At 39.1% G+C, this 136,351-nt stretch overlaps 33 protein-coding genes and 1 long non-coding RNA gene across 37 annotated transcripts; 14 read left to right on the top strand and 20 right to left on the bottom strand.

Moving 5' to 3' along the window:
- Positions 1 to 8,109: 8,109 nt before the first annotated feature.
- On the bottom strand, positions 8,110 to 9,017 carry LOC26527199 (histone H1). The gene has a single exon (XM_015165460.3). It carries the CDS (start codon positions 8,938 to 8,940, stop codon positions 8,191 to 8,193), a length of 750 nt encoding a protein of 249 aa, XP_015020946.2. The 5' UTR covers positions 8,941 to 9,017; the 3' UTR covers positions 8,110 to 8,190.
- A 2,474-nt stretch (positions 9,018 to 11,491) lies between these two features.
- LOC6576212 (histone H4) lies at positions 11,492 to 11,920 on the top strand. The gene has a single exon (XM_002002172.4). It carries the CDS (start codon positions 11,554 to 11,556, stop codon positions 11,863 to 11,865), a length of 312 nt encoding a protein of 103 aa, XP_002002208.1. The 5' UTR covers positions 11,492 to 11,553; the 3' UTR covers positions 11,866 to 11,920.
- A 759-nt stretch (positions 11,921 to 12,679) lies between these two features.
- On the bottom strand, positions 12,680 to 13,139 carry LOC6576211 (histone H2A). Its single transcript, XM_002002171.4, has one exon. It carries the CDS (start codon positions 13,105 to 13,107, stop codon positions 12,733 to 12,735), a length of 375 nt encoding a protein of 124 aa, XP_002002207.2. The 5' UTR covers positions 13,108 to 13,139; the 3' UTR covers positions 12,680 to 12,732.
- Positions 13,140 to 13,290: 151 nt separating this feature from the next.
- Positions 13,291 to 13,779, top strand: LOC6576210 (histone H2B). Its single transcript, XM_002002170.4, has one exon. The coding sequence runs from the start codon at positions 13,358 to 13,360 to the stop codon at positions 13,727 to 13,729; it is 372 nt and encodes a 123-aa protein (XP_002002206.1). The 5' UTR covers positions 13,291 to 13,357; the 3' UTR covers positions 13,730 to 13,779.
- A 353-nt stretch (positions 13,780 to 14,132) lies between these two features.
- Positions 14,133 to 15,044, bottom strand: LOC26527231 (histone H1). The gene has a single exon (XM_015160181.3). It carries the CDS (start codon positions 14,965 to 14,967, stop codon positions 14,218 to 14,220), a length of 750 nt encoding a protein of 249 aa, XP_015015667.1. The 5' UTR covers positions 14,968 to 15,044; the 3' UTR covers positions 14,133 to 14,217.
- Positions 15,045 to 16,788: 1,744 nt separating this feature from the next.
- On the bottom strand, positions 16,789 to 17,314 carry LOC6587100 (histone H3). The gene has a single exon (XM_002012647.4). It carries the CDS (start codon positions 17,262 to 17,264, stop codon positions 16,854 to 16,856), a length of 411 nt encoding a protein of 136 aa, XP_002012683.1. The 5' UTR covers positions 17,265 to 17,314; the 3' UTR covers positions 16,789 to 16,853.
- A 204-nt stretch (positions 17,315 to 17,518) lies between these two features.
- LOC6587099 (histone H4) lies at positions 17,519 to 17,952 on the top strand. The gene has a single exon (XM_002012648.4). The coding sequence runs from the start codon at positions 17,581 to 17,583 to the stop codon at positions 17,890 to 17,892; it is 312 nt and encodes a 103-aa protein (XP_002012684.1). The 5' UTR covers positions 17,519 to 17,580; the 3' UTR covers positions 17,893 to 17,952.
- Positions 17,953 to 18,733: 781 nt separating this feature from the next.
- On the bottom strand, positions 18,734 to 19,179 carry LOC122757136 (histone H2A). Its single transcript, XM_044008518.1, has one exon. The coding sequence runs from the start codon at positions 19,159 to 19,161 to the stop codon at positions 18,787 to 18,789; it is 375 nt and encodes a 124-aa protein (XP_043864453.1). The 5' UTR covers positions 19,162 to 19,179; the 3' UTR covers positions 18,734 to 18,786.
- Positions 19,180 to 19,343: 164 nt separating this feature from the next.
- On the top strand, positions 19,344 to 19,833 carry LOC122757137 (histone H2B-like). The gene is given in 2 exon segments (XM_044008520.1): positions 19,344 to 19,440; positions 19,442 to 19,833. Coding segments are annotated over 2 exon segments (372 nt in total). The 5' UTR covers positions 19,344 to 19,410; the 3' UTR covers positions 19,784 to 19,833.
- A 318-nt stretch (positions 19,834 to 20,151) lies between these two features.
- On the bottom strand, positions 20,152 to 21,063 carry LOC122757135 (histone H1-like). The gene has a single exon (XM_044008517.1). The coding sequence runs from the start codon at positions 20,984 to 20,986 to the stop codon at positions 20,237 to 20,239; it is 750 nt and encodes a 249-aa protein (XP_043864452.1). The 5' UTR covers positions 20,987 to 21,063; the 3' UTR covers positions 20,152 to 20,236.
- Positions 21,064 to 23,536: 2,473 nt separating this feature from the next.
- LOC122757138 (histone H4) lies at positions 23,537 to 23,970 on the top strand. The gene has a single exon (XM_044008521.1). It carries the CDS (start codon positions 23,599 to 23,601, stop codon positions 23,908 to 23,910), a length of 312 nt encoding a protein of 103 aa, XP_043864456.1. The 5' UTR covers positions 23,537 to 23,598; the 3' UTR covers positions 23,911 to 23,970.
- Positions 23,971 to 24,727: 757 nt separating this feature from the next.
- Positions 24,728 to 25,215, bottom strand: LOC122757233 (histone H2A). The gene has a single exon (XM_044008830.1). It carries the CDS (start codon positions 25,153 to 25,155, stop codon positions 24,781 to 24,783), a length of 375 nt encoding a protein of 124 aa, XP_043864765.1. The 5' UTR covers positions 25,156 to 25,215; the 3' UTR covers positions 24,728 to 24,780.
- Positions 25,216 to 25,337: 122 nt separating this feature from the next.
- Positions 25,338 to 25,828, top strand: LOC122757235 (histone H2B-like). Its single transcript, XM_044008832.1, is given in 2 exon segments — positions 25,338 to 25,546; positions 25,548 to 25,828. Coding segments are annotated over 2 exon segments (372 nt in total). The 5' UTR covers positions 25,338 to 25,405; the 3' UTR covers positions 25,779 to 25,828.
- Positions 25,829 to 26,146: 318 nt separating this feature from the next.
- Positions 26,147 to 27,057, bottom strand: LOC26527264 (histone H1). Its single transcript, XM_015165044.3, is given in 3 exon segments — positions 26,147 to 26,314; positions 26,317 to 26,454; positions 26,457 to 27,057. Coding segments are annotated over 3 exon segments (744 nt in total). The 5' UTR covers positions 26,980 to 27,057; the 3' UTR covers positions 26,147 to 26,231.
- Positions 27,058 to 28,798: 1,741 nt separating this feature from the next.
- LOC6577010 (histone H3) lies at positions 28,799 to 29,912 on the bottom strand. The gene is made up of 2 exons (XM_044008833.1): positions 29,755 to 29,912; positions 28,799 to 29,186 (listed from the first exon to the last, which is right to left on the bottom strand). The coding sequence occupies exons 1-2, from the start codon at positions 29,852 to 29,854 to the stop codon at positions 28,864 to 28,866; spliced, it is 423 nt and encodes a 140-aa protein (XP_043864768.1). The 5' UTR covers positions 29,855 to 29,912; the 3' UTR covers positions 28,799 to 28,863.
- A 1,401-nt stretch (positions 29,913 to 31,313) lies between these two features.
- LOC122757232 (histone H2A) lies at positions 31,314 to 31,800 on the bottom strand. Its single transcript, XM_044008828.1, has one exon. It carries the CDS (start codon positions 31,739 to 31,741, stop codon positions 31,367 to 31,369), a length of 375 nt encoding a protein of 124 aa, XP_043864763.1. The 5' UTR covers positions 31,742 to 31,800; the 3' UTR covers positions 31,314 to 31,366.
- A 123-nt stretch (positions 31,801 to 31,923) lies between these two features.
- Positions 31,924 to 32,413, top strand: LOC122757234 (histone H2B). The gene has a single exon (XM_044008831.1). It carries the CDS (start codon positions 31,992 to 31,994, stop codon positions 32,361 to 32,363), a length of 372 nt encoding a protein of 123 aa, XP_043864766.1. The 5' UTR covers positions 31,924 to 31,991; the 3' UTR covers positions 32,364 to 32,413.
- A 330-nt stretch (positions 32,414 to 32,743) lies between these two features.
- Positions 32,744 to 33,654, bottom strand: LOC26527720 (histone H1). Its single transcript, XM_015165461.3, has one exon. It carries the CDS (start codon positions 33,576 to 33,578, stop codon positions 32,829 to 32,831), a length of 750 nt encoding a protein of 249 aa, XP_015020947.2. The 5' UTR covers positions 33,579 to 33,654; the 3' UTR covers positions 32,744 to 32,828.
- A 1,202-nt stretch (positions 33,655 to 34,856) lies between these two features.
- LOC6577014 (histone H3) lies at positions 34,857 to 35,386 on the bottom strand. Its single transcript, XM_002002954.4, has one exon. The coding sequence runs from the start codon at positions 35,336 to 35,338 to the stop codon at positions 34,928 to 34,930; it is 411 nt and encodes a 136-aa protein (XP_002002990.1). The 5' UTR covers positions 35,339 to 35,386; the 3' UTR covers positions 34,857 to 34,927.
- A 2,783-nt stretch (positions 35,387 to 38,169) lies between these two features.
- LOC6577016 (lactosylceramide 4-alpha-galactosyltransferase) lies at positions 38,170 to 40,995 on the top strand. 3 transcript variants are annotated; one of them, XR_004364045.2, is made up of 4 exons: positions 38,170 to 38,646; positions 38,777 to 39,401; positions 39,461 to 40,093; positions 40,148 to 40,995. XR_004364045.2 is itself a non-coding variant. In XM_032729476.2 (4 exons), the coding sequence occupies exons 3-4, from the start codon at positions 38,797 to 38,799 to the stop codon at positions 40,041 to 40,043; spliced, it is 1,188 nt and encodes a 395-aa protein (XP_032585367.1). In that variant the 5' UTR covers positions 38,171 to 38,333; positions 38,491 to 38,646; positions 38,777 to 38,796; the 3' UTR covers positions 40,044 to 40,995. The 3 variants fall into 3 exon arrangements, 2 of the variants coding, with proteins under 2 accessions (XP_032585367.1, XP_043864762.1); XM_032729476.2 differs by having other exon boundaries at positions 38,171 to 38,333; positions 38,491 to 38,646; positions 39,461 to 40,995; XM_044008827.1 differs by having other exon boundaries at positions 38,171 to 38,646; positions 39,461 to 40,995.
- An 868-nt stretch (positions 40,996 to 41,863) lies between these two features.
- LOC6577017 lies at positions 41,864 to 45,532 on the bottom strand. Its single transcript, XM_002002957.4, has 3 exons — positions 44,131 to 45,532; positions 43,317 to 43,736; positions 41,864 to 43,263 (listed from the first exon to the last, which is right to left on the bottom strand). The coding sequence occupies exons 1-3, from the start codon at positions 44,756 to 44,758 to the stop codon at positions 41,984 to 41,986; spliced, it is 2,328 nt and encodes a 775-aa protein (XP_002002993.2). The 5' UTR covers positions 44,759 to 45,532; the 3' UTR covers positions 41,864 to 41,983.
- A 750-nt stretch (positions 45,533 to 46,282) lies between these two features.
- Positions 46,283 to 48,603, bottom strand: LOC6577018 (coiled-coil domain-containing protein 85C; the record flags this gene model as incomplete). Its single annotated transcript, XM_032729131.2, has 4 exons — positions 46,283 to 47,059; positions 47,141 to 47,383; positions 47,453 to 47,641; positions 47,713 to 48,603. Coding segments are annotated over 4 exons (1,797 nt in total), but the record flags the coding sequence as incomplete, so codon positions are not given.
- Positions 48,604 to 62,429: 13,826 nt separating this feature from the next.
- Positions 62,430 to 63,792, top strand: LOC6577019 (nucleoporin-like protein amo1). Its single transcript, XM_002002959.4, has 2 exons — positions 62,430 to 62,621; positions 62,677 to 63,792. Exons 1-2 carry the CDS (start codon positions 62,545 to 62,547, stop codon positions 63,743 to 63,745), a joined length of 1,146 nt encoding a protein of 381 aa, XP_002002995.1. The 5' UTR covers positions 62,430 to 62,544; the 3' UTR covers positions 63,746 to 63,792.
- Positions 63,782 to 64,821, bottom strand: LOC6577020 (transcriptional adapter 1). The gene is made up of 2 exons (XM_002002960.4): positions 63,989 to 64,821; positions 63,782 to 63,923 (listed from the first exon to the last, which is right to left on the bottom strand). Exons 1-2 carry the CDS (start codon positions 64,819 to 64,821, stop codon positions 63,797 to 63,799), a joined length of 960 nt encoding a protein of 319 aa, XP_002002996.1. The 3' UTR covers positions 63,782 to 63,796.
- Positions 64,822 to 64,945: 124 nt separating this feature from the next.
- LOC116803849 lies at positions 64,946 to 65,414 on the top strand. Its single transcript, XM_032728717.1, has 2 exons — positions 64,946 to 65,031; positions 65,092 to 65,414. Exons 1-2 carry the CDS (start codon positions 64,984 to 64,986, stop codon positions 65,332 to 65,334), a joined length of 291 nt encoding a protein of 96 aa, XP_032584608.1. The 5' UTR covers positions 64,946 to 64,983; the 3' UTR covers positions 65,335 to 65,414.
- Positions 65,332 to 66,376, bottom strand: LOC6577021 (mitochondrial cardiolipin hydrolase). Of its 2 annotated transcripts, XM_044008834.1 has the most exons (3): positions 66,295 to 66,376; positions 66,161 to 66,238; positions 65,332 to 66,107 (listed from the first exon to the last, which is right to left on the bottom strand). In XM_044008834.1, coding segments are annotated over exons 2-3 (714 nt in total). In that variant the 5' UTR covers positions 66,162 to 66,238; positions 66,295 to 66,376; the 3' UTR covers positions 65,332 to 65,394. The 2 variants fall into 2 exon arrangements, with proteins under 2 accessions (XP_043864769.1, XP_002002997.2); XM_002002961.4 differs by having other exon boundaries at positions 66,161 to 66,320.
- Positions 66,377 to 66,386: 10 nt separating this feature from the next.
- On the top strand, positions 66,387 to 67,307 carry LOC6577022 (augmin complex subunit dgt2). Its single transcript, XM_002002962.4, has 2 exons — positions 66,387 to 66,698; positions 66,775 to 67,307. Exons 1-2 carry the CDS (start codon positions 66,473 to 66,475, stop codon positions 67,254 to 67,256), a joined length of 708 nt encoding a protein of 235 aa, XP_002002998.1. The 5' UTR covers positions 66,387 to 66,472; the 3' UTR covers positions 67,257 to 67,307.
- Positions 67,308 to 67,562: 255 nt separating this feature from the next.
- On the top strand, positions 67,563 to 69,196 carry LOC6577023 (polycomb protein esc). The gene is made up of 3 exons (XM_002002963.4): positions 67,563 to 67,900; positions 67,963 to 68,158; positions 68,218 to 69,196. The coding sequence occupies exons 1-3, from the start codon at positions 67,620 to 67,622 to the stop codon at positions 69,112 to 69,114; spliced, it is 1,374 nt and encodes a 457-aa protein (XP_002002999.1). The 5' UTR covers positions 67,563 to 67,619; the 3' UTR covers positions 69,115 to 69,196.
- Positions 69,197 to 69,407: 211 nt separating this feature from the next.
- On the top strand, positions 69,408 to 73,398 carry LOC6577024 (U4/U6.U5 tri-snRNP-associated protein 1). Its single transcript, XM_002002964.4, has 6 exons — positions 69,408 to 69,754; positions 70,092 to 71,062; positions 71,128 to 71,675; positions 71,734 to 72,501; positions 72,559 to 72,784; positions 72,843 to 73,398. Exons 1-6 carry the CDS (start codon positions 69,508 to 69,510, stop codon positions 72,996 to 72,998), a joined length of 2,916 nt encoding a protein of 971 aa, XP_002003000.3. The 5' UTR covers positions 69,408 to 69,507; the 3' UTR covers positions 72,999 to 73,398.
- Positions 73,399 to 73,534: 136 nt separating this feature from the next.
- Positions 73,535 to 76,399, bottom strand: LOC6577025 (protein-glucosylgalactosylhydroxylysine glucosidase). Its single transcript, XM_002002965.4, has 6 exons — positions 76,290 to 76,399; positions 75,636 to 76,003; positions 74,859 to 75,546; positions 74,236 to 74,745; positions 73,688 to 74,178; positions 73,535 to 73,628 (listed from the first exon to the last, which is right to left on the bottom strand). The coding sequence occupies exons 1-6, from the start codon at positions 76,376 to 76,378 to the stop codon at positions 73,579 to 73,581; spliced, it is 2,196 nt and encodes a 731-aa protein (XP_002003001.2). The 5' UTR covers positions 76,379 to 76,399; the 3' UTR covers positions 73,535 to 73,578.
- A 9,834-nt stretch (positions 76,400 to 86,233) lies between these two features.
- Positions 86,234 to 100,779, top strand: LOC122757226. The gene is made up of 3 exons (XR_006357178.1): positions 86,234 to 87,199; positions 94,724 to 94,788; positions 98,166 to 100,779. It is a non-coding gene; the product is annotated as an uncharacterized LOC122757226 (long non-coding RNA).
- A 7,011-nt stretch (positions 100,780 to 107,790) lies between these two features.
- On the bottom strand, positions 107,791 to 108,903 carry LOC6577027. The gene has a single exon (XM_002002966.4). It carries the CDS (start codon positions 108,841 to 108,843, stop codon positions 108,055 to 108,057), a length of 789 nt encoding a protein of 262 aa, XP_002003002.2. The 5' UTR covers positions 108,844 to 108,903; the 3' UTR covers positions 107,791 to 108,054.
- A 1,760-nt stretch (positions 108,904 to 110,663) lies between these two features.
- Positions 110,664 to 113,414, bottom strand: LOC6577029 (trichohyalin). Its single transcript, XM_015165467.3, has 2 exons — positions 113,016 to 113,414; positions 110,664 to 112,493 (listed from the first exon to the last, which is right to left on the bottom strand). The coding sequence occupies exons 1-2, from the start codon at positions 113,022 to 113,024 to the stop codon at positions 111,024 to 111,026; spliced, it is 1,479 nt and encodes a 492-aa protein (XP_015020953.3). The 5' UTR covers positions 113,025 to 113,414; the 3' UTR covers positions 110,664 to 111,023.
- Positions 113,415 to 118,934: 5,520 nt separating this feature from the next.
- Positions 118,935 to 120,555, bottom strand: LOC6577030 (odorant receptor 33c). The gene is made up of 2 exons (XM_002002969.4): positions 119,814 to 120,555; positions 118,935 to 119,546 (listed from the first exon to the last, which is right to left on the bottom strand). The coding sequence occupies exons 1-2, from the start codon at positions 120,542 to 120,544 to the stop codon at positions 119,123 to 119,125; spliced, it is 1,155 nt and encodes a 384-aa protein (XP_002003005.3). The 5' UTR covers positions 120,545 to 120,555; the 3' UTR covers positions 118,935 to 119,122.
- Positions 120,556 to 136,351: the final 15,796 nt, after the last annotated feature.

The following is a 136,351-nucleotide window of genomic DNA, read 5'->3' on the forward strand; positions in this document are numbered from 1 at the left end:
CACGCGCAAAGAAGGAAGACGACGACGACGACTGCTGGCTGCATGCTGCATGCTGCAAGCTGCTCAGAGTTACTCGGCAACTGCAACTGCATTAGTGTCTGTCGTGCCGCAATACTTCATGCCGCATATGCCACTTTATTTATGGCGCAAATGTGACTGGCTGCTGCTGCCGTCGCGACGCGCCGCAGTTGGTGGTGTTGAGCATTTAAGCGCCTTAAAGTATGCTACGCATTTCTTTTATGCCACAACATTCTTGACACTTGTTGTTGTTGTTGTAATTGTGGCACGCGCCGCTCTGAGCTGTCTCTCTCTCTCTCTCTCTCCCTTCTCTCTGTATCTCGTGTTGACGTGGCATTATGAAAATCTCTAGCCACAATCATGCACCCAGCAGCGACCCAGTGCAGCAGCGGGCTCTGCATAATTGAAGGACTCGCATCGCTAGCTTAAACATGCAAGTGGGTCGAAAGTTTTCGTTTCCCTTCTTCAGTTTAGGTTTTTTTTTCCTTCCCGCTTTTTTGGGTAGATGCTGCTAGTTCACTGACTCAAAGGCAGATGGAATTTGTTGTAGGAATTATGCTGCACATGTGAGGCAACTCTTCAAAGCAGACAACATTTCGGAGAGATATGATTAGCATATATTCTGTATATGCATATGGGCTTAGATTTATTCAGTTTTCTTTGAAACTAGAGCTCCATTTCTGTTAGCCACAAAAACTCGAACAAATTATTGTATAAAGTTAAATCATTATTTTAATTCATAATATTTTTAGTATATAAACAATTGTAGATACGAAAAAATTAACATTGATTTCTTAATGAGTAAGGCAGAAACTAAATAATTTAAAAAATCTACAAATCTAAGATATTTTTTATTGATTTAGTATATACTGTAAACAGTTCAGCTGCTAACGTATAAAACTTGACTGTGAATTCATTCTGAATTCAGATATTTTAAATTTTTTGCAAATATTCAAATCGCTTATACACTTCTTTAAAGAAATTACCATTTCGATGGTGTTTTCCTATGCTACCGTTATCATTTCAACAAGTTTTATTTACATCAAGTTGTTGAGCTGAATAAAGTTAAATTTATCACATCATTACAATTGACAAAAAACTTGTACAGGCCTGTAAACAATACTCAGAACTGTCACTTAGCTAATTTTTATACTGACAACTGTCAAAGTAAAGCTAGGGCGACAGACAGAGACAGAGTTGCCTAGCAAGATTTATTTTCTTTTGAAATATATTTTAATATATGTATATAACATATTTTAATGAAAATATATTTATATTTATATCATAAATATTTCGAGTTCTATTTTCATTTGCCTAACTCGCAATTGCATTCCATTTTTTCTACAGCTAAATTTCAGAGGTTTCTGTAAACATTTAAGCCTAAGAAATTCGAAATTTTGTTTGCGCTTATTTCATCTTAAGCCCCATCTCTCGAGCTGCCCTCTAATCGCATTTGTGTTTGTCCATTGTGAGAAAACGTGACCATATTGCATCTATTTAATAATTTTACTTTGCATTCTTTATTTGTATGCCGCTGTTGGTGGTGTCCAGCAGCATAGATGTTGCCTGGCTGGCGCATCCGACGGCATGTTGATAAAAACAATGGACCACAATGTGTGCAAAACAAAATACCAAAATTGTACAAATAAATATACAATGCAGTGCGGCAGCAACAACAGCAACAGCAAATACAACGAAACGAAATGGAACGATAAATTCTGTCGAGTATCGAGCACACAAAATATGCACTCATCGTGGGGTTTTGTCCGGACTTTTACAGATATGGCGTGAAAGCGTGTTCTGAATGCCATCCATGCTGTTCACCAAGTGCTTGTCTATGGATTAATAAAATGGCATAAGCTTCAATGCAGATGCGGTTCAAGTATAGACGAATTCTGAATGATCTATCCAATCTATTGTATATTAAGCATAATAAATTACATTTAAAATACAATTGGATTGTATACAAAAATTAAATGAGTTACTGTAGAGAGAAATATAAATTCAAATTAATTGACTTTGACTATATATGTATAGGCAAAGCAGGCAAAAATTGTAGACGCAAAACATAGAGTTTTCCAGAAATATACTTGTATAAAAACATTAAAATTTTCAATTTAATTTATATGACAATATTTATATGTTAATTTTGAACAAATCATAATTTTATAATTTTTATTATTATTTATTATTATATTTTCTTTTATATTAAATATACTTTTAATTTTAATTAAATAAATAATTTAAAAAATAAATAAGTAATGACAATAATATTTTTACATTTTATTTTTAGGCCAGTTTTTTATTGTTTACTTAATATTTTATGCATTTATAAATTGTATAAATATTAAAACCGAATTATTTTATATTTCATATATTAAAAATTGTTTAAAAATTACGTTTTATTGATGTTCAGCTCACACATAAATTCATTGAATTATATATTAATAAATTTTGTTTATTTTTCTTTTTCTTTTAGATTTGCAATTATTTATTAAAAAATTCATTTTTAATGCACATTCTACTCAATTTAAGTTATTTAAGAAATCAACTCAACAACTTTCACTAATCCCTATCTTAGCAAGCAATCGATAGTGCTCAGCGTAGCAACTTCAAATGCTGAAAGGCAAACCGCTAGCAACAATTGAAATATAACCCAAATATGCAAAAACAGTTTCTGGCACAAGATAAAATGTGGAGGGCGATGCCGCACAGTTCGAACCGAACCGAACCAAACAACTGTTGAGTGCTGTCCGGCAAACGCCCAACAATTTGTATTTGTTAGCATTTAAATAACCGGAAGCGCTGCCCCCACGACTACCAGCACGCTCCCATACCCCTTCCCCTTAGCCACTTTCATGGCAAAATGCAGCGCGAAGGAACAGCTTCGCATAGATCCACAAAAAAAAATGACAAAAAAGAAGAAAGAAAGAAATACAAAAGCATTTGCAAAAACCAGGGAAATGAAACAAAATACTTGTGCCGAACGAGAGCGAGAGAGAAAGAAAGAGTGCCATACGAATACTGTGAAGGACACTGAGTGAGTAGAGACGGGGGAGTAGCATCGGCAGAGAGAGGAGTGGGTGGGGCTACAGAGAACTCAACGCTCAACTATCAATAACACTTAAAAGCTTTTTTAAATATTTTCTGGTCTCGATGTTGTTGTTGCTTTTGTGTGTGTTGCATATTTATTATTTTCCCTCTTTTTATTTATTAGTGAAAACCATTTTCCTTTCCCCTATTCGCCCACTCGCCCATTCCATTTGCCGCACGTATTTAAAAATGCAATATTGCTCGTGTTGAAATGAAAAATGGGCCACATTTGGTGCTTGGGGAACCAGTTCGCAGTTTGGGTACTGGGGCAGCCAGCACCATGAATTATTTGCCTAGATTCATAAGCATTTCAATGTTTATTGATATCTTCTACAATTTTGTGTGTGCATTGCGCTGCACTCGCAAACGAACGATTTTCAAATTCCCACAGGTACCACACCAAGCTATTAGAACACACAGAAATACGCAACGGTAGCTTAATTCTTTAATAACTTTTTTGTGGATGAACTATCTTCATGAAAAATTTAGTTCGTAATTACATTTAAATGAGCTATAACAAAAATCGAAAATCTATAATTATACATATATGAATCGACATTTAAAATTTAGCGGCTCTAGCTTCAAATATGTAGAAGATATAATTATATTACTGATTTTCGAAATATTACTGATTTTCAATACATACATACGGACAGTCGGACGGACAGACGGACAAGACTAAATCGATTCTACTCGTCACCCTGATCAAGAATATACATATATATACATTTTGGGGTCTTCCCCGCCTCCTTCTGCCTGTTACATACATTTCAACAAAACCATTATATATTTTCCATGCATGAATAGATTATTTAAAAACAACTTTCCTCCAGTTCTGGTGAAGGTTATTAAATTCTAACACATATATATCTCCAAATATTTTCATTTAGCTGTAATATATAAAATTGATTTAATTACGATATATGTACGCATATAATGATGCGCAAGAGCTTAAAAGTTATCGAATATATCGAATATAAGTGTGGTGCCAGATCGCCGCATATCTATTCATTCACTTGTTTATTTCGAATTGCAAGCAATAGAATTTACAATTGAATGGATTAAAGCTGGCCTTCAGCAAATTCTGAGCAGATAATCTAATTGTACAAAGCAAGCCATATGCAAACTCAATTAGGCCCAAAAGCAGAAGCAATCGAAGCAGCAACAGCAGCTGCAGTAGAACCAGCTGTTGAAACAGTTTAGTACACAGCATTTACACCCACAATCACCGGGCCAACCAATGGCAGTCGGTCAACACCTGCTACGGAGGGGCAACGGGGGTCAATTCTGTTTAGTCGTGCGTGCGACGGCTGCCTTTGACGACAAATTTTATTTAGATGCTTGAAAGCGTGCGACTAAAGACGTTGCAAAGGATACGAGCGACTCGGGTCAGGACTTGAACAAGGCAATTAACTGAAATGTAGCAGATTTTTGGCACGTCTACATGTACACAACTGTGCCTGTGTGTGTGTGCCTGCTTTGTCAGCCGTTTCACTTAAACCAGACGTACATTTTATCTGACCTAGCAGGTCAAGCATCAGTTCATTTTATTGACATAAATGTTTATGTTTATTTGTCTGTGTTTAAGCATTAATGTTTATAGTATTATTGTTGTAATTGTGACTGCTGCTGCTGCTATAGCTACAGCCATTGTTGTTATTGTGCAAATATAAAAAGTAACAACAACAACATTTGCCAGAGTCGAGTATTTTCGTAGTACTTATTACAAGTGGCTGCTCGTGTGTGTTACTCGTTTTTGGGCCAAAATATCTAATGAGAGCCTTGCATTGATTTATATAATTAAATGTTTTTGTTTTCCAAATTAAGCATCAGTACACAATAATTATATCAATTTGGTAAAATGCAAATAACCGCACACGTGGGTTCGCATTTTGTTTCAATTACTTAAAGTGCAATGCGAATAATTTATGCAGGCACTTAAATTGTTTTAACAAAAACTGGGGAAACAAGTATGAAAGCTCTAGTCGAGACTGCTCGACTACGAGATCCCTAAAACCCTTGGAGCAATAGCTATTTCAAGAAACACGCACACACACACACACACACACACCCCCTCCCACACACACACTTACACACACACATACACACACACACACACACAAACGCACACAAGCACCCACGCCTAAACACGCATGGGCTGCAGTGTGAATCTTCATGAAACTTTTAGATTATGATTATAACATGAATATGCATGTATTTGCCAAAGCACAAGTCTCTAGTATTTGAAATACGCTTTTTACAAACATGGAGTGAGGGGGTGGATATAGGAGTGGAGGGTAAATTAAAAAAAAAACGAAATTGTATAAAATGCATATCAATATACATTCAAAATTTGAAGACTGTAGCTCTAAAGATGTAGGAGGCATAATTTTTTAACTGATTTTCAATAAGGTTTTTTATCGATAAAAAAGATCGGGATGAGTTATCGATTTTTAGTGATAAAATCGATATCCGCGCTGTAAATACGGATAAAAAAATTTGAAGTCTCTAGCTCTTATATCTTCTGAAATCGACGCGTTCATACATACGGACAGACGGACAGACCGACAGACGGACAGACAGACAGACGGACAGGGCCAAATCGACTCAGCTCGTCACCCTGATCAAGAATATATATACTTTGTGGGGTCTGCCACGCCTCCTTCTGGCTGTTACATACATTTCAACAAAACCGTTATACCCTGATTTCCCATTGAAAATGGGTTCAGGGTATAAAAAGTGTATATAAAAAATTGTTTATATATATAGTTCAATTAATAATAGAATTTATATTATCTAAAATAATTTTTATATATTTATCTAATACAAAAATGTAGCTGATATTTTATTTAGTTGCAAATATATTTACTTAATATATATTTCACTTATTGAAATTGAGCTTTTTGCAAAACAGTAAAACATTTCATTTTCAAGTTTCATAAATAAATTCATGTTTAATAAAATGAAATAGACAGAAAAGCTTTGAGCTCCACCTTTGCCGGCAAGCTTTCAAAGCTTCAATTGGTTGAGTGTACGTGCTAACTGTTCTAATAGCTTTCATCTTTTCTAAATGTATAAGACCTCAATTATTGCACCAAATCCTGTAAAGCTCTAAATTATCTTTTGTAAAGTTTCAATAAAGAAATACCTATGCATGCATCTATTTCGATATTTGGTTATAAATTAAAATTTAAGTAATACGCAGAAGTTGGTGATTTCCCATTTTTAATGGGTTCAGGGTATAACCAGTAAGAAAACTCTAGTCGAGATTGCTCGACTACGATATCGCCTGAACCTTTCGAGGAACTGACATTTCAATAATTCTTCACGTCTATAGAAATTAATTGTTTAATAACTTTTCTTGTGGACGGACTTCCTTCATGAAACATTTAGATTGTGATCATAACATTAATATGCGTGCATTTGTCAAAGCACAAGTCTCTACTATTTGAAATACGCCTTTATTTATAATGGTGAGGGGGTGGAGAATTATAATAAAAATCGAAATTCAATAAAGACGGACAGACGAACAGGGCTAAATCGCATTTCTATGTTATAATTACGTACTTAAGTTTTCATGAAGAAAATTTATTAGGCAATGAAGTTCCCGTAGGAAGCCCGCACTGCCGCCAATACGCGCTTATGCGTGCGTGCGTATTCCTGTGTGTGTGCGTGTGTGTGTGCATGTGCGAATAATTATTGAAATAGCAGTTGTTCTAAGTGTTCAGGGGATCTCGTAGCCGAGCAGTCTCGACTAGAGCTTTCTTAATAGTTTCTCATTTCTGAATTCTCATTTACCAATTGGTCTCGGAGATTGCAGGAACGTTTATAATATCGAAGAGGACCGTTAACAATATTTTAAGCCGCGCCGAAAACGAACAATGAAACACTGGAGCCAAAGCGTTCAACTGGACGACCTCGGGCGTTAGAGATAGGGCAAAGCGGCAATACGGAAAAGTTAATGATAACCCAACACTTTCCACCAGAACGCTTGCTGCAGGAAGATTGTCATATTGACATATCCCGCGAGAGTGTCCGCAGAGCCCTAAAAAGCAACGAGTTAGCGTCCCGAGTTGCGCGAAAAAACCGTTATTGTCGTCGAATCATGAAAAAAGGCGTCAACATTCGACAGGATGCATATGGGACATGTGGAATCATATTGGCATAAACCCATATTTTGCTCCGACCTCGTTTTAAAGATGGGTGCAGCTCATTTGCTAATAATTTTGCTTTTATATTAGCTGCGTATTGCTTAAAATCTGTTCCCGTATTTGAACAGTCCAACGATGAGAACTGGTGTAATTTTAAATTATTGATGAAATACTTGGACCAAATTAAATGCGATATATATTAACAAACATACATACAAACACAGTTATGCGTGTGACTTCACGATTTTACATATACATAAACTTGTAAAAGACAAATACAAAGACAAAACGAACACAATTATTAAATAATATAACACTTTTTTTATTAATTTACCATTTGTCTAAACTATAATATTATTTTTCAGATACTTACACTTTCGTTCGCATTTATTGCGTTTAAATTATTTTCTTTACCAGCCATGTCTGCTTTGTACAAAATTTGAAGTGAAGGAACCAAAGCAGTAACCAAGTATGATGTATGCAGAACATCCGAAAGCAAAAGGCCCTTTTCAGGGCCACAAATCTTTTTTCAAAGAATTTTAAATATTTCAATGAATTATCGTGATAATTCGAACGAACAACTATCAAAAATCTTTTGTGTTTATGGTAAAGAGCAATATTTTTTAGCGAAAAGAAGCCCAACCAGAACAAACATTGAAAATTAAAATCTTGCCTGAAGGCCTCCGTTGCTCTGGCTTAAAACTTATTATTTAAAATTCTTTTTAACAATAAGTAAATAAATAAATAATAATCTAGCAATTTTTGGCTAAATTGGCTCTCTCCTTTTATATTGACCTACAGATATGTTTATGAAAGTATTTTTTCTCTTGGAAATATGTAATAGTAGTCCTGAAAAGGACTTTGATTAATTGCAAATTTCATAGTTTTGAAATTCGTTTCTACCCTGCCGAGTAATTTCGAAGTGAAATTACTTCTTTGTTGCGGACGCAGCTTTTGCTTTTGGCTTCTTTGCAGCTGCTTTTTTCGGTGATGCTGCCGAGACAACCTTTTTAGGCTTAGCACTTGTAGTTTTAGGTTTCGGAGTCTTTGGCTTTGCTGCGCTTGACTTTGCCGCCTTTGCTGTTGTGGGCTTCGCTTTAATGGTTCCTACTTTCTTTGCATCTTTGACTTTTGCTTTGTCCGCTTTCTTTTTGTCGGTGCTCTTTTTGGTCACCACAGCCTTCGATAACTTCTTATCAGCAGCACCCTTTACTTTTTTGGTGGCAGATATACTCTTCTTTTTGGCTGCTGCCGATGCAGTTACCTTCTTAGATTTCTTCTCTATGGAGGATACCTTTGGCTTGGGCTCCTTTTTGGACGATGCAGACAGCTTAAATGAACCAGATGCACCCTTCCCTTTTGTCTGGATCAACTTTCCACTCGCAACTGAATTCTTCAGGTACTTCTTAATGAAAGGAGCCAGTTTCTGGGCATCGCACTTGTAAGTGGCACTGATATATTTCTTAATAGCCAAAAGTGATGAGCCTCCACGTTCCTTTAGATTTTTTATCGATGCATCCACCATTTGCTGAGTTGGTGGGTGTGTTGGAGGAGCCGCCGTTTTCTTTGCCTTAGATGCGGATGCAGATGCAGGCTTTTTAGCAGCCACCTTCTTCTCAGCTGAGGCTGTTTGGGGAGTTATCGGGGACGCGGATACTGCAACTGCTGAATCAGACATTTTCTATTATTCACTTCTTTACTTTTCACTTTATAACAAACAAAACGCAACGTTTTACTTATTGTTTAATTCGAAAATACCATGAAATTTGGTCACCCGTTTGGATGAGAATCGAGGAGGAAGGCCGAACGAGAATGTTTGTACCATTGAATGTACGATACGTAAAAGTTTACAATTACCATTTTATTGACTTGTCTTTTTGAACAGTTTAAATTTTATATCCACACTAAATATGTTTTAGATTGTATTCTGAAATGTTTGAAAAGTTCATAAAATTAGTTTTTACTTACATTTTTATAATTTCATGATTTTTTATTGCCCCTCAAAGTTGAAGTTTGTGTGAATGCAAAATAAGTTATATTAGAAAAACCATTTTTTTAATAAGATAATAATAAAAATGTTAATATATAAATTTAAAAGATAATAATTTAATAATTTCTTAATTAAATGCAACCATTAATATGAACAAACGCAATGGATTTATATATTAAATATGATTTCAACAAAACCATTTGCCGTTAAAAACAATCGCACTTTTGAGCCAACGCTAAACAAAAATCGTTCATAAAAATAAAATTTTCTCCTTAACATTATAAATATAGTAATAAATATAAATTTAAAAATTAGAATGCAAATATTATATTAATATTTTCTTTACTTACTTCAAACATATAATCATTTCATACCATCATATTCAACATTACATGTCAGATACACTTATCTTGCGCAAAGACATCAGTGTTAAAATATTATTTTATCTTATGAGACACACAAGGCACATAAGGCAGAAAATATAAAAAATATTTAAAATCCTTTTACTTGTATATCAAAATGTTTTCAAAAAAACACACAATCAGAAATAAGTTAAATCTCAATTTAAACGCAATTGGCTAACTACCGAAAATGTTTAATTTAACCAAACGCCTTATAAACATGCAACTTTTTTGTAAGATCAATAAATCTATATATATTGTTATGTAAAAATAAATAAATAAATAAAATATTTTTTTTATACGTATAATAGAGTTTCATGATTTCAACAAAACCATTTGCCGTTAAAAACAGTCACACTTTTGAGCCAACGCTAAACAAAAATCGTTCCGAAAAATAAAATTTTCTCCTTAACATTATAAATATAGTAATAAATATAAATTTAAAAATTAGAATGCAAATATTATATTAATATTTTCTTTACTTACTTCAAGAATTAAATCATTTCATACCATCATATTCAACATTACATTTCAGATACACTTATCTTTCGCAAAGAAATACATCAGCGTTAAAATATTATTTTATCTTATGAGACACACAAGGCACATAAGGCAGAAAATATAAAAAATATTTAAAATCTCTTAAGTGTACATCAAAATATTTTTAAAAAACACACAATCAGAAATAAGTTAAATCTCAATTGAAACGCAATTGGCTAACTACTGAAAATGTATAATTTACACTAAACGCCTTATAAAAATGCAACTTTTTTGTAAGTTCAATAAAGCTATATATATTGTTCTGTAAAAATAAGTAAATAAATAAAATGTTAATGCCAGATCCCATTAACAGGATTGCTCCTCCCCCACATAGCCCGGCTGTGTTATTAACAGCACTCTGTTGATGTAAATTAACAGCGTTCTGTTAATAGTACAACCGTTGGCAACATAAAATATTTTCTTTATACGTATAATAGTTTTCAATCATATTCGAGATATATTTTCAATTTATATATTGTAGGACGATCGATTTATTTTTGAGATCAACTAAAATCTGAAAATAGTAGTTTAAGCGAAAATAAGAATCTCCTTGTTAGAAATATTGTGGTCCTGAAAAGGACCGATTTGTTGAATGTTGCTTGTAATAAATACAAGACAGAATAGCGAAGCAATTTATGCGCGCTCGCCACGGATACGTCTAGCCAGTTGAATGTCCTTGGGCATAATGGTGACGCGCTTAGCATGGATGGCGCACAAATTTGTATCTTCGAATAGGCCAACCAAGTAGGCTTCGCTAGCTTCCTGTAGAGCCATCACAGCTGAGCTCTGGAAACGAAGGTCAGTCTTGAAGTCTTGAGCAATTTCACGGACTAAACGCTGGAACGGCAACTTGCGAATAAGCAACTCAGTGCTCTTCTGGTAACGACGAATTTCACGCAGAGCAACTGTACCAGGGCGATAGCGATGAGGTTTTTTCACACCGCCAGTAGCTGGTGCACTTTTACGTGCTGCCTTAGTAGCCAACTGCTTACGAGGAGCCTTGCCACCAGTTGACTTGCGAGCGGTCTGCTTTGTACGAGCCATCGTTTCACAATACTATCTTACACTGTCACAATTCAAAACTGAATGGTCGCAACCCAAAACACCTGGGTTTATATAGAAAACTGGTGGTGCGTTAGAAAGAGATCGACATATTCGTGATCGACAAATAGTGATCGTGTTACTCTCTTCTGCTGTTGTAAATGTTGCAAGGGTAGTGTGTGAGCGGGATGCAAGCATTTGTGTGCTCTCTCAAGTTTTCGGATATATCAATATAAATAGGAGTGGTTCTGAGTTGAACAGATCAGTTTATTGCTGACATTCGTGAAGTGCTCTAGTATATTAAAAACAAAAGTGAAAAATGACTGGTCGTGGTAAAGGTGGCAAAGGCTTGGGTAAAGGAGGTGCAAAGCGTCATCGCAAAGTGTTGCGTGATAATATCCAGGGTATCACGAAGCCAGCTATCCGTCGTTTAGCTCGTCGTGGTGGCGTGAAGCGAATTTCTGGACTAATCTATGAAGAAACCCGTGGCGTTCTTAAGGTCTTTTTGGAAAATGTTATTCGCGATGCTGTCACATACACCGAACATGCCAAGAGGAAGACAGTCACAGCCATGGATGTTGTCTATGCATTGAAGAGGCAAGGTCGTACACTGTACGGTTTTGGCGGTTAAGAAAAACGAGTACAAACAAGCAACTTATTTTCACAACAATCGGTCCTTTTCAGGACCACCAATATATTTCCTTAAAAGAGCTGAAAAATATGAAATTCAATAACTATTCGATTCTCGTTAATAAAGTTTATACTTATCTTGCGCTACTAGTCTAGTCTAGCTGCAATATATATTGGAACAGATGAACAATGATGTATATATTTTGTATCCGACCAAGAAAGAGTACGATGTCGTATTAGCAGAAAATATTATTTTATGCACTCAAAGAATATATACAGACCGAACAGCAGGGCTGCCAACTTAGCCTTTTACCGGCCAGATCTGGCCTTTTTCAACTGTCAATTGCAGGAAAATTTTTAATCTAGCTGCTGGCGGGAAATTTGACATTTTTAAAAATCAAACCATTAAAAAAAATCATAGATCGACGCGTTCATATATACGGACAAACAGACGGACCGGGCTAAATCGACTTAGCTCGTCGCCCTGATCAAGAAAATATATAATTTTATAACCCATTTTCCAATTTTCAAAGGGATCAGGGTATAAAAACTGAAATGGCTATATTTCTGGCTATTCTTGAATTTGATCTAGCCGTTTCTAGCAGGTTTGAAAGGGTAATTTTTAGTATTTTCTTGCCCGGAAAAGTTGGCAGCACTGCCGACCAGCAGTATTTCAACTTTTCGACACGTGAATGACTGTGAATGACTGTGAATGAAAAAGTACTGTTTTATTTTGCATTTTTTCTTATATTAAATTATATTTGTATATTTATTTAGACTAATACATGAAAAATCGCATCTCTTTTGTATATTTGGTCGTCCTGAAAAGGACGTTTGGTTTTGGTTTAGATTTGCATTAATTCGTAATTTAAGCCTTCTTTTCGGTCTTCTTAGGCAACAGAACTGCTTGGATGTTAGGCAACACACCGCCCTGGGCAATAGTGACGCCCGAAAGGAGTTTATTCAACTCTTCATCGTTGCGGATGGCCAATTGCAGATGGCGAGGGATAATTCTGGTTTTCTTGTTGTCGCGGGCTGCATTACCAGCCAACTCCAAAACTTCAGCGGCCAAATATTCCATAACAGCCGCCAAGTAAACTGGAGCACCGGCACCAACACGCTCGGCATAGTTGCCCTTGCGAAGAAGCCGATGAATACGACCAACGGGAAACTGCAGGCCAGCGCGGTTTGACCGCGACTTTGCCTTTTCCTTCACTTTTCCACCTTTACCACGACCAGACATTATATATTTATTTTTTTCTTTTTACACTTTTCCACTCAACATACAAGAATCGAATGCTCAACATTCGCATCATGTCTACTTATACTTTTTTACCTACCTACTTTTTCAGCTGAAGAGGGTGAGTTGTGCTGTACGCAAACATGAAAAGGTTGTTCGAAAAATCTTACAAATGTTAACCAAGCTGAATATTTCTGTCAAACATTTGGGAAGTGAGTAAAAGTGAACTTGAGTGAATAATACAATAATAATAATGCCGCCTAAGACAAGTGGAAAAGCAGCCAAAAAGGCTGGCAAGGCCCAGAAGAATATTACCAAGAATGATAAGAAGAAGAAGCGCAAGAGGAAGGAAAGTTATGCCATCTATATTTACAAAGTGCTAAAGCAGGTCCATCCTGACACTGGAATCTCATCGAAAGCAATGAGCATCATGAACAGCTTCGTGAACGACATTTTTGAGCGTATTGCTGCTGAGGCCTCTCGTTTGGCACACTACAACAAACGTTCAACGATTACCAGTCGGGAAATCCAAACTGCAGTCCGTCTTCTGTTGCCCGGAGAGTTGGCCAAGCACGCTGTCAGTGAAGGAACCAAAGCAGTAACCAAGTACACTAGCTCCAAGTAAATCTTGGCTTGATGTATGCAGAACATCCGAAAGCAAAAGGCCCTTTTCAGGGCCACAAATCTTTTTTCAAAGAATTTTAAATATTTCAATGAATTATCGTGATAATTCGAACGAACAACTATCAAAAATCTTTTGTGTTTATGGTAAAGAGCAATATTTTTTAGCGAAAAGAAGCCCAACCAGAACAACTATCAAAGAAAAAAGAGAACAAACATTGAAAATTATAATCTTGCCTGAAAGCCTCCGTTGCTCTGGCTTAAAACTTGTTATTTAAAATTCTTTTTAACAATAAGTAAATAAATAAATAATAATCTAGCAATTTTTGGCTAAATTGGCTTTCTCCTTTTATATTGACCTACAGATATGTTTATGAAAGTATTTTTTCTCTTGGAAATATGTAATAGTAGTCCTGAAAAGGACTTTGATTAATTGCAAATTTCATAGTTTTGAAATGCGTTTCTACCCTGCCGAGTAATTTCGAAGTGAAATTACTTCTTTGTTGCGGACGCAGCTTTTGCTTTTGGCTTCTTTGCAGCTGCTTTTTTCGGTGATGCTGCCGAGACAACCTTTTTAGGCTTAGCACTTGTAGTTTTAGGTTTCGGAGTCTTTGGCTTTGCTGCGCTTGACTTTGCCGCCTTTGCTGTTGTGGGCTTCGCTTTAATGGTTCCTACTTTCTTTGCATCTTTGACTTTTGCTTTGTCCGCTTTCTTTTTGTCGGTGCTCTTTTTGGTCACCACAGCCTTCGATAACTTCTTATCAGCAGCACCCTTTACTTTTTTGGTGGCAGATATACTCTTCTTTTTGGCTGCTGCCGATGCAGTTCCCTTCTTAGATTTCTTCTCTATGGAGGATACCTTTGGCTTGGGCTCCTTTTTGGACGATGCAGACAGCTTAAATGAACCAGATGCACCCTTCCCTTTTGTCTGGATCAACTTTCCACTCGCAACTGAATTCTTCAGGTACTTCTTAATGAAAGGAGCCAGTTTCTGGGCATCGCACTTGTAAGTGGCACTGATATATTTCTTAATAGCCAAAAGTGATGAGCCTCCACGTTCCTTTAGATTTTTTATCGATGCATCCACCATTTGCTGAGTTGGTGGGTGTGTTGGAGGAGCCGCCGTTTTCTTTGCCTTAGATGCGGATGCAGATGCAGGCTTTTTAGCAGCCACCTTCTTCTCAGCTGAGGCTGTTTGGGGAGTTATCGGGGACGCGGATACTGCAACTGCTGAATCAGACATTTTCTATTATTCACTTCTTTACTTTTCACTTTATAACAAACAAAACGCAACGTTTTACTTATTGTTTAATTCGAAAATACCATGAAATTTGGTCACCCGTTTGGATGAGAATCGAGGAGGAAGGCCGAACGAGAATGTTTGTACCATTGAATGTACGATACGTAAAAGTTTACAATTACCATTTTATTGACTTGTCTTTTTGAACAGTTTAAATTTTATATCCACACTAAATATGTTTTAGATTGTATTCTGAAATGTTTGAAAAGTTCATAAAATTAGTTTTTACTTACATTTTTATAATTTCATGATTTTTTATTGCCCCTCAAAGTTGAAGTTTGTGTGAATGCAAAATAAGTTATATTAGAAAAACCATTTTTTTAATAAGATAATAATAAAAATGTTAATATATAAATTTAAAAGATAATAATTTAATAATTTCTTAATTAAATGCAACCATTAATATGAACAAACGCAATGGATTTATATATTAAATATGATTTCAACAAAACCATTTGCCGTTAAAAACAATCGCACTTTTGAGCCAACGCTAAACAAAAATCGTTCATAAAAATAAAATTTTCTCCTTAACATTATAAATATAGTAATAAATATAAATTTAAAAATTAGAATGCAAATATTATATTAATATTTTCTTTACTTACTTCAAACATATAATCATTTCATACCATCATATTCAACATTACATGTCAGATACACTTATCTTGCGCAAAGACATCAGTGTTAAAATATTATTTTATCTTATGAGACACACAAGGCACATAAGGCAGAAAATATAAAAAATATTTAAAATCCTTTTACTTGTATATCAAAATGTTTTCAAAAAAACACACAATCAGAAATAAGTTAAATCTCAATTTAAACGCAATTGGCTAACTACCGAAAATGTTTAATTTAACCAAACGCCTTATAAACATGCAACTTTTTTGTAAGATCAATAAATCTATATATATTGTTATGTAAAAATAAATAAATAAATAAAATATTTTTTTATACGTATAATAGAGTTTCATGATTTCAACAAAACCATTTGCCGTTAAAAACAGTCACACTTTTGAGCCAACGCTAAACAAAAATCGTTCCGAAAAATAAAAATTTTCTCCTTAACATTATAAATATAGTAATAAATATAAATTTAAAAATTAGAATGCAAATATTATATTAATATTTTCTTTACTTACTTCAAAAATTAAATCATTTCATACCATCATATTCAACATTACATTTCAGATACACTTATCTTTCGCAAAGAAATACATCAGCGTTAAAATATTATTTTATCTTATGAGACACACAAGGCACATAAGGCAGAAAATATAAAAAATATTTAAAATCTCTTAAGTGTACATCAAAATATTTTCAAAAAACACACAATCAGAAATAAGTTAAATCTCAATTGAAACGCAATTGGCTAACTACTGAAAATGTATAATTTACACTAAACGCTTCATAAAAATGCAACTTTTTTGTAAGTTCAATAAAGCTATATATATTGTTCTGTAAAAATAAGTAAATAAATAAAATGTTAATGCCAGATCCCATTAACAGGATTGCTCCTCCCCCACATAGCCCGGCTGTGTTATTAACAGCACTCTGTTGATGTAAATTAACAGCGTTCTGTTAATAGTACAACCGTTGGCAACATAAAATATTTTCTTTATACGTATAATAGTTTTCAATCATATTCGAGATATATTTTCAATTTATATATTGTAGGACGATCGATTTATTTTTGAGATCAACTAAAATCTGAAAATAGTAGTTTAAGCGAAAATAAGAATCTCCTTGTTAGAAATATTGTGGTCCTGAAAAGGACCGATTTGTTGAATGTTGCTTGTAATAAATACAAGACAGAATAGCGAAGCAATTTATGCGCGCTCGCCACGGATACGTCTAGCCAGTTGAATGTCCTTGGGCATAATGGTGACGCGCTTAGCATGGATGGCGCACAAATTTGTATCTTCGAATAGGCCAACCAAGTAGGCTTCGCTAGCTTCCTGTAGAGCCATCACAGCTGAGCTCTGGAAACGAAGGTCAGTCTTGAAGTCTTGAGCAATTTCACGGACTAAACGCTGGAACGGCAACTTGCGAATAAGCAACTCAGTGCTCTTCTGGTAACGACGAATTTCACGCAGAGCAACTGTACCAGGGCGATAGCGATGAGGTTTTTTCACACCGCCAGTAGCTGGTGCACTTTTACGTGCTGCCTTAGTAGCCAACTGCTTACGAGGAGCCTTGCCACCAGTTGACTTGCGAGCGGTCTGCTTTGTACGAGCCATCGTTTCACAATACTATCTTACACTGTCACAATTCAAAACTGAATGGTCGCAACCCAAAACACCTGGGTTTATATAGAAAACTGGTGGTGCGTTAGAAAGAGATCGACATATTCGTGATCGACAAATAGTGATCGTGTTACTCTCTTCTGCTGTTGTAAATGTTGCAAGGGTAGTGTGTGAGCGGGATGCAAGCATTTGTGTGCTCTCTCAAGTTTTCGGATATATCAATATAAATAGGAGTGGTTCTGAGTTGAACAGATCAGTTTATTGCTGACATTCGTGAAGTGCTCTAGTATATTAAAAACAAAAGTGAAAAATGACTGGTCGTGGTAAAGGTGGCAAAGGCTTGGGTAAAGGAGGTGCAAAGCGTCATCGCAAAGTGTTGCGTGATAATATCCAGGGTATCACGAAGCCAGCTATCCGTCGTTTAGCTCGTCGTGGTGGCGTGAAGCGAATTTCTGGACTAATCTATGAAGAAACCCGTGGCGTTCTTAAGGTCTTTTTGGAAAATGTTATTCGCGATGCTGTCACATACACCGAACATGCCAAGAGGAAGACAGTCACAGCCATGGATGTTGTCTATGCATTGAAGAGGCAAGGTCGTACACTGTACGGTTTTGGCGGTTAAGAAAAAACGAGTACAAACAAGCAACTTATTTTCACAACAATCGGTCCTTTTCAGGACCACCAATATATTTCCTTAAAAGAGCTGAAAAATATGAAATTCAATAACTATTCGATTCTCGTTAATAAAATTTATACTTATCTTGCGCTACTAGTCTATTCTAGCTGCAATATATATTGGAACAGATGAACAATGATGTATATATTTTGTGTCCGACCAAGAAAGAGTACGATGTCGTATTAGCAAAATATATAATTATTTTATGCACTCAAAGAATATATACAGACCGAACAGCAGGGCTGCCAACATAGCCTTTTACCGGCCAGATCTGGCCTTTTTCAACTGTCAATTGCAGGAAAATTTTTAATCTAGCTGCTGGCGGGAAATTTGACATTTTTAAAAATAAAACCATTAAAAGAAATCAAGTCTCCAGCTCTTATGTCTTCTTAGATCGACGCGTTCATATATACGGACAGACAGACGGGCCGGGCTAAATCGACTTAGCTCGTCGCCCTGATCAAGAAAATATATAATTTTATAACCCATTTTGAAATTTTCAATGGGATCAGGGTATAAAAACTGAAATGGCTATATTTCTGGCTATTCTTGAATTTGATCTAGCCGTTTCTAGCAGGTTTGAAAGGGTAATTTTTAGTATTTTCTTGCCCGGAAAAGTTGGCAGCACTGCCGACCAGCAGTATTTCAACTTTTCGACACGTGAATGACTGTGAATGACTGTGAATGAAAAAGTACTGTTTTATTTTGCATTTTTTCTTATATTAAATTATATTTGTATATTTATTTAGACTAATACATGAAAAATCGCATCTCTTTTGTATATTTGGTCGTCCTGAAAAGGACGTTTGGTTTTGGTTTAGATTTGCATTAATTCGTAATTTAAGCCTTCTTTTCGGTCTTCTTAGGCAACAGAACTGCTTGGATGTTAGGCAACACACCGCCCTGGGCAATAGTGACGCCCGAAAGGAGTTTATTCAACTCTTCATCGTTGCGGATGGCCAATTGCAGATGGCGAGGGATAATTCTGGTTTTCTTGTTGTCGCGGGCTGCATTACCAGCCAACTCCAAAACTTCAGCGGCCAAATATTCCATAACAGCCGCCAAGTAAACTGGAGCACCGGCACCAACACGCTCGGCATAGTTGCCCTTGCGAAGAAGCCGATGAATACGACCAACGGGAAACTGCAGGCCAGCGCGGTTTGACCGCGACTTTGCCTTTCCCTTCACTTTTCCACCTTTACCACGACCAGACATTATATATTTATTTTTTCTTTTTACACTTTTCCACTCAACATACAAGAATCGAATGCTCAACATTCGCATCATGTCTACTTATACTTTTTTACCTACCTACTTTTTCAGCTGAAGAGGGTGAGTTGTGCTGTACGCAAACATGAAAAGGTTGTTCGAAAAATCTTACAAATGTTAACCAAGCTGAATATTTCTGTCAAACATTTGGGAAGTGAGTAAAAGTGAACTTGAGTGAATAATACAATAATAATAATGCCGCCTAAGACAAGTGGAAAAGCAGCCAAAAAAGGCTGGCAAGGCCCAGAAGAATATTACCAAGAATGATAAGAAGAAGAAGCGCAAGAGGAAGGAAAGTTATGCCATCTATATTTACAAAGTGCTAAAGCAGGTCCATCCTGACACTGGAATCTCATCGAAAGCAATGAGCATCATGAACAGCTTCGTGAACGACATTTTTGAGCGTATTGCTGCTGAGGCCTCTCGTTTGGCACACTACAACAAACGTTCAACGATTACCAGTCGGGAAATCCAAACTGCAGTCCGTCTTCTGTTGCCCGGAGAGTTGGCCAAGCACGCTGTCAGTGAAGGAACCAAAGCAGTAACCAAGTACACTAGCTCCAAGTAAATCTTGGCTTGATGTATGCAGAACATCCGAAAGCAAAAGGCCCTTTTCAGGGCCACAAATCTTTTTTCAAAGAATTTTAAATATTTCAATGAATTATCGTGATAATTCGAACGAACAACTATCAAAAATCTTTTGTGTTTATGGTAAAGAGCAATATTTTTTAGCGAAAAGAAGCCCAACCAGAACAAACATTGAAAATTAAAATCTTGCCTGAAGGCCTCCGTTGCTCTGGCTTAAAACTTGTTATTTAACAATAAGTAAATAAATAAATAATAATCTAGCAATTTTTGGCTAAATTGGCTTTCTCCTTTTATATTGACCTACAGATATGTTTATGAAAGTATTTTTTCTCTTGGAAATATGTAATAGTAGTCCTGAAAAGGACTTTGATTAATTGCAAATTTCATAGTTTTGAAATGCGTTTCTACCCTGCCGAGTAATTTCGAAGTGAAATTACTTCTTTGTTGCGGACGCAGCTTTTGCTTTTGGCTTCTTTGCAGCTGCTTTTTTCGGTGATGCTGCCGAGACAACCTTTTTAGGCTTAGCACTTGTAGTTTTAGGTTTCGGAGTCTTTGGCTTTGCTGCGCTTGACTTTGCCGCCTTTGCTGTTGTGGGCTTCGCTTTAATGGTTCCTACTTTCTTTGCATCTTTGACTTTTGCTTTGTCCGCTTTCTTTTTGTCGGTGCTCTTTTTGGTCACCACAGCCTTCGATAACTTCTTATCAGCAGCACCCTTTACTTTTTTGGTGGCAGATATACTCTTCTTTTTGGCTGCTGCCGATGCAGTTCCCTTCTTAGATTTCTTCTCTATGGAGGATACCTTTGGCTTGGGCTCCTTTTTGGACGATGCAGACAGCTTAAATGAACCAGATGCACCCTTCCCTTTTGTCTGGATCAACTTTCCACTCGCAACTGAATTCTTCAGGTACTTCTTAATGAAAGGAGCCAGTTTCTGGGCATCGCACTTGTAAGTGGCACTGATATATTTCTTAATAGCCAAAAGTGATGAGCCTCCACGTTCCTTTAGATTTTTTATCGATGCATCCACCATTTGCTGAGTTGGTGGGTGTGTTGGAGGAGCCGCCGTTTTCTTTGCCTTAGATGCGGATGCAGATGCAGGCTTTTTAGCAGCCACCTTCTTCTCAGCTGAGGCTGTTTGGGGAGTTATCGGGGACGCGGATACTGCAACTGCTGAATCAGACATTTTCTATTATTCACTTCTTTACTTTTCACTTTATAACAAACAAAACGCAACGTTTTACTTATTGTTTAATTCGAAAATACCATGAAATTTGGTCACCCGTTTGGATGAGAATCGAGGAGGAAGGCCGAACGAGAATGTTTGTACCATTGAATGTACGATACGTAAAAGTTTACAATTACCATTTTATTGACTTGTCTTTTTGAACAGTTTAAATTTTATATCCACACTAAATATGTTTTAGATTGTATTCTGAAATGTTTGAAAAGTTCATAAAATTAGTTTTTACTTACATTTTTATAATTTCATGATTTTTTATTGCCCCTCAAAGTTGAAGTTTGTGTGAATGCAAAATAAGTTATATTAGAAAAACCATTTTTTTAATAAGATAATAATAAAAATGTTAATATATAAATTTAAAAGATAATAATTTAATAATTTCTTAATTAAATGCAACCATTAATATGAACAAACGCAATGGATTTATATATTAAATATGATTTCAACAAAACCATTTGCCGTTAAAAACAATCGCACTTTTGAGCCAACGCTAAACAAAAATCGTTCATAAAAATAAAATTTTCTCCTTAACATTATAAATATAGTAATAAATATAAATTTAAAAATTAGAATGCAAATATTATATTAATATTTTCTTTACTTACTTCAAACATATAATCATTTCATACCATCATATTCAACATTACATGTCAGATACACTTATCTTGCGCAAAGACATCAGTGTTAAAATATTATTTTATCTTATGAGACACACAAGGCACATAAGGCAGAAAATATAAAAAATATTTAAAATCCTTTTACTTGTATATCAAAATGTTTTCAAAAAAACACACAATCAGAAATAAGTTAAATCTCAATTTAAACGCAATTGGCTAACTACCGAAAATGTTTAATTTAACCAAACGCCTTATAAACATGCAACTTTTTTGTAAGATCAATAAATCTATATATATTGTTATGTAAAAATAAATAAATAAATAAAATATTTTTTTATACGTATAATAGAGTTTCATGATTTCAACAAAACCATTTGCCGTTAAAAACAGTCACACTTTTGAGCCAACGCTAAACAAAAATCGTTCCGAAAAATAAAATTTTCTCCTTAACATTATAAATATAGTAATAAATATAAATTTAAAAATTAGAATGCAAATATTATATTAATATTTTCTTTACTTACTTCAAAAATTAAATCATTTCATACCATCATATTCAACATTACATTTCAGATACACTTATCTTTCGCAAAGAAATACATCAGCGTTAAAATATTATTTTATCTTATGAGACACACAAGGCACATAAGGCAGAAAATATAAAAAATATTTAAAATCTCTTAAGTGTACATCAAAATATTTTCAAAAAACACACAATCAGAAATAAGTTAAATCTCAATTGAAACGCAATTGGCTAACTACTGAAAATGTATAATTTACACTAAACGCCTTATAAAAATGCAACTTTTTTGTAAGTTCAATAAAGCTATATATATTGTTCTGTAAAAATAAGTAAATAAATAAAATGTTAATGCCAGATCCCATTAACAGGATTGCTCCTCCCCCACATAGCCCGGCTGTGTTATTAACAGCACTCTGTTGATGTAAATTAACAGCGTTCTGTTAATAGTACAACCGTTGGCAACATAAAATATTTTCTTTATACGTATAATAGTTTTCAATCATATTCGAGATATATTTTCAATTTATATATTGTAGGACGATCGATTTATTTTTGAGATCAACTAAAATCTGAAAATAGTAGTTTAAGCGAAAATAAGAATCTCCTTGTTAGAAATATTGTGGTCCTGAAAAGGACCGATTTGTTGAATGTTGCTTGTAATAAATACAAGACAGAATAGCGAAGCAATTTATGCGCGCTCGCCACGGATACGTCTAGCCAGTTGAATGTCCTTGGGCATAATGGTGACGCGCTTAGCATGGATGGCGCACAAATTTGTATCTTCGAATAGGCCAACCAAGTAGGCTTCGCTAGCTTCCTGTAGAGCCATCACAGCTGAGCTCTGGAAACGAAGGTCAGTCTTGAAGTCTTGAGCAATTTCACGGACTAAACGCTGGAACGGCAACTTGCGAATAAGCAACTCAGTGCTCTTCTGGTAACGACGAATTTCACGCAGAGCAACTGTACCAGGGCGATAGCGATGAGGTTTTTTCACACCGCCAGTAGCTGGTGCACTTTTACGTGCTGCCTTAGTAGCCAACTGCTTACGAGGAGCCTTGCCACCAGTTGACTTGCGAGCGGTCTGCTTTGTACGAGCCATCGTTTCACAATACTATCTTACACTGTCACAATTCAAAACTGAATGGTCGCAACCCAAAACACCTGGGTTTATATAGAAAACTGGTGGTGCGTTAGAAAGAGATCGACATATTCGTGATCGACAAATAGTGATCGTGTTACTCTACTCTGCTGTTGTAAATGTTGCAAGGGTAGTGTGTGAGCGGGATGCAAGCATTTGTGTGCTCTCTCAAGTTTTCGGATATATCAATATAAATAGGAGTGGTTCTGAGTTGAACAGATCAGTTTATTGCTGACATTCGTGAAGTGCTCTAGTATATTAAAAACAAAAGTGAAAAATGACTGGTCGTGGTAAAGGTGGCAAAGGCTTGGGTAAAGGAGGTGCAAAGCGTCATCGCAAAGTGTTGCGTGATAATATCCAGGGTATCACGAAGCCAGCTATCCGTCGTTTAGCTCGTCGTGGTGGCGTGAAGCGAATTTCTGGACTAATCTATGAAGAAACCCGTGGCGTTCTTAAGGTCTTTTTGGAAAATGTTATTCGCGATGCTGTCACATACACCGAACATGCCAAGAGGAAGACAGTCACAGCCATGGATGTTGTCTATGCATTGAAGAGGCAAGGTCGTACACTGTACGGTTTTGGCGGTTAAGAAAAAACGAGTACAAACAAGCAACTTATTTTCACAACAATCGGTCCTTTTCAGGACCACCAATATATTTCCTTAAAAGAGCTGAAAAATATGAAATTCAATAACTATTCGATTCTCGTTAATAAAGTTTATACTTATCTTGCGCTACTAGTCTAGTCTAGCTGCAATATATATTGGAACAGATGAACAATGATGTATATATTTTGTATCCGACCAAGAAAGAGTACGATGTCGTATTAGCAGAAAATATTATTTTATGCACTCAAAGAATATATACAGACCGAACAGCAGGGCTGCCAACTTAGCCTTTTACCGGCCAGATCTGGCCTTTTTCAACTGTCAATTGCAGGAAAATTTTTAATCTAGCTGCTGGCGGGAAATTTGACATTTTTAAAAATCAAACCATTAAAAAAAAATCATAGATCGACGCGTTCATATATACGGACAAACAGACGGACCGGGCTAAATCGACTTAGCTCGTCGCCCTGATCAAGAAAATATATAATTTTATAACCCATTTTCCAATTTTCAAAGGGATCAGGGTATAAAAACTGAAATGGCTATATTTCTGGCTATTCTTGAATTTGATCTAGCCGTTTCTAGCAGGTTTGAAAGGGTAATTTTTAGTATTTTCTTGCCCGGAAAAGTTGGCAGCACTGCCGACCAGCAGTATTTCAACTTTTCGACACGTGAATGACTGTGAATGACTGTGAATGAAAAAGTACTGTTTTATTTTGCATTTTTTCTTATATTAAATTATATTTGTATATTTATTTAGACTAATACATGAAAAATCGCATCTCTTTTTGTATATTTGGTCGTCCTGAAAAGGACGTTTGGTTTTGGTTTAGATTTGCATTAATTCGTAATTTAAGCCTTCTTTTCGGTCTTCTTAGGCAACAGAACTGCTTGGATGTTAGGCAACACACCGCCCTGGGCAATAGTGACGCCCGAAAGGAGTTTATTCAACTCTTCATCGTTGCGGATGGCCAATTGCAGATGGCGAGGGATAATTCTGGTTTTCTTGTTGTCGCGGGCTGCATTACCAGCCAACTCCAAAACTTCAGCGGCCAAATATTCCATAACAGCCGCCAAGTAAACTGGAGCACCGGCACCAACACGCTCGGCATAGTTGCCCTTGCGAAGAAGCCGATGAATACGACCAACGGGAAACTGCAGGCCAGCGCGGTTTGACCGCGACTTTGCCTTTCCCTTCACTTTTCCACCTTTACCACGACCAGACATTATATATTTATTTTTTTCTTTTTACACTTTTCCACTCAACATACAAGAATCGAATGCTCAACATTCGCATCATGTCTACTTATACTTTTTTACCTACCTACTTTTTCAGCTGAAGAGGGTGAGTTGTGCTGTACGCAAACATGAAAAGGTTGTTCGAAAAATCTTACAAATGTTAACCAAGCTGAATATTTCTGTCAAACATTTGGGAAGTGAGTAAAAGTGAACTTGAGTGAATAATACAATAATAATAATGCCGCCTAAGACAAGTGGAAAAGCAGCCAAAAAGGCTGGCAAGGCCCAGAAGAATATTACCAAGAATGATAAGAAGAAGAAGCGCAAGAGGAAGGAAAGTTATGCCATCTATATTTACAAAGTGCTAAAGCAGGTCCATCCCTGACACTGGAATCTCATCGAAAGCAATGAGCATCATGAACAGCTTCGTGAACGACATTTTTGAGCGTATTGCTGCTGAGGCCTCTCGTTTGGCACACTACAACAAACGTTCAACGATTACCAGTCGGGAAATCCAAACTGCAGTCCGTCTTCTGTTGCCCGGAGAGTTGGCCAAGCACGCTGTCAGTGAAGGAACCAAAGCAGTAACCAAGTACACTAGCTCCAAGTAAATCTTGGCTTGATGTATGCAGAACATCCGAAAGCAAAAGGCCCTTTTCAGGGCCACAAATCTTTTTTCAAAGAATTTTAAATATTTCAATGAATTATCGTGATAATTCGAACGAACAACTATCAAAAATCTTTTGTGTTTATGGTAAAGAGCAATATTTTTTAGCGAAAAGAAGCCCAACCAGAACAAACATTGAAAATTAAAATCTTGCCTGAAGGCCTCCGTTGCTCTGGCTTAAAACTTGTTATTTAACAATAAGTAAATAAATAAATAATAATCTAGCAATTTTTGGCTAAATTGGCTTTCTCCTTTTATATTGACCTACAGATATGTTTATGAAAGTATTTTTTCTCTTGGAAATATGTAATAGTAGTCCTGAAAAGGACTTTGATTAATTGCAAATTTCATAGTTTTGAAATGCGTTTCTACCCTGCCGAGTAATTTCGAAGTGAAATTACTTCTTTGTTGCGGACGCAGCTTTTGCTTTTGGCTTCTTTGCAGCTGCTTTTTTCGGTGATGCTGCCGAGACAACCTTTTAGGCTTAGCACTTGTAGTTTTAGGTTTCGGAGTCTTTGGCTTTGCTGCGCTTGACTTTGCCGCCTTTGCTGTTGTGGGCTTCGCTTTAATGGTTCCTACTTTCTTTGCATCTTTGACCTTTGCTTTGTCCGCTTTCTTTTGTCGGTGCTCTTTTTGCTCAGCACAGCCTTCGATAACTTCTTATCAGCAGCACCCTTTACTTTTTTGGTGGCAGATATACTCTTCTTTTTGGCTGCTGCCGATGCAGTTACCTTCTTAGATTTCTTCTCTATGGAGGATGCCTTTGGCTTGGGCTCCTTTTTGGACGATGCAGACAGCTTAAATGAACCAGATGCACCCTTCCCTTTTGTCTGGATCAACTTTCCACTCGCAACTGAATTCTTCAGGTACTTCTTAATGAAAGGAGCCAGTTTCTGGGCATCGCACTTGTAAGTGGCACTGATATATTTCTTAATAGCCAAAAGTGATGAGCCTCCACGTTCCTTTAGATTTTTTATCGATGCATCCACCATTTGCTGAGTTGGTGGGTGTGTTGGAGGAGCCGCCGTTTTCTTTGCCTTAGATGCGGATGCAGATGCAGGCTTTTTAGCAGCCACCTTCTTCTCAGCTGAGGCTGTTTGGGGAGTTATCGGGGACGCGGATACTGCAACTGCTGAATCAGACATTTTCTATTATTCACTTCTTTACTTTTCACTTTATAACAAACAAAACGCAACGTTTTACTTATTGTTTAATTCGAAAATACCATGAAATTTGGTCACCCGTTTGGATGAGAATCGAGGAGGAAGGCCGAACGAGAATGTTTGTACCATTGAATGTACGATACGTAAAAGTTTACAATTACCATTTTATTGACTTGTCTTTTTGAACAGTTTAAATTTTATATCCACACTAAATATGTTTTAGATTGTATTCTGAAATGTTTGAAAAGTTCATAAAATTAGTTTTTACTTACATTTTTATAATTTCATGATTTTTTATTGCCCCTCAAAGTTGAAGTTTGTGTGAATGCAAAATAAGTTATATTAGAAAAACCATTTTTTTAATAAGATAATAATAAAAATGTTAATATATAAATTTAAAAGATAATAATTTAATAATTTCTTAATTAAATGCAACCATTAATATGAACAAACGCAATGGATTTATATATTAAATATGATTTCAACAAAACCATTTGCCGTTAAAAACAATCGCACTTTTGAGCCAACGCTAAACAAAAATCGTTCATAAAAATAAAATTTTCTCCTTAACATTATAAATATAGTAATAAATATAAATTTAAAAATTAGAATGCAAATATTATATTAATATTTTCTTTACTTACTTCAAACATATAATCATTTCATACCATCATATTCAACATTACATGTCAGATACACTTATCTTGCGCAAAGACATCAGTGTTAAAATATTATTTTATCTTATGAGACACACAAGGCACATAAGGCAGAAAATATAAAAAATATTTAAAATCCTTTTACTTGTATATCAAAATGTTTTCAAAAAAACACACAATCAGAAATAAGTTAAATCTCAATTTAAACGCAATTGGCTAACTACCGAAAATGTTTAATTTAACCAAACGCCTTATAAACATGCAACTTTTTTGTAAGATCAATAAATCTATATATATTGTTATGTAAAAATAAATAAATAAATAAAATATTTTTTTATACGTATAATAGAGTTTCATGATTTCAACAAAACCATTTGCCGTTAAAAACAGTCACACTTTTGAGCCAACGCTAAACAAAAATCGTTCCGAAAAATAAAATTTTCTCCTTAACATTATAAATATAGTAATAAATATAAATTTAAAAATTAGAATGCAAATATTATATTAATATTTTCTTTACTTACTTCAAAAATTAAATCATTTCATACCATCATATTCAACATTACATTTCAGATACACTTATCTTTCGCAAAGAAATACATCAGCGTTAAAATATTATTTTATCTTATGAGACACACAAGGCACATAAGGCAGAAAATATAAAAAATATTTAAAATCTCTTAAGTGTACATCAAAATATTTTCAAAAAACACACAATCAGAAATAAGTTAAATCTCAATTGAAACGCAATTGGCTAACTACTGAAAATGTATAATTTACACTAAACGCTTCATAAAAATGCAACTTTTTGTAAGTTCAATAAAGCTATATATATTGTTCTGTAAAAATAAGTAAATAAATAAAATGTTAATGCCAGATCCCATTAACAGGATTGCTCCTCCCCCACATAGCCCGGCTGTGTTATTAACAGCACTCTGTTGATGTAAATTAACAGCGTTCTGTTAATAGTACAACCGTTGGCAACATAAAATATTTTCTTTATACGTATAATAGTTTTCAATCATATTCGAGATATATTTTCAATTTATATATTGTAGGACGATCGATTTATTTTTGAGATCAACTAAAATCTGAAAATAGTAGTTTAAGCGAAAATAAGAATCTCCTTGTTAGAAATATTGTGGTCCTGAAAAGGACCGATTTGTTGAATGTTGCTTGTAATAAATACAAGACAGAATAGCGAAGCAATTTATGCGCGCTCGCCACGGATACGTCTAGCCAGTTGAATGTCCTTGGGCATAATGGTGACGCGCTTAGCATGGATGGCGCACAAATTTGTATCTTCGAATAGGCCAACCAAGTAGGCTTCGCTAGCTTCCTGTAGAGCCATCACAGCTGAGCTCTGGAAACGAAGGTCAGTCTTGAAGTCTTGAGCAATTTCACGGACTAAACGCTGGAACGGCAACTTGCGAATAAGCAACTCAGTGCTCTTCTGGTAACGACGAATTTCACGCAGAGCAACTGTACCAGGGCGATAGCGATGAGGTTTTTTCACACCGCCAGTAGCTGGTAGTGATGTAAGAAATCATCGATGCATCGAGCATCGATGTTTTATTACCAATTTTTACCGATGTTTTCCGATGTTTTCGCTGATACCGATGTTGAATGATGTATCGATGTTTTGCAAAACATCGCAACCTTTTTTCTTTTTGGGAAGGAATAAAAAGTACCTATCCCAATTTATTCAAAATTGCAATCACATTTTTTTCTTATGATGGTATCTTTTTTTCCCTCTAAAATAATATGTAATTCAGTTTAAGTTTAGTGAAATGTATAAGACTGCTATGAAAGCAAAAGATATCTCTCCTATATTAAAAATTTGAAAGTTAGACCTTAAGTAAAATACTGCTATGAAAGCTCAATTTTATTTTTTATTTTTGTTAAATAATGTTGAATCATGTTAAGTTTTTTTTAATAACAAAAACGCCATGAGAGCACCAGTAAATAAGTAAAAAAAAATAAATACAAAATACATCGATGCATCGAATTTTCAATCCGATGTATTAATCCAACATCGATGCTTGATTTTGAAAACATTGATGGACATCGACATCGATGTTTACATTCAGATTTACATCATTAGTAGCTGGTGCACTTTTACGTGCTGCCTTAGTAGCCAACTGCTTACGAGGAGCCTTGCCACCAGTTGACTTGCGAGCGGTCTGCTTTGTACGAGCCATCGTTTCACAATACTATCTTACACTGTCACAATTCAAAACTGAATGGTCGCAACCCAAAACACCTGGGTTTATATAGAAAACTGGTGGTGCGTTAGAAAGAGATCGACATATTCGTGATCGACAAATAGTGATCGTGTTACTCTCTTCTGCTGTTGTAAATGTTGCAAGGGTAGTGTGTGAGCGGGATGCAAGCATTTGTGTGCTCTCTCAAGTTTTCGGATATCTCAGTATAAATAGGAGTGATTCTGCACCGCAAAGATCAGTTTATTGCTGACATTCGTGAAGTGCTCTAGTATATTAAAAACAAAAGTGAAAAATGACTGGTCGTGGTAAAGGTGGCAAAGGCTTGGGTAAAGGAGGTGCAAAGCGTCATCGCAAAGTGTTGCGTGATAATATCCAGGGTATCACGAAGCCAGCTATCCGTCGTTTAGCTCGTCGTGGTGGCGTGAAGCGAATTTCTGGACTAATCTATGAAGAAACCCGTGGCGTTCTTAAGGTCTTTTTGGAAAATGTTATTCGCGATGCTGTCACATACACCGAACATGCCAAGAGGAAGACAGTCACAGCCATGGATGTTGTCTATGCATTGAAGAGGCAAGGTCGTACACTGTACGGTTTTGGCGGTTAAGAAAAAACGAGTACAAACAAGCAACTTATTTTCACAACAATCGGTCCTTTTCAGGACCACCAATATATTTCCTTAAAAGAGCTGAAAAATATGAAATTCAATAACTATTCGATTCTCGTTAATAAAATTTATACTTATCTTGCGCTACTAGTCTATTCTAGCTGCAATATATATTGGAACAGATGAACAATGATGTATATATTTTGTGTCCGACCAAGAAAGAGTACGATGTCGTATTAGCAAAATATATAATTATTTTATGCACTCAAAGAATATATACAGACCGAACAGCAGGGCTGCCAACATAGCCTTTTACCGGCCAGATCTGGCCTTTTTCAACTGTCAATTGCAGGAAAATTTTTAATCTAGCTGCTGGCGGGAAATTTGACATTTTTAAAAATAAAACCATTAAAAGAAATCAAGTCTCCAGCTCTTATGTCTTCTTAGATCGACGCGTTCATATATACGGACAGACAGACGGGCCGGGCTAAATCGACTTAGCTCGTCGCCCTGATCAAGAAAATATATAATTTTATAACCCATTTTGAAATTTTCAATGGGATCAGGGTATAAAAACTGAAATGGCTATATTTCTGGCTATTCTTGAATTTGATCTAGCCGTTTCTAGCAGGTTTGAAAGGGTAATTTTTAGTATTTTCTTGCCCGGAAAAGTTGGCAGCACTGCCGACCAGCAGTATTTCAACTTTTCGACACGTGAATGACTGTGAATGAAAAAGTACTGTTTTATTTTGCATTTTTTCTTATATTAAATTATATTTGTATATTTATTTAGACTAATACATGAAAAATCGCATCTCTTTTGTATATTTGGTCGTCCTGAAAAGGACGTTTGGTTTTGGTTTAGATTTGCATTAATTCGTAATTTAAGCCTTCTTTTCGGTCTTCTTAGGCAACAGAACTGCTTGGATGTTAGGCAACACACCGCCCTGGGCAATAGTGACGCCCGAAAGGAGTTTATTCAACTCTTCATCGTTGCGGATGGCCAATTGCAGATGGCGAGGGATAATTCTGGTTTTCTTGTTGTCGCGGGCTGCATTACCAGCCAACTCCAAAACTTCAGCGGCCAAATATTCCATAACAGCCGCCAAGTAAACTGGAGCACCGGCACCAACACGCTCGGCATAGTTGCCCTTGCGAAGAAGCCGATGAATACGACCAACGGGAAACTGCAGGCCAGCGCGGTTTGACCGCGACTTTGCCTTTCCCTTCACTTTTCCACCTTTACCACGACCAGACATTATATATTTATTTTTTTCTTTTTACACTTTTCCACTCAACATACAAGAATCGAATGCTCAACATTCGCATCATGTCTACTTATACTTTTTTACCTACCTACTTTTTCAGCTGAAGAGGGTGAGTTGTGCTGTACGCAAACATGAAAAGGTTGTTCGAAAAATCTTACAAATGTTAACCAAGCTGAATATTTCTGTCAAACATTTGGGAAGTGAGTAAAAGTGAACTTGAGTGAATAATACAATAATAATAATGCCGCCTAAGACAAGTGGAAAGGCAGCCAAAAAGGCTGGCAAGGCCCAGAAGAATATTACCAAGAATGATAAGAAGAAGAAGCGCAAGAGGAAGGAAAGTTATGCTATCTATATTTACAAAGTGCTAAAGCAGGTCCATCCTGACACTGGAATCTCATCGAAAGCAATGAGCATCATGAACAGCTTCGTGAACGACATTTTTGAGCGTATTGCTGCTGAGGCCTCTCGTTTGGCACACTACAACAAACGTTCAACGATTACCAGTCGGGAAATCCAAACTGCAGTCCGTCTTCTGTTGCCCGGAGAGTTGGCCAAGCACGCTGTCAGTGAAGGAACCAAAGCAGTAACCAAGTACACTAGCTCCAAGTAAATCTTGGCTTGATGTATGCAGAACATCCGAAAGCAAAAGGCCCTTTTCAGGGCCACAAATCTTTTTTCAAAGAATTTTAAATATTTCAATGAATTATCGTGATAATTCGAACGAACAACTATCAAAAATCTTTTGTGTTTATGGTAAAGAGCAATATTTTTTAGCGAAAAGAAGCCCAACCAGAACAAACATTGAAAATTAAAATCTTGCCTGAAGGCCTCCGTTGCTCTGGCTTAAAACTTATTATTTAAAATTCTTTTTAACAATAAGTAAATAAATAAATAATAATCTAGCAATTTTTGGCTAAATTGGCTTTCTCCTTTTATATTGACCTACAGATATGTTTATGAAAGTATTTTTTCTCTTGGAAATATGTAATAGTAGTCCTGAAAAGGACTTTGATTAATTGCAAATTTCATAGTTTTGAAATGCGTTTCTACCCTGCCGAGTAATTTCGAAGTGAAATTACTTCTTTGTTGCGGACGCAGCTTTTGCTTTTGGCTTCTTTGCAGCTGCTTTTTTCGGTGATGCTGCCGAGACAACCTTTTTAGGCTTAGCACTTGTAGTTTTAGGTTTCGGAGTCTTTGGCTTTGCTGCGCTTGACTTTGCCGCCTTTGCTGTTGTGGGCTTCGCTTTAATGGTTCCTACTTTCTTTGCATCTTTGACCTTTGCTTTGTCCGCTTTCTTTTTGTCGGTGCTCTTTTTGCTCAGCACAGCCTTCGATAACTTCTTATCAGCAGCACCCTTTACTTTTTTGGTGGCAGATATACTCTTCTTTTTGGCTGCTGCCGATGCAGTTACCTTCTTAGATTTCTTCTCTATGGAGGATGCCTTTGGCTTGGGCTCCTTTTTGGACGATGCAGACAGCTTAAATGAACCAGATGCACCCTTCCCTTTTGTCTGGATCAACTTTCCACTCGCAACTGAATTCTTCAGGTACTTCTTAATGAAAGGAGCCAGTTTCTGGGCATCGCACTTGTAAGTGGCACTGATATATTTCTTAATAGCCAAAAGTGATGAGCCTCCACGTTCCTTTAGATTTTTTATCGATGCATCCACCATTTGCTGAGTTGGTGGGTGTGTTGGAGGAGCCGCCGTTTTCTTTGCCTTAGATGCGGATGCAGATGCAGGCTTTTTAGCAGCCACCTTCTTCTCAGCTGAGGCTGTTTGGGGAGTTATCGGGGACGCGGATACTGCAACTGCTGAATCAGACATTTTCTATTATTCACTTCTTTACTTTTCACTTTATAACAAACAAAACGCAACGTTTTACTTATTGTTTAATTCGAAAATACCATGAAATTTGGTCACCCGTTTGGATGAGAATCGAGGAGGAAGGCCGAACGAGAATGTTTGTACCATTGAATGTACGATACGTAAAAGTTTACAATTACCATTTTATTGACTTGTCTTTTTGAACAGTTTAAATTTTATATCCACACTAAATATGTTTTAGATTGTATTCTGAAATGTTTGAAAAGTTCATAAAATTAGTTTTTACTTACATTTTTATAATTTCATGATTTTTTATTGCCCCTCAAAGTTGAAGTTTGTGTGAATGCAAAATAAGTTATATTAGAAAAACCATTTTTTTAATAAGATAATAATAAAAATGTTAATATATAAATTTAAAAGATAATAATTTAATAATTTCTTAATTAAATGCAACCATTAATATGAACAAACGCAATGGATTTATATATTAAATATGATTTCAACAAAACCATTTGCCGTTAAAAACAATCGCACTTTTGAGCCAACGCTAAACAAAAATCGTTCCGAAAAATAAAATTTTCTCCTTAACATTATAAATATAGTAATAAATATAAATTAAAAAATTAGAATGCAAATATTATATTAATATTTTCTTTACTTAATTCAAACATATAATCATTTCATACCATCATATTCAATATTACATGTCAGATACACTTATCTTGCGCAAAGAAATACATCAGCGTTAAAATATTATTTTATCTTATGAGACACACAAGGCACATAAGGCAGAAAATATAAAAAATATTTAAAATCCTTTTACTTGTATATCAAAATGTTTTCAAAAAAACACACAATCAGAAATAAGTTAAATCTCAATTGAAACGCAATTGGCTAACTACTGAAAATGTTTAATTTACACTAAACACCAAATAAAAGTGCAACTTTTTTGTAAGTTCAATAAAGCTATATATATTGTTCTGTAAAAATAAGTAAATAAATAAAATGTTAATGCCAGATCCCATTAACAGGATTGCTCCTCCCCCACATAGCCCGGCTGTGTTATTAAGAGCACTCTGTTGATGTAAATTAACAGCGTTCTGTTAATAGTACAACCGTTGGCAACATAAAATATTTTCTTTATACGTATAATAGTTTTCAATCATATTCGATATATTTTCAATTTACATATTGTAGGACGATCGATTTATTTTTGAGATCAACTAAAATCTGAAAATAGTAGTTTAAGCGAAAATAAGAATCTCCTTGTTAGAAATATTGTGGTCCTGAAAAGGACCGATTTCTTGAATGTTGCTTGTAATAAATACAATACAGAATAGCGATGCAATTTATGCGCGCTCGCCACGGATACGTCTAGCCAGTTGAATGTCCTTGGGCATAATGGTGACACGCTTAGCATGGATGGCGCACAAATTTGTATCTTCGAATAGGCCAACCAAGTAGGCTTCGCTAGCTTCCTGTAGAGCCATCACAGCTGAGCTCTGGAAACGAAGGTCAGTCTTGAAGTCTTGAGCGATTTCACGGACTAAACGCTGGAACGGCAACTTGCGAATAAGCAACTCTGTGCTCTTCTGGTAACGACGAATTTCACGCAGAGCAACTGTACCAGGGCGATAGCGATGAGGTTTTTTCACACCGCCAGTAGCTGGTGCACTTTTACGTGCTGCCTTAGTAGCCAACTGCTTACGAGGAGCCTTGCCACCAGTTGACTTGCGAGCGGTCTGCTTTGTACGAGCCATCGTTTCACAATACTATCTTACACTGTCACAATTTCAAACTGAATGGTCGCAACCCAAAACACCTGGGTTTATATAGAAAACTGGTGGTGCGTTAGAAAGAGATCGACATATTCGTGATCGACAAATAGTGATCGTGTTACTCTACTCTGCTGTTGTAAATGTTGCAAGGGTAGTGTGTGAGCGGGATGCAAGCATTATGTGCTCTCTCAAGTTTTCGGATATCTCGGTATAAATAGCAGTGGGTCTGGCCATAGGGATTATTGTATTTGTGACATTCGTGAAGTGCGTATATATATATACATAAAAAGTGAAAAATGACTGGTCGTGGTAAAGGTGGCAAAGGCTTGGGTAAAGGAGGTGCAAAGCGTCATCGCAAAGTGTTGCGTGATAATATCCAGGGTATCACGAAGCCAGCTATCCGTCGTTTAGCTCGTCGTGGTGGCGTGAAGCGAATTTCTGGACTAATCTATGAAGAAACCCGTGGCGTTCTTAAGGTCTTTTTGGAAAATGTTATTCGCGATGCTGTCACATACACCGAACATGCCAAGAGGAAGACAGTCACAGCCATGGATGTTGTCTATGCATTGAAGAGGCAAGGTCGTACACTGTACGGTTTTGGCGGTTAAGAAATACCGAGTACAACAAGCAACTTATTTTCACAACAATCGGTCCTTTTCAGGACCACCAATATATTTCCTTCAAAGAGCTGAAAAATATAAAATTCAATAACTATTCGATTATCGTCAATAAAGTTTATACTTATCTTGCGTTACTAGTCTAGCTGCAATATATATTGGAACAGACGAGCAATGATGTCTATATTTTGTATCCGACCAAGTAAAAGTACGATGTCGTATTAGCAGAAAATATAATTATTTTATGCATTCAAAGTATACTTGGGTAAAAGCAGCTCATTGAGGTGAACCGGCTCACTCGCTCTTTTTTGTGAAGTGAGCCAACTCACTCATATGGCTCACTGGCTCACCTGCTGATTGCTTGGCTTTTAAATGTTTATTCAAATTGCCTTGTGACTTGCAGCTTAAGACACTTTTGCAAATCTTGCATTTAGCCTGTTGCGTTCCCATGTCCTCAAAATGAGTCCAAATTTCGCTGTGCTTTCTAATTACCGACATTGAAAGTTTGATGAAATACACAATTCGCGGGAAAAAACGTTAACTTTGCGACAACCAAAATGAGCTAGTGAGCCAAAATGAGCCATATAGAAGGAACTGGCTCACTGCCTCAGTTCAGTGAGCCATTCATTTTAGCTCACTCACTCATGAGCTACCCAAGTCTAATTCAAAGTAGGGCTGCAAAAGCATCGATAGAGGTTGCCCTCGATAGATTTATCCATCGATACTATCGATAGTTCCATCGAAGATTTGAAGTTCTTACAAATGAATAAATTTTCAATAATTTCAATCATACATCCATCATAAAATGATTCGTGCAATTTTGTATAAGAATACAATACAATAGTAATCGGATATTTATGGGATGGTTGTATATCTAATAAAATATATATTTTATTACATGATGCATCATCCTCAGAAGCGGTAAGCAAAAATCTAGTAGTACTAGCAGCAGCAGTAGAAGACTTAGAAATATCAAACAGTGTTGCCGAAACTCTTTCAGCAATAGTAGCAAAACCGAAGGCTGAAAGTAGCTAGAAGTAGCCAACTTTCTTCTAAAATAGCTGAACAATTTTTCATAAAAAGTCAACTTTATTAATTTAATTCTGATAATATATCATCTATGACCACCAACTCGTCATTTTCACCCTTGTCGCGTTTATAATTTGCCTTTTTAAGGTTGTTGGGTGGAACGCTATACTCATAGCAAAAAGTGTCGAAGCCAATTTTGTTATAGGTTCGCTTGCATTTTAGCTAAATTTAATATTTGAAAATAGCTAGATTTGTAGCTAATAGCTGTTTGCAAATTTGTGTAGCAATCGGCCTTAAAAAGTAGCCAGATCTAGCTACAAAATAGCTGATTAGGCAACACTGAGTATAACGCGAAGCAGAAGCGCCATCTTAAATGTACATAATATAATAAAAAACACACTTGCACTTTAAACATCCGTTTCATGCTTAATTGATGGCTTTAAAAATTTATCCATACATTCTTCTTACGAAAGAAGCACCAAATATCATTGAAATATTGCTATAAAATCGAATCACAATATAATAATATTATTAACTTAATGTTTATACATATGTATATTCCGGAAAATGCTTACATGCGTCTCTTCGCGCCACCTTTTTTGGTGGCAGATTTACTCGTCAAATTGCTGCAAAGCTATCAGATCAATATCGTATCAGTATGGTTTTCTTAGTATCGATATATGGAAAAAATGGCTACTCTTGGCGTTGGTTTTTTTAAAGTATGCTAAATTTTGTAAAATTTTAATTGATTTTATTTGATGGCATAAAGAAAAAATAGTTGTGCATTCCGGTAACTTCTTCAGAAAGCTTTTTTTTTTCACTTAAGTGAATTATGATTGTTTTAGATGTTTAGATTTGAGTTAATAAAATTTATCTTAGTTACACGACTTTACAGTTTCTGGTTTGTTTAGTTTAATAAATATGTTTTTGTTAATATTTAAAAGAAGTGTTCTTTATAACACTATTAACGATATTAATCACCCCAAATATCGGCAATATTGATACTACAAAATATCGATTTTTTGCTGCACTAGTCTATGTTTTGCTCTTTAAGGTGATCACAATACACGATATATGTATTTTATCGATAATCAAATGGCATGACGTATTCATCTTGAGACTATCGATGTTCCATAATTGTGAAACGATAATTTTATGACTTTACTCATTTGGCACTGTTGGACAAATTCTATTCGTTAAATATATAATTAAATGAGTAATATCATTAATCATTGTGCAGAAACTTTAATATCGTTGCAAGACAACAAATCCACTTACTCGACTACTCTTTTTCTAGCTCTGTTCTACTAATGAATTGTTAATATAGTTTGGTAATTGCTCTTATCGAAGAATTTACTCATTCGGTTCTGTTTAAAAAGATGTTATTGCTTTATTAATAAGAGCTATTGGTGTAAAAAAAACAACATAAATTTCTTCTTTCAAACTGCATACATCTATGACTCGAGATTCATCAATTTATATTTACAGACACTAAACGAAACAATTTCTAAGCTTAATTTAATAGCTTTCCTTGTCAATTTGCGTCTCCATATGGGCCATTTATTCAATTTATACATATGTACATATTGTTTGGGCAACTGTCAAACAATGATAACAGAATGAGTTTGTTTAAATGAACATTAAGTAAGTATTGAATAAATCAGATGTTAACATGTTTACAATAAATCAGTGATTTCTTCTTTTTTTCCCCTTATGTATTTTACACTGCGTTCGTCTGCGTCTGTTGTGTGTGTGTGCATGCATACGTGTGTAGGTGTTAGGCACCCGTTCATTATGTTACTACGCTTGCCCCTGGTGCTAGCGCGCTTTCTGCACAATGGACGGCTGCGAATGCTGTTCCTGGGGCTAATGCTTCTGCTGTTGATGAGCATACTGCTAACATATAGATGGCAAACAAATGTACAGCTCTGCTTCATTGAGACCGAGCCGATGGAATCGGCATCCAGTGGTCCAGTAACAGATGGCAATGCGCCAGTACCAAGAATTTTGGACGATGTGCTAACAACAGAGCCAAAGCCAATACCTGGACACAGCATTTTCTTTCATGAGACCAGCTGCCATCGGCCAAAACGCAAAAGACAGCGTCCTGATTCACAGTACAATATGTTGCAGTTGACGGCTCGACAGGCCTGCGCCATTGAATCGGCCGCATTGCACAATCCGAATTTTCAAGTTTTTGTCCTATTTGCTAGTCCCACCTATCTACATTATGGCAACAGCAGCACAGGCGGCAGCAGTGGCTATCAGCGCCATCAGTCGATTATCGATGCAATTCTTAGCTATAAAAACGTACATCTACGACAATTGAATCTTTGGCGGTATGCAGCCGGCACGCCCATTGAGGAATGGTTAAAGGATGGACGCCTGTTTCGTTCAAGGTGAGCTTGAATTTATATTCCACTAATGTATATTTAAATGAATTGTTTTCTATATTCAGCTATCTTTTCTCGCATATATCAGACTTTTTGAGATTTCTAACTCTATACCGGTATGGTGGCATCTATTTAGATATGGATGTGGTTATGCTGCGCAGCATGGAGGATGTGCCGCCCAACTATACTGGCGCCGAATCAAATACTCATTTGGCCGCTGGTGTCATGAGCCTGGCACCAACTGGCTTTGGCCATGAGATTGCCGAGGCGTGTCTGCAAGATTTCCAAAGGAATTTCGATGGCAGTGACTGGGGTAACAATGGACCTGGTGTTATAACGCGTGTCGCTCAAAAGATTTGTGCCACCAAGGACATTTCACTAATGCTAGAGGATCGAAAACGCTGTCGTGGTTTCAAGGTATTCGATCGTAATGCCTTTTACGCCGTACCCTGGAAGCACTGGCGGCACTTCTTCGAACCGCAACTGCTCGAACAGACGATGGCCCATACGAAAGACTCGTTTCTGGTGCACGTGTGGAACAAGCACTCCAAGCAGTTGGCTATCAAGGTTGGTTCGAGTACCGCCTATGGCAAGTATGCAGAGCAACATTGTCCCAGGGCGTATGCAGCGGCTGGCGACTATTTCTAGTGAGCCAATAACTTAAAGTTCAACATGACCAAAGAGTTAGGCAGAATTAGGTAAGTTAAGTTCAATTTGTTTTAAACGATTTGTTAGCAGAGTACATTTTTTAGCACCAAAGTGAAGAGAGAGAGAGAATAACAAAAAACAAAAACAAAATAGCGAGAGCAGTATTTATAATCGAACAAAATAAAAAAAAAAAAGTATTGAATATGAGCTAAACAAAAATGAAACAATTCTATATATGTTCATTCATCGTCGGTTTGCCGCAGACGGAAATTCATTACGAACACTTCATACTATCCATTTATATCTTTTCTGTCCATAAGGCCAACAACAAACAATAAATTTGAGAGATATTTGTTGTTAGGCAAGTACCTCAGGGTCTTTTTAGTAACTATCGACATATAGATTTTAAAAATCAGCTAATCTCAAATTCAATTTCTTACACTTGATATCAGTGCTATTTCATTAGGCTGGCATTGGTGCTGAGTTTTGGCCCTTGTCTATCTTGAATCTCTCGATTTCAACCTATATATATTTGTATTTATATGTCCTATATCCATACTCTAAGAATACAAAACAAAATTATACAATTTGCAAGCATATTCAAATGTATCATGTTTGTTGACTGTCCCATCCAATGGAATATGTGAATAAATTATACAGTAAAATTTCATATATATATTCAAATGTATCATGTTTGTTGATTGTCCCATCCAATGGAATATGTGAATCATTTATACAGTAAAATTTCATTCCAACTGTAAGCAGAGAATATTTTATATCCGAATCTGTACTTATTGTAGTTCAAATAATTTCGTAACTGAGATGCAAAGTCGTGTTTAGTTTTTCTATGAATGTATACAAAATCTTTTTCGTGTAAAATAGTTGAAATATATCAATCTGTGAGTTTCTGTGTATACTCCAAAAATACAAAACAAAATTATTTTGATCTCTCCATCATCGTAGTTCTTGTTGGTGCTTATAGAAATTATTAACAGGTAAGAATATCAAGATAGAACAACTAAATAATACATTTAATCATGCTCCATGTCGTTAATAATACATTTTTTTTTTTTATTTTTTTTTTTTATAAGTTTTACTAGGCTTATTGACAAAAGGGATGTCAAACGAAATATATTTATGACTACGAATATACAGCACGCATCTGGTTGCATAAGCATGACGTTTCTATTGTCTAGTAATGAATTCTTTTTTTTTAGACATCTGACTAATCACATCTTGGATTTGCTTCTTCTGAGAAGCTTTTATCGCTAGGAACATGCAGATTCATTTTAGCTATGAGGGGGCTGAGAGTCTGAGGTACATACATATATAAGACAGTATTGGCCAAGGATTCTATTGGCTTTGGACGTAACAAAACTTTATCGGAAGTTATTGGAATGGAAGTGGTCTGATAACTCGCGTAGTAAAATAAGCTTGTGGCACATCCAACATTTTAATGATACTGAACGATCCTCAACTTTGTCATGGGTTCAATTTATTTGATCCAATGTCGTCTAATGCAATTAGCTATGCTGATTTCCCTCACTTTTCTCAACCGGAACAGTTTTTGTAGATGCTGAACCTCACAAAAGAGAATCGATTTTCCGCTAGACTAGAGGTTTCTTGCTTGATATACATATATGATAGTTATGCAGCCATTTCAAATTGATCTAAACTCTCTTTTATACTATCTCATTTGGGGATGAGGGGGAATGACTTCTCTTAATCAAACGAAACGACATCTCCAAAGATCAGGTATGAAAATAACTCAGATGATGACTATTGTGGATTGAAGTTCAATTCGAATCATATTTAAGGCATTGATCCACGGCAACATTTAATTATATTTATATAACAAGAGCAAGCATGTATAATAGGTTCGATAGTGTTCACACAATATATGTACATTTTCTAAATTTAAGCATGAGAGGAATCGCAGGTTAGATACACTGCACCTGGTTGTATCGCAGACAGGCGCCGATGTTATCCTCTGCACTTCCTTTGCCAGCGGCGCCTCCGTCGCCAAAGTGGACTCCTATGTAGAATGGAGTGACTGTGCTCTCTATGCGACAGGGCCAAATGCCTGAGGAGCAAAACTGCGCGCCGCAGTGAACCGGCTCACAGCCCGGTAATGGACCGAAGCCCGTGCCAATGAAATCCTCAATGATGCAGGGCATTGTTATGCGATCCGTGCAAGTGCTAAAGAATTGGCGCGACTGACGATGGCGGCGTTGCTGTAGATGCCTCAGGCGCAAGTCAAGAGCACTACGCAAGAATCCCAACAGATCAAAGCCACCCGACGGACTGGCGCCACTCACTGGCCTTGGACGCCTTGAGACGCCGGGCTGTGATGTAGTCCCGACATTGATGCCATCGTCCCCTTTGGAGAAGAAGAAGAAATTGTCATCGTCACCCGAGCCCTCGGCATCGTCGTTAGCCGGTGAGGTTGAGGGTGAGGCTGACGATGACGGCGTTTCACTCGCAGCCGTGCTCTCGTCCATAGCTGGCATAATGCTTGAACGTAAAGGCATTGATGTTGTCATTGCTGCCGTGCTGCTATTACCACCGGCAGCAGCTCCCGTAGCTGCTGTTGTGCTGCTAGCATTGCTTGACATTGGCGCTGCAGTTGTGGAACAATTGACCAAATTGCTCAGAACTTGCGCTACATTCGGCTTCGTGGTAGTCGTAGCTGCGCTGCTTGCTGTTGTGGCGCTGGTAGCTGTCGTTGCTGTCGTCGTTGTCATGGATGCCATCTCCGCCAGTGCAGCGGTTGATGGGGTGCTAGCCATGCTGGCCGCCATGTTCATTATGGACATAAACGATCCACCACTACCGCCGCCACCAATGCGAAAGGATTGCTCATCGCAGGGCTGATATATTATCGAGCACATGTCGGACTCTTGGCGCACACAGATCCGATAATGCTGATTGGCCAAATGCCTTCCATTGTCGGCAAAATTGAAGGTCTGCATAATACCTTCTGCGCCAGTATGATATTGTAAACATCCAGCCGGAGCACGCTGACTGAAGGGTATTTGCGTTACCCGAATCTCCCACAATCGAATGGGCAGAAAACGTGAGCTCACGTTTATATTGATCTCAATGAGCTGTTCGATGTCGCTGGCATTCACTTCACTAATGTTGGCATTAGCTGGCTGTCGAAGAGTTCCATACAACGTTGATTGACGCGGCAAAGATCGGGCACCCACATCGTAGTACACTAAGGAAAATATATTTGCTATTAGATGTAGATAGTGTAACTGCTCTACTCACAGTGTTGTCCATTATTTTGGCCACAAAGCGTTAGGGGTCCACTGGGGCCGCCGCTGATATTGAAGACATCTCCATCGCAGACCCCCGTGCGTCGATTGGGCTGGCCCAGCGAGAAATGATTGAGATCAAGGCGTAGCTGACTAATCTCTGGGCTCATAATTTTTACCTTCAGCTGGCAGCCAGTGAAGTTGCTTGGCATGAAACTGGGAAACTCTGGCGAGACAATATACGTCAGATTGTTGTTGATAGTTCCATTGCAACTGGCCACAAACACGCAGCAGACGCCAAAGCTCATCGAACACTCGCCCTTGGCCTGTCCACCCTTCTGCCGGCATTCGTACGCATTTAAGCAATTACCCAATCGTCGACCATCACTCGATAGGCACTCCCCATCCACCGGCACGGCAAATAAATGAATAACTGAAAAACAACGAACAAATTGTCTTTTATTAAATTCATTTGAAGAACTTACTATCATAAGTATATCATTCATACACTACTTTGGCAGTGACATCACATAAAATATGTAAGTTGTTGAATTACAAAATAGAGTTCTATCTAATTTCACTGTTTTACCTTGGGCTTTATACACATATTTGCATATATACATCAATAGAATAGCCTAGTTAGTGTTAAGAGAGATTTAGCAAACACTATTATACAAATCTATGAGCTAAATTAAATGAACGCAGATCAAGAAAAGGAGTTTTTTTTTTTTCATATTTTTTAGAATAATAATAGTTCCTAGGATATTTTTGCTCACTCTAATTTTTGTCAAGTCTCCAAGTATTCCGATTGACCTTGACCCACTTACCTTTGGGATTGCGATTGCCGTTGGCATTGAGCTCTTGATATGTCCCAGAATCGCTCCAATTGGCAGCGAAAGAGAGATTGTTGCCAAGAGTGTATGATTGCTGCAGCAATAATTGTTCGTACTCTGTGCGCTCCGCAACGTCCTGATCGTCGATTAGCTCCAGTTCCATTTGCAGCTGTTGGTCAGCAGTTTGAGCTTGCAAATCGTCGCTCCAGATATCGTAATGTTGCATGGGTGGCCAGGCAGATTCATTTGCTGCCGTAGCTGCCTCCAAAGTGGGGGCTGCCTGGCACAGCTGAGCGTTGAGCCAAATTGTGAAGATGCCAACAAACAGCAGCCGCAGCGGGTTACAACAACTAATAGCACCGTCAACAGCAGCAGCAACAGCAGCACCAGCCGCAGCAGCTTCACAGCAACCGGCTCGTCCAGCAAGCTTAATAACTTTCTTTTTGGTCGAACATCGTAATAAGCTAACAATTTTAATACACTTGCTTAGCCGCAGCAGGGGCAGCGCGGTAATGATTGGCCATGCCATGGCCAATGTTAATGCTAATGCCAATGTCAATGCCAATGCTAATGCTAATGCTATTTGGCTCACAGCTTCAGCTGCTTTAACTGCGTTTCGCATTTGCGCGTGCGCTCCGTTGCGTTGCTCAACGTTAAGTGTGCAGCCGGCTCCAGCTTCGGCTTCGGTCACCAGCTCCCAGCTGTCCAAGCCAGCTTAGATGCTTTGCTGCATTGGTGGCCCGATCAGCTTTTCTCTCTCTCTCTCTCTCTCTCAGTTCTCGTTTTCGGTTGCTGTCGACTTGTGCTAATTTCTGTTTCCTATGCTCGCCCATGTGCTCTATATTTTTTATTGCATTTCCATATTGGCGCATTCACTGAATGCATTTCCTCTTGGACAACTCAGGGTTTGGGCAAATGTAAAGGCTCTTGATCTCTTTTCCACAGACAGCCAAAGCTCTGCTTAATGAGCTTGGTTATCCCGTGAATTGGCTGCAATTTGTTTCAATTTTGCATTTGTGCTGCATCATGGCAATCGCTGTTGTTGTGGTTGTTTTTGTTGTTGTCAGTTTGGTGTTTGGTGAATGAATGCGAAACAGAGGCAAACATAATCAGGTTAAACAGCTCTTTGAGTAACTTACACTTGCAGCAGCAACAATGACAACAACATCAACAACCACGGCAAAAACAGTGAGCAAGACAAACAAGTCTTTAAGCAGCGAAAAGCTAAACATAGAAAGCTGACGAGTTCAGTGAAGAAAATCTGAATGTAAATAATTGGCTGACTAATTTAGAACATAATTAATATAATTATTTTCAGATCTAATTCACTTTTTCCTTCTTATTCTCACAGTTTAATGCATAATTATTATTATTGTGAGTAAGCATTGAAGCTGAGACTTGAGACTGCCATTGTAATTCAAATACGAACAGGATATCAAAATAACAACTGAACATTTTTGATTTATTTGCCATCTTAAAGAGGTCGCTATTTGTGATCTGATATCATTGTTGTTGCTGTGGACTGTTATAGCTCTGCTGCCATGCTTACGGCGTGTATAAAATTCTGATTTTCAAATGCATGCAAATATATAAATATGTATATATAGTTTTTAATTTAAGGAAATAGAGTAAAATAAAAGTAAGGCAAGAAATGTGAAAACTCAAATATTCTTAGATTTTGATCAATCAACAGCTGTTGATTAGCCGATTCCTTTTTAACAGATTTCCAACTCACACACTCACACTCTGACACAATATATTGGGATTGTGAATAAGAATAGAGCTTTAGTACCAATTTGTTATATTATCTTAACTTCTTCTTCAGTCAAATAAAGTTATACATTTTTACACATAGAGCAATAAATTTATTGGCTCATCTAGGCTTCGAAAATACTCTAAATAATTTATTAGCTATTTTTATTATTATTAATTATTGTGTTTGTGCAACTATGTCTTAGAAATTCGAAATGATATCGTATACATGTGGTATTCTCAAGTCATAAATATTTGAAAGATTGATTTAAAGATCCTGGGCCAGCTCTATATGGTTTCTTGATTAGAAATTGCACATATATATGCAGCAGGAACAACATATTTACAAATAAAACATATTGAGTTACGTCCAAAAAGGAAAAGACAAATTGTATATGTGGAAATATTGTTTGATTTGTATTTATGCATATGCCCGTGCGGTAGTTTTGTAAGCTACTGCTCGAGGATTTGTTAATTTAAGATAGGATTGATTTGTAACATTAGCAGTGTATGTAAAATATAAAAAAATAACAGTCAAGGATTATAAAAATAGGTATTTTGAGTATTTGTTTTCATTTTCATTTTGTTTTAAATAAAGCACTTAAACTTAAGTCATAGTTTGAACTTTGTACAATGTGTTTTTAGTAAGTGTGTTAGCCAAGTTTTGTTGAATGTATCGTCTGATATTTTCGGATGCCTATAGTGGCTCTAGGGCGGTGGGACCATGTGGACTGCCTTCCAGTTTGCGCCAGACAACGTTGCACATTTCGCGCACTAGCGCCTTTTCGCCATCGTCCATCTGATCGAGGGCACAGCCCGCCAGATTGCCCAAACGATCACGTTCCAGCTGCTCTCTCACTTCCAAGACTTGCAGGGCCCGGACCACAGCTTCCGGCCGCCCCGAAATGGGCTCGGGCAAGGCGGCAGCAGCCGCTGCAGCTGCAGCTACAGCCTGACTGATGTCCTGTTGCGTGTGCGTGCTGTGTGGCGAGGGCGCTGATTTGGCTGGTGCTTGTGCTGCTGCTGCTGCTGGCGTCGGTGCTGCTTGTTGCGGCTGTTGCAAATTGGCCGTGGGCGTTGTGCGTTCCTCCTCCAGCTGCTGTATGCGTCGCTCCAGCGACCGTACATATTGCAAAGTCTGATCGTTGAGCGTGTGGGCGTTGCGCAAATCCTGCACAGAATTTAGCAAAGCATTAGATAGAAAACACCGAATGAAGTCTATTATCTATCGCATATATGATTTACCACTTACCGGCAATTGCCTTTGTTCCGCATAGTTGCGCAGCGCTGTGATTGTCTCGTCCGCGTTGGTGCTTGAACTCGATCCGTCTCCATCGTCGCGCAGTGCGTTACGCGTGGCCGCGCCGCAGCTAGCGCAGAGCGCATTGGCAGCAACATGCGCACGCTCCTCATCCAGATACAAGCAGAGCTCCTTTAGCTCCAGATTGTCGGTGATTAGCTCCTGCTGCTTGTCATCCAGTTGACGCAGCTTGTTCTGTAAGAGATTAAATGTATTTATTCAAGGAATGAATTTACATTTTGCATTCAATTCAGCGCAACGCACCTGATAGGCAGCCACCTCTTGACGCATTACACTGGCCGTATATCGACCAAAGCGCTGCCATTCCCGTGCCAGCTTGCGACCCTTTTGACGATCATCGTCCAGAAAGCAACACAAGTCGCGCAATTCCTGATTGTCATCCAGCAGCCGTTGATTTTGCTCTTTCAACGCGCGGAGCTCATTTACCAGGGACTGGAAAAATGAAAAGCAAAATACGAGCATTAAGCAATATTCGTTTTTCAAGCAACATGCCAAAGGTTTACCTGCAGCTGACGATTCTGTTCGATTGTCAAGCGTCCGCCGTTGGCCGTTGGAATGCCTGTGGTCACGCTGGACGTGACCGAGGCACTGGGCGACGGATGTTCCTGGTCCTGTTTGCGCACAAACTTCAGCATGTCCTGCTGTGCCTTGCTGGGCTGTTGGTGCTGCTGATGCAGACGTGCCTGTTGCTGCTGCTGGCGCTGTTGTTGTTGCTGTTGCTGTTGCTTAACAGAATCTGGTATATAGATGCTGGTTAACTGTGGTATGTCCGGCGGGTATTTCAGCGGCAAATGAGGCTTCAATATGCCGCCTCCTGTGCCTGGCTGAGGCGGTGGTTGATAGCGTGGGGGTATTGAATGTGCGGGTGCTCTTAAATGAGCTGCTTTAAGAGTGGCCTGCTGTTGTTGTTGTTGTTGCTGCTGTTGTTGCTGTTGCTGTACTTGAAAAAAGCTACGACGCGTCGCTGGTAATTCCTTAGAATTGCTAAGCAGCTGTTGTTGCTGCTGTTGCTGCTGTTGCTGTTGTTGCTGCTGCTGCTGTTGTTGGACAGGCAGACGCGATGCTGTGTGTTGCTGCTGCTGAAGCGTTGAGTGTTGCTGATGTATTGTGGCCACAGTTTGCAGCTGATGCGACTGCCCTGCTGCCGCTGCTGCTGTTACGCTTTGCTGCGCTGCTGCTGCTGCTGCTGCTGCTGGTAACAATGAGCGCCTTTGCTGTAATTGCTGTTGTAGTTGTTGCTGCTTACTAATTGTTGTTGTTGCTGCTGTTGCTGTTGACGTTGCTGCTGTCGTTTTGTGCACAATTTTGTCAGCGCTATTAATTTTTATCAAATTATTGCCTAAATTGTTTGACGTTGCTGTTGTTGTTGTTGTTGCTGCTGTTGCTGCTGCTTCTGCTGCTAATGCCTTTTGTTGCTGTTGTTTTTGTTGTAGTTGTAGCTGCTGCTGTTGTTGTTTTTGTTGCTGTTGTTGCTGCTGTTGTTGTTGCTGCTGCTGTTGATTGCCTGACATTTTAATGTTGGTTCCTTGTTCGTTCACCTATTGTTGTTGTTGTTGTTGTTGTTATTGTTTATGCGATTTAAGTGTCTATGCCCTCGGCGCCATATTGTGTAGTCACTGCAAAAATAAAACGATAAACAAATAAGTAGGAATGTGCGCTAGCTGAGTAATCGACTAGAAGTTACCCTGTATTTTGAGTATATTGGGAATGTTAAATCTAAAAGGTGTCTGGAAATTGAAGTTATATGGAATATGAAGTATGATATTTTATACAATAATGAATTTAATCTGAAAATCGATTCTTTATATTATACTAAAATGGAATGCATATTGCGGTAATACTTAAAGCAAACCTTTGAGACGTATAGCTCTGCTAGTTACCCTTTAACATTCTCAGATTCCAGATTACGTGTGTATAATACAATTCGTCTTTGGCATCTAACATAAGCTCTACATAATTATCATAGCCATTATTCCAATTTTTCATGGGTATTCAAACAGACGAAGCATTAGGGAAAACACATACATCAATTGGTTGCATGCAAAAGGAAGGAAACAAAGTAAGCTATAAATCAGAGCATTTTAAAATGTAACGCATGCGACATTAAGGGGCACAGCCGCATGTCGTCTCCATATATAGCATGTCTAATAATTAAACTGTCATTAGGCGGCTTCGCTGATAGAAAGTGAAATGCACATTTTCCGCAACAGTGCTGTCTCAACACACACACACACACACACACACACACACACACACGTACATACATTAATATGAAATAGTTTCCTTGGCGTATCTTGTGTCAGTGAGCAACTAAATGCAACGAAGCGTCGTAAATTTCGACGACTCCCAACTGATGGAAATGTCACTGTCACTGTTCTTGTTATTATTGTTATTGTTGTTGTTACTGTAGCTAAACGACGCCAAATGCATCAGTCTTGATTGTTGGCTAAATGTCGGTTTCCGTTTCTGGTTTGGAAACCGAAAGCCGGCTGGCACCCATGCCATGCCGTGACTATCTCTCCATCTGTACCTCATTCATCTAGATTTGAAAGTGAAAACATAACGTACCCGTCTCGTACATTGTGCCTCGAGAAGCTATTATTAATGTTCTCTATTTCAATTTCAACTTGGATTAGAATAGAACTGCAAATGGGCTTAGCTTCGGGATACGGCATTGGCAGAGGGAATCCCCCCTCTTATTAATTCTTATTTAAAATATAAATGCAACAAATTTTATTTTTGAACAGGAACTAATTATTTGATTTTTCATCTATTATGCAGATAAGTAAGACAAGTAATATTTCCTTAGCATTTTGCCATTGTTATTTTATTGCTCTATTGTGAAAGATAATTATAATGATCGTACACTCGCAACTAGAATTCCCACAAGTTTGACTCTAGATCCACCCACCCACTCAGCATGGGAAACCGGTTTGGATAATTTAGCGGCCCAACACCTTCTCTAGCACAAAATTAAAAATAGGCTTTGTTTGGACTTGCATTGTCTGAAGCTGAGAAGATGACTAGCATGTGAGTATAAGCCGCCGAGCTTTGCTTTTAAAATTTTACTAACTACACCAATTTACAAGTAGTCAACATACATACAACATACATTTAAATTATATCATTCTTGATTGACTGAGGGCAATAAAACATCAAATTCAATTAATTGTTATTTGTTTATTTTACAATGGACTTAATAATTTGGTTTTCAATTGAAATTTTCAATTGAAAACTGGAAAAGAAAACCCAAACAATATTCACTATAATATTATGTTATTTTGCATAAGATTCGCTCTTTTACTTTTCAGCTTGTTCAGATTTGATTTGACTGGGTACAAGTAGAGGCTGGCTGTGAAAGGCTAAAGGGGAGGGCAGTCAAGTCGTACCATGTATTGGCATTTCCGACCGTCATCGGCCCCAGTGTCTTCTTCAATGAAATCGACCCCAGGCGCAAAAGCCCAATGCCCAAAGCCCAGAGCCCAGAGTCAAAGCCCAGGCTGCGGCTCTGGCACTCTGGTTCAGATTCAGAGTCGGGCCACGACAAGGCAATCAAAAGAAACAAATCTACAGCAACAACAATGAGAGTAATATTTGTGCTCATTAAGCGTAACTGACACACGAAGTTGTTGTTGTTGTTGTTGTTGTTTTATATTTTTGTTTTAGGGTTTCATCGTTTCGCAAGTGGCCAAAATCTACGGATTCTGTGCCTGTATGTCTTACTCACTCACTCAAGCACGTATGTATGTGTATTGGTATACAAATATATGTATACATGTACATATGTTTTCAGGCATGTATTTATGCTTCAACCTGGTGCTGGCTCTGCCGCCCCCTGCTTGTGGCTTTGAGAGCAAGAAGAGAAGTTGAAGTTGAAGCTAAAGTTGTTGGCTTCTCGCATTGTTTTTTATGCTTTGCTTTTGGCAAATTTCGTTTTCGTCTGCGGCTTCAGCAATAAAACAACAACAACAACAACAACAGCAACACCAAAGAGAGCCAAAGAGCGATTGCTATTATTTTAAGGTAATTCGATGATTTACAGCAGTTGCTTTGTCTTTTGTTAGTTGTCTTTCAGAATGCCCCGGCTCTGGCTTCCTCGACTCGATGTGTGGGGCAATTCGAACCAAACAAAACAACAACAACAGATTTGCAAGCCAATAACAACTAAGAACATTGCGAGCGGGTGAGCACGACTGCACTGTTTACTATAATTATTATTATTATTATTACTATATAATTATTAATATTATTTTGGGGACATATTGAAAATGGCAATTCGGGTATTCGGGTATTACAATTACTTATTACCAATATTACGCTGGTAAGTTGAGCAATGCAGAGAGCGAATATACTCTTGTTCAATTTGTAAACGATGTGCAACAAAGGGACAGTCAGTCAGACTGGTCGTTCGCAAAGTCCGCCCCTCTGCCCGTCTGGTCTGGCCAGGCCCTGGCTCTCTGGCCGTTCGCTGCATTCTTTTGTTATTTCGTAATGGCACCGATGCCGTTTTCTTCTTTACTGTAATTTTTGCATACACAGCAAGCACAGGGGAAGTGGTAACAAATTTTACCCCACGCCATTTGTTTGTGATCGTAGCGTCTTCAACTCCTTTGTTTCGTTTGGCGTTTCATACCTGCCTTTATTTTTGCACGGGCGCGATCCTATTTAACGCAGCTGTTGCTCTGCTTCAGGAACTGTGTGTCCATATAAACCTGACAAGTTGATAGCTAAAATGGCTGGTGTAAAGGGCGTAAAGGGAGCCAGCCCTATCTATGATATGGCGCAGCTGTTGTGTATTTGTATTGTACAATTTATTGCCCCACAATTTACAGCATGCACAATTTTCTCGGCTGTCAAAGGAACTAGAGACGAGCTTGAGCAGCACTTTCGATGCCATTCTCTCCTGCAACCGGCAACAACAATATGTGAGGGCAAGCACCAACCAACTTGCGCTTGCGCTTGCGCTTTCACCTTTCCAGTGGTAACAATCACTTGCACACTTGTTCAGCGCTTGCCACACAAATCGCTTTATTATTAATTGCTTGCCGTTTAGTGAGTGCTAAAGCAGGTGCCAAAGGTTAAAAAGAGAAACATTACCGAAAACTTGCTTTTTTTTCCAAAAAAAAAAGAAAAAAAATACAGGCTTATGACTTCTTGTTATATGTCATATGTTCTCGCTCATACCGAAGTTATTCAGCTTTCCACACATCATTAAGATTATTCACTCTTTACTAGACTTTCATAATACCCTCAGTTTCTTGACTGATATTGCCAGTAGTGACGGGCCTTCAGAGTACTTCTAATGGTAAATCATTTTTCTGCTGGTATCGTGCTCACAAATACATACATATGTATATGTATATATGATATTATGAATATATAAATATAAATATTTGCTGCTCAAAATATAATATCCACTATTTCAAGTTTTTCGTATCAATAGGGCACAAATTTGAAGCCCATATACTCTCTTCCGTTCGTGGACGAGTATAAATAAAAAAGGAATTATTATAATTGCGTAATCGCTGTTGATCAGAAATATAAAAGAAAATCAGCAAAAAATTGTAGTTTATTTTAGTGTACCTAATGCCATTCAGTTAGGTCTTAAAAATATCTGACAGTCAGCATGTTTTGCCGAAGTCTTTTTTCACTGAAGCTTGAAACAACTGTTTAATTAAGGAAATGAGCATAGCCCAAAGAGAAATAAACACACATGCGTAAACCCACACACACACACACACACATGAGCACACACATCAATTTAACAAAAATAAAACAAAAATTCGTTGATAAATAAAATAGGAAAATAAATGCGTATATGAACAAACATAGTATGCTGAAACTGTACTCAAGGTTAAGAAATCTCTTTAAAAAAGCACACGCACCGGCTGCTTTTTTTTTTGGAAGTGATGACAAGCAACAGCAAAAGCAATGGCAACAGAAAACAACAAAAAAACAAAAAATAAATAAAAACAACATGGTCACGGCAACGTCGACGACGACGAGAAAACCACAAGTCATGTGGGTTAAGTACACTTACTTAACAACACAATTCAAAACTGACCGCGCGCACAGACAATGAGATATGTAATGAAAGGTAAAGCTCAGCTCAGCTCAGCTCACGACGGAGATGGCGACGGCGACGGCCACGGCGACGACAGTGACAGCCAACAGCCAACAGACAACGGCCAGCAGTTGCAAGCGTGTGCGAATAGGATCATCCAGGGTTGGCAATTTAAATTTCAACCTATCCACATGTCCAAGCAAAGCTCGGAAACTGCAATACATTTATATGTTTTCAAATATTTGAGTATAGCAATAAATCTATTTCGTATAGCAATACATCGATTAGAGTAATCGAGTCGAGCATGCAAGGCAAGTATAGGGCCTTTTGACCGCGCTGAGCTGTCTTAGATATTACAAATATTAATATAAATGCAATACATACATATGCACAGTTATAATAGTCTAAGTTGAGCTTAACAACGATATTAGTATCTTATATATTATTATTTTTAAATGAATACAGGGTAGTGTGAGACTTCAATTTGAATTTCAGCACTCCTAGAAGCTTTAAGCTTTTTGTCGGCAGCCCTGATCGACGCCGACTTTAACAACCTCCCACACCACGCAAGTCAAGCCGGCAGGCAAACGCATGAAAATGTGACAAGAAAGCCCGCACAAAAAAGGCAAAAGCCAAGCCAAGCCAAGCTAGACAGAGACAAACGATACACCTACATAGACGCACAGACCCACACAAACAGGCATACGGAGCCCAACCGATGTTGACTGCTCTCCCAGGCTATACGCTTCATTGCATTTGTTTTGCACGCACCAAATACGAGAAGTAGACATACATGTCTCTGTATTTCTATATCTTTGTATATATATATATATATCTGTGTGTACCTAGTTGTATATCGTTTTTTGATATTTTGTTTGAAAAACGCCTTCGTCGCTTGTGTCGAAGACAAATGATAAAATAACATCGCTTTCGGTGTTCGCTGTCGCCATCGCAGACAATCAGCCAAAATTTTCATGAATGAACTTTGCGACGCTAACAAAAGGAAGCGACCGAGAGAGATAGTGAGCGAGGGAGAAGGAGAGTGAGAGAGACTCACAAAGCCATCCGAATCACATCTCGGCGAGTGGCTCATTTATCAATTGATGCTGACTGAAGAAAAAGGAGGAACCATAAGACGATTAAATTGCACGTGACACCGTGACTGGAAAATCAAGCCGCTAAAATTTATCAATCAGTGGGCCGTGAGCATTAAGCGATGGCTCACATAACTCATTCGTAGAAGAATGAAACCAATTGAAAAATGATAGTTTTTGAAATGAATGCCAGCGAGTGTAACCTAAATCAAATATGTGAGCGAGCAATTAATTAGGCATTTTAAACGTGACAATAAAACAGCTTCACATTCTAGACCGCCCACGACGATTCAAGGGTATTTAATTTTGTACGTTGTTCACGGTTTCTCTCGGCTGCCAGTTTTAGCTCGCTTTATGTTAAACCATAAATGTCAACATAAAAGGCACGTGTGTAGCGCAGTGAGCAAAACAAGCTTATCAAAAATACGAAATTCTTAAATATGGGAGCTGACAAATGAATTAAAAGCTTCGCAAGATCATTTCAAGGGCGTCTAAGTTTAAGAATGATGATAAAATCATCAAAGGTAAGTTTGAATTTGAAAATTTCTATTTACCTTCGCAATGTACATATTGAAGTATATAAACATATAAGATTTGGATCAAAACTGTATTAAAATTTTAGCAGCTTATAGCTTTGCTACTAATCCCCTTACAACAGTTTTCTGAATGCCAAATATCACGCCATAAATAGTTGTACCAATGCCCACATCAGAGCTTCAAATTGGAATTCTCGTTAATACTTAACAATCAAAATTTCAGTCATATATACAGATACACGTCTATGTGAAAGTTTATTTGAATGTGTATGGCCGCTACGTAGGGTGTTGCTCTCTTTGATCTAGCTATTTATACAAATCATCACAACCGAAAGTAGATAGTAGAAAATACAAAAGTGCCTGGTCAAATAATTGAACAATCTGGTTCATCGTCAGCTTATGAATAAACTGGCATAAAACTTTTTTATTTTTATTCAATATATGATCATGACTATTAAAAAATAGAGCATTCCATAAAAAATATGATATTTAACAAAAATTTTGAGCTTACAAGCGAGAGAGATCTTTTCCTGAGTTAATAAAAATGAAGTCTAGCTTGGCAATGCTTAGCTATGCCTTAGCTATGTTCCTTATATTGTGGTACGACTGTATGCAAAAAGTAAACAAATTAGTATGCGGCTTTTGATTAACGACAAACTATAAAAGTCACTTAGTTTTTACAATCAACCAGATAAGCTCTGGATTTCGACGCAGTAAAAATAAATTTATGGACTACTGCTATGTAAAATTTGAGTATATACCCAGAAAGCAGAGCCCACAATTTGTGAAGATTTCAGCATTGATGGTCTTAGAGGTGGATTCACTCATAGGCGAGCTTTTTCCATAAATTCAAAATTTTATTATATGTATTATTATTTATTTGTTTAGGTACAATACATGACTTCATTTATTTACTCGAAGTCATTACACCACAAATAGTGTATTGTGCAGTCAGTGAGGCCCGACTGCAGCATTCTTACTGTTTCTATTTTGAAATTTAAATATTTACATAATTTAAATAGCAACATCTTTGGTTTCTCCCCATGTTGAGGGCGTGGTAATGAGTTTTGCCAACTGTTTTTTCTCTTCAGGCTTCAATTCGAAAGTTACAAAAGCATTTAAGCTTGTAGATTCCCTTTGCGGTTAGTATTACGATCTTTGACGAATATGTTAAAGTAAAATGCTGAGTATAGAGGTTTTATACATATACATATATTTAAAAACGGTTTTTGTTATTGCGCTTTAAAAAGTATTTAAAATTATGTACGCAAAGTAAAAAAACCAAATTATTATTGGTTTACTACTTGATATGGATATAAATTGGTTAGAGTATATATAATATTCGGCATGTCGAATATAATGCCCATTCCCTTTGATTTTTTTCCTGCATGAATACATAATTTATATCAAGTTTTTTTTGTTTTTTGTTTTTTTTACTTTGTGAATTTGAATCTCTTTAACTGTTCGTCATGAAATCAAGAAGTTATTGGCTTTGGCCTCACTTTGTCAGTCGTAAAATGGAATAACGCCAAGCACAATAAACGGCGGCTAGGAATGGAAATTTGTGCCATTTGTAATGCGCACAATCTATTGGGGGATTGGTACAGTATAGAAAACTGCGCATTATTGGATCACAAGATGTTGAAAGCAAGGGAGTGTCTCACATGCATGAATGATATATTCTTAGCTATACATATATGCATACATACTTATATATATATATATATATATATATATATCTCATATAAAAATGTTAACTGGACTAGAAACGAATATGATCATTGAGCAGAAAGTTGAGAAGTATAATAAAATAATTGCAAATAATTGAAAATTAGAACACACATGAATCCATTATCTAGTAATTTAAAATTATATTTAAATATAATTATGTGCTATTATATTAATTGTACTATATATAAAGTAAAAATATAAAGAAAACAGTTTTTTTTTTAAAGCAAGATCAACATTTATAGATTCGTTCCCTAAGAATATACCCATTAGACCTTTTAGTATATGAGCAGGGAAATTTTTACATTAATACCGATCCAGATAAGTGTGTTTAAATTTATGGGGTTAGCAAGCATTTGGTTTATCAATTTAAGCTATTAAATACATCCATTTTCAATGGGACAAAGGTATAAAGATGAAACGCATTACGTAAGCATTAGGTCAGACTCCCTTTTTTCTTGGCGACCAGATTTTTACAGCTCATAGCGAGCGTGAACAAACTATAAAAAACAAGAACAATGCAACACAGGGAACGTCGTCGGGCACGCATGCGCAATAAATGCCACTGGAAATGGGCAATATCAATACAGGCCAATTAATTTTCTTTTAATTTTCTTCGTTTTTTCCTGTTCATCGTGTTCAAGCGAGTATATCGGTATAATGTTTCTGTAAACATATGGAAAAAACAGTGGGAAAAAATATATATATACCTGCAAATAAATATTCTTTTTCCATTGTCACAATTTTAATTTGGTATTTACTAGAATTCAGTTCACCTAATTTGGTATTACTATTAATCGATACTGCACAGACATTCTGGGCTGAGTATGATGCGATCGGTTACACCCGACCAATATAAAGATGTAGTAACAATGCCATTAAAGCGGAAATCATTAAAAATTGTGCGCGTGTGTGCGTTCGTCGGGAATTCTATTTCCTTTCCTAAACAAAAGCCGCTTACGCGACGTGTTCAATTCATATTGAAGCATAATGCGGTCGGTCGCCTTTGAGCGACAGAAACTTCCGGATTTGAATGATTTGTAATGCCATTAAAGGACGTTTAAAGAGTTATGTAGATGCCAGCATATGTGAAATCATATTTATGTTAACTGTTATATATCTACCTAGATGTAGATGATAGTTATATTATTATATATACTGTTGATGTGAATCTACAGAAAATATATCTCAAACATAAGCTGTACTTAAACGTGCATTTTCCAGTCCCCGAAGATCTAGTTAACCCTTTCGATTCAGCTTTATATAAAGTCAACTTTATAAAATTAATTATATACTGTTCAGCAAAAAAATGAAAAGTACAGAGGCTGGGCAAAAGGTAATTTAATACGCACGCAACAATTTATATGAAACCAGTGAACCATGGTTGATTTAAGATGAAAGAGAGGGAATTGTGAATCGTCTTTCAACAGCTGTGCCACGCTCAAAACTTGGTTGAAGTCTTGTCGGATGCTGTGGCTGCTCGCTTTTAAATCCAAGTCACACTAAGGGTATTAATAAACGTAGATTGTTGCTCTGCTCTGGTATTGCCACAGAGCTGTAGAGCTGTAGCCGGTTTTCATTATCGCTGCAAATTGAATAAGTCATAAAATAAAACTTAAAAAAATATGGGAGGCAAGCAAAATGCATGTACAGCTTCTTGGCCGCCTCACATAACGCATACTTAAAGGGCCGCACGTTATCAAAGAGGGCAGCCTAATAGCTACCACAGATGCAGAATTGTTCGGACGCACGCTTCATTGCTGCATCAAGCCAGCTAACTAACGACAACAAAATGCTGATGGCACACATTATAGCCAAGAGAGACTAAAGCAATCTGCAGCTGAAAGCAGTGGCAATGTGGCAGTGGCAGTGGCAGTGGCAGTGTGGCACTCGCAGTGCCGGTGGAAAGTAAGCAAGAAAGTCTGAAACCGCTCAGCCGAGGCTGTGGCGACTATGTTGAGACCCACAATTTCCGCCATTTATGACAGTCACAAATCGAGTTATACTAACACAGCAACGTTCCACGTACTTTCTAATTTCTAAATGTACTGCTTTGATGCTGTCATTTCGATCATTGAATACCCTGTAGTAATCGGCTATCATCAGATTTATGAGTAAGATGTATTCACCCGATAATAAAGTACATTGAGCATCGAGGTATATAAAGAGAAATAGAACCTTTTATTTTTGTTTTTCAGATAAGCATTTCAAATTGTTTATAAAATGCATTTCGTATTGTCTGCAATATGAATCTATTAGTCTAATATTCAATTGACATTCTCAAAAACTCTTTCTGTTGATGATGCTATAGGGCATTTCAGAGTCGTCTATATTGACATATTTCAGATTCTGCTTTCTTGTCTTCTAACACAACTTTTGTGGCACTATTTTTTTTGTTTTTTTGTTTAAGTGTTTTAGCTCAACACAAAACTAGTTTTTTAACGGCAAGCAAAGTGTTAATGTTAATTTGTGCATGCGATATTAGTTTTGGCCAAACAACTAAGCCAAAGAAATTTCGCAGCCGCTGTTTTATGTGCAGTAACATTTTATGTAAATTTCTGCAATGTTTATCGCAGCCAAAGCAGCAGCAGGAGCAGCAGCAGCAGTAGAAGGCACTGCAGCTGCAGCAGCAGCAGCAGCAGCAACAGCAACAGCAGCAATAACGTTGACAGCAACTGCAACAAAAATGATGAACATTGCATTGCATTGCATTGGATTGCAACATTCTCTGCACAGAGCACACAGACAATGGCATTAGCGGCATTGCATCCGTTGCTGACCAAAAGCTTTGGGGCTTGATGCTTAGGAGGCGGGCATTGTTGGTAGCTAGCTGATGTTGGTTCAAATGCGGCGCGGCTATGCAATATAACTGTAACTAAAGCATGCCGACGCTTCAGTACAGGAAGCTTGAGCTTGTTATTTCATTAGAAGAAGTAGAAGTATATAATAGAAGAGGTTGCTATCTTTGTAAGTTCCTATCACATCCATTACTTACTGGCTTACAAGCCATTGTTTATAAAATAGTTGGCTAAAATGTTTGAGAAACCTGTAACACCTTATATGAGACATCTCCGGCACATTCCTTACACGGAACAATGACAGTTTATATTTGACCTCTGTAAAATATCTAAGCTAAACTTGATATCCATGAGATGCTTTATGCTCTATTAATTAAATCTTCGACTAAGCCAACTTAAAATTGGCATTAGATTTCAGAGAAATTAGCATTGTAACTCTCACACATTTCAAGGAATAATTTGTAAAGCATTTTTTTAAAGAATTCTCTTATTCTCTAGAGCCAGCATTCCCGATGGCTACCTCTCTTTTCTGATGTGCCGTTGTCATTTTAGAGGCGCGCCAATGCAAAAGTTGGCAAAAGCACTCGTTCTACTGTGCGCTTGCATGTATGTGGGAAAATGTTGCCAACGTTAATGGGGGAAGGCGAGGCAATAGCAGCGTAAGAAAACTATCTGAAAGCCTAGAGGAAAGTTAAACTATAACTTGTTCTAGTTGCTTCAGCTGTGGCCATAAACTGGGACACTTGTTGCGGCCAGTTGAGCGTTCAATGGGAGGAAATCAAAGATGGACCCAAAGATGACAACAACATACATACACACACCAACACACACACATACACTGGCAGACACACCAATACTACATTCCAAACTTCCCACGCAGCGCTAACACTGGGAGTGGTAAAAGGGGCAACCTATATATTGCCTTAATGAACCATGAAGCTGATATGCTGCAGCCGCGTAAAACTAAAAAGCCGCCCAATTATACAAAAAGAAGAAAAAACGAAAGAAAGAGAGAGACACACAGAACGTCACGAAAAGAGAGCAGCGATTGGAGTAGCAGCAGCAGCAGCAGCAGCAGTCGGTGTACGCATTCACCGATGCTACGTGATAAGCTCACAAGGAAAAGAAAGTTTTATTTATTTTTTTTTTTTTGCCTGCCAACAACTTCATTGACAAAAAGCTCGTACAACGAACTTTGCATAACTGTTGTAGGGTTGTTGTCGTTGTTAGCTGCATGCTGTTTTAGCATTAGTTACAGTTTATCGATACACAAAATTAGCTTAACATATTTCTAACAGCAGCAGCAGCCGACGCAACAGGTTGCCAGAGCCTCAGCTCCGCATGGCGCTCCTCTCTCCATCTCTTTCTTTCTCTTTCACTGCAGATTGTCTTGCATGCATTTTCGTATTGATTTGCTGCACATTACATTTCGAAATGCTGCACTGTTTGTTGTTGGCCGCTGCTCAATCAGTTTTACCTGTTGCAGCACATAAAAACATCACCAGCAACAACAACAACAAATACGAAAGCAGCGTCGGCAGCGACTGCAGTTTTTTGTTTGATCTCTCTTATTGTTGAGTCGTTGCCGTGCATCTTTTTCTGCTCTTTTGTTGTTGTTGTAGTCTCTTGTTTCACTGTGAAATTTATTGGCGCATATAAATGCCTCAAAATTGATGTTATTGTCGTTTTAAGTTTGACCCTTTTCTGCCTGTAAAATTCTTCCTCTTATTCTTTGTGCTGGTGGTTTATTTATTTAAGTCTTGCCAAGTGGGCAACAATGGAAACCGGAGAGAAAAACAAAAGTTGTGGGCGCGCCCAATGTGCAGCCAAGTAGGCGTCACAGTGCGCCAGAATAGAGCAATTTGAGCGGCTTCATGGAGAGAGGAGATGGGAACGAGAGACAAGGAGGGAACGTTCCTATCCAAACCTATGAGTTAATTTTGTTTGCCTTATAAATCGTCTGGCAAGTGGGCGGGCAGTTAGAGATGGTTAGAGGTAGAGTTTCAGAATGGCAGGGCATAGACAGTGGGTGGAAGGAGTGTGTACTTACCTATATATGTATGTATGTATGTAATACATATGCACAAGTATGTGTGCCCCGTGATGCTTGCTTGACAGTTGCCTTACGCTTCTTTTTCTATGCTATTTACACAGTTTTGGGGGACACAGGCAAGAAGAAGCTGCAGACGAGTGCGTTAAGCTGCACAGTTCCGCGATCGTGACAATTGCGAAGACATGTATTTGAAAACGCATGCGCGTCGCTGATGTTGCCGCATTCCGATGCAAACGCAGAGCGTAGCCGCGATTAATTGTTTGAATAACAGCAGATGGTGGCACAATTTGAAGGCAATAATATAGTATCACTGGCTTAGTAGCTTCTTGCAAACAATATACAAGACACGCACACACTTATATGCACACGCAAAAACAAGCAGACACAATTTTCGCGCACTTCGGCTTTTAGTATGTATCTTTTATTGGCTTGAATTTTCCTGCCTGCCCTTTTCGAGATACAGAAACGCAGACGCAAAACGATCACCGAGACTAGTTGCTCTTTTTTTTGTTTCAGCCTTTTACACAGCGAAGTTTCTAAGTGTATATGAAACTAGTTGAAGGAGCGATCGCTCAAGGCGTGTGTTTTATCTTTGCAATAATTTACAAGCGTCAACATTTTATCCGTGACAAGCCGACGCGACGACCAACCCGCTCAAATTCCAACAACAAATTAAAATATTTATGTTATTTAACAGCTGTTAACAGCAACAAGTTTGATGACACCGTAGACAGTTGAAAGCTGTAAAATAATCTATCGATTACTATTTATTCCGATTATATCGAGAATAGTTTATAAATGGATAGTTTAATATGGATAAATTGAAGGTTCCATTTGATTTGTAAGTACTACATTTAAAACTATTAAAACATTTTAGTTTGTGCTCCATTTTCATATGAGTATGATGAGAGCGGCGCTCACAAAATGTTTCAGACAAGTTGGCAGCATTGTGTCGTAAGCATAGTCAGCTGTTTAGTGATTCTCGAAAAGATGCTCTGATTTGCGCGAAAAGATGAAGTTGAATTTTACAATTTGCAAGTTATATATGAAATAAACGATACAATGGGAGTATGCCGTTTTTTTCAACAGGGCTCTTGCCGTTTCGGTGCAAAATGCCATAATGAACATTTTGATGTTAAGTAAGTGCACATAGCAATATTAAAAGATTCAGTTTGATCATAAATGTAATTTTAGGCAATATCTGAAGACAGACGTTGAAGCTTGCATCAATGGCAAAATGTGGCCCTTATCAGTGTATGGGCCGTTCAAGGATAAGCCCAATATACCCAACTTCATAGAAGATCAATCCTTCGAAGAGGTTCGATTTCAAGCATATGAAAGTCAGCGGCAAAACTGTTTCGATCAATTCCATCAGCAGTTCACCAAGGAAGTGCATGAAGCGACAATGAAAATGAAGCTTATGCTGCAATTCCCACCACAAGTACTCGATGTAATGATCAAGTTATATGAAACACCAGAGGGAATCCAACCAGCTGCTAATAACAATAATCCTTTCGCTGCGCAATCCAGCTCAATTTTTAGCAAACCCGCTTTGAGCTCCGGCAGTTCGAATATTTTTGGTGGTGGTTCGACTGTGACTCCAAGCTTCGGGTCAGCGGGAAACTCAATCTTTGGTTCTAGTAATGGCGGCAACAACATTTTTGCATCTGCACAAAATACAAATGTTTTTGCGCAACAGCCGCAAACGCAAACGTTTGCAGGACAACAGCAGCAACAGCCCAGTCTCTTCGGACAACAACAGCTTGGACAGACGCAGACATCCATATTTGGTCAATCACAACAGCAACAGCCACAGCCGAATCCCTTCGGGCAGGCTCAAGCACCAGTTTCTAACAACAACAATGTCTTTGGACAGGCACAGCCAACAAATGCAACACCATTTGGCCAACCTGTTGCCTTTGCCCCACAACAACAACAGCAGCAACCTTTTATGGGCGGAATGTTCACCAAGCCACAGCCCGCCGCCGCCAACACAGGCAACATATTTGCACAAGCAGCCACTCAATCCTCGAGTGGATTTTTTACCCAGCCAGCGGGCGGATTCCAACAGCAGCAACAAATGCAATCAGACTCAACTCAACAAATGCAACAACAGCAACAACAGCTGCAACAGTCGGCTACTACTTCCTCAGTATACAGTCGCATGGAAGATCTTACAGCTGAGGAGATAGAAGCCTTCAAAGCGGAGCAATTCGCTCCCGGAAAGGTGCCCTTTAAGCCACCGCCTCGTGAGCTTTGTTAGAAAATATTGTTATTGAATATCATAAATAGATACTGCTGGAGTACAAATTTTTTAATGCATCATCATATTTAAGCGTTCCATATTGAGAGAGTAAACAGTGTGAGATCCAATTAGATTGCGGTCCCTAAAAGCACGCTGGCAATCTTTCAACGTGATCACAGTACGTTCGCAAGGGAAGCTAATTGAAAATAAGAAAGTAGAGTTAGTTCTTCAACTGAACTTTGCGAGCCTTCCAGTACTTACACTTGCTCGCAAGCCGAGAGAAAGACAATGTCATCGTTTTGTCTTCTCATAAAGTTGGCTGTGTTCAGCTCTTTGTCGTGCTCTAGTGGCGTGTCGTCCACCTTCTGCCGTGTGACGGTGTTGCGCAGCGATGGATCACGCAGCTGGGCGCCCACATCGTAGAAAAAGTTGCCTTCGCCGGTAGTTTTATAATGTTTGCGTTTCTTAATAATCGATGCTATCAAATCTTTGAGCAGCACCTGGACGGCCATGGCCACATACTCGGCTACATTGTCCTCCACAGAGATCAAACCAATCTCCCAGGCACCAATCAAGAAGCGTCCCATTATAAATCCAGCGTCGGGCAGGAATAGTTCTTGGGCGCAATAACGTTGTGTGGGCAGTTGTTGTTGCTGCATTCCCTGGTCACCGGCTAATGTGGGCGGGCGTATCAACTGCATATTGTCCTCTTTAACAAACTCTAGTATATCGCATAGCTCGAAATTGATGCGATCCGCAAATGTGCGAGAGCTGCGTTTGCGTTTCCGACTGCTGCTGCTGCCAGCTGTGCCGCTGCCACTTCGGCTGCTCGATGTGCATGTGGGCTGTAGGGTAGCAATTGTTTCAGGAGCAGCAAATGCATCGATTTTATTGAGCAGCGCCAGTAAGAATTGATTGTGCAAATGGAGTTTGTCGGGCGTCATTATTTTTCGACACTCGCAATCGAATTCCTCCTTCGTCCAACGATTGCGAAACCAATTTTTCATATTTGCTCTATACCGCTCCCAATTGTCACCAAGGGCCACAGCCAGAGCCTCCTTGGTCACGAGTACCTTATCCGTAAGAGCATTCATTTAATAAAAGAAATCACAGAATCTACAATTCCCAACAAATACAATTGTTCTTGTATATTTCTTGTACGCTCGAGTTTACGCGTTTATCGGCAGCGTACATTAGACTTATCGATTATTTCAGTAATAAAAAAATATGGCCCCCTTAACTATACACATTTGCAGATGATTCCAAACTGCCCAGCGTCAACAATAAACAAAAGAAGGATGGAAGTAAGTCGAAAATAAAAATATCAACATTGATATAAATTAAACTATTTACGTTTTTCGTAGAAATCTAAGAAATCAAAGACGGTAAAGAAAACGAAAGACAATTCAATCACAGTGAAGCTAACTAAGACTAAACAGAAGCAAAAGGAAGTCAACCGCGTGCTAAAACTTAAGCATGAAATATTGCTCAAATCGGAAGTTTCCTATTTGGAATATATAGAAATGCGTTCAGAACTGGAAAGACTGAATGCATTAAAGGAGACATTTACGCGCCGACTGGAAAAATTAAAACAACAGGCCAAGTAGTTGAAAAATATTTTATGACTGTGGTCTTGACTCTAAGAATAATTAGATTAAGTAAATAAACTATGTACATTGATTACTAAGCGCGTTTGTTTTGTTTGTTGGCGAATAATTTTTAAAGGATTCCCACATTCTGTCAAATTCTGATTGAAATTGACTCAGTAACAGTTTATCGGAGGTAATGATGCCGTTCTCCCAGTTGCCATTAAAGCCTTGAGATGTCCAGTTGGCGGAGCCATAGAACATGATACCAAAATAAGGTTGTGGCTTAGTTTTTCTGTCCCTACATTCCAAAAGGTGCTTTACACGTGAATCTTCATCCACCACCAGGAACTTGTGGTGCATCATAGCCGTTGTCTCTGGCATACGAACCTCAGCACCGGACCTGAACAGGCTCAAGATTTTGGAGCCAGAAGTGCAAACCATTTCGGGATCTGTAATAACGCGTATTACGACACCACGACTCAGCGCTCGATAGAATGCAGCCAGTAATTCAACGTTGGTAAATGTGTAGATGGCAATGTCTATAGAATATACGGCCCGATTGATTTGTTGAATGATCTGTTGAATGTGACGCCTGCTGCAATATTTGTTGCAGCCATCAGAGGCCTTGTTCTTAAAATGTCTGTTGGGACACTTGATGCTCAGTTCGTTGAATATCAAAATTTCGAGAACTTCTTGATTTGATTTCTTCTTGTATGTTAAATATTTGAAGATTGTTCCACCCACTAATCCAAGCGTCGACCATAAAATACTGTTTTTTAATGAAGCAAGCACTGAAACTTGATTGCATTTATTGAGTTCTCACTATCTCATTTCAAATACTCACTTTTTCCTTATTGAGAGGTTGTTCGCGTAATGAAGGATTAATTCAATATTCAAGTCGTCATTTAAAAAATATTAAAAGCTGCAAATTTCAAAGATTATTTTATTTACATAGAAATACTTTATTTTTTAAATTACGGAAAATGTGACCCTGTGACGGAATTAATATTTAATTATGCTTTCGATCGGTATCGATAATTTTTAGTGTCTGAAGAGTCTCAAGAAAAGCCGATGCCGCAAATTCGTTTTTCAACACCAATCGTCACAGCCCTGTTTTGCGCTGCTTTTTTTGAAAGAAAGAGTAAAAAAATCTGCAATGGAAATTGATGATAAATCTAACACGATGATGGCCACTGGGACCCAAGACTTATTAGAGGAACGTGACTTAGAGCTGAAAAAAGTCTTAAAGCTGAAGTTAATATTGAATGAAATTCGTAATTTAAATCTTGGACCTGAGGAGACCCCAGAAATTAAACGAGCTCTCAAATTGGTTTCGGTAGCCGATTATATACGTCTGGGTGATGATCAGGAGCATTTGCTAGGTAAGAGAAAAGTGCTTGTTTATACATATGCATGTGAGATATGTTTCTTTACTACACCTTAAACACACACTTATAGACTTGCAGGAATGTAGTAGATGTCCCCCTCTCAGTTATATTGACAGTAAAGCAGTTCGCACCAAATTGGCAGATAACTTGCGTACGGTCCTAACGCCAATCGCACAGTTGGGCGATAAAATACGTGCTGAACTGCCGGGTGCATTGGTAAGGGAAGAGGAGGCGCAGTTAACGCAAGGACAGCAAGAAATAATTAGAATGCAAAAGGAGCAACGTGATTGCTTGGAGAAGTTGGTGCATATGACCCGGCACAAGTGTGCGCTTATGATGAAGGCTGCCGAGTTAAAAATGGGTCCACATCTGGGACATGAGCTCAAATTGCAGCAAGCGCAGGCGCAACTACTGCAAACAAAGGCCGACTTGCTGCGTATGTATTTCATAAATGAGATATTCTCGCGCACAGATCACAGCTTAAAGGCTCACGAGGAAGTGGACAAGTATATTGACGAGCTGCTGAGGGCCAATCAGACTGAGCGTCGTTAAAAAGCCATATCATATATATCATATATTTAAGTAAATAAAATAATAAAATAATGCAGTATTTTATTTAAATTGGCAAATTGGACAGCTGAGCGTTAGCAAAGTGGCATCTCTAGTGCAAACAAACAAACAATTGGCACAATGACGGTGAATCGGTTTATGAAAGTTAAAATTAGTTGTTTGTGAATAAAGATACTAATGCTAATCCATCTTTTTATATTCTCTGGCCACAAATACATATGTATGTATGTTGAGCTGCTGAATGCCAATTGGTATTTTATTTGGACCTTGTTTAGGACTTTTCTCCTAGCAAGGTGGCAACGCTGCGGCAGTGGGAAAAAAGTAAACAATTTGGTGAGTCGTGCAATGACGGAAAATAGTTCTAGCGAAGGTAAAGAGGAACATTTAGTAATTGGAGGAGATGTCATAGCATCCGAAACATCACTTCAAATAACTGACACGTCCCCGGTGGCTATACCCATTGTCGATATCGAGGACACGCACTCCCTGGACTCGGCCAGCGTCTTTAGCTCGACTACAACAACAACAACACGCAGCAAAAGCAAATCCCCTAACACACGAAAACTTAGAAGATTGTGTCGACGGGCGAAGGCGCCAAAAATGGTGCAGCCTTCATATAAATATAGGTGATTTCAGTGCCAGCGTCGGCATTGAAGTTGTTTTATCTACTTGAATATCCCTCTTGCAGCCATCATGTGCGCGAGGATCACAATCATCAAATATTTGGCGTTCAGTTCAATCCCCATCTGGATAGAAGCCAAGCCGTGTTCGCCACTGTGGGTAAAGATCGTGTCTCTATCTATGAATGCGTTAAAAATAATATTGAAGCCGAGTCTTGCGATGCAGACACCATACGTTTACTGCAGGTTTATGCAGATCCGGATGTAAGTTCGTTATAAATATGCATAAATACTTTTTGATTTCATACCCAACTTGTTTGCAGACAGATGAAAGTTTCTACACTTGTGCTTGGTCTTATGATGCTGCAACCGGTGATCCGGTTCTGGCTGCAGCTGGTTATCGTGGCGTAATACGCATTTTCAATATCATCAAGCATCAGTGCGCGAAGAATTATATTGGCCATGGGCATGCGATAAATGAATTGAAATTTCATCCAATTTTACCACAATTGTTGCTCTCGGGCAGCAAGGATCACTCTTTACGCTTGTGGAATATACAAACGGATGTTTGTGTCGCTGTTTTCGGCGGCGTCGAGGGCCATCGGGACGAAGTGCTATCAATTGATTTTGATTTGAGGGGCGATCGCATTATGTCCAGCGGCATGGATCATTCGCTAAAGCTGTGGCGCCTCAATAAGCCCGAAATTAAGGAGGCCATAGAGCTAAGCTCAAGCTTTAATTCCAGCAAAAATACGGCACCATTTCCCACCATAAAGGAGCATTTTCCAGACTTCTCCACTCGAGACATTCATCGCAATTATGTGGACTGCGTTCAGTGGTTTGGTGATTTTATATTTTCCAAGTCGTGTGAGAACTCAATTGTATGCTGGAAGCCGGGTAAGTTGTTTGCACAGCGCCATGAGATCAAGCCACAGGACTCGACAACTGTTCTCCATCATTTCGATTATAAAATGTGCGAGATTTGGTTTGTGCGGTTCGCGTTTAATGCGTGGCAAAAAGTCCTCGCTTTGGGCAATCAGTTGGGTACAACATTTGTCTGGGAGCTGGACTCAAATGATCCGAATTTGACCAAATGCAGCCAACTTGTACATCCCAAATGCACATCAACCATTAGACAAACTTCATTCTCCAAGGATGGATCCATTTTGATTTGTGTATGTGATGATAGCACAGTTTGGCGCTGGGATCGCGTTAATTAAGATATATAACAACTATAATTTATGCATTTCTTAGAAATTAGGTTACATACATATGTATATGTAAAAAATTATATATTAAATATATACGCATGTAATTAAAATAGAAAAATATTGATGTAGACCATTTTTTTCAAATTTGAAAATAGCGCTAATAATATAATGCTGTGCTGCCAGACAGCTGTAGATTTTCATCAATTCTGGTGCTTAGCTAATCAAAAAACACTCGATACCTAATCGATAAGTTACATCGTCGATACATTTTTTTGCAGTATTGCGCATACTCCTTGATGTAGTGTTGAAAAATTCCCGAAGCATAACAAAAAAGAAAAAAGAATACAGCGAAAACGTTTATAAAATTTCTAAAGTTGACAAAAGTAGCAACAAATCGTTAAAATGGGTTCGTCGTCTGGGAAAAAACATAAGAAGGAGAAGAAACACAGCCATCGCTCACGCTCACGCGAACGACAACAACGTGGAACTGATGATGATGTTACTCTGGATCTCACAGACGACTCGACGTCGACGCGCCACAGACACCACAAGCACAAGAAACACAAGGAGCACCGACACAAGCACCATAAGCAAAAGGAGCGTGAGCGACCTAGCGAGGTTATATCCCTGGAGGAGTCGGATTCTGATAGTAAGTAGCGTAGCATTTAGTTGACTGTGCAGCCCCATGGAAGGAGTAACTGCGTGCCCGGCATGCAATATCTAAACACGAAAAGCGATATTATTGGGTTTATTCTATGTGCTATGTGTCACACATTTGCTCTGGGGCTGCACTCTCTGCGATCAGAACTCACTAAAGTTTTGTTGTTCTTTTCTTCTCTTTATTGGTTGCTTTCAGGTATACAGACTGTGAGTGTGAGAAGAGAGGGCAACAAATGCAACGAAGAATTGCAATTTTATTAACAAGCCATTGAGCAGATAAAGATGACTTTGAAGCTGTATTTAAGCTTGTTCACTTTATTTTACAGGTTCCGACTGTGTGGAGGTGCCAATCGAACAAGTTGCAAAGGCAAGAGTACGTGAATCGTCAGCTAAGGAACGAGATGTGCCAACTCGAGAAAGGGAAAGAGAATTGGTACGAGAACGTGATGTATCAGTTCGCGAGGCACCTATTCGCGAGCGAGAACCATCTGCTCGAGAGCGCGAGCAAGCCACTCGAGAGCGGGACACACATGTCCGAGATCGCGAACCGCCAGCTCGGGAGCGTGAGCTATCGACACGAGATCGAGATCATGCAATAACAGCTCCACCACCGCCACAAATATCCAAGCATTTGGACTATGAGCGCGAGCGTCGAAGAGAGCGTGAAATAGAACGTGAGCGAGAATCACGTAAGAGAGCAGTAAAAGAGCGCGAGCGTGGGCGTGGCAACTCTCGATCACAATCACCAACAGCCCCACATCAAGCGCATCGGCAACGTTCACATTCGCCCAAAGGAGAGACGAGCGCTGGTCGTAAACGTGGGAACGAGAACAGGGAACGAGAGCCCGGACGTGAACGAGAACGTGTACGGTCACGTAGTCATTCGCCTATTCCAGAAAGTGGAGCCGGGGATGTTCTTTCCATTGCAGAGACAAACAAGTTGCGTGCTAAGCTCGGCTTGAAGCCACTTGAAGTGGATACGGGGTCGACCAAGCCAAAATCTGCTAGCAGTGACAGTCAACAGGATAGCAAAAGAACTGGCGCCGATAAGGATCTCTCTTCATATAAGGACGAATGGGGCGAATTCCTGCACAAGCCTGCCGATAATATTAAAGAGAAAAAGGAGGCCGAAAAGCTGCGAGAAAAACTTAAGCAACGGAAGGAGAAACGTTTCCTTGAAGAGCGATTGGCACGAATTCGTACACTGGGCGAATCAGATGAGGAAACGGACAATGTGTCCAAATGGGTGGACCGCAACAAGCGTGTTGTTAATGAACGTGAGGAGGCATTGCGTAAGGTAAGTAAACCATGAAATCAATAGCTTACGAACCCAATTGATGCAAATTTTTTTTTCTGGAACAGGCCAAAGAGCTGGAGGAACTTGATGAGGCGTTCGGTGTTGCCGACATAATGGAAGAAGAGAAGAAAAAAGCTCGTCAATTGGCCTATAACGATCGCAATTTGAAGGGTTTGCGTGTTGAGCATGATATGGATGACTTTGGTGAAGGCCGAACCGTAATATTAACTCTCAAGGATCAGGACGTTCTCAATGAGGAGGAAGGTGACACTTTGGTCAATGTCAACATGCTTGACGATGAACGATACAAGAAGAATGTATCCAACAAAAAGCTTAACCCTCTTAGTTATGGCTATAATGTATATGAAGAGCAATATGATGAGCTAGGTAATCCAATTGAACGAGCAATACTCGAGAAATACGATGAGGACATCGAGGGGAAGCCCCAGAAGAGGAAGAACTTCGTCATTGGAGAGAACGTTGAGGAGGAACGTGAGCACAGACGCAAGCTATTGGAGATCAAGACAAAATTAGCTGGCAAGCGCTTGGAAACGTTGGAGGACACGCATTTGAAATTAGCATCCGATACTTTCAGTGTTCAGGAGCTGGCAACGTAAGCTACATTGATTAGGTAGATTAAATAATTTTTATAACTTTTGTTTTCCTTGCAGATTTAAGAAGCCAAAGAAGAAAGTTAAGAAATTGCGGCAAAAACTAAAAGCAGAGGATTTGGAACCAATTGAGGAACCAGGCTCCTCAAATTTGGGCAGTCGTAATAGAAGTCATCGTCATCCTGATGAAGATGTTCCCATGAAAGATGAGACAAAACCACAAATTAAGCTGGAAAATGACGATGATGATTTGGAGCGTGTTCTGTCGAAGGCTCGCAAGCTTAAGCAAAAGGAAAACATCATAAAAAAACCTCTGCCCCTCGACGTAGCGTCCCTTACGCACAACGTTAAGCCTGAGCCTGTGGATGAGACTAGTGCCTCCGGTGAAATTGAGCTTGGCTCCGCCGACAGTAATATTGTGCTCAACGCCACCGCGGAGTTTTGCCGAACGTTGGGTGACATTCCCACCTATGGCATGGCTGGTAATCGTAACGAGGATTCTAATGATATGATGGACTTTGACAGGGACGAGGCTTTGGATGAGCACATGGATACGAATATGGATGAGCCCACGTTAAATCATGGCACATGGAATTCGGTGAATCCCGATGAAGTAATGCAGCCGGCTGATTTGGATAATTTGGGCGACGATATCGAAGAGAGGGCCATATTAGATGAAGAGCCTGATGTGGGTGCTGGTGTGGCAAATGCCCTGCGCTTGGCACTATCTAAGGGCTATTTGGAAAAGGAGGAAAAGAACCGACCAAGTAATACAAAAATGGCGCATCTTCAGGCAAAGAACTACTCCATTGAAGATAAAGCAGCTGGGTAAGTGAATTCAATTGGCATTAATTTAGATATTTTAATGAATGTTCTTTTTACCAGTGAGGATGACAAAATCGGACGTCGGGATCGTTTTCATGCTGGTCCTATTATGGAATTCAAGGATAAAGAAACTTTCAAACCCAATGTCAAACTTGATTATATTGATGACAATGGTCGAATCCTAAACCTCAAAGAGGCTTTCCGCTATTTGTCCCACAAATTCCATGGCAAGGGGCCAGGGAAAAATAAGATTGAGAAGCGTCTCAAAAAAATGGAACAAGATGGCGTAAGTTTTTACTCTGATGATATTAAAGAAAGGCGTTTGAAATATTTTTCCATTACAGCTAATGAAGACAATGAGCTCCACAGACACGCCCTTGTGCACATTAACTATGCTGCAGCAGAAGCAAAAGGAAACTAAGACCCCATATGTGGTGCTTAGTGGTAGCAACAAAACCACCGCTGGCGTTAGCGGCGCCTCAATATCTAAGTTTAAGTAAACCGTTGGACTATTCATTTTCCAACAATGATTACAACCAAATGCAATAGTAACTTCCAAAATCACAACCTAAATGCTTATTGTAGTTGATACACACATAAGTTAGAATTCAGAACCATACAACAAAGCCTCTTAAAAACTCAACTTGCTCCACATTCAATAACTTAAACTTATATTCTTAAACGTAACAAAAAAGCCATAAATATCCTAATTTATTCGAATGATTTCAAATTGAAAACAAAATGTTCCAAAATTGTTTTAAAAAGGAATATATTGCTTAAGAAATTCAAATTTGTTAATATTGTTTAAAAATGTGAGTTCTTATGTTAACCAAACCAAGAGTATATGAATGTTTGGAAACTAACAATTAAAAAAATATCTAATATTTATGGGCAAACACATTTCGTTTTTCTAATATCTGTAGAGGTAATATGAGATAATAACCCATATTCGAAAGTTGAAAAAGATATCATCGTAGATATCTTTGAATATTGTATAAATGAAATCAAAATTGTAATTATATTCACATTACTGTTTCTTAAGATGACAATTTTTATCTAACGTCATTATTATTGTAGTGATTAGTTGATCAAATTGATGTGCATAGTCGGGTCACCTCTATTCAAGGTCACTAAAAGAATATGCAACATTTTAGATAGACTTAAGCTAAAGCAGTGTAAATGAACATACCATTAAAACTGTGGCCCAATGGCGTACGCTGATTCCCCTGAAGAAGTTCAAAGCTCTGATTAGCTTGGCCCGTGCAGATCATATTTGAGACGCTGTGCTGAAAAGTCCAAACACATTTGCTCTGGGCAAATTTGATGTATTTAATCCGGACTTGCTGGACATCGGGCGGCACGTTCGGTGTTGAGAGCTGCAGCTGCGATGTGTCGCCCGCTCGTGCGAAGTCAAGGCCGCCATAGCCAAAGATAAGGGATTGCAGAAAGCCACCAATGCCAGTTAGGAAATTGGCGGAGCCATTGTATCCGATTGGCACTTCGCTCCACACCTTGAACTCCTTGTGTACATAGTTCTGGTAGCCACGGGCAAAGTACTCATGGGCACGCCAATCCTGCTTCGTCAAGAGATAATTGGCCGCAAACATGGACCAGGTCATAGCTGGGCCAGTGGCGCGTGTAACGTTCGCATAATATTGCAAATCATTTAGGTGCGTGGAGCTGCGCAGATTGTGAGGCACGATGAGTTAAGGATAGGCGGACTATGTGCTCATTCACCTGGTGTCGAATTGCAGTGGATATCCGAGCAGTATTGTGTCCGCCTGCTTCACAGTCTCGCCGAGTGTGTAGCCCGAGTGCTGCGGATGATAATCCAGTTGAGCATCGTGTAATATAACCAGCTTATCTCTGAGCTGACGCCACTGCTCGAATGTCTCTGCGCTGCTATTGCTGCACTTACTCCCCGCCCAAACAGCAAAGTCCAGTGCAATTTTGGAGACTGCATTGGTGTAGACATTGTCATTCACATTGCTGTGATCCTCGTCGGGGCCCATGACGTTCAAGAAGTGACAGGTGTCTTCGCAGGCTGAGCGACTGACCAGAAACTCGGCCACATCAGCAGCTATGGGCCAGGCCCGCTGGCATAGCCAGGCGTAATCATTCGTCTGTGCAAAGAACTTCTGCAGGCCAAAGGATATATCTGGCGAGATGTGAATTTCCTGTTGAGCGATCTCCAGGCAGCAGGGATTGATGACCTCAGTGCCAGTGAAGGCGCTCTCCCAGGGAAATCTACAAAAACGGGGATTACCGAGTAAAGCAGGTATACAAACTGGACTTAGTAACGGACTAAATCAGAGTATTAATACTCTTATGGTAACTGAACTCCTATTCAGATAGCCCACCTGGCGCCCCTGTTGCCCATTGTCCGAGCATTATATCTGGCGCCTTCCAGATGATTGTAGCGATAGTCGAGCAGCTGTTTGCTAAACTCATAGTTGAACTGCGTAACTACGGGCAACATCCAAATTTCCGTATCCCAAAAGCTGTGACCCTCGTAGTCGGCGTCCAAATTGCCACGTGCCAAGCCTGTAGGGCTTAATCCATCGTAGGGCTCATTTGCTTGATTGCTGCTCAGCGCTGGCAAGGAGCTGGCCATGTAGAAGATGCCCGCATTGACAATGCGCGACAGCTCTAATGCATCGCCAATGATTTCGATGGAGAACTGTTTATCCCAAAAGTCAGTCCATGCGTCAATGTGTGATTGCAGCATTGCTGCTGGACTCAGCTGGAACATATCCTGCAGCTCTTTCTGGGCAACGGTTTGCTGACGATCCATACAAATGATGATTCGATGGCGCAGTTCCGCCTGTCCCATGGGCCAATCCAGTATACGTGGCTGCTCCAATGGCTCACTGAAGATCACGTAAATTTCATGAGGATTTGGCTGGAATTGCTTAAGCTCCAAAACTTTGGTAACTCCGCGCAGAATGCGGTAATCTTCGAGAACAAAGCTCCCATTGTTGAGCACTTCGAAGTTAAAGGCGTCACTAACTTTGCCTGGATGTTGGCTAAGCTTTAGATACTGAGTGTCTGCGTGGGGTAGATATGCACCAGCAAGAGATCCAATATAGATGATTGAATATATATTGAGTTGTAGGAATTCCTATGCACATACTCACCTAGACTTAATGGAATACTCGTATGTCTGTAGGCTAACAGTTCATAGACCAGCGCTCTATTATAATACCTATGCGGATAAGTGCGTTGCTCGAGTGTCAAGCCCAGAGATGCATAGCTTTTCCTGTATTTGAAGTAGCCGCCACGTAAATCCATCTCATAGCTGATATCAGTATATTCGTTGTTAACTTGACAGCCAGCTGGATCACACAATTCTGCAGTTATATTAATCCAATTGGGTATACGAGCACGCCTACTATTCCCGCCAGCCCCATTGTATACGCCATTCATGAATATGGCATTGCCAAATACCGTATAGCCTAGATGGCCATTCGACAGGCTAGGCATAAAATTAAGATCTGGGGGCAGACTGTGTGGATATACATACATATATATACTAAGCTCTTGAATCTATTATAACAACAATATGAACGACTCAACAAACATCATATTAAATTATTCTTCATGTTTTGGCTAATGGCGGGAATTTGAATGTTAAGTTGATTTTCTGGTTGAAAATAACTTCCAGTGTACCCAGAGATCCGGATATAATTATAAATTCTATGCTTATTATATTCAGACAGGGCAGTAGCTTAATAGCTTCATTGCAAGTGTTTGAGTTCATATTGATTTGTGTAACTAATAAATTTATTTACCTTTGTGTACTTAGAATGTAAGCATCTGGAGTACTTGCAGCGACGCTCTCGATCAAGCAGATAAGGAAGACAAAAGACAAGTTCAACATATTCCGTTCACTCTCATCTAATGTCTGTGGCAGCTCAAGCAATACTGAAATCTATTTAACGAATTCGTATTGATAAGAGTCAAACTCAAAGAGAGTACAATTCGATTTATTTTTGCATCTCATTTTTGGGTTCTCCTATCAGCTGAGATGAGTTTAGTTCAATTTCAATTATTTATTATAAGGGTATTATACAATATTATTATATGATAGGCACAGTAATGAATCAAGTGTTTTCGTATTTCGTTGTAAATGAAGAGCGAATTAAAGGGAGAAAGGGAGAACTTCTCCCAGTCGGGGAGCTGGGAAAATTGCAGTTAATTAGACCAAAGATTAGGCGTGATGCACAGCGAAAGATGTGATCTTGAATGGAGACAATTATGGGAAATCTTCCAATGGCATCAGAAGCCTCTCAAAAGAAAAGTCATTAAACGGTTAACTAACTATCACAGCTGGTTCATCTCAAAAACGTCTTCAGCAACAGTTGCTGGGCTCTGGGGTGGCCTAGGCACCCAGCGAGCACCTGCGTATTTTATGTTCTATAACAATAATATGCTGTTGCTGTTGTTTTTGTAGTATGCATAATTCTTAGTAAGTATTCTTTGCAGCTGGGCTAATTATATGGCATTGTTGTTGTTGGCGTTAATTACGTGAGAATCCACACATGCAACGAAGCTTCGAGACGTGGTAGAGGCAGAAACCATATAGCCATAGATGCTTTCATGTATGTACCATCCAAAATCAAATACTACGACGCCTATGCAATCTTTGCCCCGACAGCCAAGCGTAACCAATAGAACAACATATATGTATGAAGCTATGGCACGAGCAACAGGTACAACTCAGACTTTATACGCGATATGGCCACATGATTTGGTAGCTGAGCAGGGGGTCTGGTAGCAATCGGGAACCCTTACATCTTAACTTATGCTGCTATTGTAGCCCAATTTTAATGACGTTACGCCGTGATAGGTTTTCTGCTCAAGATCCATAAAGAAATGCTCAGGTGTTCGGGCTATATACCAGTAGTTGGCAGGTACAGTCATCGTTGTTGTTGTTGTTGTTGCTGTTGCTTGTCTTTCGCCGCTTTGTGGTGGCTTGGCACGAGATTCGAATCTGGCGCAGATCTATGGGGTCTGTGATCTACCCTTTGTTTTGCGGCTTTGCCTCCCCCCACACACACATACAGCTTGTCTCTTTTTTTGATCCAACTAGCTGTCTCGCTCTGGCAATTCAAAATGCTCATGTTGTTGGTTATATTTGAAGATGCCTATGCAGAGCCTGCCTATCACGATGTCGTAGCTCACCGAAGCGTAACTGAAATATTAAAATATTTGTTTCTCTTTTTATTTGTGTGTGTTTTTTTTTTCTTCTTTTATTTTTGCATTAGTTGTCTAGTCGCCGGCCATTTTGTTGGTGGTTTTGCCGACAGATTTTGTTTTTTTTTTGCAGTGTGTTTTTTTGTGCTTTTTTTTTTTTTGTAACCTGTTGCCCGAAAAGTCGCGTTGAGAAATTTACGCAACGAAGCGTTGCCAATGAGTTTCCGCTTTTGAGGCATTGGGCATGGGCTTAGTCGTCGTCGCCGCACCACGCAACAACACTAACACCAACAACAACAACAACAACCCTGCTACAATCATTTTAACAATGCTTACAATAATAGTCGTAGATGCGAGGGCCGCTTTGCACATTTACGAAAGGCAAAGCGGAAGTTCACTAATTTTTGGAAATAAATAGACTTAAAAAAAATTGATGCTATTAAAATCACACAATATTTGATGAGTTTGCAATTGCAGATAATTATTTGGGAAGGCATAAAGATCATTGTGCTAAAGAAATTTGAATATCTTCAATTATATTCCATAGTTGAGATAATGCATATTTTACTCACAATTGCTGATACTTTTTGGGGATTCTATACTACGCTATTTATTATTAACTGCATAAGCAGCCCTCGCATACAGCAAATTTAGCTCAGGCCTTTGCTTTTTTCGGCTCTGGGTCTCCAAGAGTTTTTCTGCCTAATTTGTGTGTGTGCACCCGAAAATGAAACGCGTGTGAAAATTATGCTTCTTGTATTTTAGATAGTAAATTGTACAATGTAACGATTTTAAACTCTATATATACATATACACAAAGTTGGCAGCAATCACATACATACATATATACTTTTTTTTTTTTTTTTTTTTTGGGAGGCCGGGGGCTCTTGTTCAAGTGTGCTGGGAGCGCGTAACTTTGCCTAATTGTTGTAATTTGCTTAGATATATTTATATTTGTATTTTATTTATTGTTGCAAGATAATTATGATGATTATCTGTAAAAGGGCGTATTTGAATGTTTTTTTTTAGCTTTCTGTTTCTGTTTCTTTTCATTTTTTTTTTTTTTTCAAATTGCAGTAGCCTGGGAACGTATGTAGCTCAAGATCACAGCGCGACCACCAGATAGAGCAAAGCCATCGAAGACACCGCCTAACAGCAGCGCCGGCCGATGCATTTGCAACTCAATTATGAGCGCAGCGGCGGCAGTATCTCCATTTACACATCTGCATGCACTTGACCATTCGTGCAATTCCAGACGATAATTTGCATTATTTTGTGTGCAGTCTGCGCCCAGGTGGCTCTGCCCGCGTCGCCGTCGACTTCGCTAAGCTCACGCGTCGCCTGATCGCGCGAATAACACTATGCAACAGGTCCATTAAATTGGACCGTAAACATCGTAAATATCTATTGTTACTTCTAGAAATAGTGTTAAAATATATTGTAAGCAGATATCAAATAAACTATTATTTCTGGAATTTTTATTTTTTTTTACATATATATTTACTCTGAAGCTTGCGAGTGCCTTTATTTAGGCCTTTGAGCAACACTTTGTTGCTTGGTGTTGGAAGCGCAGTCTTTGATAATACAGCTGCATATGTGCAGCGTCTGTGACCTCTGGCCGGCTGCTCTTCAATTCAATTATAAGCGACAGAATACCCAGAGGTACTCATGTGGCTGCTCGTACTCACATGGCTGCAGATAATTATCAGCATGAGGCGCAGCTTTTCGGGCGATTGATATGTAAATTTGGTTGAACTATTTGAAATGCGTAAGTCATTTGGGAAGCAACCACCGAAATGTGGCAGCCGCGACGCACAGGTGTGACAATGGGCAACGGTTGGATGGCCGCTAATTAAGGCAGGTCCGGGCCAGCAGCAGGAGCGTGGGAAATCGCCCAGCCAGGATATACAGGCAAAGTTCAAGCAACATTTCGTAGTGCGTGTGCTAATCGGCGTATGAGTTATATTATTGCTATTATTGGGGCAAGAACATTAAGGTAGCGGGCATTGCTGTAATTTTACAGCTTCTGCTTGAGTTAATGCCAAAGCTGAGTGCGCCGTCTGAGCGGAACCGCAAACAGTAACCATAGAACAGAACTAAATGCAGCAGATGATGGGTAGCTTCGAGCCGCGCCTGGCTCATAATTTGCTTGACAGTCGCGAGCAGCCGGAGCAGCCGGCGCAGTCAGAGCGTGATTAGCGTTTTCCATGCGGCGGTTTCAATTATTACACCTGTTGCTTGGCTAAGCAGCAGAAACAGCAACGGCAACGGCAACGGCAACGGCAACGACTGCAATGGTAGCTATCTAGCTACCTAGCGACCCCTTGATAGATTGTTGTTGTTTTTATGAATTTTCATAAGATACTTTTGTAGCTACAAAGCGTGCTTCCTGCGACGCAAGCAACCACCAGAAGCATTTGTGGCAAGATGGCGTGGCCTATGCCTTGGAAAATATCAATACCCAGTGGCCAGTGGCCATAGCCAGCTGAGATAAGATCACTATTGGTACCATTCATATCGGCCGCAGAAGCAGTATCCTCATCAATGATTGCTACCAGCCATCAGTACATAAATATTTCTCGCTTCTTCGCACAGATAATCACAGGCTCTTGAGTTACTCGAGCTTGTCAGCAGCAGCAACTGCAACTGCAGCAGCAGAAGCATTTGGTCTTGCCACCATTTAAGGTGTGAGCCTGCACAGACAACAATCCAACAACAATCGATAGCAACAGCAATATTTTCAACCTCAACACGTTTACGCATCAGCAGCAACCAGCAGCAGCAGCCGTTGCCTTTTCAGAATGGAAAATTGATTTGTTTTTTTTTTTTTTTTTTCGTTCAGCTTTTTATTGTTTTTAGAGCGTTTCATATCTCACGTCATCTTCGGATGCAGTTCTTTGCGCAGCTGGATAGTCGATGACGTTAATTGATATTGGCTTATTGGACAATAATAGAGTTGTTACGGCAACTTCATTGAACTGGCTGGAGTGGCGCCATCTAGCGTCAAGTAGACAATTTACTCCACAATGAATTAGTTGACTAAGAAAATATTTTGTACCCGATTTGAAATCATGAAATCTTCATGGAATCTTCTCATACACTCAATGGCATAACGATTGGTCAAAAAATTAATAATTATTTATATTTTATATATACTATTTTTATAAAGCCAATTGGGAAAGAAGTTTACTTAGCATTTGACTAAATTATTAGTTCGCATTAATAAAATGTTTATGCTTAATATAACTTAAACGAATTTGAAATTTAATAAATATAATCTATTGTCCATTGTGTACAATGCAACTTAAGAAATATACGCTTGTTTCTAAAATCCTCTCCACATGAATTCCGCAAATTTATATTTAGCTTATATGATTCGTTTTTTTTTTTATGAGACCTTAACTTATTAGTTAGAGTTTCATATCAATAATAAAGAAAATATATCTCGGATTCTTTTGACTATTTTTAGCAATTTTTGTTTCTTAGTCTAGATCGAGGTAGTTCCTAAATTAAGTGTCACTTATAACTTATATATTAAATAAAGCGCATGTCTCTGTTCACAAAGAGGCTTGCATACTATGGCGTTTGTCTGCACCAGTTTCAGCTGATGTTAATGATTATCTGAGCTCGTAAGAATTTTATAGTTAGTATTTCCAACCAGCCAAATACACTCTTTTCTTCTCTTCTTTCAATGCTGCAAATAATGTGAGCTAAGAATGTGGCTCGAGACTTTTTGCAGTAACTGTACCCAGCTGTTGCATGCTTCGTGTTTAGCACATAGCTTTTCACAATTTTCCATTTGCAGGCAACGGAAAATGTTTTCAAGTGCCGTCGACTGTGTTGAGGCAGCCACCCGTTCAGCCATATTGCATGTTTGAGAGATAAGCGTCTGAATTATTATCATACTCGTAGGGCCCTAGGTAAGTAGCGGACCTCTGTATAAATCGTATGTGGACCTGTTGCTATTTTCGCCTTTGCATTTTCTGCTTCGTTGAGTTTTTCATGTTTCATGCAGGCTTTGACCCGACCAAAGACTTCTTCAAGTGGCAATCGTACATCAGCTTAAAAGGTGGAAAATGATCATTACAATTGTAGCAAACTTAACGCTTTACCAAAACATTTTCAGGTGACACTTTTGGGATATTTGCAAATAAATAATAAGAAAATTATATTCTGCCTTTGTAGACCATTAGGGCAGCCAGCCGTAACGTTGGTCACTAAACTAAAATTTGACATAAGAGTAAATAAAAATAGTAAAAAAATGGAATGCAAATACGAAATACTAGTTGACTTCAGCATACCCTAACAGGCATAAGGTTTAACTATAATTTGGTATATAATGCAGTCAAAGTTTACTTAAACGGAAGTCGAATATGTGACTGACTCCACGTTATTTTTAAAACCAATCAAATAGTCTAATCGATCTAGCTCCACCTGAGCCCTAGAGAGATTTTATACAAACATCTGTTTCCATTAAACTGATTAAAATTTTTTATTTTCAAACACATTCGGTACTCACAATAGAGTCAACAATTTTATATCAATTGAAGGAGATTTCTTTTTAAAAATTGATTAAGATATCGTAAAGTAGCTCTTAAGTTTTAAGTACCATTTGAACCTACGAAATTCATATAAACCCAAGGAAACGAATAGATGACTACTGTTTTATTAGCTACTGTCTTGTTGCACTTATCTTGATGAACATGCCTCCTTTTTATGTGTTACATATTTCGTGGCAATATTATAATACCCCATGTGCAAGTGCATCTGAGAAAAGAAATGGCTGGAACCCATTTAGAGGTCATTGAAAATATTGTTGTTGGTCGTAAAATAATTGTCGGCTCATAGCAGGAACAGAGGAATAGTCGGACAGTCGGACAGTTGGACAGTTGGACAGTTAGTGAGTTGGCAATAGAGCGCGACATATCACATTGGCCCCTTCTGGCTTATGGAGGCAAGAACTGCCCTGTAATTATGATGAGGCCAATAGTACAAACAAGAAACTGACCCTAAACGCAGCGCTTTTGCGGCCCCTAGTAATTAAGAAATCCCCCCTTTTCGTCTTTTTTTTGTTGTTTTCTTTTATATTTATTTTATATTTTGGGTTTTATGTCGGGCAGCGGCAAAAGTTTCACAGAATTCTGTTTTTGATGACTTCACTTAAAAGTCAAAATGGTCATACATGTGGATTATTATTATTATTATTGTTTCTAGTATTTCGGCTTTTTTTTGTTTTTTCTTTTTGAGTACAAAATGCCAGCCGACTTTGTTGGTACTGTTTTCTTTAGCTTGTTCTTGGCCCTTTATTATTTTTTTTTCTTTCGGAGATTGTAGCAGCTACTGCCGTGCTAACTCTACATTAAGAGTAGGCCTGTTTCTTTTTTTGTCTTTTGGGGCTTGCTGGGCGGTCAATTACTTCTGACCTGAGCCGTTGAGCCCCCGTCTCAGCCCAGTTCTTAGGTCTGGTACATCCGTTAGTTTAGCGAGTTTCGGGAAGTGCTGGCAATGATTTTCCTGTTATGGTGAAAGCTCGTTAGTTGTGCATTTGCTGGTAAACAGAACACAGGATTGGGGCACCATCTGCTGTTGTTGCTGTTGCACCATATGTTGCAACTTTCACCCGAAATAAATACTTTGAAATAGCTGCAGCTTTTCCAAAATGCAATTTGCAATTGGTTTTATTTTTTTTCTTTTGCCAATAATTGCAACTAATGCAACAAAACAATAACAAAAGCGACCAACAACAATGAAAGAAACAAAAAACTAAAATTGCACAACTCAGTCGAAAGAAAGAAATCGTCGCGTCGCTTGGGGCTATACTCTGAGTCATGTTATAAGCAGAAACGTATCGTGTTTGTATATATACATATATATCATGTATCTGTATACAAAATTCGATCAAAAAGTGCTGAGATAATAGAAAATGCTTCCGCAGTTGTATATAAACTGGAAATAGATCTTATAAGCAGTATTTAGAAATTTTCCCTATAGATCGGTTTTTTGTAGTTTTGTTGCCGCGTCATTTCCTTATCAAGCCAAGCTGCCAAATGTCACCAGCACCAGCACCCGCGGCATAATTAATTATCCCTTAGTTTCCTTTGCCACCGTACGGATCGGACTACTGTGCGTCGACTGTTTCAAGGTGGGTTTGCAGTATTTACAATTTCTTTTATATGTTCTATTTTTTTTTTTTGTAGGGTCTGCCATGCAGGCGCTGATAGCACACGGCTGTGCACCCCTATAAAGCGAAAGGCAGAGCTATAAAGTATTATCGCATGGCCTACAGTTAGATCATCAAGCGGGGGGTTAGACACTGGCGACAGCACCAGGCACAGGTACATAACATATAACACACAAAAACAACTCATCGTCACGGTTCGATGACAATGGAAAAAAAATAATAGTAAAATTAAAAAAAAAAAAAATACACATGAGCTCCGAATAGAAAATGTGTAGAACTTGGCTACCATGACATTATTAGTACTTGTATATAGTATATATATAAATATATATATTCATGATGAGCAGCAATTGCCTGCTGTCTAACTAAAATGCTGGTTTTACTTCAAATTGTTCACTTTGTCCTAAACTAGCTATTAATACGGCTTACTTAGATTTCCAGCTTGAATACATGTCTGAGACGTACGCTTTTCCTCGAAGTCGATCGAGGAGTTCTTGCAGTTTCTAGAATGTACAGTGAAATAATACTAGAATTTAATATGTAATAATTAATTAATAATTATTTAATTTGGTTAAAGTTGACTTAAATAGAAAATAATAATTTTGTTCAATATATTTTTATGATATTATTTTATTTACTTATATTCATACATATTATGATATTTTTTATTTATTTAAATATTTATTTTGAAATGACAATATTGCTGAATGACTTCTTGCAGTTTCTAGAATTTACAGAAAAATAATAATAGAATTTAATATATAATAATAAAATATTAAAAACTTTTATACCCATAAAATTATGAGTTTGTTAAAGTGGTCTGAAATAATAAATAATACTTATTTTACAATATATTTTCATGATATTAAATTATTTATTAATGTTAATTATATAAATATTTTTGTATTTTTTAAATTTTTATTTATTAGACACCTTTTTTTTTTTTGATCAATTTTTTGTTAGAGGTACGAAGTTTTAGAAAATAGCTTGCCTTATATGAAATGAAGTCCATTAATTTACTTTCATAAACAATTTATTGGCATTCATTATTTATTTATTAATTATTTGCACATTTAAAATCCATATAAGAGTAAAGGAAAATAAATCGATCTAACCAGATATTGGCGTGTTGGCGCTATTAATAAGAACTCAACGATTGCCAGTAGCACAACGTTAAGAGATTTAAAGAAGTATTTTATTTCTTGAGTTTGGCGAATGCATTACAGCACAAGTATATAAATTTCTTTCTTGATCATTTATGGCCGCTGATGTTTAGCCGAATGGAAAGCCAGGCATTGGAAAGAGCCACAGAATCAAAAGTTTGTTGGCCGCAGCGGCAACAGCTGCAATTTGTTGCTGCAACTAATTGCATTTGGCCAACGGTCACCGGTAGCACAGATCGTCTAACGGTTACTTCCGTTAAACAGACATAGCCAAGCGATGAAAAATAGCGAATGATTCTCTAACCAAATCAAAGCATAGAGCACCCAACAACGATCAATGTAACAGTAGCGAAAAGTTTCCACATGAATGCAGCTGCCAGCACGAGCTCAGGCTGAGGCTGAAGCTGAGGCTGAGGCTGAGGCTGAGCTGGCCAGGGCGGAAGTAGCGGTCATTGGAAGGTTCAATCGATGGCTAGGACGATGCTGAACGATCATCAGCGTAATGAACAATTAGAGCCTGAGGTGGCCGCCGCGTGGCTCCCAACAAGTGCCAACTTCCGATTGCAATTGCTAGATATGTAGTAGGTAGGTATGATATGATGATATGCGTATAAATCTATTGGTAGTCAGTTCCTCTGGGCCTTTAATAAGGGAGTTGTTAAAGAGATTGCCGTTGCATTAAGAATTACAGCTGGGAGCAGTGGTTTATAGCGGAAGTGATGTGCTTGCCTCGAAAGGTTCACATGGCATCGGGTCAAGTCGAGGCGACATACAAGCGACAACTTGAAATTCTAGCGAAAATTCGGAAACGCAGGTCTTAAGCAATATCTGGCCCAAGTTGCGGCCGATGGGCCAAAGGGAGGGGGCGGCAATTCAGCTAACGAAACTGGAGTCAGAAGCAGAGCGCCCGAGCTAATGATCATTGCAATGAACCTGAGCGGCAGACGGAGAAAGATAGAGACAGAGCGAGAATGAGAATGAGTGAGCGAGATAGGTACAGAATGAGATGGGCTCAGCGTGATCGAGAGAGCGATCGAGAGTAAGCAAGACGGCTAGCTGTGCACAGCGAACCAAGTAATTACACCTGTGCTAATACGCTTCACTGAGCGCGCCATGCGCAAGTGAGATAAGCATAACAGCTGTTGGAGAGTAGCGTAGCCAGCACCGCGGCGAGGTTACAAAAACCCCGTGCCATGAGCGCAGACAGCCAAGTCGCAAATTGGAACGCAAGCGAACAACGTCGCGCTCTGCCTCAATATCGTCAAACAGTGTGACCAGAGTTAAAGTCTACAAGAGCCTCAGGCAAAGAGAGAGAGAGAGAGAGAGAGCGAGCGAGCGAGAGCGAGGAGAGTTGGCTAGTGTCTCAGGGCAGTTGCTCAGTCTTACCTTGTATACTGTTTGTGTTGTTGCTGTTGTTGCTGCTGCTGCTGCTATTGTTGGTGGCGCGTTTTTTGTGTACGTTGCTTTTGGTTACCTGTCGTGTTGGCCACGTTTGTGACGATCCGATCAGTGCACCGTCAGCGAGCGGCGTGCGCAGTTTGGGGCTTCAGCAAACAGTCGCACAGTCACCGTCAACAACAACAACAACATCAGCTATCGCAGGGAGAGAGAGCTAGAGAGAGAGAGCAATAGATAGCACAGCAAAGTGTTAGATAAACTGATAATACAATAGAAAATTAGAAAAAGTCACAGAAACGTGGCGTACAAAATTTACAAAAAAAAAGAACTGAACAAAAAAGGAAAAATAAAAAACTTAAAAAACAAAAACAATAATAAATAACTGCAAAGCAACAACAATTAAGAAAAAAAAAAAATAAGCAACGTCAACGGCGAAACGGCGCAGTGTCAATAAAACTCTCGAATTCATTAACACGACACAAAACGTTCTATTAGTAAGCACTTGCAAATTTGACGAAATGAAATGGAGACGGCGACTCGAGCAAGCCGAGACAAGCTACAAATTAGCGTGGAGAGACCCTATCGAATCGCCAAAGAGGAGCAACACAACAATCGAACAGCGGTTGAAAGGTCTAAGCTATCAAATAGTGAAACAGACACACAGACAGATATCATAAAAGTCAGACGCGGACACAAAAAACTGAATGCTCAAGTTTCGAGTCATAAAATCGCTGCGATCATATCCTTGGCCTCTAAAGTTCAGGTGAGTCTTAAAATAATACATTTATATTTCCTCAAAGCAGGTTATATATATATCTAAAATTTTTTTTATATATGTGAAATATATACAAGCTTTCAAATAATTATAAAGAGCTCTGAATTTCAAGCGAAAAGCAAGATTTATAGCTATAAACTATGAACTCTATGGAGACTTGTTTGTATATTATATAATATAATATATGAATATATTGAAACACACACACACACTCACACGAAACTCTGAGTTAATATTTATATATATATCTATATATTTTGTCGTCACAAATATACAAGTACCTATAGAGACGGTTTCAAGCTTAATTTCTTATTTATTTACTTAAAGTATTCGATTTGTTTAGAATACAGGTCTTTATGTCTGAATTTGTTTCAGTTTACGGCTCGAAATTGAATAACTTTTATATGATATATCAATATCACAATTGTAAGAGCTAGGCTCTGTTTTTTAATCTATGTACGATTAAATTGAGATTTTATACAATTTAATAATATTTTTGTTTAAAATTGAGCTGCGGTCTATTTTTATTTTACTAATACTCAAATTTGATCATTTATTATTACAAATTGAAAAGTTCGATAGAATTATAAAAAAAATATATATTTTACCAATATTACAAAATTTCTTGGGTGTCTTTAAGGCCCCAGCTAATACCTAATATACAATCAACAGCTGAAATTCTGTTAAAAAAAAAAAAATTACCACGTTTTTTTATAGCAGGCTTACAATTATTAGTTGGCATCCGAAATAGAAATCTGGCAAAATAACATAAAAATAGATGTCTTTCTTTGTGCTCAATCATTTCACATAATTTGTAGCATAAACATTTAGCGGCGCCTTAAACAAGTCAATAGACGATTTAAAAAATGATTTTTCAAAAAATGATTTTTGTAGCCCACACAAAAGGTAAACGGGCAAAAAAAAAAAAAAAAAAAAAAATATTAATAAATAAAAGGAAAAAATGAAAAAAATTACGGACAATGCTGAAGCAACAATAAAAGAGTTAAAGCAGGGGGAAAATGTATAATAAAAGGCAACTTTGGAGCCGTTCGACACATCGGCAAATTCTCGGCACTGAGCGGGTTTGTAGCTTTAATTGCGAGCCAAGACGGCAAGTGACATCATTTTAGGCAACTTTTTGGATTTGGCAAACAAGTTGTACTCGCAGAGTGTGTTGTTGTTGTGGTTGTTGTTGTTCTTGTCATAGCTGGCGTGTAGTCGCAGGTTCTTTGGGCTTAATTGCTATGACTTTATTAGGTTATCAGTGCTGTGTGTATTTGTGCGGATTTTGATGTTCATTGTTGATGTGGAGTTATGTCTCATTAGCAACACGTGTGTGCTTGAAACTTGTACTTGGCTCAACAGAGGCACACACATACACTCATACACACACACACACACTGTTGCAATATCAATTACAGCATGCCTCAGGAGCAGTCACTGGAGTCAGTAACTGGTTTTGTGAAGTCAGTACAACGAGAATGAATAAAAATACCAAAAAGAAAAAACTCATTGCTGTTTGGGACACCTCCTGCACATTGCACACAAATACACACGCACACAGATACGCAGAAATACAGGCAAGAGCTCCTGCAGGTTTCAAGTTGCATTTGCCTTGACTCGAACGCTCCTAAAATGACCCAGAGCTATCGCCACAGTTGTTGCTGCTGCTGCTGCTGTGGCAGCTACAGCTACGGCTTGCCACAACCATAAAGTTGCAGCAGGAAACCCGAACGGCAACAACAACAACAACAGCAGCAACAATTTGCAAACTCATGCCACGCAGCCTTAAAAGGCCGCCTCATCCGCTCCAGTCCGGCACGGTCCGACCCGACGCTGGCAAATAAAAGTGCGTGATTTGTGTCTTGAGCCCAAGTGATGTGCCCACCACCGGCACCACCAGCACCACCAGAGAGCGACAGGCGAGAGACACGGAGAGCGTCCTCAGGTCTTAAGCCTCCGACAATCCATCAGGCAAACACATTGCTAACACTGTCTCTCTTAGGAGGGGTCAACAGACCTCTCCTACGAGCCCAAGAACCCAAGAGACCCAACTCAGTCGCAGTTGCGCTCGCGAGCTCGTTGCCTCCGTTGGTGGCAGCAGCTGCGCATGTCTAATTGTAGTCAAAGTCACTACACTTAACCAGGCAACGAGTCGTGTGAATCTGCCACCAGTTCAGTTCAACTCAGCAGAGCTGTGATAATTGCCAGCGGGTCAAGCATCAAGCAGCAGCACCACCACCACCACCACCAGCTGCATCACCTGAAAGTCTACGAGGCATTTGAGCTTCATCTTCAACTCCAACTCCAACTCCAACTCCAATTCCAACTCCAACTCCAGCTACAATTCCAACTCCAACTTTAAGTTCAACTCAAAGGTTTCTTTTATCAGGCACTTGCACACGTCAACCATTTCGAGAGCGCTTTGCTTCGTACACGATCGCTACTTAAGAATGTTAACTTGCCACCGACAATGAGCTGGCTTACAAGCAAGCCACCAAGGATAAGAAACGCAGTTTGTAAATTAAATAAATTACAGATAATAATGAGCTACAAAATGGTTAAGTGGGATAGCAAAAAAAAAGTGTTTTTTTCTAAAAGTAGACTGGAGGATCCTCTTCAGATTGGATAGGATAGTACTTAAAATGAATAAAACAGAATTCAATTGAACATTTTCGTACAGTATTCATTCCTTCAGTTGATTCTTATTCGACTGTTAAGACCTATTGAATACCGTGATAACATAAGCAGGATTATGATATTGATTCAGATTCAGATTAGAAATACTTCTTTGACAGACTTTTATATTATATTTTATATAAATCTTAATTTATACTTAATTCAACTAACTAAAGCTACTTGAAGTTGGTTCCATTAAGATTTGTACTCAACTTTTTTGTTTAGTTATGAGTTCGTTTGAGTCTTTATTGGCTCCGTTCAGATTTTGGGAATTGTTGGCCAGTTTAGCGTCTCTTTTTTTATAATTTTCGTTTTTATTGGGTTGAATGGCAGCGACTCGGGTATAGTTGGCCATCAAGTGGCTTGTTCGCTGGATTGTGTTTTGACATGTCGGGCACTTCTGGAAATGTAGCGTTTCCTGGAACGGCACCGGGCAGGGCAGGGCATGGCATATACAGACCCTCTCTCTCTCACTCTGATTCGTTTTATGTTTTATTTATTTAATTTTTTTTTATTTTTACCTATGTTTGTTTGTTTTTACATTTTTGTTGTTTTATGCTGACGGTAGCTGACCTTTTTGGGTTTTCGTATCTTGTTTGTGTTGTTGTCACTTTTTCTACAGAAGTTGTAAAATGCTGTTCAAAGCGCCGCCAACCCTTGGCGTTAATGATCGCCGTTGGCCACAAACTGCGTCGTTCTGGCCAATTTCTAATAGCCAACCAATTGGATAGAAGGGCTTTCTGGCTACTGGTTGCATTCTGGCAAGCAACAAATGGCATCATTTAAAAACACATTTCGCCTGCTCATCATCATGTTGGCAGTCAGCTAACAGTTGCCAAGTTTGAAGTCGAAGTCTCCATTCGCTGTTGCTGTTGCTGTTGCTTTTGCCGTGGCTGTTGCATTCGCAGTTTGTGGCTCAGTCACAGGTGCACAGCGGGCAGTAGTCACAACATAACGCTGCTCATATATCTTGGGCGGGCAGGAGGCGGCAGCGGCAGCGGCAGCGACAGCGGTGGTGGCGGCGGCGGCGGTGGCTTGCCGGCTGCTTCAATTGATGCTGACAGCGAATGAAAGGCGCTGCCTGGTAACTCCAGAGGTCGGGGCACAAAAGCCGCTGCCTAGTCACGCTGCTTCTTGCTCGTACTTCCTCTCCAGATGTGTAAACCAGTTTCAAGCCACATACACACGACGACGACGACGACGACGACGACGACGACGACGACGACTCCCCAGATCAATTCTAGCAGATTTCACTTTTTCCTGATCGCCAAGTCGACTCTCGGCTCGGCACTGTCAGTTTTTTTATACATTTTGTTGTTGTTGTTGCTGTGAGTTTTTAAGGTGCAGCTCGAACGGTTGCAACTGTTGCCTGTTGGGTGCTTGTCGTCGTTTTGTTTCTGCTACATTCACCAGCTTCCAGCTCTCTCAACGTCTGCATTGCAGTTTTTTCTTCCTTTTATCAGAATGAGTCGCACAAACATGTTGTTGCCGTTGTTGCCGTTGTTGCCTGCTGCCTGCTGCTTGCTGCTATTGCTGTTGCATGCCACAAATGTGCGATTGGCATGTCAAAATAATTATGTATTGATTTTTGATCTGAGCAAATGCGGAAATTTTTGGCGACGATCTTTGAACCCACAAAACTAGAACTAGAAAACTGGGCAGTAAAGGCCTCCCCAATGAATTCAAACCAAATACGTACAGCTTGGTCTAAGGATAAACGGAAAAGAAGCAAAAAAAAAAGGAGAGGAGAAAAAAGGAAAACAAGTTCTCCAGTTGCAAGTGGGCGCCGCCTGGTCGCAAAATGAATGACACTAAACGCTCCTGACAGCGAACATTTGTCGGTGCCGATCGCAGCGGGGCAGTTAATTACTTTTGCACGAAATTATGTTAGTAAATTGATTAAGCGTCGAATATTTTGAGCACTTGCCGATTAAACGTAAACGGGCTGCAGCCACCCGAGTGGGCAGTTCCTTTCAGCTCGCATCGTTGCCTTGCCTTGCCTTGCCTTGCCTTAAAACCTAGCGTAACACAAATTTATATGTTGCTGTTTGTTGTTACCTTTGGGATGTTAAGCCTGGCTGCACCCACCCACGTGATTCAGGTGGAGCCAGCGATGGCCGACTGCAGAAATTACGGCTCTGAGGCGGTATCTGTCTAAATATGTACATGGGCGTAGTTTCTTTTTCTCTTTGGGGGAGAAACTGAAACTTCAAAAAAGCCGAATTGTAGCTAGATTCAAAAGTTCAGACAATTTCGTTAATCAATGTATTGATTAGTTTTTCGTTGAAGTGAAAACAGTTCGCCTTCAAAACACTTGGAATATAAGTTTAGGTACCGTTTGTTATACTCAGCAATATTTCATACATGGAATTTTCTTTATCAACTAATTTTCCTCATATTGATTATAGCTTTCTGTAGCTACAACTGTTAAGAGTATACACAACGGGCTATAGCGTATAGAGTTACTTTTCAGTTGGAATATAAACGCATTGATTGCTATACTCAGTTTACAGAGTAACTTTAGACGTATAGGTGGAAATGCTGCGCTTACTCTAGAGTCTAGACTCTGTTCAGTAACATCAGAGAAAGCTAAATTCCAGCCATTCATAAACTCTCTGTAATTATTTAATAAAAAAAAAACCATTTGAGATTATAAACATAAGAATAGATATATTCTAAATTAAAAACTCATAAATCTATATCGTTTTAGGCCAATATTCTTTGGGAGGGTTCAAGAAGCTGTTGACAGCATTAGGCCAAGCAGGTTTTGACGATTTGTAAACGTTGAAGAGCTCTGAATAAAGTCAGTTGCGTTAAGATCTATGAAATATGAATGCTCAGCGGGAACAGAGCCAGACTGGCAATATAAATAAGCTGACAATAAAACAGACATAAATATCAATTATAAGCTTTGGGGGAGAGAGATCATGTTGTTTGAGCTAGGCAGGTGTAGAGGCAAAATATAGATAGACTCGGTTTGTGTTGCTTTAGTTATTAAGCAGGAGTTTCTCAAAATTAACCAGAGTCAAACAATGGAACTCGAGTCGTTTTTATTGTTATTTCAAGTGCTGCCAACGCATTGTTTAAAGTAAATATTTCTCTCTTATTGTTGTTGTTGTTGTCGTTGTTGTTGTTGTTACTGAGCATCCACTGTCAGCTGCTTGACGCATACAGCGAAAATAATATAAAATACACGACTTTTTCATAGCAGTCACGTTTTTATAGTTCGATTCTGTTTTATACCCTCTACTCACGCAGATGATGTAGAATGGTTCAAGCTGACGAAGAAACAAGTTTGAGTAGAACCAAATTGAGTTTAAGATATCTTTGTGAATGAGCAAGAAATGAAAACTTTGTGCCAGCAGAGCTTATTTTCGTTTATCTGTAAACCATTTTTTACAGGGTATACTGCAGTGCGTACCATGCTCTTTGGTGCTAGCTAAATGTATGTATATAAAAAATATTGAAACGTGTCGTTCACTTTAACGCTTTGTGTAAGCAAACAAACCAAAAAAAAAACCTCTAAGAGCAGAAAAAAAAGTTTAAAATTCTTTTCAAATCAGATTAGAAATGAAAGGCAAATCAAGAGCAACAATAAAAAGTATAAAAAAAAAAAAAAAAAAAGATGAAAAATATCAGCAGCAGCAGCAACATCATCAGCTTTGCTTACACAGCATAAAAGAGAAAAGAGGAGAAATACAGTGATATGGTAGTAACAGCAAAAAGCAGATATAATATCTGTGTAAGCTGCTGCTAGCGGAGATTATGATGTTGGCCCGTTTGGCCAGGCATTGCATTGGCACTCAGACGTCGCCGGGCTGCCAAGTTAATGACAGCTTCAAGTAACGCTGCGCTCCCATTCCCATTCCCATTCCCATTCCCATTCCCAATTCCAGCTTCGGCTTTGACTTTGACTCTCGTGGCAATTAGTTAAGGCAGCGGCTGTACGCGGCGTATACGTAATATGGCTATATATCATCACCTGTGCCTGTGATGGCGTGTGTGTGCGTGCGTGTGTGTGTGTGTCGCTGATGAGTGCTGAGTGGCGGTCTCGCAAATAATTGCTACTGTTCATCAGCGTCGTGAGTTGCCAACATACATGTAATTAAGATCCAGCCAGCATTGGCTGGAGCTAGCACCTCGTAAAGGTCACTCTCCTGCGCTCTCTGTTACTTCCGCTCCGCTTCGCTCTCGGTCTCAGTTTAAATTTCTTCCGCTCAACATATACGCATTTAAAATGCAATAATTTAATAAGACAGAGGAACAACAAAAAAGACAAAATACACACACAAAAATAACAAAAAAAAAAAAAAAATTGTGCATTTGTGCATAACTTGGCACAATTATGAAATACTTGAAAGGTTTCACGCATAACCGGTTTCGCGAAACTCTACAGAAACTTCATAAATAATAATGAAGGATAATGATGATGATGTTGCAAGCAGTCAGCAAGGGGCCAGGGACCGCTGTAGCATGCCACGCCACGCCACGCCACGCCAAGCTGGCTAGCCGACGAGTCAGAACAGTCAGTCGAGTCCAGTCCTCTGCTACCCTCCTCAACAGGCCCCCACCCCTCCCCTATGAACTTGGGCCTGAAAGTGCCGCCAAGATTTATGCATGTAAAAACTCTGTATGAAGATAAATACAAAGTCTTGGCACAGCGCTAAAACTGAAATCCTGCGAAACGACGCAAACGTAATGGGGAATGGGCATGGTCATGGGATAGCACATTGAGGGTGTTTACGTGGAAAAATGGCATTACAGTGGGCTTTATTTGTCAAGATTAATTACAAAACTTGCGTTAAATCATAATTTTTTCTTATTTATTTACAGGTTTAAACGATGCAGCAGGTTTCGCTGCTCAGCAATGCGTTGGTGTAGCCCTACAGGTTGATAAGGTAAGTTCTTCAACATAACGATATGCTTAGATTAATATACTACATAGTAGTTTATAGTTTTCTAGTCATTTCCTTTCAAGTTCATTGCCATTTGCTCTTAATTCCAATATATATAGATATATATGTATACGTATATTTCCTTATAGTGAAAATCGCTGCATTTATGTATTTTCCCCAGGGTTCCTTTTTTTTTTTTTTTTTGTGCTGCAGCCGACAATTGAACACACAGAAGGAAAGAGATTTCAGCCAAGTTGGGTTACAGGAGAGTTCTGTTTATGGTTTTAATTAAGAGAGACTAATCGAGGGAGTGCAGCAGTGGCTCATTAGCAGCAATTTGTTGGAGTGTGCGCCAAAGCATTTTCAGGCCCATAGCTGGATTTAGATCATTGATGCGTGCGTGTTTTATCCACTAAACTAGCTATGCTTGGCGGACGGGTGTTATCTATCAAAGCGGCGAACCGAATAGCAACTACATAAATCGTAAGGCTCAAATTGACACATGTGCGCACAATCAGTGAAAGCGTGTGAACTGAACTTGAGAAATTGCCACACACAACAGACAGCAGACAGCAGACAGCAGACAACAGACAGCAGACAACAGACGACAGACGACAACAGAAATAAATAAATAACCGCAGGTAAACAAGAGCAAAGCCTAGACTTATGCATATGCAAAGAAGACCCGGTGTGTGCGAGACGGGGGGAGGTAAACAGCAGGGCTGGCGACACACATAAATCTGTATAAATGCTCACACATGAGAATGTTGTATGTTGTATGGGCAGTTGCCGCTGTTGCCGTCTGTCTGCCAACTGCTGCCGGGCTACACAGCATTTCCCATATCAGCTGACAATTTGTCAACTGCTGGCGACTTGAATGACATTCTCTATAGATACACTGTAAACAATGGGTACAAATAACACCAAATTCGTCTTGGCTCTCCAAGAACAATGAGGGCTGAAAAACGCCAACTGCAACAGCTGTAGTCACGCGACTCGGTAGACTCAATTACTTTACAAATTTTGATCGAGTTGTTCGACTGCTGCCAAAGACTTCCTTATCAAGCGCCGCAACTGCTCCAAGTCTCTATCTATGTGTATATAGCAGATATTGCAAGTCTATGAGTCAGCGATGAGTATTATTATTATATTATATTGTTACTAATAAGTCATCAATTTAAGTGAGATTAAGCGTTTTGGCTTAGATCGTTAGCCTTAGAGACCATGAGTCAATCATAGACACATTTATTTTGAATTTGAATATCCTTTTTTATATGGCAACAAAATTTGAATTTAATTAATGTGTTATTGAAATTATTATGTACTGCAGCTACTGCTATAAATTGTTACTGTCGCATAAAATAAATATTAGAAAGGCAAGAAGTTCTCAGACTTTCAACCTTGACCAATCAGTTGAGCTGTTAGTTTGCCTGAAACCTGCTTTGGGAGATTTTATGGGACTTTATCAATCAAACGGGCAAATGATAAGCTCTGCAGTGAACGTAAGCCAAACGTATTTTATGGCCCCAGCAGGAGCAGCTATAAGGCCGAACATTCAGTAGTTAGATTCTGTTGCTCTCTAAGACTTGGTCTATAAATCCGCAACTATTACATATCAGCTGTTGGCATCAGCAGCAGCTCCTGTGCCCTGTGTGCGGAGATAAATGTGCCCGCGAAAACTTTGACAAGCGATTAACTTTACAATTTATCGCTTAGTCTCCAAAAAAAGAAAAAAATAAGAAGCATCAATTGAAGGCAGCGCCAGAGTCGAGCTGCCAATTGTCGTAAATCTTTTGCATCCCGATTCCAGTTTGGTGTGGCTGAGCCTATGCCAGCTGCTGGCTGCTGGCTGGGATCTGGCTTTATGTTGCATCATTAATTTAACTAGTTGTGGAACATGCGCCTGGGTCAGCGCCTTTAAAATACACGCCCTGATTAAAACATCAGCCCGGCTAACTAAGTTGTCGGCAACGGGGCAAACCTGCTCCAGCTGCCTCCTGTATTTATTTATGCTTGTTTAAACATATTTAATGTCATTACGGGTGCAACCAGGACCAACACGCATTTAATTATGCGCCCAGCGCATTAAATTAATGAACACTTTTATCAGCGTGCCACGGCCAGACTGCAGATGGAGAGAGAGAGAGAGAGAGAGAGCGAGAGAGAGAGAGAGAGAGAGATAGAAATATACAAGTTACACGCAGAATCAAGAAGCTGTTCCAATATATTTATTGCAGCGTCTCCTTGTTCTCCTGTTGCTGTTGTTGCTTTTGTTGCTGTCTTCGTCGCCTTTTGCCGCGTTTTAATCGCATTTAATATATCATTTTATTAAGCCAATCGGGTGACTGGCTGACTGTCTGACTGGCTGACTGGCTCTTGGCTGGCTGGCTGGAGTCATCTTCGCTACGGCGGCTCGATGTCTTCTTTGGCTGCTTAGCGTCTGGGTTGTCAATTTGCGTAATGCTGTCATAAGGCTGTCAGTTTATCATACGCTCGCTGGGCAGCTCGCTTTATATTCATTCATTTAAGCAATGACTTTAAGCGGCGCCTGTGGCGACATCTGACGACACCTAGGCAAATGCAATTCTCTGCGCCTCTGACAGCTAGTTGAAACTGAGCTATGTCTGGCATTTAATTGTGGCATGTGTGGCAAGTTCCGAGTAACAGCAGTTATGCTGCTACACCAACTGTGTCTGCAGCTGCAAAACTGCAAAGCTGCAAACAACATTCCATTCGCTCAAACCGATCCAGCTAGCCAGCTAGATTGTCAAATGCAATCCAACTAGCCACCCTACGAACCAACTCTTTTGCCTGTTGCCTGTTGCCCGTTGCCTGTTGCCAATTGCCAATTGCCTGCTGCCTGTAAGTGTGCCTCGGGCTGCAGCAGGCTCTGCCTAGCTCTCTCAGGCTGACCACATAGCTCACAAACAGGCCCAGCTAGAGTTAGTCAGCCTTCGACTTATTGTGGCAGCTATTTCTTTTTTGTTTTCGTTTGTTTGTTTCCTGCCCATAATGTAAAGCCAGAGCATTAGCTCTAGTTAATGACGGCAAAGTGGTTTCGTATAGCATAAATCAGTACTCAAAATAAAAGCAACTTACAAATAAATAACAATCAATTGAAATTGATGGCTTTCCTTTGACAATTGGCAATTGGCAGTAAATAGACATGTTGAGGAAATGATTTATAGATTTATAGATATGCATAATTTAAATCAAGAAAAATATTAGAAGAAGAATAAATATGACGTATATAAATATATATATATAAATATATAGCATCTCGTTAAGTAACCATCGTGCATTGCAACTGCAATAGTTGACATTAACATGAATTCCATTGATACTTATGTCGCATGTATTATGTTCTCCTCTGCTTGCAGAATGAAATGTGCCTGAATCGAAGCTGACTGCATCCTGAACTTGTCAATCATGGAACTGATCTGCATATTGGCTGCAAGGCTAGCGCACGCTTCCTGTTGGGTAAGCTGATACTCAGCAGCGACTTGAGGCAGCTAAGGCTGGTAGACCAGATTGATGTTTAGTCAGAGAGAGAGAGAGAGAGAGAGAGAAAGAGAGAGAGAGAGAGAGAGCGCAACAATGCCAACTCTTTGACAGAGATAGACACATACATAAACTCATCTAGTCGACCCCGTCAGTGTATAGACCTGACCTCTGCTAGCTGCCAAGACTAATTTATCAAATGGTTCAAGGGTGGCCTATCAAAGCCACACGAGCTGTTGCATAATTAGGGGGGAAACCACAGAAAACAGAAACTGAAAAAAAAAAAAAAAAACAAAACACAAATGCGTTTTTAAACCATTGAGCAACGCCTCTTTCTAACAGTTTTCTGTTATTAGTTTGGGTTTCCATTCGCTTTTTCCTTTCAGAAATTTGTGTTTGATTTTTGTTAATTGCCGCTTATTATTCTTGGAGCCATTTGGCCATGTTGGCGAGTGGGTTTAATGGTCTCATACAAAACTAAAATTCTAATTAACAAAATATTTAAGAAAACGAATAAAACAAAAACAGTTTGTGAAAACCAGAAAACCAGAAAAAAAAAGGAAACTATTTTGGGCATTGTAAGAACGTCAAAGCAATTAATCATAAAAAGAAACAGAAACAGAGTTTGTGAGGAATCTTTACTTTGTTGAGCTAACAAAGCCTATGCTTTGTGTTTCTCTTTTAGGAATGCTCATAGTGCCAAGTCGTAGAATATCAGCCAAGTTAACGTAAACGTTAACGCTAACGTTTACCTGCAGTTGAATAAGCAGTTGGATCAGTTTTCGACAGATAAATTAAGTAATAAATCATTTTGTTTGCAGAGCTATCAAAGGAACCGCTCAAAATCATTCGAAATTAATTAATACTCATAATAAAACTTTAATGGAACCAAAGACAGGCGACAAAACTAAAAAATAATAGTTAAGAGTCTTCTAGATCTAGAAGGAGATAGTTAGAGAAGGAAATGAGAGAGTGACGTATAAAGAGAGCGAGAGAGAGAGAGAGAGAGAGAGCGAGAGAGAGAGAGAAAGAGAGAGAGATAGAGACAGAGGCTGTACGAGCTATATTTATCTTTTTCAACTGAAATGCTAACAAGTCTAGAGTCGAAAGTGGCGTCGTGGCCGGGGCAAGCTATCGCATGTGATTGAAATGAAATATAAAATTACATTAAATTACCGGATGTAATTGCGGTGGTCGTGCCAGTCGCTCACAGCCCGCTCAGTAGCTGGCTCAGAGCTAGCCTCTTACGCTGCCCAATGAATCATGGCCAAAACAAAATGCGTCGCAATTGTTGCCAGAGCCAGAGCCAGAGCCAGCCAGTCAGTCAGCCAGTCAGCCAGTCAGGCAAATGGACTCAAGCAACGAACTTGAAGCACTTGGTGTGGGCGCACGCTCTCATGACCAAAAACAAGAAGTAAACAACAACAACAACAACAACAACAATCGAAACATAAAGGCAGGCAGCCCACGCTACATTCAAGACGAAAAATTGTAAATGAGGATCGGGTCCAAGTCAATGACTCGTTTCGAGTATCTTATCAGAGGCAAACGATTTTGTCAAATGACAACTGCGGCACATTAAATGCGTCTTTTTCACGCCACACGACATTTTCAATGTGCATTTAGTTGTCAATTATTTTTGATAGGCTGCCGAGTGCGCATGCCATGATAAGAGCTCATGCGAGCCCGGCTTACGGCCCAGCTCGTGCACTCGCTGCGATCTGGCTCTGTGCTGAGTGCAGGCCATTTGCATATGGAGCGCTTGTTCGCCTCGGTCTTCAGCCTCAGATATGGCAAAAGAGTTTTTATTTAGCTGTGCGTTCTCGCATTAGGACGTTTCGGTTTTGTTAGCAACTTTCCATATAGCAAGCAGGCAGCTGGCATAACTGTTTCTGGACAATGTCACAAATCATAGATATATTGTTGTTGTTTTCGGCTAACGTACGCGTAATTTATGGTTTTGAATGAGCTCAACGTGTTTGTGGCAGAAGATTTTGGCTAAAAGATTCGTCACGAATTCGCAATTGTTTAGCTATTGTTTTCCATGATAAAAATGAATTTAATTGAAGAATTCAACAAAATAAACAAGATTAAAGCTCTCTTAATGAGTTTTTGTGTCGGACAGACTGGCGAACTGATAGCAATGAGAAGGATCCATAACAATATAAATGAGAGATATTGCATTGATTGGCGTACCTTAATGTATGGAGTAACACATTTCTGATGGTTCTTCAGTTTCTAAACAATCTGCTTCGGGGCTTTAGCTTCAGATCTAAAACTCATAATAATTGCTGAAAGCTACATAGTTATATATGATTTAATTACTTCAAATAAATTCAGATCATAGCTGAAAATCATTTTTGAAACTACTTTATAAGTCTCTTGCCTAGCAGCTGACCAATATGAAATACTGAGTACTGAGTATTTCTCGCAATTTCGTTGAAAATAATTTGCGCAAAAAAAAAAAAAAATAAATAAAGAATTGGGAAAAAATGAAGTTTGCAGTGCATATGCCACGCACGTAGCAACAACATCAACGACTGTGCAACAACAATCAGACAATCATGCACATAATCATGCCATCAATATATATGTATATATATATATATGGCAATTATCAATGAAATTTATAACAATCCACGAAATGTAACGAAAACATAACCGACCAATAAAAATTTCATTTTCATAAGCTTGCAGCAGCAACAACAACAACAACAGCAACAACAACAACAGCAGCGAGGAATGAAAAAGGAATCGGGCCGAGCATGGATAGGGGGCATGCTGCCATTGCAGCTGCATTTAATGTGAATGCCGCGTGCTGTGTCCAGTTCGTCATACTCAACATTTTGATGTTGTTGCTGTTTCTGATTTTGCTGCCTGTGATCTGCATCATAAAAACGTGCCAGATTGATGCGTGATTGAAATGCCAATTGGCTTTGAGTCCAGAGCTGTGGCCAAACCTGAAGTTGCCTCGTTAATGTGGTTGTTGCTTGTGGATTGCTCTCGTGTATATATACACATATATACGTTTGTATATGCATGTATGTACATTTGAGGCACGTTATATACTTGGACGCGAACAGCGTGTATTCTTACCGTTAAGACTGCGTAAGGGGCTTCTTTAATCATGTCTTCAATCTCATCTCATTTTTCTTTTCTACCTGCCCCTGTTTGCATTGTCATTGCAGACAATTAGAACTGGTCTCTGATTCCGTGCGGCATTTGACTGCAATTTGCTTAAAAAGGCCGCTAGATAAACGATAAACAGTTGTTACTGTTACCTTTGGCCATATACGACGACATATCTATGTATATGTATATACAACGAATTTCCGACGCTTACCGTTCAATTCCTCTGCCATGACATGGTCAAGACCATGACTAGTTTTTCTCTACGTTTTTCATTTCTTGTTTTATCTTCTACTTCTGCTCTTTGCCAACGGGTAATTTCAGATTGCTACAGAGCTTGCCAAGCATTCAGCTAATAGAAACTATTTCTAATTTGTTCTAGCTATCAATAACACTCAAATAGATATAATATATATATATTGTATTAATATTTTATTTCAATTCGCCCAAAATTTTCTTCAGATATATATTTAGTTTGGACTGAGTTTACAAATTTCAAAATTTGATATCAATTAAAATTCAAAAAGTTTCCCAAAATGCTTAAAAATGTATTTCAAGACTTTTTTATGAAGGATCTCAATTTTTAAATATAAATTCAAATATCTTCATTCTATAATGCATATTTGCAGTGTATATTAGATTCGTTAACGTATACGAGCTTGTTCTTTGAAGCATTTCTATTAATATTTATGGGTTTGTCGTTGAAGCCTTTGCTTTGGCCGTGATGAATGAGTGTGCTGAGGCAGCTGCAGATCTTCGCAACAGCAACTGGCGCCAGTGAACGGCGACAGGCAGTAAAGTGCTGGCCATGTAGGGCATAGACAACTCAACGGACCGATCAAGCAGAGCAAGAGAGAAAGAGAGAAAGAGAGAGAGAGAGAGAGAGAGAGAGAGAGAGACTCAGGGAGAGAGAAGTAGAATAGTGGTCAAGTTGGACAACCTAGTAAGTATCAATGAGAGGCTGCGGTCTACAAATGACTCTTATCTCTTGCTGGCAACAAATTGACCATTTCAATTAATGAAAAACGCACTTAAACATTAAAGAGATGCTCGGACAGCGGACAGACGGACAGCCGGACAGCCGGACAGTCGGACATCGGCATCAAGTGTTGGCGCTAATGATGCGCGCGCGGATGCGAAAATCGTGCGGCGTGCGTTGGCCAGAGAACCAGAGTGAGCGAGAAGGAGAGAGAGAGATGTAAAAACAGACACCGCTCACATTTGCATATTTTGTTGTCGGTTTGGCTGACGATGATTATTGCTGGGGCCAGAGATTAAGCGCGTAAATTTGTCGTTAAAAATCATGTTGAGATCGTGATGCGGCCAGGCAGGGGCCAGCCGAGCCGACGTAGACAGAGACACGCGATTTCGCTGCAAACCCGCCAAAACAGCAGCTGTTGATTTTTAACTGTTTTTTTTTCTCTTTCGTTGTTGTTGTTGTTGTTGGTATTTATTTGCTTGGCTGTTGATTTGATTGCAGCGCTTTTTGATTGATGGCTGTCGCCTCGCGCTGCATGCTCGGCATGTCAATGAGCCTGGCTAGCTACCTAACTGACTGACTGACACACTGATTTACCGTTGCATGATAAGCAGCGTGCGCAAAACAAAATCAACAGAGAGAAAAAAGCAGAGAAGTGGCAATTACATGAAGTGGAGCAGCATTCGGCATTTCGACATTTGCATAAATTGGCCGCAACGAAATGAAAGACTTAGGCAACAAACTTGATTACAATTTGCCATCTCGTCGCGTCGCGTCGCATCGCGTCGCTTTCTTCGTGACTAATTTGAGTCTACGTTTTTCCCAAGAGTTAAAGTTGAGGTCTGCAGTCAGGGGCCAAAGGTTATTTGTAATTCGTTTTCGATGTTACAATTTGGTTGCATTAACTCAATTAGCCTGTCCGAGACGTCGCTCGGCTCCATTTTGCCCAAGAATCATTTGAAATGCAACAGTTAATTAGTTCGCCAAGCACGATAATCTTTTTAATTGGATTTTCTGCATTTCTTTTGTTGTGATTTCATTCCATACGTATTGTTTTTTTTTCCCAAATTGAATCGCAGTTGTGTGCAGCACGCAGCGGCAAAGCCACAAAACGATTTTCACAGCGAATTATGAGGCCAACCGCAGCGCCCAAAGATGCCTCAACTCCAACTTCAGCCACAGCTACAGCTACAGCTACTAACATGCAATGGCTAGGTGGGAAAGTGTATTTCCCACGCATGTTTGGCCTCTTTCCTACAAACAACTTCCGCGGGCTTCGCGCGGCTAAAATAAAATAATTTGCGTTTTTGATTAAATCGTGGGATACATCTAAGCAGCGATGCCTTATCAGGCAGCCGCACAGGTGAACAGTTAGTGGCCGCAACGTGGGATAGATATGTAAATCGAACAAAGCTTCTGTAGGCTGCTCCTGTTTCCAAACGGGTGAGTTGAGTTGAGTTGCCAGTTCCCAGGTTTCATATCGGCGAGAGACTGCGCTTGGATCTTTCAATTGAGCATAGCGAGAAGACCAGCAGGTGAGTAAGTTTGTTTTCGTTGTTTCGCATCTCGGCACAGTTAATGGCACTGGAAGAATTCACGGGGTTTTTCTAACACGCCCGTGATCTCTTAGTGGCATCTATGGTGCGGGATATTACGTTCAACAACTGAAAGCTTTTCGCCTTATTCCTAATTGTGTTAATTGAGCCGTAAAAAAGAAGCAAAACGCCACGACAAAAACTTGTAAACGGGTTTATTCGTGTGTGTGTGTGTGTGTGTGTGTGTGTTTTTTTTTTTTTTTTTTTTTTTTGTATTCTACGTGCGTGATATGAAACAAACAGTGGCCAGTTTTTTGTCAGTTGGTAACAGGCTCAAGCTGCAATAAATTGGTTAGCTGCTTTGTCGTGATAAGCTCAGCGTTCATTGTGGGAAATGAATTATTGTTTTTGTTGCCTACGATCATTAACACCTGGACTGTTGAGGTCTAATTCTTAAATACCGATTGTAAATTTAAGAGAGAGCAAAACTGAAAAAAATAGAAAAAGAAATAATTTGAAAGAACTCTAAAACTTCAAGAACTTTACAGCGTTTGTTTGGGGTCTTGGGAACCTTTTGGAGCGCCGGACGTGTCAGCCTTGAAAAATCACCTTTCACACTGCCCGCTGATGGACAGAGGCATTGCTACAATTAATAGTTCAATGAACTTCAACTAAAGCGAGCGGATGGAACGGTGGCGGCAGCAGCGAAGACTGGATAAAAAAAGCAGCCGCAAGAGCTGGGAGTGAGAGAAGAACAGAAAGTACCATAGCTAGGCCCGAACCATGGATAATAGCCCAGCGCAGCAGCTACAAAAAAGAAAGAAAAAGTCAAGTGAGAGAGAGAGAGAGAGAGCGAGAGAGAGGGAGAGAGACCAGAAGAAAAAAAAGATAATTAACTTTTTTCCTTTTTGTACTAAGTATGCCAACTGAATGAGGCGCAGTTCGTCAACAAGTTGCCAAGAGACGAACAAATTACAGCGCATTACTAAAATACCCGCATCTGTGTGAGAGCGCAGTATCATGGGAGCTGCAGTTGCTGCAGGGTTGCTGGCGTTGCAAGCCACAAGACAGAAGACGGTGCCCGACTCGAGGGTGTCTAGGGCGACTATCTGGGTCTCAAGTTTGTCCACTGGACGCTTCAATGAATCCATGCATATATTTTCTTGCAAATTCTTATTGCAGAGCTCACACACGGCTTACGAGCGAATTCCTGCACGAGCTCTTTGATGACGAGAGCTCTGCACTTGTCCTCCAACAACACTAGCTCCAGAGACATACGCGTTCCGCTCGGATGATCTCGGAAGTGCAGGTAGCAGCGTTTCCTGTTTGCCAGCCAATCGCCATAATACATGAGACACCTTTAACAATGAATTAACTAACATATCAATTGTGAGCGAAGGCACAGAGTACTTGATTTGCACTAATTTTAGCTAAAGCTAAAAGTGCCCTATTGCCCTTTTATTATTATAAATAGTAGCAAAGCTAAGTATACCCTATGCTCGTTTCATTGTTATACTTCAATTTTGCATATTTGAGAACTAAATTTGAAAAAAGTTGATCACTTCTAAACATGGAATAGCAATTAAACCGTCGATAATCAATTCTGCAGTTTACTGAACAAGGAGCAAATAGATATTGATATTGATATTGATGAGATTGATAGAATCTATGTTGAATTGGTTAACTAAACTAGAATGTATAGCCAATATAAGATTTGAATCTTTTGCTTTCTTTGATTTCGAAAAGATGCGGGCATATCAAGCGAATCAATTTAACAACTGATCAATTTTCCTCCCAACTGGCTATACACAGCTGGGCGATGACTGTGAACTGGGCTGACTGCGGCTACAAATGCACGGAGTTTATTTGTTGCTGCTCGGAGTAAGGCCATTAAATGACGACAGCCCGAATTGCGAGCCAAATGTTGGCTGCCTGTTGTTAGTGTCACAATATGCCATGGAAATTTAGAAAATTGCCTTTAATCAGTTGCGAAAATGAGCTGCACAATTTGAATGGCCCATGGGCCGAGATACAGCAAAAGAAAACTTGTAATCAAACCAAAAACAGAAAGAAAGAAAAAAAACCGAGCTTAAGACTGTGGGAAATGAGGCAATTGCAGAGCTGTTGGCCATTTGGAAACGCGCTCCAGATTTGTCCATAACACGGCCTGACCGCTGGGTTCTTGCGTGGGTGGCACTTCTGGCGGGGACGCAGCTGTGCGTTGAGAGATTTTCCTCTTTGCTGGAATGCGGCGCCATTTGCCATGAGAATTGCGGCAGTTCACACAGTCAACGGCGGGTCGCACTTTGATTGACGTCTTGGCTAAATTATGTAAATTATAGCAAGATATCCAGAGAGCGAATCAGAGAGAGAGAGAGAGAGAGAGAGAGAGAGAGAGAGAGAGAGACAAAGATAGAGACAGGGAATAGCACGCTTCGTTTTGTTGATCTATGAGCCTCGATTACGAGGCGGCAAATAAAAACAATAAGAAATTCTTCAACGTAGCTAAAAGCTGCACAAATAAAGCGCAGCTAAACTGTTGCAGTTGCTGATGCAGTTGCAGTTGCAGTTGCCGTTGCCGTTGCTGTAGATGCCAAGTGCGGCAGCTGCTGCTGGCAAACCTGCCGCCAGCAGTCCAGCTCCTTTGCAAATGATGATGAGGCACAGAGTCTTAGCTACATCAGCAGCAGCAGCAGCAACAACAACAGCAAGAATTACAAAGCCAAGACATCCATGGGCCATGACAAAAGACAAGTTGTCGTTCTTCCCAAAATTAGAGGCATTTACATGCCGGCTAGCGAGAGACAAAGGAGAGAGAGAGAGAGAGAGAGAGAGAGAGAGAGAAGCACATAATCTGAGCAAGAGTGGGACAACATTTATGGACTCTGTGTAAACATTTTGAGCGAACGTTTTAGACGCATCAATGCAGCTGGCTAAGATCAGTATTGGCAGACTTGAGACTTCAACTCCGACTGCGTCTGTGGACGGAACTATGCAAATATTTTTTAAACAATTTTCAGCTTAAATACCTTCAAAACGAGGCGTGTCATATTAGCCAACTGCTCGCTTCTATTTGGTTTGGTGCACTCTTGTTAACTCTTTTACCCATAAGCCAATAATAAGACAATAAGAGGAGGAAGAAGCCTCGGGCTCAGGCTAGGCTAAGGCCCAGGCTCAGGCCGGTTGAATTATGCAAAACAGGCATTCAAAGTTTAACTTCAAAGTTAACCTTTCATTCGAAGGTTATTATGATTAAAGATTAATGATAATTATATTGTTATTTAAAACGAATTGATCGGATGTGTGATTTTTAGTTTTAGAAGATATAGCTTCATCTGTTTTACTATACACTCAATGGAGCTAAATAGCGACTGGAGGCAAATTTGTAAAATTTCTAGCTATAGGCTTGAGATAGATATTACAGTAAACTCAGACTTGTCGCTGCTATGAAACGCATATAATATTATTTATATCATACTCCTATCAGAAAACAGCATACCATACCACCTTTGTAATATTCACTTCAAAGTTCTCTCTCTTTCCCATCTCCTCTCTCTCTCTCTCACTGTTTTTGATTTTCCACTTTGGGGGATTTCCATCTAATTAGCAAGCTAAAAAAAAAAAAAAATAAAAATAACATGTGATGACTCTCGCAATCGGTTCATCGAGATCAATTCAGAAACTCATTGCATGCGAAATGAATGACCGAGCAGATGACGAGCTCAGAGTGCTCATTTCTACATATGTATGTGTGTACATATACATACATACACACATCCGCAGGTCGAGCGAGAGTTTAGCTTGTCCCTGAAATTGTGCAGCAACCCCGTTGGCTTGTTTCCGTTATGGCATATCAATTGATTGAATGTAAAAATTCTACTATTTATTAACAAGTCAAATTTTGAAGAGCAGAAGAAGGCATAAAGTCAAGGGCCAAATAATCACATTTTATTTGACTGCCACAGTTCGAGAGCAGTTGCTTGCATTTATGTACATGCTAGGGGTTTGTGACACAGCTGTACCCGTACAGCAAAGACTCCCACCTAGTGTGCTACTGCAGCGATGTTTTCTGTGTCCGTGTCTTTGCTAGTTAGTTGGTTGTGTTCTTGGGTAGATGGTCTATGCTTATGGCTTCTTGTCGCCTTTATCTGTTTCACATTTTGACTTATCGTCAGATTTTTTGTCTGCTTCCTTTGCGTCTTTCTTTTTATCCGAGTCTTTTTTGCTCGCATTCTTCCTGGCCTTCTCCACAGCTGCTTTGACCATTTCTTGGCAGTCGAATGACTTACACGAATTGTTGTCAAGCTTATCTTCACAATCGGATAACACAATACTGATTTCTTTATCAATTGATTTGGCTACTTTCTCCTTCTGGCGCCGCAATTCGCACATTTTTTCCAGCTTCTTCTCTTTAGCCTTTTTGCTAGCCACTTTCTTCTCTTTCGCCTGAGTGGCAAGCTGCTCTTCGCATTTCTTCTCCTGTTCCTTCATTGACTCTAAATTGTCGTCCCGCTTTTCGTCATCCACATCCTCCTCTGTTGGCACTGGGGCACCGCCACATGCGCGACGCTCGTCTCGCAAGCCCACCGACTGATTCTGCAGCTCCACAAAGCTGAAGCGATGGTAGCCGAAGTAATGGCCGTTTTTGTACTTCTTATTGAGGCCCGCTCCAGGGCCAAGAGGTTCGTCAGGTCCACAAAATTGCCGGTAGGCCTTCGGCTTTATGAACTCGGGCACTTCAATCCCATCATGTGCAACGCATTGCGGCTCATAGCCTTCATCAGGCGGATCTTTAGGTGGGCGTGGTGTATTTGAGGGTTTGTTGCTTTGTTTGCGCATATGATTGAGTTCATTCCTCGAAGACCTGCGGCATAGAAAACGTAATGAATGTGGTGCTATCAAAAATCTGAACATCTTTTCGTTTAGAAAACAAAGTATTTCCTTTACGAATTGGAATATATATGAATAAGTACATAGAAATATTGAGCAACGTTACCTTTGATTAGGATTTTCTAATGTCTATACACTATTTGGTCTTAATAATTTTCTTTGTCACTTCACACCTCTCTCATTAGAGTTTGTAAGCATCATTAGTATTTGTTTTTTATTAGTATTTTCGAACGAAAATTAAGTTTTAAGTATACGCGCAATTAACAAGTTTGAATTGTTCCAGCTTAGTTTTTAATGGTGAGTGACTTTGCTAACTTTTGCCAGCTCGAGCTATATACAGCAACCGTTTTGGTTGAGTGTCTTTGCTAAAGTATTACAGCTGGGTCAATTTATTGCTGGTTCGGAAAGTAGCTAGCTGTAATATTCCAATAGATGGAGCAATCGCGGATAGACCTACAGTAATATTAATATATTGCGATATTAAATGTCACTTAAAATAAATATTTTTATTTTTATTTTTGTTTAATTTAAAATCAAAGAAGCTGTCAAAGTTAGGCTGCCGTGGGTAGATTTTATAAATATTGTACAATTAAATATTAGTTTTTGGGCTATAGATTGATTCTTCTAGATCGGAATATAATTTTTAATATTATCACTAAATTAATCCAATTCTTCCAGTTCTTAGGTTCTTGACTTCTTTGGTTTTCATACATTCAGACGTAATTGGAAGATAAACCGCTGATCCGAATAACGCGAGCAGGTCAACAGTCGTCCACCAAAAGTAGAGGAAAAGACAAAGTCAAGAGTAGTCCTAACAGTTCGCTTTGGCTTTACAATCTGTTGGACCTTGTGCGCTGTGTGTGCGCGTGTGTGAGTAATTCACGTGAGTGTGACACTGACACTTGCAGCTAACTGAAAAAAAAAAATCGCTTCGTACAGTTTTCCATGAGCTGTCAGCCAATTGTAAGCAGGCAACGCAGGGGGAGCTTCCCACAGGCGCCTGCAGTTCCTCCCCTGATGAACTTTTAAGTGATTCTTATCAAGTGGACCCCTGGCGAACAGCTGGCAGCCCAACAGCAACAGCAATGTTAGCCAAAGATCGGCTGCCTTTAAGCGACTATACGGATAGTTAGGCTAAAGTTTTAATAAATATCTCCTTACCTTGCAGCCTTTGTGTGGCCTACCAAGCACGTATCAAGCTAACGCAATCTCTCAACTTTTGTGTTCAGCTGAAACTTTAAACTATTTGACTACAGTAAAAACGAAAAAAATAAAATAAAATAAATAAATAAATAAATAAAAATAAATGTTTAAAAAATACTTTGTGGAAAATATAATTTTAATTTCTCTCTTGACTATTACAAGACAATATTGTAACATTCGTCTCTAGCCACGTTTTACTTTAAAAATAAACTCAGTGATTTAAACAATTCTGAAGCTTTTATATGCTGTACAAAGTTGATTTATTTTTTGATTGTTTTTACAGTGATGCCATTAACAAGTTGTCTCCTTCAACCACCCCGAACCTTCGTAGCTGAGATTATTTTTAAGTGTGTTGCGTAAACTTCATGTTCTCTGCATATAGATCAACTTTGCTTGAACACTGTTCGTCGTATAACTAAGCTTACAATGTTGTTATCAAAAAAACTTGTTGGCACTTGCTCAGCTCTAGAAATGTTGTGCTGGGCGTATGGGCAACGAAACACACACGTGAACTGCTGGATAGCTGGGTAAACTTTGGCAAGGCAAAGTGTCAAAAGTCCATGAAAGGAGTCAACTGGCCAAGGATAGCATAAGGGACCTGTTGCTATTGCACTTTCAACTCAGTAAAGTCACATTATACGTCGTTTCTTCGTACGCAGTGCGTTATTTTATTATCTATATTGTTTTTCTTTGTTTTTTTTAGTAAGTTTGATAATGCAGCTAACTAAAAAAGTTATACAAAAAAACAATTCAACTTATGGCTAGAGTTAGGGATAGATATGCAGAAAACTTGAGCTTGATTGGATTGATTGTGTGTTAAGGAAATCAGAGTGAATAGTAAAAGTAACCATATCCCACGTAAGACTATCAGAACACAAGTTATATATAAGATTTACGTTCTACACATAATCGAGTTTCCGTTGCAGTTGGTCGTTGAGGTCGTTGAGGCGTTGAGTTCAGCTGAAGTTTGGCTTTGGGTCGGTTCGGGCGGTGTTTTTTTTCTACCACTTGGCCCGACGATTGCTGTTGCGCTCCGCGCTAATGGAACGCAGCTCTTCGCTCTCCAGACGCTGCTCGTCGGCACGGCGGAGGTCGTTCTCCTCGAGGCGATCCAGCTGCTGCCACAGCTCATTGTCGAGACGACGTCCCTGTGACCAGCTGATGGCAGCGCCGGCACGAGCTGCATTGCCATTGAGGCGCGTAGTAATCAATCCATTCAGATTCGCCGAGCTCAGCAGCAAAGGCGAGCCAATCAGTTGAGCCTGCACCGAGGCACTGGACGGCTGGGACAAGATCACGGACTGCGCGTTGCGCTCGATGTTTAGGCGGGAGCTGGGCAGCTGGCGCCAGGCGTCCAAGTCACGTTCTCCGGTCAGCAGCAAGTTGCCTGAGTTGATCGCTGGCAGGCGAGAGATCAAAGTTGGGGGATGCGAGACAACGGTGGCCTGGACACTTTGACCCAGCAGCTGATTTGAGTTGGGCAACAGCAAAGTCTGTTGCTGGCTGTTGAGACGTTCGAGCAGGCGATTCTGATTTTGATTTTGATTCTGGCTTAGGCGACGCTCCTGTTGCTGACGACGCTCCTGTTCGCGCTGCTCACGTTCCCTCTGCTCACGATCTCTCAGTTCACGCTCCCTCTGCGCGCGCTCCCTCTGCTCGCGTTCCCTCTGCTCGCGTTCCCTCTGTTCGCGTTCCCTCTGTTCCCGTTCCCTCTGCTCGCGTTCTCTCTGCTCCTGCAGACGCTGCAACTCGCGCAGCTGTTGCTCCTGCTGCAGACGCTGTTGCTCTTGCTGTTGACGCAGCTGTGCGGTTTGCTGCACTTGCTGTTGGAACTGCTCCATGAGCTGCTGAGACTGGAGACGAGCTTGGTTCTCAGACTCGATTCGTGCCTCTGCTTCCAATTGCAATTGCGATTGTTGCTGCGCTTCGGCCAGAGCCTGAGCTTCAGCAATAGTTTGAGCTGTTAGGCGCGACTGCAGCTCTTCAATACTATTGTAGCGCGATGAGGTAGAGGCAGAGGAGGAGGATGAAGACGAGGATGATGCTTGCGCTGTGCTCAGTCGCTCATCGAGGCGTTGCTTTGACACGATAGCATTGAAGCCGCTGGCATCATCCGCTGTGTAGTCCACAATGCGCCTTGTGCCATCGGGCTCGACAAGCGAATATTGGCCCTTCACCAAATCGCCGTCACGTTTCTCCTCCTGTCGCTTCTCATCGCCGGTCAGCGTGTCGCGCACATCGTAGGCAAATGTATACTGTGGCCGGCTATCGTAATCCTCACTAGAGTTGGGCAAAATTGTCGTGGGCTCATCCAAACTGGAGTCATCATTGTCCAGGTCACGCAGCTGCTGCTGCTGCTCCTGCTGCTGGAGACTGGATGACTTGGTCAATTGGCTGAGCTCGATGGGTCGCAGAAAAGATGCATTGGCCACATTGCAGATCAGTAGGCATACGCCAATCAACAGGCCGCTCTGTAAGCAAATGCAAAGAATAAAGTTCACTACATGACGAGCTCACAAATACATTTCCTATTCCCTACTCAAATGATGCCATGCATAACTATTTAACAATATTTTATACCCTCAATAAAAGATGATGTCCCCTTAAAATTTCATTGACAGATTGTTGCTGGAAACTTTTTCATTTTTATGCCTGATTATTTGGCATTTGCGAGCATATTGATTAAATATTGAGACAGTAGTAAATTCACAAACTCATCATAATTGTTTACCCAAGGTCTTATAAAACTTTCTCAACCCCGAATCCAAAAATATTTTGTTTACAAAAATCAAACCTGTTAAGGATGCTTCAATGCTTCGTTGCACAAGGCACAATGTCCATAAAAATTTTCCTAATGTGCTTGGGAGTGTTATCCTTTTGAGTTTTCGTTTATCCTGATTTATTGCCTGTCACTGCTCAAATGCGTTTTACAACGCGCCGCAAGCGATCGACTGGCCGAAAATTTATGGCCCAGTCCCGCCTCTTTAACTTACCCGTCTCATGTTGGGTGACGTGATTAGTATAGGACTATTTGTCCGCTTTTTGCTCTTAGTTTGTAGTTTGTAGATTGTAGAAGCTGCTACTCGTTGGCTTGGTGTGGCCCGTTGTGCTACTGATGCCTTACCTGACAGCAATTGGCCATTTTATACACACGGCATACACGCTGCAGAATAAGCTGGCCCGAAGCGCCCTTTGCAAGAACCAGCCCACATTTGATATGCGTAGAGGCTTTCAAATCTGCTTAGTTAAGGTTACAAATGACCTTGCCAGTCGTTGATACGCCTGCCTGAGTTACAAAAGCTGCAGCACGGCATTCACTTTTGGGCTAGTTGGTCCAAAAGTTGTCACCCAATCGGCCCACAAAATGTGGACAGCCGAACGGCTTATCAAAATGGCAACAAGATGCGTGCAGAAATAGCAAATTGGCCAGGAGAGAAGCTGAAATAGGGCAAATGTGTTGCTGTTGGCTGAGCAAATTACAAATTACTAAATGTTGCCAACATCCAGCAGCAGCTTCAATTCGAAATGGGCTACGACAGACACCGAAAGAGACCATAACAAAAGGCAAAATGTAATTTGATAGGCTTTAAGCCAAGAGCTGCAGATGCAACCAACTTGCGCATGACAGCTTAAAGCTGCTGCAGCGAAGCATAAAACCACTAAGATAATTATCTTAGCTAATTTGCCAAGGGATCTCAATACAATTTTACAGTTGATGAAATGAAGATATCAAGTATACAATTATTGCTAGAGCTCTTCGTTGAATTGAATAATTTTAATAGAATATAGAGTCTGATTACTTATGTGATATAAATACGTGTGTGTGTGTATGATCTTTATAAATATTACAAGATTACAGGATACAAGCTAACAAGTTAAAGACATCACATACAAGATAAAAGATAAAATATACAAGATACAAGATACAAGATACAAGATACAAGATACAAGATACAAGATACAAGATACAAGATACAAGATACAAGATACAAGATACAAGATACAAGATACAAGATACAAGATACAAGATACAAGATACAAGATACAAGATACAAGATACAAGATACAAGATACAAGATACAAGATACAAGATACAAGATACAAGATACAAGATACAAGATACAAGATACAAGATACAAGATACAAGATACAAGATACAAGATACAAGATACAAGATACAAGATACAAGATACAAGATACAAGATACAAGATACAAGATACAAGATACAAGATACAAGATACAAGATACAAGATACAAGATACAAGATACAAGATACAAGATACAAGATACAAGATACAAGATACAAGATACAAGATACAAGATACAAGATACAAGATACAAGATACAAGATACAAGATACAAGATACAAGATACAAGATACAAGATACAAGATACAAGATACAAGATACAAGATACAAGATACAAGATACAAGATACAAGATACAAGATACAAGATACTAGATACTAGATACTAGATACTAGATACTAGATACTAGATACTAGATACTAGATACTAGATACTAGATACTGGATACTGGATACTAGATACTAGATACTAGATACTAGATACTAGATACTAGATACTAGATACTAGATACTAGATACTAGATACTAGATACTAGATACTAGATACTAGATACTAGATACTAGATACTAGATACTAGATACTAGATACTAGATACTAGATACTAGATACTAGATACTAGATACTAGCAGATAGTAGATAGCATATAGACATAGAACAGATAGAAACGAGTCAGGCAGAGTTCTAGATTTATAAATTTTAATTGGTATTACATTATGCACATCGTTTCCCTAACCAAAATTTTCAATTAACCATCCAATTTTGAGGGACTCGCCTTGGATTATAAAGCCCATTGGTAAGCCTCTCTATTGCTGTGGTCTACAGTTTCCTACATGGGCAGTCCGCAGTCAATATGATTTAGATACGACACTGAAAGCGTTAGCAGCTGTAACATCAACAACGACACATACACACACGCATAGCACAGCAACAACAACAACCATGACAACATCTGTACTAGCAATGCGTTGAAAATAAAAACGCCTGCGAAAAAAGAAACCAAGAAAAAAACAAAAAGAAACGGAAACTTCCGTCAAATAAGAAAGAAAAACAAGAAACAATGTCTTGTCAAGTGTGACCGACCTGAAAATATCCTGTTATTATTATTGCTGTTTGTCTCAATATAACTTTATAAATAGATATAATTGAGTTTGGAAAAATATATCCAAAAGGTAAAATTATTTCAAAATTAAAGCTCTGTTGGATCACAACTTCATCTTGTTTAGAGAAGCTAACAGCTTGCATGTAACATTTGGTACTACCCTTACGACCCTTTCGAATGGGTATCGAATACAGAAGGAGAACAGAAAGAAAGCAACAGCAAATGAATACAGGGAAGAGCAACGAGCTAGTGGCCAACTGGGTGGAAAGTAAAAAATTTCATGCATGACCGAAATACAAGAAGAGGTATTGTGTCCGTCCCATGGAGTCGCTCTGTGTGAGCGCTTGTTATTTTAGCTGGTGCATACTTTTAGGCCCCAGCGCCATGACCAGGCATGACATAGAGCCAAGAACAGCATATGACACCCACAGCAATAGCACAAGCTGGAGCAGCAGCAGCAGGAGCAGCAGGAGCAGCAGGAGCAGCTGCAGCAGCTGCAGCAGGAGCCGCAGCAGGAGGAGCAGCATGTGTTGCTTCGTTGTTACGCAGTCTCTTCTTCTTCCTCAATTTCAGCTTGCTGCGCGTTTTTTTCGTTTCGTTTTTCTCGCTGTGTCAAATTGAATGGCTCACCGCGTCGTAATTGAGTTTTGAATAGATTGAACGACATAGAATGCATTCCAAAACAGATAAAGTGCGAATCCCTGCAGCCATTTTCAGGCTAGTGCGTAACAATGTTAATTAAAATCGGTTGAGCTAATTTTCTAGCAATTTCGAACAATTGCCGTTAGTCGACTACCAATTAGTCATTCATTATTAATATTCATTAAGTCATCAATTATAATTACCTGATGTGTGAAAAAAGGCTTAATTCGTGCCCCTATTGTAATTTATTATTATCTACGATATTTCGGTTTAATTAAATCATGAATCACAATTACAATTTACACTTTTACCGTGGCATGCGAATAATTGCAGTGCGTATTAAGTGAAGCCAAGTAAATCTCATAGGAGTTTTTGATATTGTTTCACAAACTTGTATTTAAATCGATTAATGTTGGCTCAAATTAGTTGAAAATATATTAATGTGATTCCTTTTATTTTTAAAAATATATGTATATACATATATATAATTAAATAGGTTTTATTTATCGAGCTGAAGCCAGTTTAAGATTATCTTTGGCTTACAATTTCTCTATTTATTGATTTAAGTCGCGTAATAAATTTGATGCTCTGAACATTATAAATCAGGCTATATTTTTTTGCATATCCAGTTTGTTAAAAAAAAAAAAAAAAAAAAAAAAGCTAATGTCATCGATTAAAAATCTCTTGCAAACCTTTATATTAAATTGAGAATAGTTAGGGCTGGAGTTTAATTTATGTACATTTTATGAAACTTTAATTTTGGTTATTTTATACAGTTTAGATTTGTTTTACATTTTGCACAAATCAATAATTTGACATTGTTTTCAGTGAGGTTGTTTTAATATTTAAAAATATTAAAGTTTTAAGACTTTTTAAAGACTTTTTTTTATATAATAAATAATAAAAAGTTTCATTTTTAATTAAATAATAATTCACATTTTATACGAGCTTTGAAGTACATTTATCGTTTGCTGTATAATGTCTCTATTTTGTTTTATGTCTACACATGGTCGGGCCCACACTTAGACTAATTTTGCTGGTAATGTGAGCTCCGTTTGGCGTCTATGCCAAATTGTTATAGATATACTCGACGGCGGCAAAGTTCACAATAGAATTGTGTGGCAAACAAAGGAGTGTTGGCCGGGACGGAAGAGTTTTGACCAGGCCATTGCGTGGTCGCCCTGATGGTCCCTTAGGGTCATACACGTTTTACAATTTCACAAACACTTTGGGAGCAAAGTGAAAGCAATTCAATCTGTGGCTAGCTGGTAAATGTTTGGCTATCGCTGGTGGCTCACTGGTGTCACGAGCTCGTCCTGATTGAGTTGGCCTCCGTTCACTTTTGACAGACACGAACGGAGATTGGGATAGTTGGTATGGACGATTCCGGTTGGCTGTTTCAATTTATTTTTCATATTCTGTGTGCTTTGGCGTTTTTGTTTTAGTTTGCTATTTCGTTATGAAATCTCTACGGCTCGCGTACAAAATGCCAAAAGTTAAAATAAATACACAAACAAACGCACACAAGCACACACACACTCACACATACATAGACCGACAGGATATGCGACAGGAAGCACTTGCAAAAGTATGCCAACAATATTTTTGCTTTCTGTGTGCTTTGTGCTATTGAAAAGGAAATAAATGAATGGCAAGCAGAAAAGTTAAATCACCTCGAGCACGACGCCTATGTTGAACGTGGCGGACATTGTATGTTTTTGCACATCCCAACCCACCTCCCCGCCGCCCTGCCACTCCATTACCCCACCATTTTACCACAGCGCGTATACGCAATATTCGAGCTTAATGCTGCCGTAAGCCAGTTGCTGAGCTCTGCTCTTTGGTTAGACTCAAAGCTAGTCACAATTTCCATTTCCATTTCTGTTTGCTGCTATTTCACGGTTTCACTCCCTTTTCCATTTACCATCTAATTGTGGCCCCCAATTGCGCCTAAAAATATGATGGAATTTTTTTTTTTTTCAATGTCAACTTGAAATGGATTTTTGAACAGAAAACTAGAAGTTTCAGAAATTCTACAACATTTTCCAGTATAATTTAACTTTAAATGCTAAATCCCCGTATACGAATACTTTAAATAAAATATAACAAACGGGTCACGTACAAGGCTGTCAGCGAATATAGTCGAACACGTCTCTCGCAGAGCCAAATCCTTCCTTCATAAATCAGTAAAGCCGAAAGATCTTTTTTACTTTTTGGAACATTCAAATGCAAATTTAAATAGGCTTCTTATTTTAAACAAAAAGTTTAACTGAAAATTGGAATAAAGTGAGGAGCATATACGTTTCAAAAATCTGACTTTAGCACTTAAATTTAAATAGAATTAATACTTAACTTAAATATTCCGCTTTGTAGTATTCCCTTGAGCTGACTTCGGGAACTGCAGCTGAATAGGCTTAAAGTATTTTAACTGCAGCAAATTGTTATGCAATGATCTGTAGAGTTATAATGCACTGAAACGATCCAAAATTGTTTGGCCACGCCTTGTATTAGCTGCAAGTGAGTAATAAACAGGTGCAAAAAAGCAAGAGTGAGCTGCAAAGTATTGATCGAATAAGAGATGCCTTGTAGACTCGTAACTATATAAGACTGACGATTCTTCTTCTTATTATTTTTTTTTTTTCACTGTAAAATAGTTCAGGAATAACAGATAAAATTTGTAATTTTGAATGTCATATTAGATTATTATTAAATTAAGAAATAGATTTAAGGAATTCTCATCATCATGTTTTTGCTAATAAGTAGATATATATTTATTAAATTAAAAAATCGATATAAGATTTATCATAAATTTTGCAGATAATTTGATATAGAATTCAAATTAGTTTTACATTATATTCATGCTACACACATTTCCAAAACCTTACTATACCCGCTATATCTATATTCAAAATAATTCAGAGTATTCAAAAATATATTGTATATAAATAAATAAAGCGAAAAAACTAACTGAATACAATTAACATTGCTCTTACGTAAACATTCCATTTGCTTTAATGTTCGAGAGTAAATCGTTAAAGCGAAACAGAACAAATTGAAAGAAAACAATTGAAAGCAAAGCAAGTGTTTATTTGCGCATCGGGACGAGGCAATTAGTGAATTTCATTTGTTACAATTGTATTTTGTGGTGCGGGAATCGTGTGGTAAATATGAGAACGAAATCGTGAAAACATTCATTCCGGCCAGCTGCAGCCGTAGAGATCAATAACAGGCGCAGAGGCGAAACTGCTTCACGTAAACAGAATTAACGACTTTAATTCATTTTTACTTGACTTATAACGGCAAACAGCGAATAGGCCATTTTCACTGTAGCAAAGAAGGTATCCAAATTAATTACAATCAATCCCCCAGCCATAAATGGGTCATCAGTCAGTCGCAATGTTAGTTGGGTGAAGGTGACCACGTTTTGGCGATACCGCCTCGACTGCTCATACCAATTGCTCGAAAATACGGCGTATGGCAGCTGATCCATTCGTTCCGTCACAACGCTGGCAAAGTAGCAGCTGGGAAATATCTGCACACAGACAACAGCCAGTAAGACGACATTGAAGGCCAAGACGGTGGTGTCCATTTCATAGAATGCCATTTGGGACACAATGATGCACATACTTATGCCGCAGAAGAGTATCTGTACGAGCTGTACGGGGCTAATAATTTTTCGTGTTAGCTTGACCATTCTGGAAAAAAGAAAATATATATATGTATATATAAAACAAAACAAGATTGATTACAAAAGAATGCATGTAAATTTGGTTAATAATATAAACTACTATAATGGGCAGATGTTAGTATTGTATGTAAGAACAGACGGAAATTCACAATATATGTAATACATATAACTTGTATAGGAAACTTCTCCTAGTTGATTGATAGTTATGATAGCCTCATCATTCGATTAGTTTGACGTCTATGACTTGCAGAAAAGAACTTTGCAAGCATCTCACCTCATCAGTAGCCTGTAGTCCTCGAAATAGAGACGTAGTTGCTGATACGTTTGATTTTCGGGTATCTTCCTATAGCCGAGATGCGACATACGTATGCTGAAGAGATGCATGTGACCGGCGATATTGCACAGTGTGAGTGGAGTGTAAATGTCATTTGTCAGGCCCACAAAGGCCTTGACCAGTATGCAAATATACTGATAAATAAAGATGCCGTAATAAGGCAGGCCACCAGTTTGCCAGTCGAACGGAACATAGGCCTCGTAAAGTAATTTAGGAGGATCTGTCAGTAGGATTAAAATCGCGACAGGTACACTGAGCCCGTAGACGAACGTATAGCTTGAATAAATGCAGCCGGTTAGTCGATTAACTTGCTTCTGCAGCGTGTTCCTATAATACTGATGCTCCGCCGTGCTCTGCACACGTTTATCCAGTTGACTGAGAATTCCTTCAATCTCCAACATGTCCGGCAGTCGCCATATTTGCGCATAATGTTTCAAGCTGCACGAGATGCTCATGATAGTGATTGTTAGACACTTGAATAGATCGGCCCGTGTAGTCGTCGGCAGCAGCAGCCCCAGTCCCACATGAATTGGAAATAGAGCTGTAATCAGCAAATGCAGTAGCGCCATATAGACATAGACCGCACGTGACCGGGCGCCAAAGAATGTTGGTGCCAGCACTCGAAAGAAGTGCCACAATGGACGATAGGCGTGCGTACTGTCGATGACCATGATGAGACACGTTTAACGGAACAGGTAGTCCGCCGCACAGCTTTTATGGGTCTCGCATTAAGCGATTTTTAAATGCTTTCCATACAATTTTCATTAATTCCTCTAATGACAGCCATTAAGCGCCAATTTAAGCAAAATTAATATGCAAATGAGGGAATAATGCATTTGCACTTTTCTCAAGAAGTCACACTCTTTTAATAAGAGAATCTATAAATCAACTCTTTGATAAATACATATTATATAGATTTCTTTTATTATAGATTAAATTGAACGAAATTTTGCTATCGCTAAATAATTTATATTATTTTCATTAAATTCTAATTTATGTAAATCTTTATGAGAGATACACTACACCTACTGCATTAAATTCTTTACACATGGCAACAGAACTTAGGCATTAGGAGAGTATTATGTCTGGATCTGCAACCAGGAGATTTTGCCAAGTATATTCTCTGTACAACGTGAGTATTACTTAAATGGCGATTACTGTACTATCCTGCCCAGTCTGTTGAGCAGCTGAGCAGCCACAAACACCTCCAAGTAAAAAGCACTGAATAATAAATACATAGAGTTAGTGCCATAATTACTGCCATACAATGTAATTTGACTGTCATTAACCAAGTTTCTGCTGCGCTTTTCGCAGTGTAAAATACGTTTTTAATTTGTGGCCCATGAAAGCAGTGGAAAGTTTGAAATTAACATTTGGATACTTCGTTGCGCTGATTGGGATAAGTACCTATCGCAGGGCACGTACATATAGTCTTCCCAAAGCCCAACGACACTCGCTAATACTTTGTCTCAAGGTCTATGTTTTATGGTCACAGCGGTGTTGTTGCATGCAAATATTGTAGACAAGGGCATGGGGGATGGGAACAACAATGTTTAGGTGACGGAAGGAGCCAGTTCCGGCTTGACGGCAGCCTAGCCAACTGAAGCCCAGATGATGCAAGAGCATTTTATGCTTACTTTGCTTTGGCTGACTGCAGCCAGGCGGCGTTTTCAGGCGGCCAGCAGCAACATCTCCTTCTTTTCTTCGGTCCTTAAACACTTCCCAGATTCTTTGGCAGTTTCGTTGTTGGCCGTCAGTCAAAACATTACGACAAAAGTTCATAGCCAGCGTCTCACGGTTCGTATACGTAATGCCGAAAGGAGCATCCGTGACAAAAGTGAATACAAAACGGAAAACGAATTAAGGAGACAAGCATGCTCAAAGAGAAGCTGCAATCAGATACCCTGTAAAATGTGGCTGAAAAGTGTAGAAGACAAATATTATTCTTATGAAAGAATTATAAAAATATCTAAGCATGTTTTTACAATCTATGAATTGGTATATGGTATGAATGCAGATTTAGATATGGGAGATATATCTTTTAATTTATATACACTCACTTACAAAGACACTTAAGGTATTTGGGCCAGCGCGTAGGAGCCGCAGATGAAACAAACTTTTTGGGCTGACTTTTTTTGTTCGAATCGATTTTTGTTTGTGGTTTCCGGCATAAAAGTTGGCACAAAAAGTTATTTGATTTGGAACTTTCTTTTTTGGTACATATAGCCCGGTATATGTGTTATATTTACACTAAATTAATGAAAATCACAACTGTGTGCAGAATGTAATTTAATTTCTGTTGCCGCTTGCCGTGCCAAGGGGCAACTTACGCGTGGCCGACAACATCAACTTGCCAAACAAAACAGCCCCGAACTGTAGCATTTTATCAGACAACTGACAGTTTTTAAATTTATCAAATAGCAGCAGCAGCTGGAGCCAGTGGGAAGCCGGAGTTGAAGCGCATCTGTGAGGTTTCACGGTTAACCAAGCAGTTGCTTTCGCTTCTCCTCCTGCTTTCACAGTCTATTCAAGCGATAAGCAAGTTAGCAATTTCAGCTTGTCGTGTTGTTTGCATTGTAATTTATAAGCATTTCATTCTGTTTGATTTCCTCCAGCGCAGTCTGCCTGCCCGACTGCCCGCCTACCCGCCTACCCGCCTCTCTTTCTACATACATACGTATATCTGCTCAATATCAAGCTCATGGCAAATGCTTTATTTTATTACACCTCTTGCATTAAAATCGAACTAATTTCGCTGCTCGACACACATCACAAGCTGTGTGCTAAAGTAAACAATTAAAATTTCCTTCGAATCGGGGGAATATTTACTTTCTGCTCTCCGATCTATCTGTCCCCTGCTCTCGCCTCGCCTGAATTTTCAATGCCTGAATTGAATTCCCATAAAACGCAAAACTTTTATCGTGCTCAGTGCAAGTCGTGTGGATAGGTTTAGCTGGTTTATCTGCTGCTCTGCGGTGGCACTAAACCCGAAACAATGCGATTCAACCCAGCCCAAGCCCAAGACCAGGCCCTAGACCAAGCCCTAGCCCTAGCCCCAGCCCCAGCCAAATTTAATGCGCAGCTATATTTTGCCCCATAAAACGGACTGCGTTGACAGCTCGCAGGAGAAACAAATGGAATGAATTTATTGTGAAATTGCACAAATTTTTCATATTTTACTAGCAAGATTTTGTAGATTTATTTGAAAAATAAATTCAACTAGTTTAAAACAATGTGTTTGCATAAGAAATATTTAATATTATATGGCAACAATTTTTACATAAATGATTCTATTCTTTAAAATAATATTTTTTAGTTCATTCTATAAACCGACTGAAACAAAAGGAATAGAAAAACCATAAAAATGTCTCATTTCCAGCAAACTTCTGCGGTTGCCCTGCTCTAGATAGTAGAAAAATATTCTACAACTATTCATGATATATGTAAAAGTATATTTGTGCTTATCATCATAATTTTTGGTAGCATTTTATTTATACCTATATATTCTAAATTTGTATTTGAAAATTAAATTGAGCAACTATAAAATTAAATTCTTGTAAATCTGCACAAAAGTGATTATATATTATTTTTCTTTAGTTTACTTTAAGAAGTAAGAAAAATCCCCTTTTTCGATATTTGTTTATGGCTAGGTTGGTTAGGTAATTATTTTCTTATCACTTGATGCCTTTCAGTTATGTTTCGTTCAACAAATTTCAAACGATTTTTTATTAGCTATTTGCTAGAATAACGCGCCGAGAGCAACACAATTTTTTTTATAGATTATTTCGCCAGGCTTGGGGTATGCTTTAACTGTGGGGCATGTGGCAAAGGGGATCCCAACAACAACAACAACAGCAACAACAACTTTAATGTCTCGCCAGCTGTGCTGTTTATTTAGTCTGGCCACGGTCTGCTTTTGAGCATATGAGCACATACATATGGGAGAGTGTGTGAGCGTGTGTATATACATTGAGATATAGGTATTGGGACTATGTGTGTGTGTGTGTGTGTGTGTACGAGTATTTGTGGTCGTGCCAGTGGCTAATCGTCTAATTTTATCATGTGGTTATCCGCGTTTAAGTGCTGCAAAGTGTTGAACGATTTGTATAGTGCGCTGTGGCGCGCCTCGAATCGAATTCGCTTGACTCGACTCGCAACTGCGGTTTACGACTTAAGCTACAGATAGATGTATTAGTGGAAGTAAAACGACAAACTTAAATATCGGCACACCGCATGCATGTACATACTATATGCATGTAATTCTAGTTTGTAAAACTTGTCAGCTGCCATTAGCCTAATGGACGGCCCCACCAAGTCGCGAGTGGCAGCCCCTTTGGCCTTCACACACACTTGAGTCAAAGACGCTCATTAGACGCTCGGCATCTAAAGCGACCCTAAAAACAAAGGCGAAAGGCGTAAACAAAACGACAAAAATGCCACTCGTTTGGAATGCACAAAAATTGCTACGAGAAGGTCACCTAAAATAGCTAGAAATGCGAAAGAAAACGCGTGCACTAGCATCACGAAGCTCGTACATTCTATACAGATAGTCAGTGAGAGTAACGGTTTATATATATGTAGATATGAAGCAACTACTATATAATAATAATACTAAAAAATTGTAATAAAAATAATTTGTTATAATAATAATAGATCAATGATCATCCTATGATGGCAAAATATGTCCAAAATAAATCCAAAACATCCCTAATTTCTCATGTCACATATTTTGATAGATATTCAACATATATATCCATAGCTAGTGTATATTTCTCTTCGTTCGCATATATTTAGTGTAATAAAAAATAAATACGCGCAAGAGCACAAAATTGTCATCGCTTTGCTGCACCTGAAAGCGAATTGCTGTAAAAGGATGCAAATTAATTGGCTGGCAGTCTGCCCGTAAAGAGGAAATAGCGAACAGAAAGCTGCTTGCCGGAAAGCAACGGCGGTCATGGGTTCAGCATATTTGTTTTGTATCGCGTTACGCATACGCCATGCTTGCTCGAGAAGGACATCATGTATATATAAATATATATATATGTGTATCTGGCGCCATGTTAGGCCTCAGGACAATCAATCAAATGCTACAATGACGCAGTTGGCCAGCTCATATAGCCGACTTCACCCTTTGTTGTGATCGCATCGACTCGGCCGGCGCTTGGGCGCTTGGGCGCTGTTTCCGGTTTCAATTTTACATAAAACGCAACGCTTCCCAGACAACATTGTGCACAGTCATACAAAAATGTGCCAACTGTTGGCAGGGAATATTGAATATGGGAAATGTAGCTAAAAGTTTATTTCATTTTGTTATAGCTGCTCGCTATCTCTATCAGATTTGAGTAATTAAATTGCAATAAATCATAGACTGTTTTTTTTAGCTAAATGAGCTGCATTGTTGAATCAGCTTTTCTGCATCTTGTTTAATGCAGTTTAATACGGCGTGCATATTAACATTACTTTCCGAGCTCCATTAGGCTGCTGGATGCATACTGAATAGAAGCTTTGCAATCTGTAAATAAGTTTAATGTGCGTATTTTACTCTAAGCCAATCAAGTTGTTCCACTTACCTAAATCAATATATTTAGGCAGCATCAAATTTGAAATTCTCCATCTCTAGCAGCTTTGTTGACAGACTTGTCCGGCTCAGGCCAGTTGTGTGCTTAACAAGCTGCTTATAGCAGCAGCATGATTAAATTATAATGCAGCTCAATAAGTCACAGCGTTTCGATTGTGCTCGATGGGCAGTGGCAGGTCCAGCTTGCTGCTGGTTAGCCACAAAAGATTATAGGTCAAGCATTTGCGTTGCATGTATATTAGTCACCGCTACATCAATTTTGTGCCTGTGTGGCAGCAACAGCAGCAGCAGCAGCAGCAGCAGCAGCTACTTCCAGTTTAGCGCTTTCTGAACTATAACCTTAACGCTCGACCACAAGTGCGGTCATTAAGCCGCCAGCAATGAGTTTCAGCAGTCGTCCTTGCCTCTCCTCATCCTGTTCCCACTCAGCTTAGCCTATAAAATATGAACCAATTGACGTGAAATTGATTGTTCGCTGCTTGAGAAGCCAGTTGCTGCTGTTGCTGCTGCTGCTCCTGCTGCTGCTCCTGCTGCTGCTCCTGCTGGTGCTGTGACAGTGCCGTGGCGCCTTCCGTTGGCGCTTTATTAACTACTACAGCACGCATAAAGTGCAGACGGTGCTGTGCCGCACTTTGTATGTATGGGAACGGGCATGGGCAAGTGGTTTGTCGCTTGCCGCTTGGCTGCCGGGCTGGCTCGCTTATCGCTCATTTTACACACTGCCAGCTATGCCAGCAATGCCACAGAATTCCCTCCAGCTTGGCATATTTTACGTGTCAGCCAAGAATGCTGCTCGCTGACTTGGCAAGGATAAGGAGCTTGCTGATGTCCTGCTCCAGTTGTCTGCTCACACGCCTTGCTTGCAAAATTCTATTGAGCTGAGCAGCATTTCATGGGGCTGGCTGGCTGCTTTAATTAAGGGTTCGACTGCCGCAAAGGCTTGAATGCTGACGATTTTCGAGAGAAATGCGGGATTAAGACACGGTTATTGGAAAATTCGATGTTATATGAATGCAAAATTACAATACAAAAATTAGGTATAAAAATAATAATATTACTATCAAGTTCATATTTTTAGGTCTTTCTTTCATTATTGGTAAACAAATTGTGAACTTTTTTTAATTTCAGATGAAGAAGGGTATACTGCCGATAAAGAAGATGATTCAGTTTATACTTTTCTATGCTATGATTGAAAATTCGCTTCTGAGAGTCTATCATAAAGAGATAAATGTCTTTTGCATTCTCACGTAAATTCTGAGATGTGTGTGCTAAGCTCAGTCAAATCAAAATATTCCCTAATCGCATCCCATAGCGGATTAGGACTAATCTTTTGACTTCAGTTCACTTTGATTTCTAGGGCACTGTGAAAAAATAGAACAAATGCTTAAATACAAAAGATCATTTTCGGATTTAGGGGAGACTAATCAGGTAAAACTATACTCATTGTTCATTGTTTCAAATTGCGTAATTCGAATGTAAATAAATTATTCTTGTATATACTTTCCATTGAGGTATTTATATTGTAAGGCCTCCAACCTCAAGAACTAGGATAAAGATGCACGCTCATTCCATTGGCCAATAGCATACTTAATCTTCGTTAGCAAGCAATTATTTACGTACCATATATATATCTTGAGTAAAATTGGCAATTTGTATGAGCTGCAGCTTACTTGCTGAAGAAACTGCAGCGTGCTATGACGCCGCATGGCGGACATCGAACCAAAACACAACACAATTATCGCTTGCAACATGTTCGAAGCACATGGCGAGGCCGACAGCGTCGGTAGAACGTTCTGTTTGCAGTTTCAGTTGTATGGAAGCCATCGCAGCTAACGGTACTCAGAGCGCTTGCTCGTCTATTAGATATAATGAACAAGAACTTTGAAACGTGTTGAGAACAACAACAATATAAAATTGACTGTGCTCAGTGCGTGTGTGAGTGTGTGTGTGTGCGTGTGTGTGTGACACAAGAGAAGAGTCCTCATTCAATGTAGCACAAGCAAGCAAAAAAAAAAAAAAAAAAAAAAAAAAAAAAAAAAAAAAAAAAAAACTTGGCTTTGATTTGAATTTCTTTAGCCAAATGAATTTTAATTGAGAGCAAAAGCAAAAATAAAGCGAAAAACAATTACAAATAACCACAAAAACAAAGGAAAAGAAAATAACACAAATGCATAAAAAACAAAAATAAACTTTTCGCCTTTTGTTATTATTTCATTGTTTCGTTGGCTACTCGCCTTGCAGCAATGCTAGTCGTTTATACGGCTTCCAAGTTAACCATAACTTGCCCTTGACTACGGCTGCTATTTTTAAAATCAACCGCCGTCAGCCCACCTCGAAAGGTTAGGCCAACACACACACAGAACAAAGTCAAACACAAAAGTGAATTGAAATAAAAATAACAGAAAGTATTGAGTGAAATCGAATGAAATTCTAATGAAATCATCATCAAAGTTCATCAATATGAAATACGTTGCTTTCTAATTACTTCAGTTCAGGAGTCAACTGATTTAATTATTACAAAAAGTAGCGGCACACGTGACGTATGCGTAATATAGACTGCTCAATTCGAAAATTGTTTCTTGTATTTGTATACCCAAATATGGAATGGAAATAGCTTGCTGCTTCGAATCAATTTTCCACCGACCTTTGCTGTTTACTTTCTGCTTCATTTAAAATAAATTATATATGTATATATGTACATAGAAGAAGAAAATATACCCTAAAATAAAAACTCAAGTTTATTGAATGTAAACTGAGCTGACCCTTGTGTTCATTTTTGTTTAGAGATTGCAAATTGAAATTCCTCGAAATTCGTTTAGGCTGTTCATTAGCGGCATTCAGTCACAGCTTTGGCTATCATCAAATTAGCGCCGCCTTTTCTCATGCGCTTGGCAGATTCCAAAATTAAATTTTATGTGCCAGCAATTTGGGAAAAGCCTTAACGGCAGGCTTTCCTCTTCATGCACATGTTATTAATTGCATGTACTCATATTTTTACATAGACACATGCATGTGTACATATGTATGTATGTATGTATGTGTGCATGCACACACATCAACTCGTATCAGGTCACATTACGTATACGCGGCGTGTGCTGTCTACGCTGACTAGTGGCACTGGCGCTGCCTTTGCCCTGAGGCACGTGCTCAATTATTTGCCGCCGCCATCGTCGTCGAGGCAAGGATATAGGCTCTACATTCTGCTCAACTGCCTTCCTAGCCAGCTGCCTGGCTGGCTGCCTGCACGTTCTTTGGACTGTACTCGTAATTAATTTATGCAATAATTTTTCATTCCTGACATAACTTGGCAGTATCTGGAGTTGAAAATATGTTTTTATTTTAGAGCAGCCGCCTTTGCCACGTGGCTCATAAAAAAAAAAAAATACCACCACTACTAAACTGACTTGTCCTCGCTCAAAGCTCAATGCTTCGGAGCATTTCTATTTCGGGAATTGAAACATTATCTCAAGTTAAATTGAATGACAGAATACGCTGTCCATGCAAAGGACATAAAATGACCAAGTGCTGGACTGAAGTGGCCAAGAAAAACGAAAACGAAAACGAAAACAAAGACAGAGAGCGGAGCAGGGCCCAGCAGGCCCATGAATGCCGGTCATTAGGTTAACTGACTGGACAGAAAGTTGGCAAGTGCGTTTTAGCCGCGCCATTGTTGCTATTGTGCTTGGCATTTTGGACACTTCACTGCCATTGAGTGGCAATGACACTTGAGCTTAGCACGACGACGTACCCAGCTGCGCTTTTCGCACGATATCACCCACGGACGGAACGTGGGGGGGGGGAAGCATCCTGACGCGCGCACTTGACAATTGCCACCAAGGACAAGAAAATTACATTTTAGGCACGCAACGCCAACACGCACAGCGACACCGGAAGCACCAAGCTCCAAGAACCAAGCACCAATGGCGAATGGATATGATGACTGACTGCCAAGCTCGAAATTATTATTCAAAGAATATAGTAGATTATGCCATTTTTATTCAAATACGTACAACTGCGCATTGCATACGATTATGGCATATCTGAAATGCATAGAATTTCACTGGCGACTTTTGATGTGGAAAATTGAATTTCCTCTTAACCTGTGTGATTGTTTTTCATGTGGCTATTCCTAGTTACAGAATTATAATAAATCAAGTCACAGCAGGTACCGTCATAGGCCTTAATAATAATTACATCAGAATCGAGAGGAGCATCAATTGCATGCTTTCCTGCATAAGTTCTGCTCCACTGTGCCATAGTTTATTTTTTTTTTATTTTTTTTTATTATGCTGCCACCTTAAACTGTAGGCAATTTCTATTACGTCACTGATTGCTATTTGTTTTGAATTTGTATACATTTATCAATGTATTGCAGAAAGTTGTTCTCGTTTTTTGCTTTTATTCTAGATTTTTGTATTGTTTATTGCGCAAGTGGTGTGTGAGAGGGAATGGAGGGGCGAGAGATCTGTCACACTAAATGTCAAGTGCACGTGCTGAGCTCCGCCCACTCTAGTGAGAGTGTGCGTGTGTGTGTGTGTGTGTGAGTGTGAGACATCTGTCGACGAGCAAAACAAATTGACAACGTGACGTATGAGTGATACATGGTATCTTTGGAGAACTGTTTATTAAATATTCGGCATACGTCAGACATGCCAGTGAAAATTACATCTGCTTTTTGTACAAGCAAGTGCAATTAAAGTGGATCTGGAATTACATAAACGTTACCTGTTTCAGAGGCTCTAATTATATCACAAGCAATATAAGTCACAATAATTTACAAAACAAAACAAGTGCACAAATTATTATTTAACAACAAAGAGTTAAAGTAACTAAAGCCACAATTAAATTCATACAAAGTGTAATAGAACTAACGAACGCAATTCAAAGACCGGAAAAAGGAAAATCTGGGTAAGTGCCAAGTGGCGAATACGAGTGGTCTTATATATGTACAGAGTGTTGAGGTTCCAAGTAGGCGGTCCGTTGGTAAAACCAAGTCAAGGCTATACCCTTCATGGAGAAACCAGTATCTGACATACTTTCTAATTGATGGGTTTTTAATTTAAAAATATTTATTTATAAATCAATGTACATACATATATTTGAATACAAATCAATATACAGATTTTGAATTTATTGTATAAAATGTAAATGAATTACTTTTGAACTGTATTTTACTACTACTATAAATATAATATAAATATAGAAGTACATATAAGTATTTTTCATAAATATTTATATTAATGTTAATGCGTAAGTTTTGCAATACCCAAAGAATATTTAAAGCAAAATGAAAAAACTAAGTCTAAAATAATATATAAAACATGAATAACAAGTAAGAAAGCTCTAGTCGAGACTGCCCGACTACGAGATCCCCTGAAGGCTTCGAGCAACTAATATTTCACTAATTATTCGCATATGCACACGCACACCCACAGACATACGTACGCACGCATAAACACGCATTGGCTGCAGTGTTGGCTTACTATCGGAACTTAATTGTTTAATAACTTTTCTTGTGGATGGACTATCTTGATGAAACTTTTATATTATGAATATAACATAGATATGCATAGTATTTGAAATACGCCTTTTACAAATTTGATGGTGAGGGGGTGAATTAGAGGTGGGGCTAAATTTTAACAAAAAACGAAATTGTATAAAATGCATATAGGTATACATACAAATTTGGAGACTCTAGCTTTAAAGATGTAGGAGATATAAATTTATAACTGGTTTTCGATTATGTTTTTAATCGATAACAAAATAACGGGGCAAGTTATCGATATTCAAAACAAAACTCGATATGCGCATGCTATACACGGACCTAGGAGAAATTTTAAGTCTCTAACTCTTATATCTTCTCAGATCGACGCGTTCAAACATAAAGACTGACGGACGGACGGACAGACAGACGGATCGACTCAGCTCGTCGCCCTGATCAAGAATATATATACTTTATGGGGTCTGCGATGATTCCTTCTGTCTGTTACATACTTTTTCACAAAACCATTATACCCTGATTTCCCATTTTCAATGGGTTCAGGGTATAAAAATTAATTAGCTGGGCTTAACCATTTTTCGATATGACCCGCTTAAAGATCTTTGATAATTAATGGTAGCTGCCCCAGAACTTGGCAATAAAACTGTGCGCGTTTTAGTTTTTCAGGTGCAAAAGTAATATTACTCGGCTAATTATTCAACTTGAATGGCTAGGGCATTTGAGCAAACGAAAGGCCGTGAAAACTTTTAGCCGAGGCCAATGATAATTATGAAAAATTAATTAGCTTGGCTCAACCATTTTTCGATATGACCCGCTTACAGATCTTTGATAATTAATGGTAGCTGCCCCAGAACTTGGTATTTGGCATTTATTAGATTTGTGTGTTAATCACCTGCACATTCAGAGAGCCAAACTTTGCATTACCGCACCCCTTGTTTGGCCCTTTCTATGGGCCATTCGCAGCATCTGCTGGCCTTTGAACTTTGCCAGCACTTGAATGATAGCTAGCGAAAATTTCGTGTACCAGCCTCACATCACTCTGCTAAGTTTTTTTGTCTTTCACAGCGCCCGAGCTGGCCTTGCCATTCAACTGTATTCCCATTGTTGGCTCTCGATTCGCCATGGTTCGGTTGAAGCTACGGAAAAGTTTTGCATTTTTATTGTGATTATTTTATGATAGTTTAAGCAGAGACCTTGACAGCCTCATAAAACTTTTGACACGCTCCAAACTATGTGCGGAGCCCGCATTGAATATCATTCTTCAAAATATGAAAAGGAAAGCTGAATTGTGTGAGTGGCCGGGAAAATGCATTCAGAGCCTCGCATAGCTGTCAATATCAGTTTTTCACTCTATTACTGGCAACAGCTATATCATAAAAGACATAAAAGATTGAATGGACTGAATTGGACTTCCACAAAAGTTGCTACGTTTGCTTCTTGTCAGATCGATCAGAAATTACAAATTGAAAGGCCAACTTCTGACTTACTTCTGAGCACGCCTTCAATAGTTTCTTCCAACTGATTGATTCACAGCTAAAATTTGTGCCGCTGCCTTGGCTGAGCTAAGTGAGAGGACCAGCAAAAAGTGTAAAATTATTTCAGCTGCAACTCTGCTAGAGCAACATAAGCTCGGCTAAAACTTCTGTGTTTCACAGTATTAAGATTTAAGGCTGAAACTTTGCTGAAATGGCATAATCTTTTTTTGAAGGTTTTATTGGAATTGGCTTAAGTTTGTAGATGCCAGAAAGAGAAGTTAAATTGAATTCATTTAATACGAATCACATTTCATTGCTTTCGAATACCCTAGATTATTGAATGATAATTGGGAGTGAATAGCCGTTTGTATCCATAAATTTTATATATATATATGGATTTATGGATATACGAAATCAAACCAATTGAGTTTACCTTTAGCTTTAGCATATAATGTGGCGTAAGACAGGAAGAGTTAAGGTGTCTGATTTATATATTTTTAGGCATATATAAAATATATGAGTAAATAAAATATTAAATATCTGAGTAAAGTGAGCATTATTATTAAGGTTATTAAAAATAGTAACAAATTGTTTGCAGCTCATGAAATCATAAAATTTAGCTTAAATAACGCGTCCTTTTACATAACTCATATGTGTGGCAATTTAGTAATTTAAAATGGCGGCTGATGGGAGTACGTGGTGCTCCTGGGCGAGTGGTGGAATGGCACTTTGCAGGCAGCATGTGTCGTGCATATTGAGAGGCTCATTAAACTGACAGAGGCCACGGGGAACTATTTGAGCGTACTTACAGCTGGGGCTCACGTAGCCGTCAAGTTGTAAGCCACAGAATATATTGGAATATGTTGTGAAAAAAGTTGCTATTATTTTCATTAAAAGCAGTAATCTATATCAATAATTTGTCAACTTTGACTAATTAATCGGCCAATTAGTGGCAATGTTATTGTTGTCGGCAAGGCAACAAAAGGCGTCTGCAGTCGCTGCTTGCTTTGCGTCAGTCTTTTATCTGTATTGTTAGGTGATTAAGTTGCAGCCGGGGGTCATGTTGTCAAGGTCGAGGGGTATGCCTGGGAGGGGGTCTGTGCGAATGTGAAAAACAAAGCATACATTTTGGGGCATATTTCACGGGTTGTTAATTCCGGTGCCAGCAGAAGTGAAGGGCTGTCAAAAACAAAGCCCGCCCATGCAGCACCTGCAAAAATGTGAAATGTGTGAAGAGCCAAGGCGTTTTTAATTGAAAATTCATGTGGGCGTCTGCTCAGAGGGCCGACGGATGCGCCGAGAGATGCTCAGCTTAAATATTTTGCCTTCGCTGCTTCCGATGGCGCCGCCCTGGACGTCCTGGACGTGAAAAGCTTTTAAGGAGGCGTTGATTGTCCGTGTAATGCATCGTCATGAAAAGCAGGCTAACAAGTTGCGGCCGCCATCGCGACGTCTCGCTGGCCCGCCAACATTTCTGTGCGCATAATATGCCTCGAGTGCTGTTGCATGCCCGCCCTACACGTTCGTAGGCTGCATCAAGTAGGTCAAAGTGGGCTTAGCGCCGGCAACGACTCTGCGTCGCAAAGTCTTTCGCACATTTGTGCGCGGTAAACATATCTGTAAAGTGAAAAGCAAGCACACGCATATCCCCCCATACCCCCATACCCCCATACCCCCCATGCACATGCTCATAGATTTTTATTGCCATGTTGTGCTGGCAACTCGACTGCATCAAATTCTCGTTTTTGGCCTTTCGGGCGCCGGCTATTCACGTCAAAGTTGCCACTTATTACGCCACTTGCCGCTAGGCTCTCACAATCCGCTCTGCAGAGTGCACTGCAGTGTGTTGAGTATAGAATCGTCATTAACCTTGCCTCAAATTTGAATGTGTGCACCGGAAAAAGCAGGCGCTGCAATACCCAAAGGTGTGAAGCTAACAGATATCATGTGCCTTTTCTCTCCTCCCCTCTCTCTCTCTCTCTCTCTCTCTCTCTCTCTCTCTCTGATGGATACTATTCGTGTGAGAGTATTTGCTGCAGTTATAAGAATATATAATAATAACATTATTTTGTCTATATTTTTATAATTCTAGATGCATTTGTCTGTCATCTGATTTAGTTATGCCATAAATTCAAGATGCTTAGCTAATCACCATAATTAATAAAATATAGAAATATCCAAGCATTTGGTAGAAGACTAGCTTTAGGTAACTACGCTATATGCAAGGGTATGAAGCAAACCGATATAATGTACCTTTTCTCTCCCTCTCTCACTCGCTCCCTGATGGATTCAATTCTTGTTAGAGTTTTTGCTGCAGTTTTAAGAATGTATAATAATAATATTATTTTGCTTAGCATCAGAAATATATATGCCATAAATTCTAGTTGCTTGGCTGCTCAGCATAATTAATAAAATATCGCAATATGCAAGCACTTAGTAGACGTCTAACTTCTTTTGCACTCAGGCTAACTATGCGAATAATTCAATATTGACGCTGCAAACTAAACAGAGAAGTCGAAAGTTTGAGCGCCGCAGTCTGGCCAAGTTTTCCGTTCGCTCGGCTGCTCTATTCGTGTTGGCGCCATTAATTGCCTGGCCGCCATTCTGGCTGACATGGTGTGTGTAACCTAAGCCGACATGGTCGGCCATTGTTCGTGGCTCGTCTAGTTAAACAAATCAGCGCATTTCATGGCCTCTAATGCAATCAAGCCGCAATAATTTTGAGCTCATCGCAGCAGCGATTTGTCATTTCTGTGCCAGTGCATGGCTCAGTATGGGGCAGTGACGGATGGGGTGTGTTGTGGCGAGGCGTGCGGTGTGGCGGCGCAACGGTCGCTTGTCGCACTGCTGTGGCATTTCATTTCCATTTTTATGCGCTTGTCGTTCTGGCCGGGGGACTTAAGTGCTGCCATTTGCAGCGACCGCCTTAGTTGCCATCTCAAATGAGATACACACTCTCATACATTTGTGTATATGTGTATTCGTGTATGTGTGTGTGTGTGTGTGTGTGTGTGTGCGCTCCACAACGAACACATGTTGAGATGCTTTTTAGTTGATGGGATTGCTTTAGTTTCGTGCACGTTCTCTTCTCTCAGCCAGCACTCAAATGGCAAAAAAGGCTGCAGACTTACACCTTGCTTTAGAAGGCGACGTCATTTGAGATTGTAAGGACTCGGAAGGAATAAGTTGACAAATGGAAACCCAAGTCAATAGGTCTGTAATTATGCCTAGACAATGGCCAGAGTGGAGAACCCAATTCAATTCCTCAAACTATGTTTAGCCAGGCATAGAAATGTAGTCAATTTAATGTTCTATAGATAATGCCGGATTCACGCACAACAAGGCCACAAATACAAACACAAGCACAAACACACACATAAACGATTCACACACAAGCACACATACTTAACATCCATTAAACACTTCATAAAATGGTCATTTCTTGTGCTGTAGCCTTGCCTGGTCTCGCCTCGCCTCGCCTCGCCTCGCCTCGCCTCGCCTCGCCTCGCCTTGGGGCTCAGTGAATATTTTTCCGTGACGTCTGTTGACTCATTTTATTGTCGCATACTTTTCGGGCCCAGAGCTGTCCATTCGGCTGGCTGCTCATTTACTTTGGTATTTGGTGTTTGTGTTCTTATTTCAGTACAAACAAAATGTGAATCAGTCAATAAATCGATTGCCTGCATTATTTATAATGCCAAAGACACGAAGTGAAAGTTCGGCCCAGCTTAGTTAGTAACGGCCCCCTTGAGGCTCCATGCCCACTCCGTAAGAATCTCGGCCTTCGCCGCTTTTGGCCCTCAATCCGTTTTATGGCTGCCACTGAATTTTATTAATTGTTTTTCCCTTAACTGATTGCTGTCAATTTCATTTTGATTTCCAGCTGACAGGCCAAAGGCAGCGAACCAATCAAAAGGCGGCGTCC

The sequence above is a fragment of the Drosophila mojavensis genome, unplaced genomic scaffold (genome assembly GCF_018153725.1).
Source record: "Drosophila mojavensis isolate 15081-1352.22 unplaced genomic scaffold, ASM1815372v1 contig_36, whole genome shotgun sequence".
NCBI lineage: Eukaryota > Metazoa > Arthropoda > Insecta > Diptera > Drosophilidae > Drosophila > Drosophila mojavensis.

Excerpts from the sequence above, each read along its gene's own strand:
- LOC26527199 (XM_015165460.3), bottom strand. The coding sequence starts at position 8,940 with ATGTCTGATTCAGCAGTTGCAGTATCCGCGTCCCCGATAACTCCCCAA.
- LOC6576212 (XM_002002172.4), top strand. The coding sequence starts at position 11,554 with ATGACTGGTCGTGGTAAAGGTGGCAAAGGCTTGGGTAAAGGAGGTGCA.
- LOC6576211 (XM_002002171.4), bottom strand. The coding sequence starts at position 13,107 with ATGTCTGGTCGTGGTAAAGGTGGAAAAGTGAAGGAAAAGGCAAAGTCG.
- LOC6576210 (XM_002002170.4), top strand. The coding sequence starts at position 13,358 with ATGCCGCCTAAGACAAGTGGAAAAGCAGCCAAAAAGGCTGGCAAGGCC.
- LOC26527231 (XM_015160181.3), bottom strand. The coding sequence starts at position 14,967 with ATGTCTGATTCAGCAGTTGCAGTATCCGCGTCCCCGATAACTCCCCAA.
- LOC6587100 (XM_002012647.4), bottom strand. The coding sequence starts at position 17,264 with ATGGCTCGTACAAAGCAGACCGCTCGCAAGTCAACTGGTGGCAAGGCT.
- LOC6587099 (XM_002012648.4), top strand. The coding sequence starts at position 17,581 with ATGACTGGTCGTGGTAAAGGTGGCAAAGGCTTGGGTAAAGGAGGTGCA.
- LOC122757136 (XM_044008518.1), bottom strand. The coding sequence starts at position 19,161 with ATGTCTGGTCGTGGTAAAGGTGGAAAAGTGAAGGGAAAGGCAAAGTCG.
- LOC122757135 (XM_044008517.1), bottom strand. The coding sequence starts at position 20,986 with ATGTCTGATTCAGCAGTTGCAGTATCCGCGTCCCCGATAACTCCCCAA.
- LOC122757138 (XM_044008521.1), top strand. The coding sequence starts at position 23,599 with ATGACTGGTCGTGGTAAAGGTGGCAAAGGCTTGGGTAAAGGAGGTGCA.
- LOC122757233 (XM_044008830.1), bottom strand. The coding sequence starts at position 25,155 with ATGTCTGGTCGTGGTAAAGGTGGAAAAGTGAAGGGAAAGGCAAAGTCG.
- LOC6577010 (XM_044008833.1), bottom strand. The coding sequence starts at position 29,854 with ATGGCTCGTACAAAGCAGACCGCTCGCAAGTCAACTGGTGGCAAGGCT. Across the intron at positions 29,187-29,754 it reads TAAAAGTGCACCAGCTACTA|TACCAGCTACTGGCGGTGTG; the intron begins ATGATGTAAATC and ends TTCTTACATCAC.
- LOC122757232 (XM_044008828.1), bottom strand. The coding sequence starts at position 31,741 with ATGTCTGGTCGTGGTAAAGGTGGAAAAGTGAAGGGAAAGGCAAAGTCG.
- LOC122757234 (XM_044008831.1), top strand. The coding sequence starts at position 31,992 with ATGCCGCCTAAGACAAGTGGAAAGGCAGCCAAAAAGGCTGGCAAGGCC.
- LOC26527720 (XM_015165461.3), bottom strand. The coding sequence starts at position 33,578 with ATGTCTGATTCAGCAGTTGCAGTATCCGCGTCCCCGATAACTCCCCAA.
- LOC6577014 (XM_002002954.4), bottom strand. The coding sequence starts at position 35,338 with ATGGCTCGTACAAAGCAGACCGCTCGCAAGTCAACTGGTGGCAAGGCT.
- LOC6577016 (XM_044008827.1), top strand. The coding sequence starts at position 38,797 with ATGTTACTACGCTTGCCCCTGGTGCTAGCGCGCTTTCTGCACAATGGA. Across the intron at positions 39,402-39,460 it reads GGACGCCTGTTTCGTTCAAG|CTATCTTTTCTCGCATATAT; the intron begins GTGAGCTTGAAT and ends TTCTATATTCAG.
- LOC6577017 (XM_002002957.4), bottom strand. The coding sequence starts at position 44,758 with ATGCGAAACGCAGTTAAAGCAGCTGAAGCTGTGAGCCAAATAGCATTA. Across the intron at positions 43,737-44,130 it reads CGGCAATCGCAATCCCAAAG|TTATTCATTTATTTGCCGTG; the intron begins GTAAGTGGGTCA and ends GTTGTTTTTCAG. Across the intron at positions 43,264-43,316 it reads CCAAAATAATGGACAACACT|TGTACTACGATGTGGGTGCC; the intron begins GTGAGTAGAGCA and ends TATTTTCCTTAG.
- LOC6577019 (XM_002002959.4), top strand. The coding sequence starts at position 62,545 with ATGGGAGTATGCCGTTTTTTTCAACAGGGCTCTTGCCGTTTCGGTGCA. Across the intron at positions 62,622-62,676 it reads AATGAACATTTTGATGTTAA|GCAATATCTGAAGACAGACG; the intron begins GTAAGTGCACAT and ends ATGTAATTTTAG.
- LOC6577020 (XM_002002960.4), bottom strand. The coding sequence starts at position 64,821 with ATGAATGCTCTTACGGATAAGGTACTCGTGACCAAGGAGGCTCTGGCT. Across the intron at positions 63,924-63,988 it reads CTCTCGGCTTGCGAGCAAGT|CTTCCCTTGCGAACGTACTG; the intron begins GTAAGTACTGGA and ends ATTTTCAATTAG.
- LOC116803849 (XM_032728717.1), top strand. The coding sequence starts at position 64,984 with ATGATTCCAAACTGCCCAGCGTCAACAATAAACAAAAGAAGGATGGAA. Across the intron at positions 65,032-65,091 it reads TAAACAAAAGAAGGATGGAA|AAATCTAAGAAATCAAAGAC; the intron begins GTAAGTCGAAAA and ends CGTTTTTCGTAG.
- LOC6577022 (XM_002002962.4), top strand. The coding sequence starts at position 66,473 with ATGGAAATTGATGATAAATCTAACACGATGATGGCCACTGGGACCCAA. Across the intron at positions 66,699-66,774 it reads TGATCAGGAGCATTTGCTAG|ACTTGCAGGAATGTAGTAGA; the intron begins GTAAGAGAAAAG and ends ACACACTTATAG.
- LOC6577023 (XM_002002963.4), top strand. The coding sequence starts at position 67,620 with ATGACGGAAAATAGTTCTAGCGAAGGTAAAGAGGAACATTTAGTAATT. Across the intron at positions 67,901-67,962 it reads CAGCCTTCATATAAATATAG|CCATCATGTGCGCGAGGATC; the intron begins GTGATTTCAGTG and ends TCCCTCTTGCAG. Across the intron at positions 68,159-68,217 it reads AGGTTTATGCAGATCCGGAT|ACAGATGAAAGTTTCTACAC; the intron begins GTAAGTTCGTTA and ends ACTTGTTTGCAG.
- LOC6577024 (XM_002002964.4), top strand. The coding sequence starts at position 69,508 with ATGGGTTCGTCGTCTGGGAAAAAACATAAGAAGGAGAAGAAACACAGC. Across the intron at positions 71,676-71,733 it reads AGTGTTCAGGAGCTGGCAAC|ATTTAAGAAGCCAAAGAAGA; the intron begins GTAAGCTACATT and ends TTTTCCTTGCAG. Across the intron at positions 72,502-72,558 it reads ATTGAAGATAAAGCAGCTGG|TGAGGATGACAAAATCGGAC; the intron begins GTAAGTGAATTC and ends TCTTTTTACCAG.
- LOC6577025 (XM_002002965.4), bottom strand. The coding sequence starts at position 76,378 with ATGTTGAACTTGTCTTTTGTCTTCCTTATCTGCTTGATCGAGAGCGTC. Across the intron at positions 74,179-74,235 it reads CCACTGCAATTCGACACCAG|CTCCACGCACCTAAATGATT; the intron begins GTGAATGAGCAC and ends CAATCTGCGCAG. Across the intron at positions 73,629-73,687 it reads ATTGGGCCACAGTTTTAATG|TGACCTTGAATAGAGGTGAC; the intron begins GTATGTTCATTT and ends ATATTCTTTTAG.
- LOC6577027 (XM_002002966.4), bottom strand. The coding sequence starts at position 108,843 with ATGTTCAGATTTTTGATAGCACCACATTCATTACGTTTTCTATGCCGC.
- LOC6577030 (XM_002002969.4), bottom strand. The coding sequence starts at position 120,544 with ATGGTCATCGACAGTACGCACGCCTATCGTCCATTGTGGCACTTCTTT. Across the intron at positions 119,547-119,813 it reads GACTACAGGCTACTGATGAG|AATGGTCAAGCTAACACGAA; the intron begins GTGAGATGCTTG and ends TCTTTTTTCCAG.